A 108,957-nucleotide genomic window follows, 5' to 3' on the forward strand; every position below is an offset into this window, starting at 1 on the left:
TATTCCATACAGGAGATCTCTCCCTCGCAAAAAATAACAAAACAAAATGGTGACACCACAAACATACGAAGGACACCAGCGGTTACGGAGGTTGTCCCCTTCAAAACAAGACCAAATTTGAATCAATCCGCTCGTAAGTAATCCTCATGTTTGTGTAAAGAGTACTTGCAAAAATAACAGTTAATAATAAAGCATAACAAATTAAAAATTAGTTTAAATATGTTCCCCGTGGATCTCTGCCCGTGTAGCTTGGGCTATCAGCTTTAACGACACGTCCATCAAGTCTGTAGAGCAATCAGGGGCGATGCTCAACCAAGGAGGCGGGAAAGCAACAATGCTTCAGCACCTAACAGTCACGCACTGCGAGAGATGACACAGTTATATATGGCAACAGCAATCAAAATAACCAACAATAAAAACAATAAATACGTTTTCAAAGATTTGATCCCTTTCGCTGTCTGCCCTTTCCCTACTGAGGCCATTTAAACACAGGAGGGGAGTGATGGAGGCGGCCTCAGTCTACAGCCAATCAGAGAAAGCTTCCTCCTTCCAACGCATCTGGCCTTAAAGGGGAAGTGTACTCGGTTAGAAACAAGACTAAATATCGAAGTATATATATTTCCGCAGTAAAATTAATTTTCCTTATGGAGAGGTTCTTTGAAGTTTCCAAAGGAAGATTTCAGAGAAGATTCCAAACTGAATTTAGAAAAGTGCCTAAAATGTTTTGTTGTTTTGATCATATTTTGACCACTAAAGATTAATTTCAATATCTTTAAATATTCTGAAGGCTTTCAAGTAACATTACTTCATAAAATTACCTCTAACCCCATACACTGCCCACTGGACCATGGAGCAGAAATGGGGCAGTGCTCGTTTGTGCTTAAGGCATATAGATCTCTAGTGTTCATGCTGGGTCTCTTCCAAATCTGAGCCTCACATCCACTGTCATCACTTTCCTTGATCAGATCATACCCATATTTGTGCCAAAGTGTCTTTGTACCATTGCAGATAAACACTCCAACTGTCTACCTGACAGGGCAGTGAGCGTGGCATCTCTCAGATGCAAGGTAGTACCCAGAGGTATGAGTTTCTGGTCATATCACCCAGCCCTATCTGACCTCTGAACTGAGCCAAATGTAAGAGGAATTCAGTGGTGCTAAGCTGTAGATGATGCATTATTGATGGGGGCTGGAAGACGTTCCTCCACACATCCAGCAGGTTGGAGTATTCATTCATTCATTCATTATCTGTAAGCGCTTATCCATTTCAGGGACGCGGTGGGTCCAGGGCCTACCTGGAATCATTGGGCGCAGGCTGGAATATGTTGCAAGAAAAACTTGTCCCAGTAATGTGTCCTAACTGCAATGTACAAACTTTTCCCATTTAATAAATCTCTTTTTACTCCTGGAATGCCTTGGGAAGCAAGGTTTTCCACAGCTCACCTGCTATGAGCTAGGCTCAGCAGGCAGGATGGAACCACTGTCACCCACCATCTTCTGGTTCTGAGTAAGTGCAATAGAGCTTTGACTAGCTCCTCATACTAAACTTCTCTGCTACCTGCCGTTAACAAACATAGCTTGAGCCATGCCAGACTGGGGGGCTTGATATTTATATGAACTCCCTGGGTCAGTAAGTCTTTCCACTTTTAAAGATTTGGAAGCCTACTCTGTGGTGGCCTCTGTGGCTGAGAGTTCAGCACTCATCAGAAATGGAGGCTGCCGTTTAGAGCCACCTCTCTAGAACAGCTGTGGGCATAGCATGGCAGTGCAAATCTTAAGTTTGTTGCATGCCCATAGGTTGTCTGGCTGAAACCACAGATACAGAAACAACCAGGTAGGGGTATGCAGAGTCCTTCCTGAATGCTACTCAGACCATCAGGACATTGAAATACAGGTAAGCTAGTGTTTTCCTTAAAGGTAGGTCACTACATCATGGTAAAGGTGTCAATCACAGTCGACGCTAGCGGAAAAAGTGGCTTGTCATGGAATGTGTTAGCTAGCATGGGGTATCTCAGCGTAACCTGGTAGCAAGCAGACGCTACATGAGATGTGATGCCTTTGGTGTTCTGTCTCTACTCACAGTTGCAAAAAAAAAAAAAAACAGCAAAGTTTATTTTCTCTATTATAATCATTTTAGATCCATCCAAAATTGCATGGGTTTAGTTCCAAACCCACAAAAATATAGTGTCACTGAGGCGTAACTGGAAAAATGTGTAAAGCTGGCTTCTCACTAGTAATTTTCCTAGTGTTTCTCTTCAACTGTACAAACTGAATGGAGAGCAGGGTTATTATAGTTAAGGTTTTGAGTCGGATGAGGAAACCTGGGCCTGTCCCAGCAGTAAAGGGCAGCATCCACCCAGGGCAGGGACTAGCTCCATTAGCATTCTCCCACATGGTTCCCCAAGGGCCAGACCTCAGCGGCCCTGGTTCATCAGAGCAGTGTAAATCATCCTTAATAGAGCCGTCGGTGGCCGGTGGCGGGGGGAATTAAAGCAGCCAGTTGACACACACACCTCAGCAGGTAGAGATTACAGGCCTCAGCAGAGCTGTTATCAGACAGTACAGACTCACAGGCCTCCACAGGTACAAGGCAGCAGAGACCAGCACTGGAAACCCCCTGCCTTCACAATCCGAGTCAGAACAATGAGCTATAAGTGTCAACCACTCATTCCAACACATACTGAACTTTTTATCAGACATGTGTATTTGGAAACAGGAGCACCCGGAGGAAACCCACGCAGACACGGGGAGAACACACCACACTCCTCACAGACAGTCACCCAGAGAAAACCCACGCAGACACAGGGAGAACACGCCACACTCCTCACAGACAGTCACCCGGAGGAAACCCACGCAGACACAGGGAGAACACGCCACACTCCTCACAGACAGTCACCCGGAGGTAACCCACGCAGACACAGGGAGAACACACCACACTCCACACAGACAGTCACCCGGAGGAAACCCATGCAGACACAGGGAGAACACACCACACTCCTCACAGACAGTCACCCGGAGGAAACCCACGCAGACACAGGGAGAACACACCACACTCCACACAGACAGTCACCTGGAGGAAACCCATGCAGACACAGGGAGAACACACCACACTCCTCACAGACAGTCACCCGGAGGAACCCCACACAGACACAGGGAGAACACACCACACTCCTCACAGACAGTCATCTGGAGCAGGACTCGAACCCACAACCTCCAGGTCCCTGGAGATGTGTGACAGCGACACTTACCTGCTGCGTCACCGTGCCACCCTTCTCCATCCCACAATGTGAATGGGAGAGTGAAACCTAGCTCACGCTCCCTTTGAGACATGTGAAACGCAACTTACAGACTACCGCTGCTGCGATATCATTGGACATCTCAAAATGCTTTGAAGTGAACATTAAAAGGACTAATATAATCTGAATGAAACTGCACATTACCGGTGTACACCTGAGTCATTTTGAAGCACCTCATAGAGCTGGCTTGTAACTCACCAATGGTTAGGAATTGCACCACAAGGGGCGCTATTCCTCACATACTCATATTTATGGTCTCCTCAACAGGGCGTGCTATTTCACTCTGACAAAAGTGACTGTGTTAAGCCATTCAGATCATTCAGACACCGCTGAACACACTGATGGACACATGTAACCCTGCAGTAAACGAACCCATCTCCAGTTTTCCTCAATAGAATCTCTGCTCGATGAATAGTTCTCTGTGTCAATAAAATGAACCATTAAGGAGTAAAATCTAACAGACCTCTACTGCTAACGACCTCAAGCATATGAGATCGTTTTTTTTGTTGTTGTTGTTGTTGTTTGTAAGAAAAGGTAACTGATGCTCAGCCACATTCTGGCCACAACACTGACACTGTGCTATTCACCAAGTCCTGTATCACCCCAAACACCAGTTGTGTTAAGAGTGTTTCACGTACATGCTGCACTCTATTAAATCTTGTTTGTGCAGCACGTATAGAAATCGATATCCCTTTCCCTTGCAATCGATGTGCTCATGGCTTAAAAGAAAGATGTACATTAAGTCAGGTGAAGGAGCATGTTAAAGAATGACCCGGCAGACAGAGCACATTTATGAAGTCAACCGTTTAATCAAGCATCGTCCACTTTTAGGAAAGTTTATCTGACCTGTAAATAGAGGGGTCATTTAATCAGTGCTGTGGTAAATTATAACACTACAAGCTTGGTTTGTGTCATATGTACGGCTTGTGTTTAGACTAATGCCCTGAACAACTCCACGTATTAGAATAAAGATTGTATAATCTGTAATTTTTATAATCTATTATCTGCATAAATTTTTTGGTAACAAGTAGCTGAATGGGTATTAATTAATGTATTTATTGATTTTTGGAATTGGTGTGTTCTCTTTGTGTCTGCGTGGGTTTCCTCCAGGTGACTGTTTGTGAGGAGTTTGGTGTGTTCACCCTGTGTCTGCGTGGGTTTCCTCCGGGTGACTGTCTGTGAGGAGTGTGGTGTGTTCTCTTTGTGTCTGCGTGGGTTTCCTCCGGGTGACTGTCTGTGAGGAGTGTGGTGTGTTCATTCTGTGTCTGCGTGGGTTTCCTCCGGGTGACTGTCTGTGAGGAGTGTGGTTTTTTCTCTCTGTGTCTGCGTGGGTTTTCTCCGGGTGACTGTCTGTGAGGAGTGTGGTGTGTTCTCCCTGTGTCTGCGTGGGTTTCCTCCAGGTGACTGTCTGTGAGGAGTGTGGTGTGTTCTCCCTGTGTCTGCGTGGGTTTCCTCCAGGTGACTGTCTGTGAGGAGTGTGGTGAGTTCTCCCTGTGTCTGCGTGGGTTTCCTCCAGGTGACTGTCTGTGAGGAGTGTGGTGTGTTCTCCCAGTGTCCTCGTAGGTTTCCTCCCACGGTCAAAAAACAACATGTTGGTAGGTGGATTGGCGACTCAAAAGTGTCTGTAGACGTGAGTGAGTGTGTGTCGCCATGTGAAGGACTGGCGCCCCCTCCTGGGTGTGTTCCGGCTTTGCGTCCAGTGATTCCGGGTAGGCTCTTGACCCACCGCGACCCTGAATTGGATAAGCGGTTACAGACAATTATTTTATGCAATTGTTGCAAAATGAATTAAAAATGCATTATTAATACATTACTGCGTTCCAAAATCATTGGTCTGTTGCTCTGTAGAAGATCTGCTCCATTTCCTGAAGATGTTTTTCATTACCATCAACAAAAAATGAGACAAGTTGAAAATAATGTTCTTGAACGACTCACTGTAGTAAAGACATCCTGGCGTAGCTCACTCTGTCCATTCTTTTATCTTTAAAATAAATGTCTTCAATTAAACATCAATCTCTTTACTTTGGGGATAAATAAAGGCAGATAAAATTAGCAATTAATCATGATTAACTACATATTAAATAAATGTATTGTTTTTTTTATTGCTGAACACCTCTATCATATTTACAATCACAAACACTTAGATGCAAGACTAAACAGGTCTGAGCGTTGTGCCCTTGCAGAGATTTCATTGTTAATTGAGACAAATTGCACATTCGAGTTCCACTAAAAAATCAGGGAGCTAAAAATCAGCAGCAGTCGAGCTTCGTTTCTCTGTACTGAGGCTTGACTGAGCAATACGGAGAGTGACAAGGTCCATAAAACCTTCTCATTTCATCCAATTAAAGCAGCCGAGCCAAATCCAGGAACACTGCGCTGCCTCCTCATTCGCCCCTCAGTCAAAACACGGTATAAATCACAGCAAATTAAATAAGCGGTGCAAAAATTAAGCAGTGCAAAGTTTTAATTTCCAATTACAAGCCTCCACCATACACACCCACATGCACAAAGGGCGGAGGGCGAATTAAATTACAGTGTCACAGGCACGGCAGAAATTAAATTCAGCTAGGGGTTTTATGATAGTAATAATAAAGAGATAGAACCGCAAAGCCACAAAAGAATTATGCTGAACAGGTCGAAGGAAGAGAAATGAGCTAAAAAGAGCAAGCCATTCTCTGAGATTAATCCCACCATCGCACTCTGAGAAAAAGCCTGTGCTATCAGCTCTAACAGCGGCTTATAAATATGTAAATAACTGACAAATCCTGAAAAACGCCAATAGAAACTTAAAATAGACAAAAGGGACTCTGAGGTTTTCTTTGGTTAACGATAAAAATGTTAATGAGGACATTTGCAGGCTGTTAACTGAATTTTAAAGTGCGGGAGTGTGTGTACACACACAAAATGGAGGGTAAACGAATCCCCAGCTGAGCCTTGTTTTACTAAAATGTGTTTCTCTGTCAGGAAAATGCATAGAATGGATATCTGATGTAAATGTAGTTCACGTATATTACACACTATATACACAACATTTATAAATATTCTTAGGTATTTTAAGACGCACGTACTGGGGACGTGACTTCAATCACTGACAAACTGTTTCTATAATTAAATATATATCATTTATTTAATTTGGCCACTCAAAAGTGTCCGTAGGTGTGAGTGTGTGTCGCCCGGTGAAGGACTGGCGCCCCCTCCAGGGTGTATTCCCACCTTACACCCAATGATTCCAGGTAGGCTCTGGACCCACCGCCACCCTGAACTGGATAAGGGTTACAGATAATGAATGAATGAACAAATGAATGTGTGAAAAACCTTTTAAAACCTTTTAAAATCCTTCACTCAGCCTTAAGGTTCTTTACCCATTTAAACATATGAGCAAAAATGGTTCTATGTCATCGCTTCTCATGACCAAACCTCCCCATGAGCAAAAAGGGAATAACATTCAGTCCAACACAATTGAGAAGGATTATTCCCGTGTTTATTCCAATGAACACTGATTGTCAGTTAAATGAAGTGGTTACATGCAGAGAACATCTGAAGTGATTTGTGGAGCACAAAGACACATGTCATCCATATAATACAGGATGAGTTCTGGAAGGAAGGCACATAGTTCTTTAATTTCATCATTCATGGAAGTCGACGTGGCAATACACGTTCGCTCTGGAATTTCAACCAACTTCAAATGAACCGTAGAGAACTGGAGGAACATTTAAGGCGTAAAACAAAAGGAGACTGGAGACACTTTCAGCAAATGCTGTCAATTAAAAACGTACTGGTAAAAGACATTACGTCCACTGTGCTTTCTACACCATGAGCTACAATGCTATATACTGCACTTCAAAGGATGATGCTACTATCTCTTTCCGGTCGTGAAGAACGAAGAGGTGATATCAGAACCACCACCATGTTATATCTCCATTTCTCCTTTTTTTACCCATATACACTGTAAACGATAAAACCGGGGCCATGAAGAGGCGCCGTAATCCTAAAACACAATTTTCAGCAGGTTAAACACAAGTCCCCAAGGCAGAGTGTGCAAAAGTGGAGCACAGGTGCAATGCCACAGCTGACAGCAGCCACGGTTTCAAGGCTGCTTTCCCTTTGCTTTGATCAGAAAGAGAGAGAGAGAGAGAGAGAGAGAGAGAGAGAGAAAGAGTGCACACTCTCACAGAGAGCAGCAGTCAATTTACAGTATCAAACACGTCGCGGATGATCAAATGGTCGTGTGCGACTGAAAATGCATGAAAGAGATCCGAAAAGAATGGTGACATCAAACTAACGAGAGGGCGAAACGTGAACAGCTATGACGCAAACACGTGGACGGCTTCAGTAACTCTGCGGATTCACGGGGGATCTGAAACCTGAGGTACCAATAGTCTGACACTTATTAAAAAAAATGACAGTAACATCAAGAAAAAAAGGCAAAAAACCCAAAGCAAACAAACAAACAAACAAAAACCCAGCTGAATCATAAAGCACACAATTAAAGGCAGCACTGGACAAAGCTGCCTCATATTTGGATTTGAAGTGTATTCAGAGAGACCAACAACACGAAAACAAAGGTGGTAAAGTCTACCCCAAGGCTGACATCTGCTCAGTGGAGAGTCAAACAGACGACAGACGAAAACATCGAAGGTGTGCATGGGTTAGTCACAATAAGGTGCCATACGTTATACACAGCATTTGTTTCCCCACAGTCTAGAGGCTACCGATGCCTAACTTGAATGTACTTCATTCAAGAGGCTTCCCAGTGCCTCCAGCAGTTGTCTGAGGAGCCCAGACCGCACAGTCCAGCCCTGAGCCCGTCCCTCAGTAACGCTGTAGAGCGCTCACAGGTGTCGACGTTAGGAGACTTAGGAATGTTGAAAATGCCAGCCATAAAAGACTGATTATCCCTGATTTGGTTTGCCTTGTTTGTTTATATTTTTCTCTGCTCCTGGCCCATACTGACGTGGTTGGAAGAAAAGTTTTGGTAATGAGGAAAAAATATATATATAATAAAATTATCCCTTGAAAAGCTTAAGAATACTTCGTTTCTAAATGTGTTTTCTGCTGGAGGTGGAATGTACCAATAAGCCAAGTGTGCAAAGCCCTCCTGATCTTTACTGGCCTCAGAAAGGGACTGAAGGTAAATCAGGCAAAAAAAATTTATATATAATTTTAAAAAATAAATAAAATTTAAAACGATAATTAAAAAAAAAGACAAAGAACTTTTGAATGAGTCAAAGTTTTGTAAAAGCTCAAAAGTTGCCGTGCAAATTAAACTCAGACTGTTGTAATTACGCTTGTAAAAAGACTTAAAATAGTTTCCTAATCATTCAACAGAACTATTCTTGCTTATAATAGTGTTGGTCCATTGTTATATTTAAACTGATCCAACTTTCCAAATGCTAATGTGTGTAAAATCTCTAGTGTAACCTTTGCTAAACCGGTAAGGCTTCAATTTACTGTAATTAAAAAACGTATAGATACATTAATAAAAAATGCAAGACTTAGTTCACGTTTTCTGATGTCAGAATGATATTAGCTGTAACAAACATTAGGCAGAAAACTGCCCAAAGCACCACAAATACCACCCAGGCCGTGTGCCGAAACGGAGATCTGTGCTTGTTCACAGCATCCCTTCCAACCACAGGCTCTAGGTGGCGCCGACTGAAGTACACAAGGAAAGCAGGGATCATGTACTGAATGCCTGTGCCTGCATAGGCTCCAGTGATGCCCACAAGTGCCTCCAGGTCGTGGGTGCAAAATGCCACAACTATAGGGGGCACCAGAGTGATGAGGGGGAACACAACGCGGTCCACAATCCATGGGTAGGTGCCTCCATCTCGGTGAAAGAGCGTCTTCCAGTTGTTGCGTAGTGTGACTGCTATAATTGGAAAGTTAGTACTAATGGTGAACACTGGGAAAAGCCCCAGGAAGTAGCGCAGGACGGCCACTCCCAGGACGTCACAGTTATCCGTGAAGTTCAACGTGTACATGTCACGCAATAACGAGCTGTCAAAGCAGAAGATGGCTGTGAAGGACAGCAGACTGTAGAAGGCCAGGATGAGCACGTAGTCAGACAGCACCAAAGCGCCCACCCGCCGCTTGTCTGAGATGGGTGTGATCAGAGAGGGCAGGGAGTGCTGGCACATGAAGGAGTAGACGCATACACCAAAAAGATTGGGCACTCCAGTTAGCTGTGCCACTTGAGGATGGCCTTCACCGTGCCCCTTGCCAATGCGGATCAGCGCCAGAATAATCATCATGGTGAAAGCTGGGGGAGAGAGAGAGAGAGACATTGTTTATCATGTGTTTTCTGCTTATTTACACTTGTCATATGCTCAATACAGTGAGCTATTTTCGATAATACCCAGACAAAGATTTGCATTTATCATATTATACAGAGTGGACCATTTATATGGATACACCTTAATAAAATGGGAATGGTTGGTGACATTAACTTCCTGTTCGTGGTGCATTAGTATATGGGAGGCAGGGAAACTTTTCAAGATGGGTGGTGACCATGGCGGCCATTTTGAAGTCGGCCATTTTGGATCCAACTTTTGTTTTATCAATGGGAAACTATGGCTACTGGAAGCCTGTGCTAGCATTTCTCCTGCGGTGTTGCTATCAGTGTGTGAAGAGTGGGAGAAGAGGGTTGCATTGACAATCCAACACAATGGGCAGCACTTTGAACACATTTTATAAGTGGTCAGAAACTTGTAAATAACTCATGAAAGAATAAAGTTACATTAAAACCACACCAAGCACACCATTGATTTTCTTGTGAAATACCCAATAAGTTCGATGTGTCACATGACCCTCTTCCCACTGATAAAACAAAATTTGGATTCAAAATGGCCGACTTCAAAACGGCTGCCATCTTGAAAAGTCCCCCCCCCCCTCCTGTATACTAATGTGCCACAAACAGGAAGTTAATATCACCAACCATTCCCATTTTATTAAGGTGTATCCATACAGAAAATGTGAATGTACAATCAAATTCTAAACAACTGTTTTACATGAAGCTGAACAAAAAACAAAGACAAACTTGCATTGGAGAGTTTTTCAAAACTCTGTTACTGAGCCTTACAAAACAAGGCAAAGCAGGTTAGTTACTGAGTCTAAAAGAAAGCTAAATTGCGTAACAGAATTAACTGACAACTCAGCTTTCCCCGAGAGCCGTGTCACCTGCATGGACAACAAGTTAATGGAGATGAACCGATCTGTTAGGCTGTGAAATCTGGCATCTTCCATTTGTCTCTCATATGAGACTGGAAATAAGTTTAAAAAGCACCATGGACGGAACTCATTGCTAATACAAGTAAATTCTGCCAAACCATCCAGTTGTTTACAGCCTTAAAATGCTTCTGTTTCTCAGCATGGGCCCACCCCCAGCACCAGCCAAGCTTAACAGAAGTGCTAAAGCAAACCCTAACCTAGCACCCAGCAGTGAGCATTTCAAATCGATAGGCATGAATGCATCGTTCGTGACGGCCAGGGTGGCTGAATCTCTAAGGGACAGCAGAGCAGGCATTCCTGTTATGGTGTGTTGAGTCTGGGCTGTCTCCTCACCTCTCCCTGCTCAATCACACCATTACAGGGCGAATTAGTCACAGCCCTCCTCTTCCATCTCGTCCTCCTGAGCCATGCCCTGACTTCTTTAGGATGCGTGCCGCGTCTTCCGCCTTTGCCGGGAAGGGGACGCTAACACTTGTTGTCCTTGCAGGAGATATCTCGCAATGCATCTGGGCCCAATCAGCAGGAGAAGCAAGCCATCGTTGTCAGGACGGAAAATGGATTAGGTCCTTCCTGGTAGCTTTTGTGGGTGAGGTGAGCTGATGCGTAATTATTCGGAGGGAAAATGCCATGTAGGTGTCCCTACAACATGAGCTCTGACCAAGTGGGGCTCATTAGCGCAAAGACTTTCCAGTTACTTCCATGTCATATGTCCTTAAGCCTTAATTTGAAGAAGATAAAAGTGACGTATTCTGCACCTGTGTGGGAGGTGCACAGCACATGACTGTGTCTATTAATCAGCTGTGTGCTCCTGCAGTAGCACTTTAATGTACGTCAGGGGAATGAAATGATTCACACCAATTATGAGGACAAAATGTACCCTGGAAGGAAATGAGAGTAATGTGAATAGTGTTTTGGCATTTGGGGTGAGCCTCTAGGGTGAGAAGTATAGAAATAGATAAGGAATCTGCCACTGCCGTCTCACAAAAAAACCCAAAAAATAAATCTGATTATCTCAATTACATGAATCACAAGCCCATTTAGGATTCATCTATAACTTGAAGGAGGAAAAAACATTAATATTATAAAGGCACAACTACCACTGTGTGTTGAAATTCCTTTTAGGAGCTGGAAATCTCAGAATAACACAAACAAATTATGTCTTATGCATTTTTGTTTGGTACTGCCAGCTAATTTTGAGAATAAAAAAAAATATCCTAACATCTACACATTTCCTAACTGTTATTATTTCTAATACCTACTACAAAATATTCCCTTGTGTGTCTGGTACCAGATAATAATTCAGATTCAGACCGGAGCTTACCTGGTAACACTGGGTGCAAAGCAGGAACACACCCTGAAGGGCGACATGCACACACACTCATTCACTCTCACATTCACACCTATGGACACTTTTGAGTCGCCAACCCACCTATCAACGTGTGTTTTTGGACTGCGGGAGGAAACTGGAGCATTTGGAGGAAACCCACACAGACACAGAGAGAACACACCACACTCCTCACAGACATTCAACCGAAGGAAACCCACGCAGACACAGGGAGAACACACCACACTCCTCACACAGTCACCCGGAGGAAACCCACGCAGACACAGGGAAAACACACCACACTCCTCACACAGTCACCCGGAGGAAACCCACGCAGACACAGGGAAAACACACCACACTCCTCACACAGTCACCCGGAGGAAACCCACGCAGACACAGGGATAACACACCAAACGACACCCCAAACAGGCCTTGAACCCACAACCCCAGGACACTGGGGTTTAACACACAGCGATAGACAACATTAAATAACTACACCCTATATTCTATATAGATTCTAAATGTAGATCCGTACTGTCATCTATCATGTTATTATCCATTCCATACAAGAATTCTCTAGGTCAGTGTAGGCAGACACATGCTTGAAAGGCACACCACTGTCATGATTCTAGAGTCTGCAATACAGTGCCTTTGCTCATCACATCTACACAACATGACAACAGAAAATATTGTGAAAGTGGAAGAAAATTAAATGAGCGCAGTCGATATGACAGCGTCATCCACAGTGGGACCAACCTCTAAAAGTCCTGTACAGAGTGTTTTCCATTTGCTACTGGACATGGACGACATATTGATGGAATGTCCACACTCTGACTTTTAAGGCAGATAACACAATTTCCCACAAAGACTTCTGAAGAGTAAGGATATATGTTTCACAATGGCCGTGGCCTCTGTGTAGGCACAGAGAAGAAAATGAGAAGGGTCTGACTGCAGAGCACTGAACATGAGCAGTAGGACAGCGCAAATGTACCACGTAGACAGCAACTGTTTGTGCTATTTGTATTTGTTGCATCTTACACTTGCTGAGAAGAAACAAAAGAAGTGTCAGCATACTGGTCTGAACCTGCTGTAGAGACACTGCTGGAATAAAAACCCAGGCCCTGCTGGCATGTAAAGGCTGTGACAGATATTACAGAAGATTCCAGGACAGTATAGTAATTCATATTGCAGGGGAAAAACTAACAAACTATATATATATATATATATATATATATATATATATATATATATACACACACACACACACACACACACACCCTGGTGAGGATGAGGTGGTTACAGAAAATGAATAACGAATGCATAAATGAAGTACAGTTTCAATGTGTTGTAAGGGTACCATCAAATTAATCCATGACCATGTTATTTTTATCACTGAAATTAGTTAATCTGATCAAATTTAAGCCTATAACTGAAAAGTATAAGTAAAGGTATTAACATGAACCTGAATATGAAAATCACAATGTTCAATGAGGGCAATGATGGCTTCATTTTCCAACCAATGAGCATATATGTCATATACAGTCAATAGTCTATTCTTCCTTGCTACATAACTTCCAGAGTCCACATGGAGGACAAAGTGACAGAGCACAGCGCAGGCAAAGCAGCGAATTATTATTGCTGCATTAACAAATGCACACTAAAGAGCAAACAATGTGCTGAATCAAGGGCACACTCAATCCAAATACTACTGACATGGCATGGCACTGCACAAGTCCACTGTCCTTCAGCACAAAGAGCTCCATCATTTAGGATTAAAATGGGATTCTGTCTAGGTCGAACATGCTTGGTCTTGTTGTGTTCTGTTCTGATTTGTTTCCTGTTTGTGTGTCATTTGTTTGGTGTCAGGGTTTCATGTTTCAATTTCAGGGTCTGTGGGTTGCATTTTGTTCTATGCTGGTTTTCTAGTCCTATGTTTAGCCTTTTAGCTTTGTTTAGTCTCTGTGCTTAGTGTTTATCCTCTATGTTCAGTGTTTAGTTTCTGTGCTTAGTGTTTATCCTCTATGTTCAGAGTTTAGTTTCTGTGCTTAGTGTTTATACTCTATGTTCAGAGTTTAGTCTCTGTGCTTAGTGTTTATCCTCTATGTTCAGTGTTTAGTCTCTGTGCTTAGTGTTTATCCTCTATGTTCAGAGTTTAGTCTCTGTGCTTAGTGTTTATCCTCTATGTTCAGAGTTGTCTCTTTGCTTAGTGTTTATCCTCTATGTCCAGAGTTTAGTCTCTGTGCTTAGTGTTTATCCTCTATATTCAGAGTTTAGTCTCTGTGCTTAGTGTTTATCCTCTATGTTCAGAGTTGTCTCTTTGCTTAGTGTTTATCCTCTATGTTCAGAGTTTAGTCTCTGTGCTTAGTGTTTATCCTCTATATTCAGAGTTTAGTCTCTGTGCTTAGTGTTTATCCTCTATGTTCAGAGTTTAGTCTCTGTGCTTAGTGTTTATCCTCTATGTTCAGAGTTTAGTCTCTGTGCTTAGTGTTTATCCTCTATGTTCAGAGTTTAGTCTCTGTGCTTAGTGTTTATACTCTATGTTCAGTGTTTAGTCTCTGTGCTTAGTGTTTATCCTCTATGTCCAGTGTTTATCCTCTATGTTCAGTGTTTAGCCTCTCTGCTAAGTGTTTATCCTCTATGTTCAGAGTTGTCTCTTTGCTTAGTGTTTATCCTCTATGTTCAGAGTTTAGTCTCTGTGCTTAGTGTTTATCCTCTATATTCAGAGTTTAGTCTCTGTGCTTAGTGTTTATCCTCTATGTTCAGAGTTTAGTCTCTGTGCTTAGTGTTTATCCTCTATGTTCAGAGTTTAGTCTCTGTGCTTAGTGTTTATACTCTATGTTCAGTGTTTAGTCTCTGTGCTTAGTGTTTATACTCTATGTTCAGTGTTTAGTCTCTGTGCTTAGTGTTTATCCTCTATGTCCAGTGTTTATCCTCTATGTTCAGTGTTTAGCCTCTCTGCTAAGTGTTTATCCTCTATGTTCAGTTTTTAGCCTCTCTGCTTGGTGTTTAACCTCTATGTTCAGTGTTTAGCCTCTCTGCTTAGTGTTTATCCTCTATGTCCAGTGTTTAGCCTCTCTGCTTAGTGTTTATCCTCTATGTCCAGTGTTTAGCCTCTCTGCTTGGTGTTTAATCTCTATGTTCAGTGTTTAGCCTCTCTGCTTAGTGTTTATCCTCTATGTCCAATGTTTAGCCTCTCTGCTTAGTGTTTATCCTCTATGTTCAGTGTTTAGCCTCTCTGCTAAGTGTTTATCCTCTATGTTCAGTGTTTAGCCTCTCTGCTAAGTGTTTATCCTCTATGCCCAATGTTAAGCTTCTCTGCTTAGTGTTTATCCTCTACGTTCAGTGTTTAGCCTCTCTGCTAAGTGTTTATCCTCTATGTTCAGTGTTTAGCCTCTCTGCTTAGTGTTTATCCTCTATGTCCAATGTTTAGCCTCTCTGCTTAGTGTTTATCCTCTATGTTCAGTGTTTAGCCTCTCTGCTAAGTGTTTATCCTCTATGTTCAGTGTTTAGCCTCTCTGCTAAATGTTTATCCTCTATGTACAGTGTTTAGCCTCTCTGCTAAGTGTTTATCCTCTATGCCCAATGTTAAGCTTCTCTGCTTAGTGTTTATCCTCTACGTTCAGTGTTTAGCCCCTCTGCTTAGTTTTTATCCTCTATGCCCAATGTTAAGCTTCTCTGCTTAGTGTTTATCCTCTATGTTTAGGGTTTAGCCCACTGGTTCAATGTGTTTTGTCCTTTGGACCTATGTTTAGTTTCCTAGTTCTGTGTATAACCCTGTTGTTCTCTGTATAGCCTCTCATTTTATTTGTCTTGTTTTCACTAGTTCTTGGTTTAGTTTTTGTTACTTGTGGTATTTGTATTCCTTCTTTTGTATTTTGTCTTTGTTTGTGTCATTAAATTATTCTCCTGCAACAACCTCCATCCCTGTTACTCGTCCCTCGACCCTATCCAGATATAAAACTAGGCACACATGGTCGAATGATTATCGAGGCTGACTGAATGGCCTTGTGTGCGCTTGCTGATGAGTGGAGAATATGCCACTGGTATTTATGTCTTCAAGTCTTATTCACCTTGATATGCCTGTATCTGATACCAGCTCTGGCAGCCAGGTCTGAACTGTTGACACAGGCTGCCAAAAAGTCCTCCTCTTTATGGGCCAGACAACTACACACAGAAGTTGGCAAATAACACAGCTACTGTCTGCGGAGTGAAAATAAAAAGGACAGCAGCACAATGCCCACACAATATCATCAGAGTCCCCTGGGATTCAAAAGTAATGTAAAGGGCATCACAGGGGAATTTTAGAGAATGATGGTGTGTTTTCAGGCATGAAACCCACCTGGCGTGGTACTGGGGAGGCCAAATGACATTGAGTGATGTTCTGCAACAGGGTTTCATTGGAAACAAAAGGGAACCTTTGGGGAGATTACCTGTAGGACTTGAAATAGGGTAGGAAGCTTTGGCCAAGCTAAAAGGATTATCCTGGGAGCTGTATGCTTTGTTAGTCCTCTATCTTGGGGGCAGCAGTGGTGTAATCGTAACAGAAGCAGGATTGGGACCAGAAGGTTGCCTGTTTGATCCCAACTACCAGCAGGAAAATTGTGGGGGAAGGGTGGGGGCAGTGAAGTAACAGCACTGTCCTTCTCTGACAACCCACGGCTGAGATGTCCAACCACACAACTACAAACTATGGAGAATGTGAATGTAAATGCTATTATATTCCAAATGTACAGGCGATTGTCTTCCTTTCACCGTTCATCTGGTTTATAGATGACTAAATGAATCCATCTCACAAAAGAAGCCACAAACATATTGAATGTTTTAGATTGAGTGTATGCGACATAAGACCATGATTGTACACCTGATGACAATGCATGCTCAGCTACATCTGCATCAGAATAATCATACCTGAAGAAACACAAATGGTTGTATTTGATTTCTAAATCTAGAAACAGGAAACATTTAATATTGACTGAAAATTGAACCAACGTGAAGGAAAAAACTAAATAAAACACCCCAAACCAACACATGAAACAACACCCCTGAAAACAGCATTACCTTGCATTGCCAATCAGTCATATTTTTTTGATAGTCCAATGGAATCTCAAAAGCAGAAGAGGTTTGCTCAAATCCTTTGATTTTCCTCTCAATTCACTTCTCTTTAACAGTAGGTCCAACACCTCTGTAAGCAGTCAAAGCGTGGGTGGAGAGCAGTAAGAACTGAGTGCATTAGGCAGGTGTCAAACAGCTACATATCTTGCCCATGAATCTGCCGAGAGTCCAACCACATAGAGTTAATTTATGGACCACAAACAGAAATTGCAAAGACCTTGTGAAGAATGCTTTAACAACTCCCCTAGGGAGAGTGCTATATCTCTCATGCATGCAAACAAAGAGGCTGACATTAAGCTGAGGCTAACACGTGCTCCCAAAGCACCAAGGAACAATAAACTTTCGTTTATTTGGGAGTCATGTGGGCCATTTTCTTGGTGATGGAGTGCCCTAATTTCACTGTCAAGTAATAAATGCAGTAGAAATGATGAGAAGGTCTGAACCAGCGAAGTCTTTATTTGCATGCCCATGTTTTACATGATGTTTTTTTAGGATTTCAGCAGTTATTATTTTGTTGCTTATAATACTAGTTGTATGATCAGTGTAAACATGCATTGCCAGCTGAAATGGTCATATAAGGCATATGTAGACATTTCTGATATACATAATAAGGAATTGATTTATACAAGGGCATACAGTTTCAATGTGGTTATCAGCATCTTTGCTCTATCAGAGTGTTTCACTGCTTCATTTGCTGAGTAGTAGGAAAGCAATGACTGTATAAAACCTGGACGGCATGCATCCATTCCCTTCCATTTAATAGAATTGTAGTCAAAATGGTCTGCCACATTGTCAATTTTGATACCAGTGTCTGTGCAGTAGAGAGGAGAGGTTGAGATAGACACACCTCCTCATTTGGGTAGCCCTACCCCCTTCTCACAGAGCTCAGTGTTTCAGAGTGCAATCTCGGCAGCGCAGGAGGAGAGCATGTAAACAAACTCTTTACTAATTTCGGTTAATGCAACCGCCAGCAGAACAAGACATGACTGTTACAATATCTACATTTAACAGTTATAAGAAATGATCAATAATAATACAACTAACTGGTGCCTGACAGATCTGCTACAGCTAAGCCACCCCATGTAATAAACAGGTCTATTACAAGGGGGTGGGTCCTGCAGTGGGTCTCAGCCAAAGCAGTCCATCACTTAATTCCTAAGTGCAACACCACCTTCCAAGGATATTGCAGAATAATGTATTAAAAAATATTCCTGGGGGAAAAATAAAAACAATGCCAATATGAGCACAGGGAAAACTAATTGGATTGAATTAGACAAGGGAGGCTGAAAACTGAGACTGAAAATCGGTTGCACATTGGATGCTGACCAATCGACCAATCATCATTTAAAGATACTAGAGGTTTTGTGTTCTGAAAAGTGACTGTGAACCCATTCTTCGGTGGCAAGAAATGTTCAAGGAGAACTTGAGGTAATATGATAACATGTCAAGACCACCACAGCTGCAGCAGCAGTGTCCTTCTTTCTCTTCTCCGTGTTTACATAAGTGCACCAGAGTGCCTTGTCTTTCTATTGGTCAGCATCAAGAGACGTGTCGTAGGAGATATCAGCCGCTGCAATGTTGGTCAGGCTACACGTATCATTCCTCATTCCTGATGCTCTTGACGTTTTATATAAAAATCCATTTAATATGTATTTAAATCTAAATTTGACTGGCCTCAGGGAGTACTGAAGTACTTCCATCCATTAGTAAATTTAATCTATGTGATTTAATCTATGTCTACCAAAGGACTATACAAGGAACAAATTAGAAGATAAGATCTATCAACATTATTATTGGTGGAAGATAAAATAAAAACCTGGCAGGAGAAGTTTGCAGTTGGCTAACTGCTCCCAAGAACAGCTGCTTCATTTTTATGAACATTTTTGTTCCAGACCTTGCCTTCTGCCTTTCACTTTTGACAGGGAAGCTGGGAAAGTCAGCTCGGTAAACAGGACAGCAGCAAAATCAACATCAACCGCCATGATTAAAGGCTTAGTTACCATCTATTGAGCTGCCATTGATCGAGCTGTACAGCACTGCAGACATCTAAACGTTTCCCCTCTAATCAGCCCACAATTTATTGTCTAAAAGAAATCAAAGTTTAGAGGGGAACTCATTAAGGAAGGAAACTAGGCATCAATACTAAGCCGACCCAGGAAAGTAAAAGATAGAAGGCTTCTCGTTTTTTGGGCAAATGCACACCTAAGTCACAAAGCTTCTCTTCGAAGTCAGAATCCATCCAATTGAGAGGCAAGGTTACTTCACCTAGAAATTTGTTATTCTGAAGGCTAAGGTAAAAGAGAAAAAGGTTTCGAAGCATGTAAAGTAAACACACTTTTCTCCTCAATGCCTAGCGGTCAATGCCCACTGCAAGCACACCGCTCCTCTGAATGAGAAAGACTAATAGGTTTTCCTTTAGGCCAGATTTCTCAGGGCGGAATCGTTGCTTAGAGGTGTTCATTAAGGCACAGCTATATTTCAGGGCACCTTGAAGCTATAGTGAGTCACGATGCTGGTCAAAGGTATGTTGAACATAATACTGAAAGCAGGAAATGTCTTTTTAGAATGACCCTTGTTCTATATTTTAAACTTATATTTTACTTTTCTTTCCTACTTGAGGCTACATTTAATGCCTGTGTGGTTTAACGTACCAGACCCTTTCCGAATTTACTTCTAAACAACTTTAGACATTGGAATTAATAGCACTTATATCTGTATCTATAACAGCTTACTTCTATAGCCTCTCTGTTCAAATTGGTCTTGTGAGAAAGGCAAGAAAATAAGCATTCATTATTTGAATCATCACAATACAGAAGTGTATCCAACAAATAATTTTTAATCCAGCAAAATATATTTAGCAGCTGAAAATGTGTCTGAACATCACCAGTAGGGCCGTGAAAGAATTTCCCATGCTGTGTTTTTACATGGTTCCAAACTGCAATATGTGATATTATTGCCCTAAATTACTTCTGATTCTAGTGCTACACTCCTAATTGTCACATGGAACCGGCTTGAACTGTTTCTTTTGAGGATTCTCCATGACTCAGGGCTGGTGAAGGCAGGTGGGCTTCGATAGCCGGATTGTAGGCAGCTAGATGAGATCTCAAGTTTTATAGCGACATTTCTGGTACTGATTTTGCATATTGTCTCATCTGAATTGCCTGGCTCTCCCTTTTAATTTGTTTAAAAGCTGAAATGCTCCCAAACTGTCAAAGTTGCATTTGGTTTTGTTACTAAGTTGGCGGCCATTGTGTCCATTCTATAAAACGAAGACTGACATTCAGCCGTTCAGATGCCAACAGTTGGGAAAACATTCATTAAACACACACCAAAGTGTAAAACAAGAAAGACTATGCTATGAAAGGGAAAACGTGTATACACTGCGGTGGTGACGGTTCTTGCCCTTCTTTGCAATTGGCTGGTTAATAGCGCGGTATTAACGTATTGTGGTTTTTTGCGATAGCCCTAATCAACAGTCTAAGAAACTGCAAAATAAGACAACACCAGCCAGTTTTTTGGGGATAAGGAAGTGAAAACATGGTTTTAAAGAAACCGTTCTGATTTTTCTGCTTCCTAAGTCAAGTGCTGAGACATAAGAATTGTACCACTCCTTGTCTGAATATCACTAGTCCCAGCGCAAGACACACTTTCTCATTACTCTAGCCATAAATATACTACACATTAGTAAGAGAAGCAAACATATTATCACTGACATAGGAAAGTTTATAGAGAAATTATTCTCCAAGCTATGTAGACATAAGCGAAGATATATTTGAAAGGGATATATTATACAGATTTTTCACAAGTGAACACAGTAACGTTCCCTGAAGTCTTAATGAAACGTTTGTGACATGCTTTGTTAAAAATACACAAGAATCAAACAACGCAGTAAAGTTTGGAACAGTTTCCAGGATAACACTTGTATGACAGAGTTATAGGCTTGAAACCCAAGCTTGATTTTTCCAGTCGTTGTTGTCCAAGCCTTGGGCATCCACATTCCAGGGCTCTAACGGTAATAAATGGCCTTCACAATGCCCTGTACCTCTCTCCAGGGAAGCAGGAATGATTAATCCCCATCCTGCAATCAAGAGCTCCTTCGCCTGTCCCTCTATACTCACACCACTCAATATCAATTAAAACTGCATGTCTTTACTCACTCCCCCTCCCACACTTGATAGTCCACTCACACGGTCAAGAGCTGGTAATCGTCCTTCCCTTTCCACAGCAATAAAGACTTGACTAATGCAGAGGCACATTGAATAATACAAGAAATGTTCTTGTGTTGCTTCTTAACACAAAAGAAACCATATGTTTCTGCTGACACACTGTTTTATGATCATAAGAACCACTGTTAAAGCTACTGAAGGACAAAAAAAACGTGCTGAATTAATGTAGAAGGTCTGAGGGAACTAGGCTTTAAAATTCCCCTGGAGAAAACTAGGAAAACAGTAAAGCACCTGTCACAATACTCACTCTTTAAATTCATATAACACATATACGGATATTAAGCTGCAAAAACGGGCCATTTTAAGTTTAATGTATTTGTAATGTCATGAAAAACAGAACATTCACAATGCAGCTAAAAGGCGTGTTCCACCCAACAATGTTTTCAAATGTGGCTCATTACAGAGTTCATTTATACAGGGGTTTGACAATGAAAGTGAAATACCTGGTTTTAGACCACAGTAACTTATTAGTATGGTGTAGGGCCTCCTTTTGCGGCCGATACAGCGTCAGTTCGTCTTGGGAATGACATACACAAGTCCTGCACAGTGGTCAGAGGGATTTGAAGCCATTCTTTTTGCAGGATAGTGGCCAGGTCTCTACGTGATGCTGGTGGAGGAAAACGTTTCCTGACTCGCTCCTCCAAAACACCCCAAAGTGGCTCAATAATATTTAGATCTGGTGACTGTGCAGGCCATGGGAGATGTTCAACTTCATTTTCATGTTCATCAAACCAGTCTTTCACCAGTCTTGCTGTGTGTATTGGTGCATTGTCGTCCTGATACACGGCACCGCCTTCAGGACACAATGTTTGAACCATTGGATGCACATGGTCTTACTGGTGCAATGTGCAGTTAATGAAGATTGTCCACCAGGCTGCTCCAATTTAGCCATGAGACCTCCCACACTACAATGATAGGTGTTTCACTTTCATTGTCTAACCGCTGTAGATATTAGTGTTCAGGCCACAGCAACAAACCATCCATAATTCAAAATAAATTTACATCTAAAGAATAAAGAAAATAAAAAATGTAAGAATTGATCCCTTTAACTGCAGCGAGAGCTACTTCAGTGGATTAAGGTCTTTTTTTTTTTTACTAAACAATAGATGCGGTCATATTTGAATTACACAACCAACAGCAAATAGTCACAGAGGCTAAAATTCAGGGTAGTTTCCCCCTAATGGAATACTTTGAGCTAGATCATACTTAGAAATTTTCATCTGACACTGACTTGGCCATGGTATTATTCCATAAGGAATCATGGGGTGACTGGACACACACACACACACACACACAGAAGGGCTGCAGCATGTGCTTATGTCTGCTGTGAGTAATGACTAAGACCAGAGAGGACCATAAGAGAAAAGAGCCAGTCTGCCGAAGTAACATAAAAAGGGAGAAGAGGAAAGTAATAGGTACTTGACATACAGCATCTGCCAGCTCCAACAAGGTTGTAAAATAAACATACCAATGAGCTTGGGCTGTCTCAAGATGAAACAAATCCAAGACCAATGTTTATATGTATATATTCGGATTCTTTAAAAGTAACTTAGCTTTTAAAAAAACATTGGCCAAAAAAGATGTAAAAAATGCTTTTGATTATATATATATATATATATATATATATAAACATTTAAAAATGTTATTGAGCTTGAAATGGTTGTCATGGTTACTCAAGAGCAAATACCGTAAAGAGCTATTTACTAAGAGGCAAATAAAACTGAAAGAGATTAATTCAGATATTAATAACTCAAATATTAACCAACTGTCCATTAAATAATAGACAGTTCAGCCAGCCATGTTTTATTTACTAACTATCAGAAACATGTCTAATCAATAACATCTCCAAAAGAAGCCTAATACTAGTACTATACTAGCGTTATTACCCCAACTTCTGGCCACTTTAATTACAATATTAGAAATCTTAGCTAACTGTAAATAAATAGAAGTATTTTATTCACTCAAATCAACATTTTTCAGGAGTCATACGTGTGTAGATTAATGTCCAAGACTTGCTTGACTTTGAAAGAAAATATGTTTTTAGATAAAAACGCTTTTGTTTAAGTAGGCGCCAATACTGCTAAGATTATTAGCGCCCCCTAACTTCAGCCACCTCCCCTGCTTGTGACAGTCAAACAAGAGACCGTTGCTACCACATTCAGTGGTTTTGAGAGGTTTACAATGAGATTACGTTTGTCCTGTGTTGGTATCCGTACTCTACATGTAAGGACTAGAATGGCGGTAGATTTTCTCCTCAGAGAAAAGGAAGCTAACCGCTAAGCTAACTTTTACACTGAGGGAAATATCTGTCGCGAAATGGAAATGTGTTGTGTTCCACATGCAGTTTTGCACACAAAGAATTACAACACTGTTAGAGATTCTTAAATATTGTTTAGATATGTGATTTCTTGCAACACTGATGTTTAAATGCCCTACTGGGGCTTGATCTTACGTTTTATTGTTTTACCCAATGCGATTGGCGAAGAGAGAGAGTGGAATTGCACCATATACGGCAGTGGCCGGAATTAGGGGACGGCCCGAAATAGGAGGAATACTGATAGTAACTAATATAAAGAGCAAAGTATTAGACAAATGATTTACAGCAAATTGTTTGATAAAGGCGGGTATAGCACTGTGAAAAGCGATCCAGAATCTATTATTTTGCTACCACACAGCAACACCCTATTTTTTGCAAATGAGAAAAATCTGACATCTGAGAGAGAACATACATAATTGTCAAGGGCCTCAGGTCAGTAGTAATGTTGGATTTTTAAAGCATGGGACAGTTCATATGGATGCAGCTTGCTCTCCAGGGTAATGGTTGTATATGGAAGTTCAGATCGATAACACAAAGCACAAACATGCAGGAGAAATCATCAGATGAAAAGATGATGTAGTGTCTGGAATCCTTGAACCTGGTATTCATCTTCCAAACAGCAAAAGTTTTGAGACAAACATTTTGAGGGTTTTGTGAATATATTCAGTTGTGTACAATACAACATGCTCAAATGATCCATGCTTATCTTCCTTGATTTTATAGTCATAATTATTACATTACTTCTTTTACATTTTGAAGTTCCCACGTTAAAATTCATATGAATTCCTTTTTTAATCCATTTATTCTAAAACTATAATGCTCAGCTATATTGTAAATGAGGGTCTCCCTCAATGTACATCTGAGTGAAAATAAATGAGTTTAGGTTACTAAAGTATCACATTTATAAGTAACGTGTGTGTTGCGGTGCTGAATTCTGAAATACTTACTTGCGTTACTATTCACGCAGTACATAAATGTAGTTTGTGAGGGAAACCAAATGTAATGCGACCTCTTTTTTATCTAATGCTGAAAGTGTCAGAGAACTTACAGAAAATGTCAAGGTGAATAAACTGAGAATGTGAATTTAGGTAAATGTTTACTGGTGCTGATGGGTGTGGGTTCACTATTTGGCAAGGAACAAGTCACTGCTGCCCTTTCTGTCTAATAACTGGTTATTAACGACTTTTAATAGTATTAATGACCTTTATATGCTAAAGTTGTACCAATCAATAAATCCAATCTGTATGGATGGAGTTATCCTTCCCCCAAGGTTATATTAACCTCAGGCTGAAGGAAGACAAATCAATTTTTTACAATATTAGCAGCTATATATGTAATACAGCTTTACATGTTGTAGATAAGTGTAATTGGCCTTTACATTTCTATGCATGCATACATAACATGAATATCTGATTACTCATTAACGATGTATGAGATCCGTACTCATTTGAGACCAAGTGTGTGTTGTCAGAACCTTTATGGCGATGTCAGATATTTTATACCCCAGTTCTTATTCCACATGAGGTCTAAAGGCTGACAATCCATCTGAGGCAGAGGCACAGCCTGTACCAGGAACGAAGCACTGTTGAAGCAGCCATTTTGAATCATTAGCCTGCACAGCGCTAAGGGCTGCCATTGTGACACGGGGAATCAATCACGGGCCAATGTGAAACTGGGAGGGTATCAGAGCCAGACGAAAAGGAGGCAAACCGTGGAGACTAGGTATGACGTATGAGGGCATTTGCATCAGGTTTAATTTTCTCTACCATGTTCTATGTTTACATTTACATGCGCACACATGGGAGCCATGATATAGTGCGGCTGACTTTGAGCGGCGGCTGAAGGCGGGCGTTTATTTTGGCAGTGTCACCCGGTGAGTGACGGTCCAATCAGGCCTGAGATGGGCTGTCAGGGACGTCAGGCTGAAGGATGAGAGGAGATGGAGGCAGAGACATCGAACAGGATGCATGAGCGAAGGTTCGAAACACGACTGAACTGCTTTCCCTTGTTTGGAAGTGGGGCCAAATTTAACAGTAATTCTATGTCAACCTTCAACTGGCAGGTTATTTAAAAAAATAAATATTGGTCAAAGTGGCAATGAGAAATTTAAAAGAAACATAGGGAATCATGGAAAATGAAAATTTCTGAATGTGGATGTGAAGTTCCTGTTCAATAAACAGATTCACAGTATCACCCATGCACTCCACATAACCTTACTACCCCTATCATAAACTCTATTTACACCTGGTCGCTTCATCTGTCTTGAGCATCAGGACTAGATGAGGCCAAGCCACATAACAATGCAAGTGTAAACGTACACAATCTGCATTTAAAACAGATACAAACCTGAATGCTCCAACCACTTCAGGAGGTGGTCCATGACGCATTGGAGCATAATCTTAAGGTCCTTGCATTCTAATTATATTCATCAAGCCTTTTTTTCCCCATACACAGAGAGGACAGAGAGGTTTAATTTTCAACAGAATTTTCCAGTGCTCTTTAAACTTACCAATCCATCTCATTAGTGAGGTGAGGATCTGAAGATATTTGGTTTTCTGTGCATTGAAAAATGTGAAAGGTCCTAACAGCAGAGTGAAGACAGCCTGCAAAAAAAAAAAACACAAATATTTGTCAGCTTTTCATAGTAAAGTAAATCATTTATAATAACGAATTCACCTGATTAGAAACACTACTGCTAAAACCTAAATCCAAATCCAGCTACAGAAAGAATACAACACCACTTGACTGGTTAAATGCATATACACAAGAGTACTGGAACACAGTACACCTACAGAACATATTACGACATCCTGTTCTAAATCTACAGATATTACTTCTGCCCATTTATACGTTTGTGAAGTCAGACACTAATATTGAGCGAGATTAGGCTCTGTGAAGGCCAGTCTAGTTCTTCCACACAAAATACCTTAACCTTCTGGAGTCGGCGCTCCCGCCTGCAGGATAACTCCACCTGTCCTATATTGGCGCCCAAACAAAATGGTAATAAAATATGCATGCAAGTTTACAAACTTTTTTTAATTATTGATGTAACATCAACTTCTCAAATCAGTAGCTTAACATAGTAACACTGATATAACATTAACATCAATGTTCAAAAATTCAGAAATTTGGCCTACTAATTAAATTGTGCAAAAAATAATCAAAGGCCTAATCAGAGCATTAGTGACTGCAATGAACCTGTTTTGCATGACGCCATTTCAGAACAGGATTGCATACTTTATACTGCCACTCTCAAGTCATAAACACTGTAAACACATCTATAGCCCTACTGTACTCTTTATATTGTTCTGCCGACATATACCAGGCCGACATCAATTGTTATTTCTCGCACTATGGTTCCAAGCAAGCTACATTTTTCTGGTCTCCTAACTAATGCTTTTTTAACATGTTTAAGGGCTATTATTGAATGCATTGAGAGTGGGTGCTTTTACTGAGAAAGCTTTATTGGCAAAACAGAAAGGCATTAATAAAGGCATACAAATGATAATTTCTTCCGATTCCTTGCACCCCACCTGCTATACCTACTCAACACTTAGCGAAGACATCCCCGACCTAAGCTCCATTTCTCCAACTGGTAAATGGTGTGCAACTGTGTCTTATCAGCACCATGGCTCATCACATATGTCAGATTTTCCGATTCAAAAACAGGTCTGGCACAAAAATCCGGAAACATGACAAGAGCTGTTTTAGGCCATGGTATGAAGGAGGAGGGGAGGTGGGGGGAGTGAGTGATAGAGAGAGAGTGTGTGTGTGTGTGGGGGGGGGGGGTTACAACAGCCAGCCTAGGGCCATGTGGTGTTGGGCTGGTATTAAGGGAAGCAGGGATGGCATGACACTGGCAGCCATGGCATAGCACCTGTGCCAGGGAAGCAGGACAGGAAGGAAGGCTGGCATGGAAGAGATGGAGAAGAGAAGAGAAAGCGGGCCAGACAGAGAGGGCAGGAGGGAAAGAAGAGGCTCTCAAAACCGTGCAGGGTAGGGTGACTCAGATCACAGAGAGAGAGAGATCTCTTATTCCAAATTGGTCCTACTAGTGTGCAGACTGTCATCCAGAAGAGCAAAGAGCTTAATAAATCTTTAAGGAGCTGGTAGGAAGAAGAAAGAAAAACCCCTCAGTGACTCTGACTTAACCTTTTATGATTGCTAGCTCAGAATCAAATGCATTTATTCATTTAATACAAAGTGCAGGTCATTCTATAGAACTCCTCTATCTAGTCTTCTATACTGTTTCTTTTTAAAGAAGCACTTATGTTTCAGATTATATGTAAATACAGCTACACTGGAAAGCAAATCTAATACATTTGTGGAGGGGAAAAAAGCCCCCTTTGGGTTTGAAGATCACTCTGTTCCTGTGGAGCTGTGCTCTGGCTGAATATGTGCATTTCACTTTAGATGCCAATGGATCCGTTGGGTGCTTCAATATTAGATAAAGGTCTCAGGACTGCTGAGGCCATCACAGCTGCACAGCTGCATGGAACCCTATAAGAGACCAGTGAGAGACACTAAACTGTAAAGGTGACCAAGTCTGATCTGGGAACTGAGCAGGACTCCTTCCCCAACTTGCTTCTAAATCTAAAAGTAAATCTGAGGAATAGAGCAGACTCGATTACAGAAGAACAAAAGCAGCAGGCTGAATCCGATCGATGTTCAAATGAGAGAAAGATCAGCACATTGAAGCACTTTCACAATCTACTTAAGTTTAGCCTCCACCAATATTGTATGACCTAGAAAGTGGTCCTGTCTATAATCTCTCGCACAGCCTGCCCCAGTGTGGCAAGGGCATGGTCTCTGGAGCCACAGAATCAGTAAGGTGGATCTACATGTGACCCTCCTACTCCAGAAGGCTCATTCTTAATGAGATCCCAAAACACCTCGCCAGCTCCCAAGGACAGGGCCTGTGTCCGCGGCTGTGAGGACATGTCTGCTCCCACATTATACAAATGATACGAGCCCGTCCTTTTGCTACATTTTTGGCCATATTAGCAACAAACTACAGGATTGGCATTGGGTAGTTAAAATATATATGAGCAAGAAAACAAGAACCAGAACCAGTGGATGTGGATGCTACCAAGTAAACTAACATCTATAATCAGTTCATTTTTCATTTGTGAGAACTACCTTTGTGATATTTCTTAATATCCCTGTAATTACATGAGCCTAAAGCATCTAAATCAGCTGCATGTTAACTTTTTTATATAACATTAAATGATATAGACTCGCTGTTCTGTTAGAATGCATTGAAATGTTTACATTTGCACTTTCACTCATTTGTGATAAAGGAACACTACGTAAGATTTGGGTTTTTGCTCCTGGGGCTCCCCACTCATCTATTTCTTTGTGTACAGCACCGTATTGAAATCAATTGGAAAGAGTAGGGGTGGACCCCTAACCCCCTGCCGCCAAATATTACACAGTGCAGTTTCTGCAGTGCTGAGCCAACAGCATCAATATCAGAAACCCTATTATATATCGGTGAAGCATTGCAACGATTGTGAAACTGTAACTTTAAGGTAAGAATATTACGTAGTTAGGAAAAGCTTTGTTTTTTACTTACAGAGGACTGTACAAACTAAAAAGAGGAAGATTTTGGATGTCTGTAAAATCTGTTGCAAAATCACTGCCAACAATACATTTCCATAAAGCATTCATTCATTCATCTGTAACCACTTACCCAGGTCAGGGTCAGGGTGGGTTCAGAGCCCATCATTACCCATCATTATCAGTCTCTTGTAATCAGTAAAGACACTATTATTCATTAATGGTGTCAGCGTCTTTTACTCCATATACAGATTTATCTACCAGGGAGGGTGCGTTCTAAGTGCTTCAGTCCTGGATTTGAGAGGGACCATATTTGATCCATTTAAACAAGAACCATTCACAAGGGACCGAACTTGGCCCCTGGTCCGTACTCAGAAATGGCTACATAAGGGATTTTTTAAACAATTTCAACCCATGACCTTATATTGATGGGAAAAAAATGTACAATGTCAGCAAAGCAGAGAATTCTACTATGTACTATATGTGGGGTAAACTTGCTGCTTGGTACTTGCTGACACATCTTTTTAAACTATGAAGGAGATTAATTGTGCCGTGCACTGAGCGCTACTCAAACAATCAAAATTCTTACTGAGCCCCATATGCAGATATGAGCTCAAAATAAGACAGAATTTCACACTGTCCACACTGACTTGTGACTACGTATAATGCCACAGCTCTCTGAATGCAGAGAGAAATTTAATCTCCACCATGGACCATGGTGAAAGTTTGTCTATTGACCATGTGGTGACACAGAATGGAGGACTGTAATCCACCAAAGAACCAGCAAACAGGGATTATACTCTCAAGCCACTCTGTCCCACAGTCCCAAACCATTTGTCAAATCTTTGCTGGGAATTGACTGCATCAGTAAATAGTGCTACAGGATAAAGAATACAGTGAACCGACTCTTCGCAATATACACAAAAGTGACAACAGTGAGAATAAACAATTCTCAATGCCTAAGTGAGCAGCCTTAAAGGGAACGTCTGTAATTGTGGGTAAACACAGTTCTAAGCTCTGGGTCTTTTACGGTGGAACGGTGTGTTTGAGGAGTGATTCTACTGTTGTTTGTATGTGGATAAAGTTGAACTTGTCTATGTTTTTATTCACTGTTTGAATTAGCCTGACAGAACATAATGAGATTGACCTGTAAATCAAACACAGTGAGTCGTAGAGTTTCTTTAATTGTTAACATCTCTCTCTCTCTAAAACTGGGAAAACTGGGAATAGAGGACAGAGTTTGGGACTGAGGTCACTGTTAGTGGAGCTGTAGAAGGTGATGTGTCGTTAAGGCTGTACTGTGACTGATGGAGGTGGAGGGATGGAGGTGACAAAAGAAGCTGTGAAGACCACAGCTGGATATTGGAAAGTGACAGCCTGAGTGTTGCATGTGACAAAGGAGGGTTAAAAAAAAGAAGAAAAGAAAACGTCTGCCAGTAGCTGTTCTAGTTTTGACATGGCGGAATCACTTGTGACTTTCTTGATAACTGAAACTGTAGTTAACTTCTTGACTTACATGTAAACAATCAAACAACGGTCACTACGATTACAGGGAGGATGTACCAAATCAGCAATGGACAGAATGTCCCAGTAACAAGAAAAATGGTGGTAATAAAAGCTAAGGCACTGAGATTGGTCAACTTTATTTCAAAGTCGGATTTGAGGAATTCTGTTACTGCTTTATTAGCTGATAAATGTAATTGTTACATGGATACTCACTGATGTCATTTCTCATCCAGAAGTGGATGTCTTTTATTCTGTTTGTTGCTTTCTCTTGTTGTTGTTTTTGTTGTATATAGCTTTGTTATTTTGCCAGGCTGCGAGTGTAAATAAAAAACAAAATGTGATTTTTAACATAGTGGAACCTTCACACCAACGTCAGCGCTCTGAAATCACGAGAAGACGCTGGAAGAGGAAGAGTAATTGAATTATTGAGTAGGAACAATGATGAATTTGTCATGTGACTGTAAACACAGCAACTAAACGCCACACACTGAATCCATTGTCTCCGGAGTTCAGCAGTGTTTTTGAAGGTCACAGGGTTGGTTTGAGGCTCTGATTCTGTGTTGCTCCTCTCATTAAAAGGATTATATTTTCTTCAGCCGCCTCCATCCTGCTCATTTGTTTGGTCTGTAAACATGATAATGGACAGCCTGATTTTTAACACATCCTTCAAACACAGAATAAAACAGGTTCTAATTCAAAATCTGACAGCGTCGCAGTCCATCAGTTTCGGACTTAGGGCTGTCGGTGAAGGACACTTAACTTGGTCTGTGTCCATAACTACAAGCCTAAATTCACAAATATAGGCCTGTAATATAAAAGGAAAAAATATATGACATGAAAGTCTTTCCCTTCTTTCTAAGAAACAAAAAGCACTGAAGGCAAAAATCCTATATTTTAGTTGAAAGCCAACACACACTGAAGTATTGCTACAGATGAAGAAATCAAAGAGTTTTTAGAAATGCAGGAGGCAACATAAAAAAAAGAAAAGAAGCAAGAAAAGAACGAAGGAAGCATATTTAACATGCAGAAGGAATGCTTGGACAAGGGCTGCATTACAAATCCAACACAAGCTGATATGTTTAAAAAAAAGTAAACACCCTGGAACCACCACTGAAATAATTAGTCTAAACATGTCTTGAACAAATAAGAGCTTGAAGAAACGAGTGCCTGCTTATCTTCTAGCAGCACGATGTCTTGGTCATTAGTGCGACCGGTCTGATCTGAAGGTCTCTATTTACTTCAGTCTTGAACCTTGTGGTCAGTGTCACTTTGGCCCAAATCCTCATTTAACCCAAGGATCAGTACATTAATGAAACACATTACTCCTTGCTCTAAGCGACTTCACAGAAAAGCTCCTATAAGACTTTTTAACAAACTTTAACATTAATTTAACTTGTGAATTTTGCATAAATAGTCTATTGCTGATTATGTTGGATTTATATGTATTTTGGGTGCCTTTTGTTTTTGTTTCTCAAAAGAATTACTATTACTTTATATTAGGTTTGCACTGATTTAGAATTTTTGGGCCGATACGATGCGATAATCATCACCTCGGAGTAGCTCATACTGATATTAATAATCGATAATTTTATCTTTTTGTAATTAAAGCAAATTCACATTGGATTAAAGCAATCAAATTCTTTTAATAATATTCTGTTACAGAGGCGTGCCTGGACTGTGAGGATACCTTTGGCTTAGCCCCAAGAAAAATGTGCTCTACCAAATATTTGTAAGATAAAACTGAGCAGAAAATCAGATCTTACTATGAGGTGTTTTGCTTTAATAGTAAAAGCCTACAAAAAGTGTATAAATTAATACGTTGGTTGCACATAAAATGTTACTATGAGATTGTATTATGTGAATGCTAATACACTAACACACTCAAAATACATACAAAATAGATGTGCAATGCATTATAATATATATGGTTTTATCACATTTATCCTCACAATCAATACATAACATGGAGTTTTTAAAACAGATCACTGCGTAATTAATGGTGCTTGTCAAAATGATTTGTAAAATAATTTCTGGTAAAAAAAAAAAACTCACCACAAATAAACTGAATTTCTCTCAGACATAACATCAGTTATTAAAGTAAGGTTAAAACAGTAATTCAGTGCAGTTTGTCTTGGAGGAACTTTGACTCCATTGGCCACAGCACTGAATGTTGCAGAGCTAACTCTGGCTACTGATTGGCTAAATAAGTGACGACCAATGAGAAGCACGTTCTCTCATGCCGTGGAGTATTAGCCCCTCCCTCTGGCTGAGGGAGAGCTGTGAAGCGTCGTTGTCGTAACAGTTTCACCTCAAAAATATGAAATAAAACGCCTCTAGTATCGGTTCCACGGGATGATTGGCAACCCAAAACACGACCCTCACACACTCCAGCTCTGAATCAGACTCGCTGGAATGTGTGTTTGTGCCGAAGAGTTTAAAATCAGATGCTGAATGACTATCTATTGTAATTTTTTATATATGAAGGGCTCCTGCTGTGTGTGCGTACACGGAGCGCCGCTAACATTTTAATTCGTTTTCAACAAGAACTAATTTAACCCCAGAAACATAGTTGTGTATTTACAGGCATCAGTAAAAACTCGCAAGCACAAAAAGGCACCAAGTTATCGGTTGTAATATCGGCTAAAATTCCAATATGAGGCAGATAACAATAACAACAAAAAAATAAATCAACATATCGTCAAATAACGTACTGTCCGCAGATTTATTGCGCATCACTATTTTATATTACTTTTTTGGAAACGCAATCTCTTTACACCCAAAAATATATAAGAGAATTGTAATTAAATCAGGAACTAATGTGGTTTCTATAATTCTAAATAGTGTATTAGGGCGGCACGGTGGCGCAGCAGGTAGGTGTCGCAGTCACAAAGCTCCAGGGGCCTGGAGATTGTGGGTTCGATTCCCGCTCCGGGTGACTTGGTGTGTTCTCCCCGTGTCTGCGTGGGTTTCCTCCAGGTGCTCCGGTTTCCTCCCACAGCCCAAAAATAACTCAAAAAGTGTCCGTAGGTGTGAGTGAATGTGTGTGTGTGTGTGTTGCCCTGTGAAGGACTGGCGCCCCCTCCAGGGTGTATTCCTGCCTTGCACCCAATGATTCCAGGTAGGTTCTGGACCCACCGCGACCCTGAACTGGATAAGGGTTACAGATAATGAATGAACGAATGAATAAATAGTGTATTAGAAAGAATACTAAGTTAAAAATAACAGTTAAAAATGACAAGTTTTTTTCCTGATTTGACAAATCTTAATTTAAACCTCTGCTTAACATTTTGTTTTTACATAGAAAGGAAATATAAGCTGCTTATTTCTGAACATTCTATATGGTTCAATGTTGCAGGATCAAAACTTCACATGATATAACACCACCCACCACCAATAAAGCCATTGTCTGATATATTCTTAATTCAGTTTATTCTCCTTTAAGAAAGAGGATGCTCCAGAAAGTCAGTGATGTGGACCAGCTATTGGACAGGTCGCTGGTTCTGTCAGGGCACCAGTGTCAGTCTGACAGGAAGTTCATATGTATGCTGACCAGTGCAATCTGTCACACACTCACTGGACCCTGAGGTGTTAGCATGTAGTGGAACATGAAGTATCAAAGAAAAGGAGTGCTTTTTTCTCCCTTCGCTCTCAAGCATTGATCTTTGCCTCTAAGCTAGGGCCTATTTGGATGATGCAACTCAAAGCCAACATAAGGTAAAGTATCTGCAGTGGTCATTGTAAAAGATGTGGCTAATCAAACTGGTCACAGCTCAAACCCACTGTATGCCATGCTTCAATATTGGGATCATTAAACGATGAATCATGTATCATATTTAGAAAAGTCTGGATAATTTGAAGCTTCATGTTATACTGCCTCTAAATACAAAATTCAAAAGCAGCATAGTAGATACACATATATTTTTTTAAACAAATTTAAAGTAAATGTATGTACTTCAACATTAAAATGAATCCAGCAGCCTTCCTTCAAAAGGCAGGTCATCTAGTAATTGTCTACCAGAGTCAGAGGTGATTTTGGAATGAGAATATCTGGGAATAATCATAAAATGTTTTGGACCAAATGTGTCTTTCGAAGGCACTGAAGTGTAATATTTTCAGAACATATTTGAGAATGCAGACACATTCAAAACAGTTTTAATGGCGGCAAAATAAAGTAACATTTTCAGTCGAGCAAAACTTTCATGGGTCCATGAATGAGAGCCATTACATTTGCAATTTGTATTCACTTTTCAGGGCAAGTATCAAGGGTAAAATTATAAAGAACTTCGGTAATGGTACCACTTGCAAATTCAGAATAATAATAAATCAGAGCCAAAGAAGAGAAGCTGAAACAACTATAACACCATCTGTGGTCACAATTTTTTTTAAACGATAACAAGATCTGAAACAACAGCCAAAATACAGAGTGTAACCAAACACTGCTGTGATAGCGAAGTGACAGTGACAAGCTTTATGAAATTTGTCCTCAGCATTTAACCCATCCGTGGCAGTGAACACACTCACACTAGTGATTAGGGGCAGTGAACACACACAAACACACCCAGAAGCGTGCAGCTATCATCTGCGCCCTGGGAGCGTTTGGGGCTTGGTTGCTTTTGCTCCAAGGCACTTCAGCCAAGGATGTTCCCGCTGGTCCTGGGGACTGAACCAGCAACCTTCCGGTACCAAGCACGGTCCTCTGACCATAGATGGATAAGATGGATGGATAGATAGATGGATAGATGGATGGATAGATGAATGGATAGATAGATAGACAGACAGACAGACGGACGGACGGACGGATGGATGGATGGATAGAGGGATAGATAGATGAATGGATAGATGGATAGATAAATGTATAGATGGATAGATGGATGGATAGCTGTATAGATGGATAGATAGATGTATAGATAGAGGGATAGATAGATGGATAGAGGGATAGATAGATGAATGGATAGATAGATAGACGGACGGACGGATGGATAGATGGATAGATAAATGTATAGATGGATAGATGGATGGATAGAGGGATGGATAGATGGATAGACAGATAGATTGATAGATAGATGGATGGATGATAGGTAGACATACATGACAGAAATGTCTATGTAAATATGACTGTACAACACTTAACTCACATAAAATTAAACCTACAATAACTTTCCCAAACTGACTGATAAACCCCTTGAAACATTAAAACGTTACATAATCATGAAGATTGATTAAAATTTGTCTGGAATAAAAGCAGCACAGTGACTCAGGAGGTGGATGATAATTTAGTGACCTTTGTCTCTCTCTGAGACATTTTTACTCAGGCTTTAACTGTTAATTAGCAGAGTATGACACCAGAGACCGTCCTCTCTCTGCTCAATTAAAGCTAAAACAGAACGAATAAGGCTGGTGGGTAACATTCTTTATTCCATTAGCTCGTCTGTAATGTCACATTTACTGAAAGTGCTGAGCACATCAAACAAACGCATCATTACATAGCTGCCATTTTTAATGCACTACTACAATTTTCTCAGAAAAATATATTACATAAATGTCTCGAGCCTAAACGACAGACACGAGAAGTTAAATTCCATGAGCTGTTTAATAGTTTCTACTCCGGTCAAGGACAATGCACCCCGTACATCAGTCTTAAAGTGGTATTTCAGCTCCATCGGAATGCTGTAAATAATTATAATCTATTACAGCAATATTGAGGGTGTTGTTTTAGTTTCAATCAGGAAGTCTGGTTTATCATCAGCACGTTTAGCATTTGTGACAAAATAGTTTTTATTTCTTACCCATGATTTCTGGTGAATTCTGGATCAGACGTTTCACACAGCTACATGTGATCTATAATCTATATCTACTACTCCAACTAATACTATTACTACTACTAATTATTATTGAGTGCACATCAATCTGTGTATTCCATGGATGTGTTTGAAAACTAATGGCGAGCATGGGCAAAAACACAACCAGTGACTAATGCTCCGCTGGCAATCTGAGTCACCTGAAGCTCTTGTATACATACATCTCTATTTAGAACTGTAACAGAATCAATAAATCAGCTTATAGGAGCCTGTCATGATGCTGCATTAGGCTGCCATTCATGGGTCAGCTGTTCTTCCTCACAGGCCCAACATAAAACACACATCTGCAGCTTTTAAGAATTGTTCTTGCATTAGGAGTCATTTTCTGCTTGATTACACCAGCAACTGCACTGTGAATCAAAGCCGTATGCATGGTTCTTTCTAAAACAGTATCGGCTCACGAGGTGGAAACACTCTAATGACTTTGCGGATTGGTCTCAAGTTCACGGAGGCACTTTGGCTCTTTAAAATAACAGATGAAGTGTTATTGTCAGCAAAAAGTGTGACTTTCTGAAAAACCAATATCACCTTATACTTCATTAACAACTGGAAAGTATTTACTTGAGTGGAGGCAGTGGAACGTGAATGGAGAAAGATATAGAAGAGGGAGGGGACGGTCAGTAATGCAAATTACACAGTAATGCAAATGCCACTGGGCAGCACGATGGCTTAGTGGTGAGCACATTCGCCTCCCACTGTCCCAAGTCCCATCTGGGTGGAGTTTTCATGTTCTCCCTGTGTCTGCGTGGGTTTCCTCCGGGGGCTCTGGTTTCCAAAACATGGAGGGTAGGTGAATTGGCTTCTGTATAACTGTCCTGGTGTGTATGTGAATGAATGTCTGTATGTGTGAGTGAATGTGTGTGAGCCCAGATATGGATTGGCGCTCTGTCCGATGCAGTCCTCCAGGTGGATGTTCGTTCCTGGTCGAGAGTACGCTGTGCGCGTTTGGCTGCCGCTTCTCGCCAGTGTGTGTGTGGATTGAGTGTTCTGAGTGTTCTGAGCAGTGTGTGGATTGTCCTTGGGTGTCTAGAAAGGCGCTATATAAGTGTAAAGATGCATACATACATACGAGCGAGGTTTTGCTTAACATTATCAGTCTGGAAAAATATCTGACTTGGACAAAAATAAATATAAACATTAAGTTCAGAAATAAAATAAATAAAAGAAAAGGAAATAAAAGAAATAAAACCTTTCAACTGAGTGAATCCACCCAGAGAGAAGAGGAAAAATCAGGAAAGACTGAGGCTGTCTATTGTCAGAATTTGTAGCTTGTCTGCAGTGAAATATTTCGTGCACTCAGAAATAAATTCAAAAATAAATAAATAAATAAACAACTGACTAGCATCATTACAGCTCATGTTCAGCAGGCGTGGGACTGACATCACCTTGTCATCTTGACATGTGCCCACTATAATGTGGTGATGACAGACCTTATGAAATATAAAATAATAAATCAGTTAAAGGGACATTTCAGGGATACGTCCCATGTCAAGGTGTAATAGAAAACGACATGCTCTATATTACATCCAGCTTCACAGCATTCCTTTTTTTACTGTGCTGTAGGGAGCTTTGGACATTCATAAATGTTCTACACCTAGGGCTTATCCAACATACTCATCAAATTCACACTTTACATTCAAACACTAAAAACAGGCAAAAGAGATGAGCCAAAACCTGTGTCAAATACAAACACAGACGGCCGAGTACAAACCTCAAGGTCATGCAGATTTTTAATGTGGACCACTGCAGCGTATCCTCATGACAAAGGATATTGTAAATGTGCTTCTTTACCATGTAATAGTGGGGAGCTTTTTATGAACATCACGTCCAGCTCAGTCCGGCCACCCAACGAGCAAGACCATTACATCATTCTGCAATGTCCTTGGACCAGATAACCGCTTTTTTCTGAGCGGAGAACAATATTGTACCCAGCAGGGAGTCTTCCCTCAATACATGCAAAGGCCTGGACCTCATTTCACTTCATTTGCATGCAGCAAGGCACACGACCCTAACACGAGACTTAAAGCAAGTTTCTAAGAAAGCAATGTGAGGTGTTGCTGAAACTAAATCGTCCAACAAAAATAAATAGATGAATAAATAAATAAAAAATTCATTAGCTATTGAATGATATGAAAACTGTTATTTAAACAGAAAGCATATGCGCATTGCACGGTGCTAACATGGACATGGTTGTGTTTGAGTGTGTGTGTGTGTGTGTGATATGATTAGTTCATTGTGTGTAGGGCTTTGCTGTGTGTTAGCCATTTCTCTTACACTATGACGCTTTAAAGCCATCATTAAAACTATTCAAATACATGTTATTATTAATCATTACTATTGTATTTCACACTCAGACTTAAACCTAGTAGACTTTTTGGAGCAGATCTACATGTTGATTTCACTCTTCCGAAGGTCTGCGCTGGTTTTATCTGGAATCTCTTGACTTTTCAAACATTTCTTAGCGCTCACTGTGTTTCTTTAATTCTACTGTACTGCTTGTATACCTGTAGGTCAGCCAGTGTTTGCAGTGGGCTGATTGTCTGGCTGTGGTGTAAAGAGGGCCCTCCTCCTGTGGAACACTGCACAAACACTTCCTCCTGCTTAGATAATCTCCACAAAACCATCTGCACTGTCATCTTCCCGCAGTTCCACTGAAGCGCAGAGCTTTACTCGGTAGAGAACCTGAGGCTAAATCACATTCCAGAGAATGTAGAATCTATCACACACCAAAATTACTGTAGCAGAATTGTTAAAGAAACACAAGGTAGAAATTTTACGAAATATGGAGAATGATGCTTCTAATGTTCCTACTCTGGGCTCAGCACTGCAGAAACTGCACTATGTAACTTTGAGGATGGCAGGAATTTAAACTTAAATGTGCACATTTAATGTTAAAAAAAGCATCAATGAGTGATGCGGATATTAAACTTTTGTCATAAATTGTGCCTTCCATATGTAATCCCTCCGGAACACACACACACACACACATACACTTTACACAGAGGCAGTAAGCACACGAGAGAGAGAGAGAGAGAGAAAGAGAGAAAGAAAGAGTGAGAGAAAGAAAGAGTGAGAGAGAAAGAGAGAGTGAGAGAAAGAAAGAGTAAGAGAAAGAGAGAGAGAAAGAAAGAGTGAGAGAGAGAGTGAAAGAGATAGAGAGAGAGAGTGAGAGAGAGAAAGATACAGTGAGAGAGACAGAGAGAAAGAAAGAGATAGAGTGAGAAAGAGAAAGAGAAAGAAAGAGTGAGAGAGAGAGAGAGAGAGAAAGAGTGAGAGAGAGAAAAAGAGTGAGAGAGAGAAAGAAAGAGAGAGGGCACTTGATTCATGAATGCTGATGAATGAATACCTTCTGTCTCCCATTTGTCCATTTCTCTAACATTTAAACACAGTCACCCACTGAAAGATTTGTGAAAAGCACTAGATTCTGACAGTTTATGATGGAAATAAATGCATAGTTTTCACACAACTGCAAAAGCAACTTTTGTTTTTAAACTCAACGTGCATGACTGCCAGTGGTCACTGTACACAACAATTCAATACCACCATGTGGCCATGTATTAAATTGCAGATTTAAAGCCCAGAAACAAGACGGAATCCAATGGACGCTCTGGACACAGCTGTATGACCTCGACTCTGGCAGTTCTTTCTCTCACCCAGCAACCAAAGCAGGAAAAGATGAGCTCTGCTGCCTACCCTGGCCTTAACATCCATAGAGGGAAGTGCAAGATCTGTGTAAACAGAGCAAAGCTGAGGCCACACTCATCCAGCTGGAAGGTGAGGCACATCCTTGATAAACAGGGGCACAGACACTGATATAAGAGCTCAACTCAGCGAGGCAAGGACAGTTTTCCCATCAGATGAAGGACATCTGGGAATCCACAGACCTGACAGCCAACCTCAAACCCAGAATTTTCAACAGCTTGGTAAAGCCAGTTTTACCTTACAGAGCTGAGACCTAGAGAACCACTGCCTCCACCATGACAAGAATCCAGACATTCATTAACACCTGCCTTGGAAGAGTTCTTCAGACTCTCTGTCTAGAGAGAATCCATAATGGATAATTGTGGCAGCAAACAAGACAGCAGCCAGCAGAAGTGGTCTTCCAAAAATACTGGAGATGGATTGGTCACACACTCTGAAAGCTTGAGTGCAGCACCAGAGAATGAAAGAATAAATGTATGAATGAAGGTATGAATGAATGAAGTTAGAAACCGTCCCTCTTGGAGATTTGCTTAGTTTTAACCAGCATCGAAGATGCTACTCCCTACTCTCCTTGTCTAACACCAGTGTAACCCAACCATTAAAGCGCACACTGAAGAACAGGTAGCAGCAGATGCAGGTGTGGCAAGCTGTGGTTGAAATGGAACTGCGAATAAATGTAAATCTCCAGGACCAGAGATGACCACTTTGTTGCAAACATGAATAACAACCTTCGTTAAAATTCTTCCACAGCATTGATGCCAGGACTCACTATTTCTCCAAGCCAAATAAAAAACAAATATCTGCCTCTGAATATTTTTAAAATTTCCATCTGCCTTCCCATGTACTCAGTTGTAAACAGGGCTGGAATATCAAAGGCAAGACTGAACTCCAGTGCAAGAGTGTGTGCGCACAGATGGTTACTGAAAGAGTGGCCTCTTTTTTAATGAGGTGCCTGTTGAGAGGATCTTTCAATTCTCCAGACACATTTATCAACGTTATTAAATGCACATATATATGGTACTATAACTTAAGTTATAGAATTCATTACAAGGAACACTCAGGAAAAAAAAGACCCAATGCCTTTAAGAACTCAGATATTGTGACGTATTTCATCAACTGGAACCATCTCGTCTGGCCACGTAATTTTGAGAATCAAACTGGTGGTTTTAAATTGACCCAATCTTATACAGTCTCTGTAAATAATGCTCAGACAGCCAGTTAGGAATTAGCTGTAGAGTTGCAGGGTTGTATAGAAAGGGCAACATGGCATAATGTGAGTTGGGAGATTGAGATGAGTTTTCAAATTCTCTTATTTAAACAAAAAACGTGACATTTAGCTACAAACATGCAACTTACATATTCCCACTGAAGTCATGAGTGTTTCAGCTTCTTTCTGAACAAGGCAGCCAACTAAAACAGAGGTAATTTACAAATCTATTTTGTTTAAGCTACAGTAACAAAAGCAGCATTCAAAAGCAGGGCTCGAGAGTGCGACTAATTTGGTCGCACGTGTGACCTAATTTCTCAATGGTTGCACCGGTGTGACCAGCCGTACAACTGCAACTCTGAAAGCCTCCCTGTGGTTCAACAACACATTAGGCCCATATCGTGGTCTAAACCAAGCAAAGATAGTGAAGGGACCTCTGATTGGCAGTGGTCCAGATATTTCGGTACGTGTGTGTGCACGTTTGAAAACGTGTATGCTGTAGTCAGACAGAACCAAGAGCCGGACCACCCTACACACATTGCCATGCAAATTGACGGAGGTGCCCTCGTCTCAAGTTAGAGAGAGTTTGTATATCATCAGGAGATGAAAGATGAAGAGATACTGTACTTCAGGATAAGGAAAGATACTCAACGAGAGAGTTGTGGGAACAAAAGTGAGGTAAACCTGTGACTGTTCATCTTGAGGTTGGATTGTTAATACATAACAGTCTACGAACATAGCCGCAGGAATATATTTAGAGGTTGCTTGCATTGTGTAGCTGCTCTCCATGACCTTAAAAGCCTTGCAGCATTAATTACAGCACCGTTACAGTAACCAAACTTTGAAACAGAATAGTGAAACCTTAACATATATCGATATTTTTATACTGTCTAATTCATATTTAAACATTCCCAAACACACTAGTACAGTCTAAAAGTTGCTTACTACTACATTCCACCTGTCACGCACTCGTCCTGTCATGCCTGTTTTCCCCGCCATGTGCTCTCTCAGCACATGGCTCTGTTTGTTATTGTCCATGTCTCCGCCCTTGTCCCGCCTTTGTTCCTCCTCCTTGTCCGTGTCTCATTTGTTACCCTGCCCTCTCATTATCTGTTCCAGGTGTGTTTTGTCTGTGACAAGTCCCTTTATCTCGCTTCCTTGTATCGGTCATTCGTTTTGTTTCCTATTCCTCGTCATGTCGTTTCTTTCCTCCAAGTCTTGTTGTTTCGCCTCCAGTGTTTCCGTGTCTTGTTCCTTAGTCTGGTATGTCTGTCTCTGTCGTTTCCTCGTTCCAAGTCCTTGTATTGCTTCGCTCTCCCTGTCTAGGTTTGTTTGTTTAGCTCTCCCCGTCTAGTATTGTATTGTTTTGCTTCCTTTGTCGTGCTGTCATGTTGCTTAGTCTGGTCTGTCTCTCTCTGTCGTTTCCTCGTTTCATTTGCTATATCTTGTTGTTTCCGTAGTTGCCTGTCTTTGTTTTGTTATATCTTTTGTTTTAATTAAAGTAACTGTGTTTTAGCGTGTGCGTCCGTCTCCATCAGTCCGCCCCTCGTGATTCCTGACACCACCTTAAAAAATAATGTAGTTATTTCCAAGTGCTACGTTAAATTCTTCGATGTCACACAGGCACACTAACACCAGCATATTTGCCGTTTTTGTTAAACCTTAAACAGTGAAACAGTTACAGGCGCCTGGACAAAACTACTGCATAATTTAAGGTGGGACAAAGCTGTAAGCGGGAGTATAAACAGCTACGTTTGCTTCTTTTTCTACTATTCTACCTTAAGAACTGCAGTTGCAGAACCAGACAAATGCTGACTTAGATGCTGGATGGCTGATCACAAAGTTAATTGTATTAAAACTGTTTATTTATATATTGATTTTAAATAAATATTGTTTATTTACACCTCATTTTGTTCGGTATATAGCTGTCTGTTTATTCTTAAACCAAAAGAAAGGAGGGTGAGTACTAGTGGTTATTCAGGTGCAACTGTCAAAAAATGATCACATTAGAGTTCAGGTTGGAGGGCCACTTGTAAAAGAACTTGTAAAACTGCTGTGTTAAATGCGATGCATATTAAAATTTGGATGCAACTAACTTTTGTATTGGTGCACCTGAGAAAAATAAATAAATAATGTAGAAAAATGCAAAAAGTTAGTCTAGAGCCCTGTAAAGAATTGTGGAGCCTGTCATTTGTTTTGGGTGTCATCTTGTCCCTTGGAACTGTGCTACAATGTGTAATGTTTAAAATCTTCCGCTGAGAAACAGGAAAAACTAAGAGTCTGACACTTCATCAAAACCTAAATAATTTTTTTAAAGCCCATTTCCATCCGACCAGCTGTGTGCAGCTCTGCCAGTCTGCAGTGATATCAGAAGAGTGAAGATAGACTTTACTTAAATTAGAGCATTGTGCGCCTTTAGAAGTGTTCGAGAATCATATCACATATTCAAAACCTTCCAGTTCCACCATAAATTATGTAGCAGTGTCAGCTGCCAGAATGTATTTGATTTACCATTTAAGGTGGACTTGGTAATTCCAGTAACTACAGAGATATCAGAATACTACTTGCAATGTTTTGCTTGTTTGCAGTAAAGGATAATAATATATTCGACTGTTATTATAGATTTTGAAGGACAAATTACTGACATTCTTGGGTTTCTCGTGGCTTGTGTGAATTCATAAATAGAAAAACGTGAGTAGAAATAATGCGATACAAGAAAATAATGATATGGCCTCAAGTACATTTTTGAGAAGGTAACTTCAAAAGTTTGAAGACCTACAAACTCTACAAACGAAATCTAAATCAGTACTCTTTGCTGATAGGAGAGAAGGGAACAGGGGTACAAGGAAGTTCCTGCCTTCTGCATAAACAAGTTCAGAGGCCCTTCATAGTCTTTAACGCTGTGTAAATGTGTATTCTCTTCAGACTTCAAAACTTTTCATTCCGTCTCTTCACAAATGCAAGAGTTCACTGCAAAGTATGATCGATGTGAGCACACCCTTAGCATTTAAATGCCATACAGGACTTTGCAGATAGCCAAGTGGTTTTGAGAAGCAAAGGGAAGTCTTTGAACTGGACACCAGAATCAATCAACAGTAGATGAAATCTCAGCCCATTGATCTTCTTAAGAGCTTTCGGCGACCAAAATGAATAAAATGGCAGCCTTGCTACACAGCGTGAAACTGTACCAATTGATCAAAGAAATGGCTCGAACTGAGCAGACAGGCCACCTTCTGTGCTGTTTAGACTTCCCCATTATGGTGGAATTAGCCTTTTCTCTTTACTGCAATAAAAGGCTCAGAGGCTGTTTTCTTGGAAGCGATGGTGTCAGAGGATGAGAGAATTTAAGGGCCTGTGTAGCCCAAAGAAGAAAGTGCATTGTACAGATGTATCGACTGTTCTTTTGTCTAGCTAACATCTCATTGACACACTGGACTCACACTGGCAGCTAACGCTCAAATTCCATCAGACAGTTAAACCTGACAGACAGCAAAAAGACACAGTAATGTAACCCATTCTTCAGATAATATGATGGCATCTAACAGGAGGACCTTTTAAACCATCTCACTTTGGTAATAAATGACCGTCAGCTCACTCCCCTCTCTCTCTCTCTCTCTCGCATACTTTCTGCTCTCATATTTTCAGAAGCTCAGCACGGCCTGAATTTCAGGTCAAATTTTAAAAATAGTAATGCTCAGGGACAGCTGTTGAACTGGAGCCTAACAATAGCCCATCAACTGTTGCACCACTGAAACAAAAAAAAAAATCATCCAGTGTGACTCTAATGATGGAGGGCAAAAAAACACCCTCACTAATAAAGTAAAGATAAAAAGGAGGAAAAGGACAATCACAATTTACAGGATTCTAAGCTTAAAGCTTATTTCAGTATGACTTCATAATTGTATCCCAGTTCAGTCTGTTGTCTTGTATTCTAGCTGTTTTCAGTGTTATGTACATCAGTGTAAGAGCAACAAGCAGCACACTCTACTGAGGCGACAAATTTGCCATTTCCCATTTTAACTAAATAAAAATTACACTACTGAACAAAGTACATCAGTGCCAGAACAGCTTTGCAAAGTGTTCTTTCAATGAGGCTACAGTGATTACTAATATGACTATATAAGACAACATGTATAAAATAATTATATATTTAAATGTTAAATGATAATTGTTTTAATATAAAACTATTCCTGCTCCAGGTGACTGTCAGTGAGGAGTGTGGTGTGTTCTCCCTGTGTCCATGTGGGTTTCCTCCGGGTGACTGTCTGTGAGGAGTGTGGTGTGTTCTCCCTGTGTGTGCATGGGTTTCCTCCGGGTGACTGTCTGTGAGGAGTGTGGTGTGTTCTCCCTGTGTCTTCGTGGGTTTCCTCCGGGTGACTGTCTGTGAGGAGTTGGTGTGTTCTCCCTGTGTCCGCGTGGGTTTCCTCCGGGTGACTGTCTGTGAGGAGTTGGTGTGTTCTCCCTGTGTCTGCGTGGGTTTCCTCCAGGTGACTGTCTGTGAGGAGTGTGGTGTGTTCTCCCTGTGTCTGCGTGGGTTTCCTCCAGGTGACTGTCTGTGAGGAGTGTGGTGTGTTCTCCCAGTGTGTGCGTGGGTTTCCTCCAGGTGACTGTCTGTGAGGAGTGTGGTGTGTTTTCCCTGTGTCTGCGTGGGTTTCCTCCGGGTGACTGTCTGTGAGGAGTTGGTGTGTTCTCCCTGTGTCTGTGTGGGTTTCCTCCAGGTGACTGTCTGTGAGGAGTGTGGTGTGTTTTCCCTGTGTCTGCGTGGGTTTCCTCCGGGTGACTGTCTGTGAGGAGTTGGTGTGTTTTCCCTGTGTCCGTGTGGGTTTCCTCCAGGTGACTGTCTGTGAGGAGTGTGGTGTGTTCTCCCTGTGTGTGCGTGGGTTTCCTCCAGGTGACTGTCTGTGAAGAGTGTGGTGTGTTTTCCCTGTGTCTGCATGGGTTTCCTCCGGGTGACTGTCTGTGAGGAGTTGGTGTGTTCTCCCTGTGTCCGTGTGGGTTTCCTCCGGATGCTCCGGTTTCCTCCCACACAAACACACATTGGTAGGTAGAATGGCTCTTAGGTGTGAATGTGTGAGTGTGTGTTGCCCTGTGAAGGACTGGTGTATTCCAGGTAGGCCCACCGCGACCCTAAACTGGATAAGCGGTTACAGATAATGAATGACTAAATAGTACAGTGCCAGGATGGTATAAACCATGACTTGGTTTAGAACAATAAGAGTCTTTCAGTCTGCCTTGCACATCCAAATATGATACTAGAGGGCTCCCACTGCAGAAAGAGACATTACGCAATGTGCTCCTCAGTAAGCTGCTAATTTTGACGTGTTGTGAATGCATGAAGGAAAAACATCTCAAAAGAGATAACAATGCTAGACCAAATAAACAACCAAAACTGCCACTTTCAGATAAACAGCATGTCAACCATTTTGAGATAATGGAGAAAATCTATTTCTGATCAGCATACAGTATATTTAGGATCTAAATGAGACATGCCTTTAGGGTCATAGGAAACAGAGGCTTGAAGATCCAGGAACATCACTTCTGTTTCTATCCATCTGTCACTCTGATAACAGTGATATCTCTCTTTTATTTGGTGCCTTTGACAGCCACCCACACTAGGATTACAGCAATGCTATGTAACAGCATAATCAAGTCTACCCTTAATCTTCCCTAAGACCTCATTGGGACACCAAGATGACATTTATCAGTCTCAGTACACTGACCTGTTTAAGGCATCACTGCAAACTCAAAGCTGCTGATACAGACTGTGAACTGAATTTAAATGGGAACTGATTACATTATGCATGTATGAAATTACATTTTAATTAGTACAGCAAAAGCACAGTAAGTGCAGACATCTAAGAACTAATCTCTAGCCATTTCTTTCTCCAAATCTTCCATTTTCATACTAACCTCAGTAGCATTTTCTTTTGTAATTTACTCCCCTTCCATTTCATCTCAGTGATTAAAACTTTAAATCAATTCAAGAAATAAAACTATTTTGTGTCTCTTCAAGGACAATAGAGAAAGAAACAAGCCGTAAAATGACCCCCTCTCAGAGACGAAGAGCAACAGTTATCATAAAACTAAACCATGAATGTAATTTACTACCCAATACCCCTGTTTATGGATGTATGAGATGGGAGTTCTTGGAAAAACAATGCAAAAACTCAGAATGTCTACGGTAATTGTATGGCCTGGTCGGTCTGCAGCACACACACATATCAAAATAATTGTATAACTAAAAGAAAAGAAGTAATTACCAATTCCAATTATGTTTAGTTATACTGTAATTCATTTCCTTCTGGGAAAAAATAAAGATAATACATTTTACCAAGAGGATTTTTTCTACACAACAAAGCTGAATTATTAAAAACCTCCATGTTTCATTGTCAGGCATCTTAATGATTGTCCTGGTGAGACTGCACACATTCGATTAACACTGAATAATTGAGGAAGACGCTGTGGAACATTCGTTCACGTTGCTTACAAAAGCATCTGTGCACAAGGACTACCTTAAGACTTCAACCTTCTCATTTAAAGGCACAACTGCAAAGTCAATCAGAAACATCACGGCCACAAGAGTGGGACAAACGCACAGGAAGGACAAATGCAAAAAAAATTAAATAATAATAAACTGCATTGAAGCTTTTATACATTGACTCAAGCTTTTGAAAATGATATAAAATGCCACCTGCTCTCCCCATTTCACTGTGAAATAGTCAAACAGATGGAATTTTACATCAGAGTTTTTGTTTCAAATTTTGAACTGTAAGACAGTAGAGACATCTGTTAGGTTTTAAAAACTGATTGGCTAATGGGGTAATGCGAGGGAATAAAGAGATGTGGCTTAAGTATTATTCAAATAGGACTTTGTTTCACATTAGGAGCAGGGGTGTTTAAGTTATTTAAGTCTCGCAACTCTCGTACTCTTCAGAACGATGGTCGTACAAGGGTTCTTTATTGCAGTAAACTGTACTATATAGAGCCATGAACACTTGAAGAATCTTTTGCATGATTAAAATGCTTGAATTGTGAAAGGATTCTTCAGACTGATGGAGAATGGGCTATAGATATTAGCAACGGTACACGAGAGGGAGGGCTATAATGTGAGATATTGGCACTTGCGCAGTGTTAAACCCGTCCTCTGGTTCTGTCCGGGAGTCTGTGTTCACGCCAGGTTTGTTGGGAAACAAGGCTGCATTATTCAGAGCTGCCCTCTGTCTAAATCAGGACAGAAGCAAATATAAACTCATCAAGTAAATAAAATGTCATGGTTTAACATAACATTGCTTACAGTGGATTCAGATCATAGTGATATATAATCATACACTAAATGGTGTAAATCTCTTAAAGTTCTCTCTGTTTAAAGGCCAGCGATATGTAAGTGTCAAACAAATAAATACAGTGGAATTTGAGTTCCTAACTTGTGTTTATTGATAGTCAGAAAACATGTTATTTCTTACTAATTCAAGGAATAAGGTTTAAAAGACCGTTGGTCCCCCCCCAACAGTGTTGGGAAACTCTAATAGGCGTCTTGCCTGTGACGTAGATGGTGGACAACAACTCTAGAAGCTGCACTTAATTTAATGCAAAATGATGAAAAGGTGTGTTGTTTTTGGCTGCAATCATTCAATGTACAGTGGGACATCTGTGCACAAATGGCCCAAAGATCCCAAAATATCCAGAAAATGGACTAAATTTGTCAACTTTAAACGGACACTTTGGAAAGGACCATCCGCTCACTCCGTTATCTGTAGCTCATTTCACTGGCACTTTTCCAACAATATGGGCATGTAAGGACACCAACGAAAGGTGTTCAAGAGCCTCTGTAACATGGAGGTAAACAGGGTAAGGACACTCACTTCGCCTGTTTTAGTTGGTGTTAGTTAACGTTAGCTTGACTCGCTAAACTCGGTGGCTCAGATTATACTCGGATACGTAGCTGCATTACGGAGGTTTATAGTGTCGGATGAATTCGAGTTCGACTTCGATCACATTTACAAGAATAACGGTACCTCTAAATTTGAGTTTAGCTTATTGCTAGGCTATTGTCATGAATAATGTTGGTTATTTAGCTAGATACTGTTATAACAGTCAGTCATAACGGTGTTTTACCGCGGCGTTGTTCAGCTGTTGTCCACCAGTGACGCCACGGTTGCGTTCGAGAATTTCCGTAGCGAGCTCGGGTTTTTCCGTCAATTTAATAAAATTGTCAGTTTTAAAGCAAATTAAGCAGCTATTTTCATTTTAATTCATACTTATATCTGTCAGTAACTAAAATAATGTGGAATATTCATGGAGGTCCATTAAGTGGTGCTTAGGCTTTAATCTAGAATCAAGATCCAACCAGTACAATAAAAAAGTAAAAAATATTAGTTCCTGTTCTGGGACAAGACAGTGGGAAATTTTGATGTACAAGATTAGTGCATGGCATTCTAAGCTCATTTAAGAACTGAGCTGCCAATCACTATGAGTGCACATGAAAGAAGCTAAGCCCCAGTCAAAAAGCCACAACATTTGACCTGGCCAAATCTGTGAAAAATAAAAAAAAGAAAAGAATGAAAAGCTCTAGGTTCTTAAGCAGAACTAATTAATCTTTCATCAAAACTCAGAGATTTAATGAAACGTGTTTAAAAGAAGATGATTAAGAATAAAGAATATAGGAAGATAAAAAAGTTTGACAGTACAGACCACATGGAATGAAAATTGGAAAATGATATACAGCAGCTCAGAGTCTGACCTCAGTTTTGCCTTTCGGTTTATGACAACACAGATGAGCTGAATGCAAAAGACAACTATACCCTACATCTGTAACATAAACAAATCTCGGGGAGATGATTAAAATCACCATAATTTTTAATTAGCATGTTCTAAGAGGCTTATCAGAATGAATAGATAAACATCTGAAACAATGCTTTTTATGTGAAAACTGCATGCTGCCTTCTATTTCCTGGGACAGAGAATAATAGAGGATCAGGTTGAGGGGGGGACCAACAGAGTTGTGAGATCAGCACATCAATCACTGTCGTCGAGCAGAGTTAAAGCAGAGCAGGAAATCACACCAGTCTCCACTGCTGTACCTCAACACACACTTCAAGGACATGTGTGTGTATACACACTGACACTACCTCTGCAGTGTGTAGAGTGAAATCTTGAGTGATATGTGATACAGCTGGTTTTAGTTCTTGTACTCGTTTTATGTGCATTTCAGATAAAGGCGGCGCTTCTGTGCTGCGTTTCCGTACTCACCAGGAACACTCTGTAGGAATCTTTCCGACTGACAGACCCCCAGCATGGATCAGTGTCGTTGTACTTCAAACCCCCAGTGCTGCAGGAGTGATTCCCACTGTAACAGCACAGAGACAAACACGTAAACTCTACATATTAAACGCCATTAAAACAGTCACATTATAAAGGATTATGAGGTCAATGAGCAGGTTGTGAAGAGAACAGTAAGCTAGACCCGAACAGTCCCTTCCCACTAACACTCATTTAGAGACTGTGACACCAAATGAAGTTACATGCTCAGTTGTGCACAGACTTCAGTCCCTTGCCACTCTCCGGCTTTGTCTGATTATCCGTGTTGACATAATGTGCTTCAGCATAGAAGCACATCTGAACACACATCGAAAAACAACACTGTACAAATGACTTAATAAACATGTGCATTTTGTTTTCAAATGAATGATGCATGATAAAAAAATACTGAACTTGAGATATATAATTAGTTTTTGAGTTTTATCAATAGCGTAGTCAACACGCAAAAATATCATGTGACTGAATAGCAAGATGGAAATTTGTTTGTTGTTTCCTCCATCTTGCTTTATGCGTCCATGCTGAGCTGCGGAAGGTTTGTTTGTTTGTAGTCGCAGGTGAAGAGTGCTGTAGTTCACCTCCACCTCATGCTAATTACTTAGAAACTGGTCTCAACTTGATGAAGTCTACGCACGTACAGGAAAGTGGAGGTCCGAGGGACTACCAGTCATTTGGAAGGTTAATTCTAGCTACTAAGCCAATTTGGAAAATAAAGTATGTGTTTCCATGCTTATTTGGACATATGTTTATTATGTATAGTTGTGTTTATAACACAAGGTATGGTTAGATACATAAACTGATTCAGATGAATGACTGCCTTCCTATGGATGGCTATAACATCTCTTATGATGAAACCTACAGCCATGTTTCTGAATCTGAATCAGCCCTATCTTCATTATCATTACCTGATTCATTACAGAATGTATAAATCAACTGTCAGATCAGAGTGGGCTCAAGCAAGCATGTAGTGTAAGGTGTAATCCATTGCACCTTTAGTAGCTAAGAGTCACAGAGAGATAATGGAGCTAGATTTCAATCTCTGCCACTTTCCACCAGCTCAGAGAGGCAAACAGAGAGAAGCGGCATTTGGCACAAGGCAATTTGGTACTGAGTGTTCCTGCTTTAACCACAGTAAACAAATCCGCTTGTTTTCCCTTCACACTAGAGGTCAAGAAAAGAGCCCAAACTCTTAAAAAAAGAAGTTCTTAAGCGACCCAAAACTGTAAGAAAGGGGTAAAATGCGACAAGAAAATTGGTCAAATGGTATAACATTTTACATTTCTTTAAATTCACAAACGTTTATCACACTCATACATAAACGTCAATCTAAACCATTCCATTCAGACCATTTGAACCATCAAATACAATGTTCTAGGGCGTGGATCTTCTTCCCAACACCACACATCTTTGGATGGAACGACATGCCAATCTTCCGGGTTGCTTTAATCATGTTAATAATTTATAATCTCATACTCTGCAGTTCAAAACATCTTCATTTTACCTTTCCAGGTACTGTCCTCTGAAAATGTGTTGGGGGCGTGGGGGAGAGGGGGGTGTAGTTTAAGGTCAGTGTTGGTCACACCATAATAACACAGAGGCTTGAGAAGTTCCTCTCTAGGCGGAGTATGAGGCTGGCTGACACTGCTTGGCCTCATATACAATTTCTAATGCCATGCCACTTGGCTAAGACAATAAAATTATGTCTGGGAGCCAAACAACAAAGGTCAAATGCCAGAAGCCACAGGGGGAAGTCACAGAGGCCAATTCAGTCACACCCACACACCAAAAAAAAAAAAAAAACAGAACCTTGGCAGAGTGAGTATAAACGCTCAGAATGATTTACATATTACAATTTTCATATAAACAGAGAAAACAGATTACAGTATATCAAAAATACTAAAGTAGGACTGTAATTTGTGCAAAAGAAATAGAAATAGAGTTTGGCTGAACTCACCAAGCCACCTCCATCAAGGACATGGGTACGGCTGCAGCGTAAATGGCCAAATCTCCATAAAGGTAAACTATGATGCAGATGTAGAACATATTGACACCAACTGCAGGGAAAAAGAAAGAGGTCAACGGAGTTTATTTTCAACTTGACAATACTGTCATGACATGTGCTGAATATTTTACAACCTTCAAGATCATGTTACAAAAGCAGACAAAGGTAGATTTAGGAGTCTAGGCCAAGGACTCTTACTGTGGCATGGTTCTCTGCGCAAGGAACTGAACCTCAGTCAGCTACATGGAACTGAATATATTACCTATATATTATTATTTTAACAAATATATATCGGTGGAGCCGAAGACTGCACCTCACATTCTCATCGCACACCTCGTTGCACAGATTTTTGTATCCATGGTGCAACATTTCCTTCACCGCTGGGAATATTAATTATGGTAATTAAAAAAGTAATTGCTTCATGATAAACTTGCTCACTCTTCCCCTTTCTCGCCTCCTCACCATCTCAATCTATCCCAGAGTGTGCGCCAACCCAAGACGAGATGAGGAGCTTCTGAGAGGAGAAACAGAGAGGCACGCTGCGTCACACATCTATTACAAACTCTAACGTTCTAGCAAGAATCTTCAACAGCCTTGCTGGCCCCATCAGCCCATTTATTACAGCCAAGCAAATTAGAGCTCACAGTCTATTAAAGCTAAGGCTATACTCTTTTTAGGGCCTTGATTGATGTATCTTTTGCCAGAGGAAAAAAGGGCAATGGCTAACACATGGTTCCCATCAGTCGTTTAAGCAAAATGAAGAAGTGCCAAGTACTACATCAGACAGTCATGTTCTAGTCTTTACTGTTTTTATATCTCTTGCAATGTGTAATACAATTTTCTATAATGTTAAAAACTGGTCGGGAAAAAAATAATCCATTCTTAGATGCACTGATTTCCTGCTGTATAGATTTAGCACAGACACGCCAAACATCAGAATCACTTTATTCGCTTTAATCACTTTATAAGTTGTAATGGAGAGAGCACATGTGCATGACATGTAACATACTAACAGAACAGACAAGCGCACACACTATTAACAAGTATTAAACTAAGGCAGGGCGGCATGGTGGCGCAGCAGGTAGTGTCGCAGTCACACAGCTCCAGGGACCTGTGAGGCGTGTGGTGTGTTCTCTCTGTGTCTGCGTGGGTTTCCTCCGGGTGACTGTCTGTGTGGAGTGTGGTGTGTTCTATCTGTGTCTGTGTGGGTTTTCTCCGGGTGACTGTCTGTGAGGAGTGTGGTGTGTTCTCCCTGTATCTGCGTGGGTTTCCTCCGGGTGACTGTCTGTGAGGAGTGTGGTGTGTTCTCCCTGTGTCTGCGTGGGTTTCCTCCGGGTGACTGTCTGTGAGGAGTGTGGTGTGTTCTCCCTGTGTCTGCGTGGGTTTCCTCCGGGTGACTGTCTGTGAGGAGTGTGGTGTGTTCTCCCTGTGTCTGCGTGGGTTTCCTCCGGGTGACTGTCTGTGAGGAGTGTGGTGTGTTCTCCCTGTGTCTGCGTGGGTTTCCTCCGGGTGACTGTCTGTGAGGAGTGTGGTGTGTTCTCCCTGTGTCTGTGTGGGTTTCCTCCGGGTGACTGTCTGTGAGGAGTGTGGTGTGTTCTCCCTGTGTCTGCGTGGGTTTCCTCAGGGTGACTGTCTGTGAGGAGTGTGGTGTGTTCTCTCTGTGTCTGCGTGGGTTTTCTCTAGGTGCTCCGGTATCCTCCCACAAGTCCAAAAAAACACGTTGGTAAGTGGATTGGTGACTCAAAAGTGTCCGTAGGTGTGAGTGTGTGTGTGTTGCCCTGTGAAGGACTGGCGCCCCCTCAAGGGTGTATTCCTGCCCAATGATTCCAGGTAGGCTCTGGAACTCACCATGACCCTGAACTGGATAAGTGCTTACAGATAATGGATGGATGGATGGATAAACTAAGGCAATAAATCAATCAATAAGTAAATAAAAAAAAATTGTAAGAATAAAGAGCCATGGAGAGGAGCTAAGGTGATTTGTGAATATGTTCATATGCCGGTAAGAATATCTATAGAAACACTACTGTATGCAGAATAGCATTACAGAAGAGTTACTGTTAGCATGTCTGGTTGTGCTGATTTTGATGGACCTGAATTTTCTGCCAGAGGGAAGAATTAAAAAGATACGACCTCATAGCAGAAAGCAAAATTACTTACTAGAGTAGTAAGTGTTACAACCAATAGAACAAATACCAATAATATTCATACAAAAAATAATGTCAGTAATAAAATTAACACAATGTTATAGTATTAACTGAATACGGTTATAACTGAAGTAACACTGTACGGGAAGTTCATTAAATCCAGAAATAAATACTTTCAGAAATGGTTATCTGATCAGTGCCTTTTCGTGGCACGAATCAATCAGTGAATCAAACTGAGAGGTGCCTAGGGATTCCCTTTTCTCTCTTGCGGAATATTGCTGTGTTTATAAGAATTGTCTTAAACTGTTAGAGTGAGTTGTAAAATCTCACTTAAGTCTCAGAAGACATTAAATGCAAAGAAAAGAAAAGGCACTAGAAGTCAACAGTTAAGGACTTTAATTTCACAAATTTTCAACATTTAAATGCTAAATGTTTACAAGGCACAGACACCCTGTAACTGAACTGAGGGGTTATTTTAGAGAAAATTACACCAAGTCTAACAGGTGTACTGATTTTTCCCAGTAACTACTTCTGTTAATTTCTTGCCAGTGCTCTCTGTGCAAAAGTGAAAAAAAGTCATTAAATGGTTGAACATCAAACTCTACCACATGCAGAAATTTTAAAAGAAGGGCACATTTTAAGTTAAAAGTCACTATTTAAGTGCATTAGCACATTTATTTTAAGGATCTTGAGCTCCTGTTTACCCACAAACTGTGAAATAAAACAACCAAGTTGTGTTTTTGAATTTTTTGGGGGGGGGGGTTTTGGACTCCACCTTCCTGAACAGTTTTCACCACGTTTAACATTCACACAAGCCATTCATATTCTGTTCGCATTTTTACAAAATTATGATAAAAGTCGAGAGGACACTTAAACAACAGCTCACACAGAGCGATTAACCTAACGCCTCCCACAGTCGTATCTTCTCTTTGACTTTAGCCAAAGTCGCATTCCAATCAACGGGCAAATCGTTGTCGGCAGGAAGGTTACATTTACACTGCGGACAGCACAGAAAACCGGCACCCATCAAAATTCCTGTCGGTTCCTCTGGGCATGCGTCCATGGCCCACATCCAAGACTTCTTGTTCTCTTTCTCTCTCACTCTCAGGTACAATTCAACAACAACTGAATGTCCTTTGTAAAGCAAGGGCTCATTAAAGAAAGTTACATTCTGACACCATTCGACCGGTTCTGCAAGTAAAAACCTGCACATGGGAAAGGGAAAAAAGCCTTACTGGCTTTGCTTTCTTGACAATTTTAGAAGAATTTAAGAAGAGGGGTGATATGAAGTCTACAAAGCACATATAGCGATCGTATATGGTAATTTGTCTTTAAGAAAACCAGTAAAACTTCTATAATTTACACAACCTTCTCACCCCATGGTCTCTGAATCATCCACATTGCATTACACTCTGTGGAAATATTCATCAGTATTTTTTTTTTTAAATTAGTATTATTTCCCTTTTCTTTCAAATGAAAACACATGATTAATTTGTATTAATTTTATATATTTATGACTATGTGAATGGTACAGGAGAAACAGTTCTTTCCTGCTTTGTAGAGTTATGACTTGATAATGGCAGGGGTTCTGAGGACAATGCATGTTTACGACCTTCATATGTAAGACTTGATACCTGCAAGGGACCATTTGGGTATTACAGCCTTGCTTTCTGTAGGGGATTGAGAGAGCTAGAGGGTAATGCAGGGTCAGTGCGTGACTTCAAGGTATGGGGAAATCGCATGTGAATGATAAATCATCAATTTGATGGAGAAAACAGTCCTCACAAACTACATGTACAACACGTGAAACGAAAGGCCTCTGAGAAACGACATGAATAGGAAAGTGTCACTGATATGAAGAGTTAGCAGCCGTTTCATTCTCATTCCTAAAGCAATTGATTTTTGATGATTTGTTCTTGTTTGAATTTTTACTTCGACAATATCCAACATTATAATATGGTTTCTGACATATTGACAATGTAATCCATGAAAATGAACAAGATACGTTGCCTAGCTACGTGATATTATTAGCAGCCATCTTATAACCCGAATTCTGTCTACACTTGGGTTTGTTTTGTCATGTTTATGGAGACTGAATGGCTTTACTGTTTAAAGAACAAAGTCCCTCTTTGATAAACTCATCTCTAATCCAGAGGTCCAATATGTCTTTATTACCACAGACGGCAATGTCCTGTTCAAATGTCAAGGAAAAATGTTTACGTGGGAGAGATGCTCTTCTCCGCTCAGTGTATGTGAGCAACAGTCCTTAGCCTGGTGACTGCAGCGGGCCTAACGCCACATCATTAACTCCTACAGGCAGAGGCCGTCAAGGATCAAGTGTCCATCTGATTGGCTTTCCGCACTAGGTCCCTGAAGGCCAGGTCGGCTCTACGCATGAGCCGTCTTAGCCTTTGCTTAAAAATAAATAATTAAATAAAACTAAAATAAAAATAAATGGGCCATTAATTCCCATAACACCACTATTGTGAAGCAAGCCACTTTCCCTATAAATTAAAAGCCCTTAAAAGCACACAGCCCCTTCCCTCCACAATAAAAGCACTGCCATTTGTGCAGCATCTGAAATAAAACGGCAGTATCTGCGTTTCTCCAGGGCAGTGGAATTGCCCTTTTGTTTTACCCACATATTTTACTTGTCAATATATTGTCTTGCTTTTCCTCTGAGATGTAGTCCATAGTCTCCAATAAAAAAGGCACTGCATCCTTACAGAGACATTATACACCATTATAAATGTAGCTTTACACAAATCTAAGCCCAGACACACAAATTTGAGCCAACTTTTGTGGATTGAGGATTAGGTGACTTACCTGAAAAGCCTAGAATTAAGTGCATTAAATATATAACTTAATATAATTGATTTCAATATATATATTGTTCTTGTATGGACCATGGAGGGAGTACTGGTATTAAAGGCCAGAGATCAGCATTAACATGAGCCACATATACACTACCTCAGAACACTGTGTTGTTGCAAATAAGCCTGGGGGGGGGGCGGCTTTTGATGACCCTGGCCATAACCAGGTGAAACCTCTCAAAGCATATTGAAGCAAAGCATAGATATGTCAGTTTTAATATTTTTTATATACGAGTAGCAATCCTTTCCTCATTTTGGGAGCCCTAATCCAATATCTATAGTCAAGCTAATAAACAAAAAGGACATTAAACACTCCTCTCAACCTGCCTTTATGATTATAAAGAGTTGGGCTTGGTTCCCAAGTTGAACTGGGTGAGGTTTTATCTCCTCAGCCAATCGATATCTTCCCGCTCAAGCACCTGGATGAGAGGACGGGGCGGCTAGCCCGCTCCATTCTGTGCAGGGAAAGGTTAGAGCGCAGGGGGCTATTTTAACACTTCAGGCTTTAATAGAATAATCCAGAGAGGCAGTGAAGCGAGAGACCGCCGCACTGAGAGAGAGCTCAGCCCTCTGCTGAAAGTGTGTGTGTGTGTGTAGGACAGCATGTGAATGTGTAACAAGTGCAGCACCTAGTGGATAGGGTTCACACCTGAAGGCAGCAGAAATAACAGCAAGCGGCGAGGGCAAGGAAATAAGGCCTGGTTGTTTTACCCCCACATTTTGAGAGGATGCCAAAAGCAATGTTGTTGAGCTATTACATCTCTGGGTGCTGTGTAAAGACTGTTGACTCAGCCCTTGCTTAGCATGGCCAGCACAACAAAGCAGAAGAGGTCCAGTGTTCTGATAGTGTTGCAAAATAAAAAGTGGGGGAAAATAGATCTACAGATGAGAAAATTGCCTTAAACTGTAGTTCAAGCTGAACACCATTCTCCTCAGTAAGGTTTTCATTATCTGCTCTTTCTGTCTCTACGACAGTCTTTCCCTCACTGCTGCAGTGTGTAGACAGGAGATTGTGTCAGCGGTGATGGTGTCTGGGTGGGTAATTACAACCAAAGGCAATTTAACCATTCCTAATTACATACCATTAACAGCTAATAACCTTCTCTTATTGCCAGGGAAAACCAGAGGGAAAAAAAGACCCGCGTGACCCTCACATGACCTTCAATAAGTTCGATGGCACAAAGTAAACCTGGAAGAAATGAGAGTCTGTCTCAAACATTTGGCTTCTTATTGACTTCTCGTGTCCTAGCAGAGGTTTCATAACAGTTCAAAGTACATACTCTGTGCATCACCACAAACCGTTAAGGGCATCACCAGAGAGACAGCACTATGTATCAAAACTGAACATATTTTGCTTTTCAACAGAGCTGTGGGTTCCCACTGAATACATGTGTGAATATCTGATACCACAGACAGATCAGTGCAATTCATTAGTTTTAGTCCAACTCTGTGAATGATTTGGAAAATGCCCAACCAATTTACTCATTTTTATTTACGGCAACAAGTGTAAACCAGTGGATAAAAGCTCGACGGAGTTAAACTACCCTGTGCCAACTAAATGTTATATAGTAATTTACTGATGTAAGTAACTGAAGTGACTGATGTTTAAGTAATTTGCATATTTTGAACCTTGCTGCAAACCCCATTATGAAATTTTAAAAATGGGGATAAATTATGAAAAGAAAGATCACTTTTTAAAAACTGCACATTAATTTGGCAATACGCAGCAAGTACAAACCCAAAAGCTGTGGAATAAAAGGACCCAGTCATTCTGTTGTATGTATGAAGTCTGTAAACCCGGATACTTCAGAACTGTCCTGCTTACTCGTCTGAATCTATAAAATACCAGCACCGGACCCATGTTTATATGAGAACCATATGGTACGGTAAGGAAAGTACTGTTTTGTTGGCTCCCGGACATATTATTAAGACCCCAGGGGACTGTGTAAACTTCTGAAAGGATTTGTAATACATCTCTTTTAACCTATAATTGCACAGACTTTGAAAGCAGGAAGTGGGCATCTCTAAGGATTAACAATCCCAGCTTTCATAAGAAATGAATAAAGGATTATTATTATTAATTTATTATTTCTAACACTGTGGTTGATTTCCTGGGCATGATAAAGAAGTAGAATGTTTAGGAGGAACAATTCATATGCCCTAATGCTAATTCTAATTTATTTCTAATTTATTTATTTCTAATTTAATTCTTTGACAAAATTAAAACAGTATTGTGCTCCCTGCTTTTACAGCCTTCTCATTAACTAATTACAAAGAGCCCCTCGTCAGATTCACATTATTTGTAAGAGACTGCTGGTAAAAACAAGAAGTGTTTCACACTTCTAAAGTCATATACGTGTAGTGTAGCATTTTACATTTAAAATAGAGGGAGGATATTTCCAAAGGAAATAGAAAAGTAAGGAAACGCTCATATTTCATGAGATTAAAAGTGTTACACTCTAAGCAGCAGAGTGTTAGCAGCTCTCACACCAAGAGCATAAACAGACTAGAAAATCAAGAGCCTTTACTATCTGAGAGCCACTAGAGGGCTACATATCTACAGTCTTCAAAACCTCTACTCATCCACTATTTCCTCCCAAATCAGGAAATGTTGTGAAACAGTGACTATGTCAAAAGTGCACATTTCTGCCACACATTACTCTACTAAAGAGGAATTGTTTTAAATCTGAAACAAAATAACCTTCACTTTGGGTTGTGTGTCAAACGTTTACCTTTATTGAAAAACATGGAGGCCATCTGTCCCATCTCAACTCTCTCCACGATGTCAAACTGGTCTGCAGACCCTGCTCTCTCTTACAACAGGGAAAAAAAATATTCGTCAGTTTAGATCAATAGAAATAAAACTTAGTGTCAAATAAGTAAGTCAAGTACTCACGAACTGAAAGGATTGGTCGAGTCTCAACTGACTCCGACCGTCCCCGGACAGTGACCTCTTCATCTGAGTAATCTGAATTAGAGTCACTATTACTGACCTAGGAAACAGACAGGAAATTGGACTTAAGTCACTGGAAACATACAAAATACCAGCTGGTGCTTTTGTTTTTCTTTCTTGACTACACTCGACTCAACAGGCTCTGAGTTTATTAGTTCTGCTTAGATTCTGTTAGGTACAAGGCTTCTTGTCTGCACCTAGATACTTGTTAGTTTTTTAAACTGTAGCACCACGTGTAGTTTCTGCTTGGCTCTAGGTGTGAACTGAAGCTGGGCTCAGGACTTACTAGACTGATAATGAGGAAGACTATAGCTTCAGAAGTGTGTGATATTACAAAAGAAAATTAGCATCATTAGCAATTGACCCACGCTGGCATTTGTAGCTTGTGCATCCGTGATTTTTCAATAATGAGGATGCAGTCATTCTTGGGGCCAAAATACACATTATTCTTATTTGATTTAGTGTTGAAATGTTTTTAAAGAGGCGGCACGGTGGTGCAGCAGGTAGGTGTCGCAGTCACACAGCTCCAGGGGCCTGGAGGTTGTGGGTTCGATTCCCGCTCCGGGTGACTGTCTGTGAGGAGTGTGGTGTGTTCTCCCTGTGTCTGCGTGGGTTTCCTCCGGGTGACTGTCTGTGAGGAGTTGGTGTGTTCTCCCTGTGTCTGCGTGGGTTTCCTCCGGCTGCTCCGGTTTCCTCACACAGTCCAAAAACACACGATGCAGGTGGATTGGGGACTCAAAAAAAAGTGTCCGTAGGTGTGTGAGTGAATGTGTGTGTGTGTCTGTGTTGCCCTGTGAAGGACTGGCGCCCCCTCCAGGGTGTATTCCCGCCTTGCGCCCAATGATTCCAGGTAGGCTCTGGACCCACCACGACCCGGAACTGGATAAGGGTTACAGAGAATGAATGAATGAATGTTTTTAAAGGAAATGGAATAAAATGTGATATAAATTATGTTTCATAAAATATTTCAAGTTTTTCCACAGATCCTGAAAACGCAGAACACACTTAAATTGACTGGGATAAAATCGGCTGAAGTGGAAATACATAATGTGTTACATGTCGTTTTATAATAATCAGTTGTGTCAATATATCCTAATGTTTATGTATTATTTAACTCAGAATCAGGGCTGTGACATATTGTATCATCCATAATTCATCATAATTTTTAAAACGATCAAAAAAAACGTTAAATTGTGATATTATTACTTGTTTACGCAATAACTTGATGCAGTTACTCAAAACATGGCATAAGCTTTTTACATCTAGGCACTTAGTACTTAGTCATTTAGGCTCAGTGAAGTACGGTGGAAAGTGGCTCTGAGACAGAATTTCCTCCAAAAAAGGGGTGTGACTTCAATTGTGTGGAGGTGGTTACAAAATATCAAGAGAACAGGAAAACACAACTAATCTGTTTCACGCCCTCGAGCAGAAGCACTTATCTGAGGACAAGGAAAAATCAGAAAGAAGAGTTAGAATAGGGTGACCAGATCTGAGATGGTGAAAAAGAGGACATATCTCGAAGTAGGGGGTTAGGCCCCTCGCTGCTGTTGTATTCTTAGCTGAACCCATGTGTGCTTTTAGGTCCTTTACACCTTTATTTTCTACACAAAACATGGGAATTACTTTTTTAATTCATCCGAGAACTTACATTTACGTTTCGACACAGCTGCTCGAGATGAGGGTGGGTACATGAGCTTTGTCTGACGTAAACAAGGACTACTGACGTGCAGACTGACCAATTAAATGTTTACAGAGAAGGTTACCGACCAATAACGGTAGCTCTACAGTCAGACCGTACAACCAGAAGATTTTAGGCTACTTCACCACGCCCCCTTCTCACTCAAGCGAACCAATCGGAGTAGGGGAGGGCGGGACTAGTTTGTGAACAAAACTTCTAGAAGTTCTATGTAAGCGCTAGAAAAACAAAATGCCGGACGTTTGTGAAATTCCGCACGGACATTTTTAAGTCTAAAAAAGAGGACATGTCCGGGTAGAAAAGGACGTCTGGTCACTCTACGTTAGAAGAGTTCAACAGCCAATGAGCTCCCAATCAGAGAAACTATACTGACTCAGCAGAGCAACTATTCTGTATTTTGGTTATTTACTGTGAAGCTTTAAGGTTACTTTATGTAAATGTTGGTTACATTTAGCGTTTTATATTCACACACTAAATCTGCACTTTGGCTGAGTGGCAGATTTATAAGCTACATTTTTTTTATATACAAAATCAGAATCTTAGCAATTTACTGTTGTTAACAAAATATGCAAATATGATTGTTTTGTCACTTCCTCTGAACATCTGAAACATTTGTAGTAAAATAAAACAATTTAATATTATTAAATATGTTTAAAATGATATAATTAATATTAATACAACATTTATTTGGTTGCAATGGTGTGTTCTTGATATTAATGGAAGTATTTTTCAGTGTTTTTTTTTTTTCATATCGCTAAAGTACGGTAAAATATTGTGATATTATTTTAGGGCCATCTCGCCCAGCCCTACTCAGAATACATATACACACTGCACAAAAACCCACAGAGGAGTTCAGTTTGAACATTTTTTTAAATAGATTTGACCAACAGAATGTAAAAAATGTGTTCAACTTCTAAGGAGGCATCAGTGTTCCCAAAATCTAATTATAAATATTATTAAAGCTAATTACCAAACTCAGTTGGCCATACTGTTCACGCAGGCTAACATTACACAGCCATAAACTTTACATGAAACCTGTTACAGTTTAAAATGCTAGTCCAAAATTTAATACTCAGAGTTGTAAATATGAAGATAAATGTAGTTTAAACAATCAAACTGATCACAAAAGTCTTCCACACCTCATTCATATAACACTGCTTCTGCATCTGATCTCAACTTTTAAAGATTTCATGCCCAAACACAGCATAGGTGCTTCTACAAGACACCCCAATGCAATTCAAATTCACTATGACACTGGGAGCTACTCCAGGGTGATTATAACCACTCTGTAATTAAAGAATCTCTTCTCTCTGGCAAAATATTCTTCTAGACCTGCCCTTTAACTGGTCCAACAATAAACAAAGAAGCATTTTTAAAGAACACAAGGGAATGAGGGGCGAGACTCGAAATATTCACATTATATATTATATGATTAATCAAGAACTGAAGCCATTCCTAGTGTGAACTGCAGTAGAACTGTTTAGGACAGATCCTGTTCCCTTAAGGAAGAACATAATCAGCCTGTCGGCAGAGTCCTTCTGGGAGTGTGCTTGGTCACAGTGACCAATCTGCTTATGTTCTGGTAGCATTCTCACCTCCTCCTGTTCTCTTCTCTTCCAGCGTAGCTGGGCATTAGCAGCAGCCATGGCCTCTATCACAAATGTAGTGGTCATGTAACTGAGGAGAAGAACAATAAACAATGAATGACACAGGGTACAGTGATAAACCACAGGTCACAAAGAACCTTTTTTTTTTTTTTTTTTTTTTTTTTTTTTATTTGGCAGACGCTTTTATCCAAAGCGACTTACAAAAGAGGAGCTAACATTCGAACTACAGCACAAATTATGCAAAATACCTTACATTAAGTGCAGTATGCCAGGAAGTAATAAGTGCATTATTAAGAAAGACATTCAGTGCAAAAGATACTCTCGGAAGAGCTGGGTTTTCAATGATTTCTTGAATGCAGAGAGGGTTTCTGTTGCTCTGATAGCGCTTGGAAGCTCGTTCCACCAGCGTGGTACCAGAGATGAGAATAGCCTCAACTGACCTGTACGGAGGGTTGGTCGTGTTAGTAGGTGCTCCTTTGAGGAACGGAGAGGGCGGGCGCTAACGTATGGTTTTAAGAGTCTATTGAGGTAGATGGGAGCAGAACCAGTGAATACTCTGAAGGCCATCATTAGTGATTTGAATTTGATGCGAGCAGCTAAGGGTAGCCAATGCAGCTCAACTAATAGGGGCGTGACATGTGCTCTTTTTGGTTGGTTGAAGACCAGGCGTGCTGCCGCATTCTGGATCATCTGTAGCGGTCTCACAGCACAGGTCGGAAGACCTGTCAGGATGGCGTTGCAATAGTCTAGACGGGAGATTACTAACGTCTGAACGAGGAGCTGTGTTGTATGTTGAGTTAGGTATGGCCTAATCTTCCTTATGTTGAATAGGGAGAAGCGGCACGATCGAGCTACAGCGGTAACATGATCTGCGAAGGTCAGCTGGTCGTCAACCATGACACCTAGGTTTCTTACAACCTTGGTGGGAGCCACTGATAGGGACCCTAGCTTGATGCTGATGTTGTGGAGAATAGCTTGCTTGGCTGGGAGGACCAGTAGTTCAGTTTTGGATAAATTCAATTGGAGGTGATGTTCCTTCATCCATGTAGATATGTCAGAGAGACAGTCAGAGATTCGAGTTGCCACTGAAGTGTCTCCTGGAGGAAAGGATAAATAGAGCTGTGTGTCATCTGCATAGCAGTGATAGGAGAAGCCGTGCGAATGTATGATTGGGCCTAGAGAGGTAGTGTACAAGGCAAAGAGGAGGGGTCCCAGCACCGAGCCTTGGGGCACACCTGTGGTGAGGTGGTGTCGCGCTGATGTTTGTCCAAGCCATGACACACTGAAGGATCGTCCAGTGAGATAAGACTCAAACCAGGAGAGTGCATTGTTCTTGAAGCCCATGTCAGTGAGTTTGTTTAGTAAGATGTGGTGGTTGACCGTATCAAACGCTGCTGATAGGTCGAGCAGAATGAGAACTGAGGATTGACCTGTTGCTTTTGCATCTTTAAGAGCTTCCATTACTGACAGAAGTGCAGTTTCCGTCGAGTGGCCGCTCTTGAAGCCGGACTGGTTCGAGTCAAGAAGGTTATGTTGGGAGAGGAATTTTGTTGCCTGCTTAAAGACAGCTCTTTCAATGATTTTAGACAGGAAGGGGAGGAGAGAGACTGGTCGGTAGTTCTCTACTATAGAAGGAGCAAGAGCAGGTTTTTTGAGTAGAGGTCTTACTTGAGCTTGCTTGAAGGTGTTTGGAAATGTTCCAGAGGTTAGTGAGGAATTGATTACATGAGTGGCTGCGGACACAATGGACGGGGCTATTGTTTGCAGTAGGGTGGTAGGAATGGGATCCAGTGAACAGGATGTGGGACGGCCGCCTCTAAGAAGATTTGATACCTCGTCTTCTGTGAGAGGAGTGAAAGAAGGGAAGGAAGCAGTAGGTTTAGGAGGATTCAAAGGGGGAGCCGAAGGCTGTGTAGAGGGGTCAGAAAACCGGCTGCTGATTGCAGCAACTTTGCTGGTGAAGAAGTCAGCAAATGCGTCAGCGGTGAGGTTGGTTGCAGGGGGTGGAGGTGGAGGGTTCAGCAGAGACTTGAAGGTTGAAAACAGCTTCCGGGTGTCAGTAGCATTGTTGATTTTGTCTTGATAGAATTTCTTTTTTGCAATGGTGACATTTGTTGAGAAGGCTGAGAGCAGGGATTGTAGTTGTGTCAGGTGTGATGGGTCTTTTGTTTTTCGCCATCTCCTCTCAGCAGCTCTGAGGTTAGTGCGCATTGATCGAAGGGAGTCAGTAAGCCACGGGTGGGGCTGCATGGGTCTTGCGGGTCTGGTAGTCAGAGGGCACAGGCGATCTAAGCAGGAGCTCAGTGTTGTGCAGAGTGACTCTGTGGCGTCATTGACCTCAAGAGATGAGAAGGTGCTGGGGGGTGGGAGAGCAGAAGTCACAAGGGCAGAGAAGTGGGTGGGAGATAGGTTGCGGAGATTGCGCCGGACGGGGACAGGGGGAGCGGACACAGTGGGTTGCTGAGGGAGACAAGCATTGAGCTGAATAAAGTAATGGTCAGAGAGATGTAGAGGAGTAACATTTACAGAGTTAATTAGGCAGTGTTTGGTGAGAATGAGATCAAGTGCATTACCTGCTTTGTGAGTTGAGGGGGTGCATACCTGCTGTAGCTCAAAGGAGTGGGTCAGAGAGAAGAAGTCAGCAGCAGCCGGAGTATCAAGGTGGATGTTCATGTCACCGAGAATGAGCATGGGACAGTCATGTTCAGGGATGGATGAAAGCAGGGTGTCTAGTTCTTCTAGGAAATCACCCAGTTGCCCTGGGGGACGGTATACAACGACCACATACATTTTTACTGGTGCAGTCATCAGGATGGCATGGAATTCGAAGGAGCTGTATGAGACCGATGATTCGAACTGGGTATATTTCCATGTGTTGGAAATCAACAGCCCCGTACCACCACCTCGTTTGGAGAGAATGGTGTATGGGAGAATCTGTAGTTGATGGAGAGAGCAGTGGGGGTAGCGCTGTTTTCCGGTTTGATCCAAGTCTCAGTGAGGGCTAGGATGTCTAGTGAAAGATGGTTTGCATAGGCGGAGATGAAGTCTGCTTTGTTTACTGCAGACTGACAGTTCCATATACCTATTGAGAAGGAATTGGTTATGGGTGTGGATGTGTGATATAGAGAGCGAAGGTTATCAAGGTTTCGTTTCCGTCTGTGGAAGTAGAAGCGCCTGCGAGTTCCAGAGAGAGGAGAGATGGGGTAGGGACACATTGTGGAAAGAGGAAAATTAGGTTTAGTGGCCTCGCTTGGGGGACACGATTGGGAGACACGTTATGTCTTTACCCCAGAAAGGCTGAACACAAAGGCTGACGCTTCAGAGGGATCATTCATTTTTGTAATGGAGATCTCACACAGCTGTCCTGTGTTGGTGATTGATTGTCCCAGCTGAGACCGCCCACTGACAGTTTGGTAGAGAACAAAAGGCCTGAGGGAGTGGTCACAGCTGAAACTCCCTCGAGCTGATTGTTTCCCTAATTGAATCAGTAGTGGTACTTAACACCTTTAGAATGGGTTTCAGTTGATACTTGCAGTCAGGTGACTGGAGCCACAGCACAGGAAGTCCACAAGATCAGTTGAGTTGGTAAATAAATACAGAATGCACAAGCATGCACTTACTCAGGTTCTTCTTCTGTGTCTGCAGTTCCTCTTATAGTACCTTATAGTAGCGTTTGTAAAAAGGAATGAAATGTGCCACTATACTAAGAATAAAACATGCAGCACAGTAAGATAAGCAGCTATCACAAATGATTCTGTCTACTTGTGTTATTAGGTTTCACATACACTGCTGCATGGTGTCACAGCACAGAATAAGCCTATTCGGTTAATCCAAATTATTACTGTTTATCCGTGAGAGTTGAGTTCATCTACAGTGCAGTAAAAAGGCCCAACTTATTTACCTACACTTTTTAATATTTGAGTGGAATGTTATCTGCTTTTTAAGCACAAGTACCAAGAGTTCTTAAGTCTATATATGTTTAATTTTGTGCTGTTTTGCTAATTATCACGTGGCCTTCTATGCTATGTTCTACTGCAGTTCTAACAAATTGGAGATACAGTAATCCCTCACTACTTCGCGGTTCATTTTTCACGGATTTGCTACTTCGTGCGTTTTTTCAAGGGGGCTTATGGCCGCTATATCGCGGATATTGAGGGAAAATCTAGGAAAACAGTGAAAGATGAATAGCCAAAATATTTCATTAAAGCCATTAAAATTTCATAAATATCTACATCCGAGTGAAATTTACTGACGCTAAATCACAGCTTAGGAATGACTCTATTAAAGAAACTGGTAGGATATCACATGTAGTTCCAGCTGAAAAACATTATAGAACGACTGTTTAATGCAAAGGGTGGATTGTTAACAGTAACAGGGAGGGGTTTAAAAGTCCAAATACTCTTTCCACTACTTCGCGGAAATTCGTTTTCCGCGGGTGGTCTTGGAACACATCACCCCGCGGAAAACGAGGGATCACTGTATTTATACTGTACACTGTATATATCATTCATATTTATATGTGTTGTTTATGTACATATTGTGTATGTATTTTTTAACACAAACTGTTTTTCACAAGTCTGAGTATGGGATCACTGCCTATTTGAAAAGCTATATATGCAGCCCAACTTAGGGCCCCCGTTTCAGAGAGAGATCTGATCTAAATCAGTGACTGAATTCAGTCAAGTTGACTCAACTTGTACGATTCCAATTATAACTTGTAAGATTCCTTCCTTTTTTCCATTAATTCATGCATTTTTTTTTAATATGACCATGTGAAATGTTACTTGCTACTTGCCTCATAAAGGCTAAAAAGGAGATGAGCGTCAGGCTGACCACCCAACCAGCTGTGGCAAAGGCCTTGGGCATGGTCAGGGCTCCAGTCCCCACAATCAGATTGAACATGTACACCAAGCCCACCTGTAAACAAAACAGCCTCCATTAGGAATTTACAAGTACATCAAAACTACAAATGAAAGAAGAAAATCCTGTTTCCAATTGAATAAGCTACTTGCATCAACATATAAACTTACGTTTGAGCAACTTTGGGCATTTGTTTTAAAACAGCAGTTTCAATTTATGCTCGTTAGACCTTGGCCTGCTCATCAGGACGCTTAATGGCTGCAAAGTCAACAAACACTCTGCAAAAGCCATGTCAATCTGCACAGCTTGCTAAAAGAAAAGTCTAAAAGCTGTGAAAACGTAAGCGATTTCTTCTACTTTACTTTCCTAGTCATTTAAACTACTTCCTGTTTACACTACATTTGAAAACAACCCTTAGTAATTGTTATTAAAGCATGTCTGTAAACTTGATCAAGTGAAAATTCAGCTACAAACACAGTTATCCTGAGTTATTTAGTTTGAGATATAGCTAAAGCAATCACCCAAAACATTAAAATGGCTTCCCCGATGTACTTGGGGAGTCCTGATGACTGTAGTGTGCAATGTGGTTTAAAAAGTACATGGAAAAAGACTGTCTACAGTTTGTAAATGTAGTATAATATATCCCACAAATACAGAAATGTCTTTAAAACAACACACAGTGACTAAGGTTCCCAGAGTAAACTTCCTTTTTCATGCAGATAAATTCAAAAGGTAAAAAGCACACCAAAGTAAGAACAAGTTTTAGCTACAACACATGCATAGGTTTCTGCTGACATCAGCCACTGAATGGTTTTTTTTTTGCACAACATGCAGCTTGTGGTTTTCCTCATTTCGGAAAGAAGTGCATTCATTTTAAATCCTTATGGTTTCGTTTTTTTTTTCCTGTGGCTAAATGAGTAACTTGTAAATCACATGCTATCACCTGACCCTTCTGTTCAAACTGTGATATGTTGTGTCCTTACAATCTTACCCAAGATACACAGGTCCAGCAATTGAATGTTATCTTTTAGCTTGTTAAGTAACAAATAAATCAGTTCTACTGACGAAATCTACACAAAAACCTACGTAGTCAAAGGGGGGTATTCCACAAAGAATCTCAGTTGGGGCAGAAAACTTAAGCCAAAAATCAAGCCTTTTCAACAGGAACAGAGCTGAGGAAGATTCCAATTAGACAGTCCTCAACTTTAGAACTAAGGTAGCTTACTAATCGAGGAATCCTTCTTTGAGGAATATGCCCCAAGACTATTAAAAATAAATACACCAAATAAAACATTTACCCCTTTAACCTAGCGATCACAACGGCTGATTTGAGTTGTTTCACCTTTTGCCTGAAGCAACAACTTTTACTTTGGCCACCCTGTGTTACACTTTTGTGATGTAAACAACATGAGTCAGAAAAGAGCACCTGCTTTGTACTCGACTGCCGCTGTATCAGTATCAAACTGTTGTAGCATCAAAATACATGAGTAATTTGACTTGTTTTGTCATAAAACGCAAGGGGGATCCTATCCACGATACACTATAAATAAGAAAACGTCCGAAAACTCTATTCTAAAAATAGTAGCTGTAAGATAAAAAAAATTACACTTTCTCATGGACATCGTCTCCAGCGAGCACAAGTCGGCCCATTGATACTTTCTCAGGTTATCTATCGCTATAGATACAAAATCCATAGCACTGCAGAAATGGAACAAATATTTATGAGAAGTAGCTAAAATTTAATCAGAAATGAACTACTAATATTACAGATGGATGAAGGGTATTAATATTAATACACTGAGGGCAAATACTACAGAGAGCAGCAGCATGGTACAACTGCTAGGACCTATATTTACATATATATATATTAATTAATTAAAAATAAAATAAATAAATAAATCTCGGCTACTTACGAATGGAGAGTATGGCTCTCCTGTGTCAGTAATGCCACCCGCCATGGTGATAGAGTGCTGTCAAATCCCAAACCTAAAAAAATACAAATTATTGTTATTTTTTTTAATTATCGTCAATACTTTTATTTTATTTTTTAATTATCGTCTATACTTTCAATGTCTCCACACAATCACAACAGCTTTAAAAGTCACTTTGAGCAGTCTCGTGAAATGGATACAATGTGAAAGGAAAATTATGAGTTTTAAGAATGATTCTTCATGAAAAGTTTAAGTTTAAAGGTCGTGAACATCCCCATACTTCTGGTTCCTACCGCCAGCACTGTAAACCATGCAGATTCTGGAAGTTTATTCACAATGAAGCATTTCACGAGACGTCAACTGAAGCCACAATGTAGTAACGTTTAATACTTAATTAATTCATTTGTTGAAAATATCACTGAACTCCCCTTTAATTTCAACGTTAGTGATGAGTTGGACATTTCGACAGGACATAAAAAAGACAGCAGGCTGTGCGCTTTACTTTAGAAAATACCACACAGCAGTTTAAACAATTTAAAGTGTTTCTCAGCTTTTCTGCATTCACTAAATACTCATATTAAAGCTGTAAAATGTTAACGTTACTCCGCTAGTAACTGAGCGGAGCTCCACAGAAGATATCTATTTTAGCCAGGTCCGTTTAACCACAGTCTTCTGCTCACGTCTAAAGCTAAAAGTATATACACACGAACACAGCCTAAAAAATAAATCTGACCACTCACCTATGTCTTTTCTCTGAAAGGTGGACTGGTTCCCTGGCGGATTCTCCACAAATACGTTGCTGACTAAGCCAGCCTCAGAGAAGCTATCTAGCTAGCCAGCTGGCTAACTTAAACAACAAACCCAAAATAAATAACAAAATACGGGTTTATTTTCATGAAGCTTTTGGTAGGCTAGCTCTAACGGGCCCACGTCATCAAGTCGCAAGACTCTGGCCGTGTGTCAAATGAGTCAATGCTAAAATAAAGCGTGTAGAAAACGCCATTCTGGTTTCCGGAGCTAGGCGCTAACGTCAGTTCCCTGTACAGTCTCTGAGCTGAAGTCAAAGCAGATACTGGACACGTTCAGGCGCAGCGCAACCGCATTTCCAGCTCCACAAACTGATCAGAGGACGGAGCAAGTCATTTACATTAGTTGTATTCGGCGGATGTTATTACAGGAAGTGTATTTCAATCTTAATTCTGTTACTTAATGTAGTTTGAAGTCTTGCCCAACGACTTTCAGCGGTCTAGGTTGGTGTCCCTGCCTGAGGAGAGAGCTGAACTGGAGGGCATTGGTGGTGGTACCCATTCTTCTACCACTCTACATATGAGCATATTCTCTTCATTTATGACCACATTTTCTATAACCCTTCCAAGAATTACACATTCCTTGTCTGTTTTGTGATAAAACTATGCTCATTTCATGACAGTAACCAGCCTTTTTGAGTGACTCATTCAATATGATTCAGCATACAATCAGTCCTCATCTTTATACCTTTCCCATTTCACCTGCAGCTAAAAAGCCCTGCCCCACAAACTGACAGGGTTGATTCCTTAGGGTTATTACATATGAACCCTCAGTGGCCTGAATTCACCCATTTGGGATGATTTTTGAACTGCTTGTTTGTCATAATGGGCCCTTGAAGTACATCCAAACTCTAGGTGGTGTGGAGTTCTTAAATTAATTTTGCTCAGAAAGGCTTTTTTTTGTGGCTTTATTTTGTTACAGGTTTTACAAAATTAAGCGATCAAGTGTTAATCACAAAAATATGAGCCATCTGCACTGAACCACACTGTTACTGCCCTGTGCTCTCACAGTCCATAGATCCTCAGGTGGCCTGTTAAGAGCAAATAAACAGAGACAAAAAAATTCACTAAAACATCTCCAGTGCAGAGACATAAACAAATAAAGGACAAACAACACTACAATAAAACACACTGTACCTTCATCTCCCAGTTGGTAGAAAAGAATTTATTTCCCCATTTCACAGAATTAAAATAGAAACTGATGAGAGATAAATGAGTTTGCACCACAGTGTGGAAGAGGAAAAAAAAAATAATAATAATAAAAAATAAAAAAAAACAAATCCCTACATCTTATATTGTTCAGCAAATATTCTCCTAAGTACACAGTACAGGCTCAAATGCATTTCCCCTCTTTCCATCCTAATTCTTTGTCGGAATTGTTTGATTTGAAAATAAAATAAAATAAAAAATAATATTAATAAAAAGAAAAAAGTCAGAACTGGCTGATATAAAAACAACAAAAACAAAACTCTTTAAAATAAAAAGAAAAATAATAAAACTTTTAAAGTCTAAAAAAAATATTTGTGCTTGCAAGCACAAAAAATACAAAACAAAGTAAAAAACAAAATAAATAACATTTCAAGAATTAAAAAAAAAAAATAAGTAACTTAAAAAAATCTTTTATCATGAGGACATGACAATATTTTGCAGGTAAATGAGTGTTTTGCTGCCTTTAAAAATACATTACTTGGTAATAGGGAACTGAACTGGCTCCATACTGAGTAGTTCACAGTGTTGTAGTTTTTGTTCAACAATTTAGTCCATCAGTTCAGTCAGCCTTCACACTCTTTATTAAAATCTAATTCTCCTGAAAGTTCTTGTGAGAAACAGGACAGGGAACGTCAGACCATATGTTTGAACATCCAAGAAATCTCCAAATTGTTAATTGAAATAACTCGCCTAAACTTTGAATGCCTATCGAGCAACACTTGCGTTTTCATTCGCCTGTTTACAGAGCTCAAGTCCTGAGGAAGGAACGATTTACAAAAGTGTATAAACCTAAAATTAGATTGTCAAAGCTATTATTATTGAATGAACAAAGTAGAGGTCTTAAGGTACACCAAGGCATTTACATTAAATACCAGTCTTCACTGCATGAACGTTTCACCGTCCTCATATCTGAGAAAGAGAGAGGGGGTGAGGGGGTTGGTGCAAACCTGGTGTACCTTAAAGACACGAGCATGTGTACTAGCAGAGACATGGCTATTGCTTTCATGGCTATTCATGACAAAATCTGCTTTTTCTTTTTTGGTACTTAGTGATTAGCCACATATTTATGCAGAGATTTGTCTATATATCTATGCTATAAGGCCTCTGTCAAAGTTAGTCCAGGAGAGAAAACAGGATATGCTCAATGAACTGAAAGTGTTGACAACGGGCCTTGTCCATTAAAAAATAATAATAATAAAAAGAAAAAAGGAAAAAAAGAAAAAAAAAAAAAAAGAAAAAAATTATCCTGGGAGAAAGCCAGTGCAATTCTTTACATCTCTCAGACAACTGTGTGCGTCTCCACATTTTATACCAAAAGCAAAAAAAAAACAAAAAAAAAAACTGAAAGAGTCCAAATTGCATCTGAACATCGCAAATCCAGCACCTATTCAGAGCTACACAAGGGGAGCTACCAAATTAACCTCATCCTTTTAACTCTCTCAGTCTAAACCCTGTTTTACATTAACCATTTCCTCTTCACTTACAAAGCCAAGTTGAGGTACACTGGGTAAAACTGGCAAAAACCATTCAACACTGGAAGCAGATGTCAACCTTACCGTTTAATTTAGACTTAACCTATTCGCTTAGATTTTGTTCATTACATATCAATATGATGTGGCTTTACTGAGGTGTAAACCTGCCAAATTCATTACACAAAATGATGCCAATATGAGGGACTACCAGCTAAACCAACTAGAGCCATGAGTAAAAGAATCTCAACACACTTTGCGCTAACAATCTTGTGTTATTATTGTTTATAATAGTGTCATGTCATGACATACCTTTAACCAACAAACTTAACAAATATAGTCTCTATAAATCTGCTAGATTGCTGTCTGTAAGCATGAAATTGCTTATGAGAAAGTGCATTAAAACCACTCTGTTTCTTACTGACATCACTAATGTTTTAATTTCATATCACACCTTCTGTAAAGCACTAGCAGCACCTTCCTTTGCTCTACAGGGAGGTCAGGCTTCGGTATATTTTTCCTCAGAGGAGCACAGTTAGATATGAAAGATATGGGGACGTACTACTGCCAAAAGACAACAGAACACTGACCCACGCTGTCCTAAATGATAAAGGTCAATATTAAAACAAAGTCTGCTAACACTGTGTATGTTGTTCTTTAAAAGAAACCAAAAAACAAAGTATCTTAAAAGGGGGAAAAGGAAAAAAAAAAAAAATTGACATTTGCACATTGCACTGATTTCTCCAAGGGTCTGGAGTTTCATGCAAATCATTCTCATTCCCTTATCTGAGCAAGCAGAAGAAAAGTGAAAACACTCAGCACTACAGTTACAGTTCCTGAAGGTTGTTCTGGTTACAGCAGAACTAGTGGGTTGACGAAACACGGTGGAGCATCTTTGATGGGGAGAAATATGAAACTTAAAACCAAGGTTCTGGCCAAGTCACAGAGCAAGTAACAACAATGAACGGCCTGGAAAGATGCAATACACAGCCTGAAAGCAAGACTATATGTACGGTACTTACTGACAAGTAATGATCACATATTTAAAAAGGTGAAATCTCCCTAGCATTGTAAGCATCTCGTGCTTTACCTCTAGTCATTAATCCCCATAGTTAAAATGATTATAGCATTGTGTTCAACCAATAACTTGTAAGATAGTCTGTATGCGTTAGGGTACTCAAAGATCATCAAGGCAAAAAACAAAACTGTTTGCCCTAAAGCTTTGTCTAAAAAAATGTGCGGGTCTACGTAACACTCTGTGTGCTATAGGCGTTTAGCTGAGGTGCCAGGGCTTGACTAGACTGTACTATTATCGGGCGCTTTTGGTGCTACCCAGCCCTCCCCTTCCCGTAAGCACTCTCCTGCACAGAGGAGAGCAGTGGAGTTATCAGCTGGCGAGGCGTTCCTATCTATCTCCCTCCCTCTTCCCATCTATCCCAGCCTAGATCCCTTTTGCTTCCGTTTAATTTTTTAAGTTTTAAAAAGTCCTACTCCGACCGCATGGGATGCTAAAACGCGGCATATGTTGCAGAGGTTGGTTCCCCCTAACCCCCTTCCCACCCTTTCCCACCCTCCCTCACAGAGACACAGGGTGCGGGGCCGCCCCGACACAGACCATTGCGCCGTTCTTCCCCCCTCCAACAGCAGGGCAGTGCAATACACAGACATGGATGAGTTCCCCAGTAACCCTCCCGTAGATTAGACCTAAGGAGAAAGAGAGAATAGGAAGGTTACACAGACGATATCCCAGACAACACTTGAGTCTTGGAATAAACTAATGTTTTATGAGTGTGCTTTCATTTGAATACAAAGCTCTGGTTAAATGTAACAAACAAATCTAAGGTTACAATGTCAGGACATGTTTTGGGCCTTAAGCTTGCTTCTTTAGTTTATCATAGGAGTTACAAGTAATGGATGATGGCTGCCTGTCTAAATAATGGTTTGCCTTGACTTTCAAACAAACAGGATATTTCCCCTGGTGTTTAATAGGTTATCACAGGCAGATGAACAGATTTAGTTTAAAAACAGAATGTAAACTTAAAAGAATATTATTTAAAACCTACTTTATCAATACAAATGTAGAGAGGTACAGATCAAATTCAGGCTTATATTGCTAACCTTGCTAATAGCTATAGATATTTATCATGTCATAAAACGTCTATATAATCAAGCTCGATTTCTCTCAGCTCAGTGGAGTTTCAGGTAAAGTATGATTTAAGTATGTAATTTGCGCAACGTTGACCATCCTGATTGTGACTACACTTGGGGTAAGACGAAAAAGAAACTGGGGAATAAAATGTTAGACATTAATATACCTATCAGGTGTGTCCTGTGTCAGTTAGGGAGGCGCACCTATACGCCATAGCAGGCCGACAGCCGCTCCTTTAGCTGTGGTGGGAACTGCTCCGAGAACTGCTGCCAGTTCTCCTCTCCGACCTGGTCCTTAAAGCCATGTAGGATCTGCAAACAGACAAATTAACATCTAAATCATACATTCATGGTCTGTAACCGCTTATCCAGTTCAGAGTCACAGTGGGTCTGGGACCTGGAGGGAGTGCCAGTCTTTCACAGCGCAACACACACACACACACCCACCCCTAGGGACACTTTGTATTTTTTTTTTTGAGTCGGCAATCGTCGTTTTTGGACCGTGGGAGGAAACCCATGCAGACACAGGGAGAACACACCACACTCCTCACAGACAGTTACCCAGAGGAAACCCACGCAAACACAGGGAGAACACACCACACTCCTCACAGACAGTCACCCAGAGGAAACCCACGCGAACACAGGGAGAACACACCACACTCCTCACAGACAGTCACCCGGAGGAAACCCACGCAGACACAGGGAGAACACACCACACTCCTCACAGACAGTTACCCGGAGGAAACCCACGCAGACACAGGGAGAACACACCACACTCCTGCTACACCACTGTGCCACTCCACATCTAAATCAGCTTAGTACAAACCGGATTCCAAAAAATTTGGGACACTAAACAAATTGCGGATAAAAACTGAATGCAATGATGTGGAGGCGACAACATCTAATATTTTATTCAGAATAGAACACAAATCACAGATCAAAAGTTTAAACTGAGAGAATGTATCATTTTAAGGGAAAAATATGTTGTTTCAATTGATGTCTTCCCTGAAAGAGATGACGTCTAGATGGGAGCATATGTTGTTCTAGAACCTGAACATAGCTCTCTGCATTAATGGGGCCTTTCCAGACATGCAAGCTGGCCATGCCACAAGCACTCATGCAACCCCATACCATCAGTGATGCAGGCTTCTGAACGGAGCGTTGATAACTTCTGGCAACAACACTAGCGTCCCAGTGTTCCATAAAGAACTTCAAATCGTGACTCATCTGACCACAGAACAGTCTTCCATTTTGCCACACTCCACTTTAAAAGACCCCTGGCCCAGTGCAAATGTCTGAGCTCGTGGAGCTTGCTTAGAAACGGCTTCCTCTTTGCACTGTAGAGTTTCAGCTGGCAACGGTGGACGGCACGGTGGATTGTGTTCACTGACAATTCTTTCTGGAAGTATTCCTGAGCCCATTCTGTTATTTCCTTGACAGTGGCGTTCCTGTTTGAAGTGCAGAGACGTTTAAGGGCCCGGAGATCACGAGCATCCAGTAGAGTTTTACGGCCTTGACCCTTACGCACAGCAATTGTTCCAGATTCTCTGAATCTTTTGATGATGTTGTGCACGGTTGATGATGAGAACTTAAAAGTCTTTGCTATTTTACGCTGGGTAACACCAGTCTGGTATCGCTGCACTATCTTTCTGCACAACAATGGTGGAATTGGTGATCCTCTTACCATCTTGACTTCAGAGAGACACTGACACAGAGAAGCTCTTTTTATACCCAATCATGTTGTCAATTGACCTAATTAGTGTTAATTGGTCTTCCAGCTGTTCGTTATTTGCTCAATTTCCTTTTTCCAGCCACTTATTGCTACTTGTCCCAACTTTTTTGGGATTTGTTGACACTGTGGAATTTTGAATCAACATATTTTTCCTTTAAAATGTTACATTTACTCAGATTAAACTTTTGATCTGTCATCTATGTTCTATTACGAATAAAATATTGACATTTGCCGTCTCCACATCTTTGCATTCAGTTTTTATTCACAATTTGTTTAGTGTCCCAACTTTTCTGGAATCCGTTTTGTATAAAATATCATTAAGTAACATCAAAATACTAAACTTCACGAAATCCAGACAGCCAGGATTAAGAGAAATGTATTACCATGTAACAATCATAATACATATTGTCATATGAATTACACCAACAAAAAGATCTGCAAAACAAACCCAGATCAGTTGGCACATACCTTGTAGAACATATCTCTTAAATCTTCTTTCGGATTTACCCAGGAAGCCACGGCATCACAGAAGAAGATAAAATCCTATAGAGAGAGACAAACAAAACAAAGGTTTATTCTAGTGTAAAATGTCCTGTCTTATCAACTTAGCATTCCTGTGGTTGCTACAATGCGTCACGCTGATGTTCATGTTTACTGCTATAACCAAGTTGAATCTGTACAGTCACCTGCACTACACCTCCAGGATTCACTCCAATCATTAGGCAAATGCCTCTGAAAGCTGAATCTTTCTCCTCATTGTCCCTGATATTTCTCAGCGACTGGCACCTGAAAGCAGAAAGACCTCCAATAAACAAAGGTCCTTTAGGATTGCAATGATATAGTTCAACACATCCAATTAATCTATTGGTGAAAATGTTTTATATAATCAGTATCAAAAACAATGTGCACGGCATAAGCATAAAAACACCTAAGGGAGTTAATGTAGGAGATAAAAAGAAAAGTCTCACCAAGGTCGAATGAACTGGGGCAGCATGGGTGCCACTTCCTGAGGACAAACATATCCCAGTCGACCAATCGTAATGGCTGTTCCAACAAGAGAGAAAAGTTGTCAAAATAAATCCACACAACTCCAGCATAGAAGCATATAACCCACAATGTACCATATGAACTTGCTGCCACATTAAAATCAGAAACTGAAACTCCACATTTTAGTTCAGATTTCGAATGTCTGTTTTGCAGTTCATCACATGCATCGGTGTGGCACAAGGAGAACAAAGAAACTATTCGTAATGTATGTAACTGTAGCACCTGTGTTCTCCAGCAGAGTCTTGGGGGTATTGGGCCTGTTTATAATCTCCACCAGGTTGTTAAGGACCAGACCCACATATGGCTCCATCTCTACACCTGAGGCCAAGAGAGAAAACAGCATTTAGTCACCGCAAACGAAGGGGAGATAAGGGAAAAATTCAACCACTACCAAGAACCTCGAAAAGCAGACTTACATATGTTTTTTTTTTAATATGAAATGAAGTATGCGTACACTTTGTTGAATTATATTTAAGAATTTTTAACAGCTTCATTGCTCTTGACTGCTAGCGGTCTAATCTGCTCTAAGTGTGTAAGCTAGCCAGCCTTCTGGACCGGCAGGAAACCCATTTTGGTGTTAAGACAGACCCTCACGAGTTTACGACATGCTATACTTGTTCATAAAAAAAATAAAAATAATAATAATAATAATAATAAATAAACAAATAAAAAATACTCATTAGCTGGAATAAAAGACTAGATGGGCTACATCAGATTAGCTATTTGTAGCCAATAGATAATTGGTTTGTTTTTATTAACTTTTGTGATACTTAAAAAAATAAAAATAAAAAAATGTGAAAGAAAGGAGAACAAATGTGAAACAAAGTGGTAGAGCACAGAGATAAATCTCTTCACTTGATTGGTTTAAAAAAAATTAATTAATTAGCTGCAGCTGCTCATTTCCAATCTGGTAAAACACTTCGCTTTGCCTTTTTCCTGATTCACAAAAAATGACCCAACCCCATCCTATCTCACCTGAACAATCACCTGCTCCCTGCTTCCTGTCACCTGAGCCTGCAGAGACACCAAACACTGTCACTAGCCTGCCTGCAGCCTACCATGCCAAAACAACGGCACACACTCCGCTAAGAGGCTCGAAAGTTCCAGCTGCAGGATTACAGACATACACGCACATACAGGCACACACACAAGCTGCCTTTATGCCTTGCCAAATCCAAATGGCACAGGCTGTTAAGCTGAGAGCATCACAGTAAAACAATTTGTTCAATGACAATGCAGTCTGTCAACTCCAACTCTGGCACCTGCACATTCTCTGTAATCCTAAAAATGAACAGTTTTATGCATCCATGCCTGCATGTCTGTAATATCCATCTGTATTTCAAAATTTGAACAAACCTGGCCAAATTACAAGGTGTGTGTGTGTGTGTATATATTTGGTTATCATCAAAAAGTTAATTTAATTCTGTAATTAAATAAAAATTAACTCATTATACAGATACATTACAAAGTGATCTACTCATGTTTATTTATTTTAATGTTGATGATGAAAACCCAAAGTCATTATCAAAGTCAGAAATTAGAATAGTACATAAGACCAATTAAAAAATGTAATACAGAAATGTTGGCCTACTGAAAAGTAGGTACAGTATATGCACTCAATCCTTGGTCGGGGCTCCTTTTGCATGAATTACTACATCAGTGCAGCGTGACATGGAGGTGATCAACCTGTGGCACTGCTGAGGTGTTATGGAAGCCCAGGTTGCTTTGGTAACGGGGTTCTGCCCGTGTGCATTTTTGGGTCTGGTGTCTCTTCCTTTTGACAATTTTGGGTTTGGGCGAGTTTGCTGGACAAACAAGCACAGTGATACTGTGGTCATTTAACCAGGTATTGGTACTTTTGGTAGTGTGGACAGGTACCAAGTCCTGCTAGAAAACGGTATCCGCCTCAAATGGCCTTTTCTTGGCATCCTTTCAAGGCTGTGGTTTTCCCTGTATTTTTTCTACCACACTTTCCTTCCACTCAACTTTCAATTAATATGCTTGGATACAGCAGGGGGGGGGTGTCAATGACTGCCTTCTGGACTTCTGTCAAGTCAGCAGTCTTCCCCATGATTGTGTGGCCTACTGAACCAGAGTAATGCACCATTTTAAAGGCTTAAGAAACCTTTGTGGGTGTTGTGTGTTAATTATTCAAATTTTCTGACATAATGACTTTTGGGTAATCATTGGCTGTGAGCCATAAAAATTAACATTATATGTGTGCCATAAAACAAAAAGATCATATGGTGATTTAATCTTATTGTTTTTCCAATGTTATAAATTTAGGAATATCCTTTGAAGACATTTATTAATCTAATAGATAAAAAAAAAAAATAAATTAAAAAAAAAAAAGGGGGGGGGTTCAAACCCAAAAACATTAATTAAACCAGGTGTGCCCAAATTTTTCTTTATTTTTTTAAAACATACAATTGCACACCGTCACAGTCCAATTAAAGGTTCAGGTTTCTCCAAACTAACAAAAGAAGAAAAATAATCCTCAACTTCCAGTCAGTCAATATAAAAAAAATATTACTACAAGTACTTTTTGAAGCATTTCTATTGGCGCATTTATTATGAAATTATCAAACAATGTGAAGAACAGCTGCTGTGCTCCAGCGATGTAGAAAATAAAACAAAAAACAAAATTGGGGGAAAATGGAGATACCTGTTTTTGATTGGACAGTGAGGAAATACATTTTCCAAAAGAATCAGGCATGCATGACTAAGTAAAACATACCCATCTGTATGGAAATTTCACCGATGGCCCAGGTGGCATTGTTGCAGACGGAGATGAACTCCGGATTCAGGTTGAGTCCCAGGATGGGCATGAACTCAGCTGCAGAGACACAAATTCATGCGTCACTAAACAGTGCCCATATTTAGGTGTGTGTAGCAATAAACAAACCCAGTTCAAAATCTTTGCAACTAGGGACATGTTAAAAAGGAATGAATATACCGCCATAAAAAGACAAATATTAATAAATACCATTCTAAGGATGTGTTGTTTCAAACAATTACTAGAAAGCTGTTAAAAATGTAGGTGTAAAATGACTGAGGAAGTTGTTCAACATGAAGAATAAAAGGTCTAATTAAGAAAAATTTATAAAACTTTATTTATAAAGTTTTACCTACACTGCATAGTTTAATTTATATGAAATGGCATTGTATTCTTTACAAGGTGGATTTAGGAGGAAAGAAATAATAATTCTCACCGATACAGGGCTTAACATGAAGGAAGCAGGCTTTGGTCAAGTCTCCAAGCAAAGCAAAAGAGCTCTGCCTCACCTCTGGCATGGTGTCCTAGACACACACACACACAAATAACACTTCACTATTCAGGACACACAAAGCATAGACTCCTCATCCACAAATTTACATATCTTGTGCCTACCTGCATGCACTGGAAAAGCAGGGTCATGATGTTACTACGGGCTACCAGCTGCTCCACATGACCTCCCAAACCTTCAGCCAGTCCACTGAGCAGGTCTAGAGCCACGATCATAAAGTCCTTATCGGGAGCCTCATACTGTTCTGGGTGCTGGTTATACATCTACCACGGCAAGGAAAAGAGACCGCTCATACACATCCATAAAAAACACCTCAAGTTTATATTGTAAACAAAGTAATAAAATGACATGGTGAGTGCTAGAATAGAGATTGATACATTTACTGAAGATGAGTATCAGCATTATAGGTGAGTGAGGATTGTGTGTACACACTCACCATCGCCTGAGCAAGGGTCTTTTGAACCAGCGTGACACAGCGCTGGTATACTGGCTCACAATAGGGCAGGAAGCCACTCTGCAGAGCAGTGGCCACTGATGACAGGCACTAGACATAAGGAGAGTCGTTTATTCCTGCTTTACTACATAGTACAAGTTTGTGACTTGGTGCGTTTACTAAATCCAGCAAAATGGTCAAACTTACTTCCAACAATGGAAACAGATCCTTGTCTTCGTCTTTCAACTCATTCCATTTCTGGATAAGTGGCGGCATCAGCTTCTGTATATATTCCTGTAAGAATGAATGAATGAAGCTAGATTAAGCAAATGTACAGCTCCTTCAAACAGCAAAAACAACTTGTGATTTGGCTTAGCATGATTTTCCGGCCATTTTTTTTGTTGGTTCAGAATGACAGACGTCATTTATTTGGTGTGGTTTGAAAACTCACAGGCTGATTGAGATGGTGGCCTACAGAGTCAGCCAAAGTCCCAATGGCGTCGTACAAGATGAGAAGGTTTTTGTGCTGGTATTTCCCAAAGGCAAAGACCAGTGTGTCCAGAATGAAGCCCAGATAAGGAACCAGCTCAGTACAGGCCTCTTCTTCCAAAGTTGCAAATGCACTGCAATAAACAAGCAAAAGACAAGCTTTTACACAGCTACTAACATGGGTGCACATTACCATTTGTATTCAAACTACAATACTGGCCTGATATTGCAAAGGGCAGCAACACGCAAATGAGCTAACAGATCCTGAAATTGTTTACTGTGTGCATTAAGCCTTTGCTTGTTATCATACCTTGAGATTATCTGGATTTTAAATAAAGCTACAGCCTTTAGATGACCCAAAACAAACGATTCTGGACCACTTTAGAGGATATGTGTATCTGTGTTTTAATATAGTGCTGATACAGCTCTTTAAAATGATTTTTCACCATATATCCCCAAAATGCATTCCAAAACACACCTGTGCAGAGAAAACATGCACAAACACACCTGCAGGCAGCTTCCTGGACCCTCTTGTTGCCGTCAAGGATTCGCTTGAGTAGCTCCGTCATGAGAGGTTTGAGGTAGGCGTCGGGTGGCTGGCTGACCACCCAGTGAGCATAGCGGCTCAGCGTCCAGCAGGCAATGGAGCGAACCAGAGCCTTCTTATCACACAGACACTGGATAAGATGAGGAATCAACTCTGGCAGGTAAGGAACCATGCCCTGTACACAACCTGCAGCGGTGGAGAGCATATGCAAACCAGTGAGATAAAACAAGCCAGTAAGTATTAACAATTTAACAGTTTTTTTTAAAGCAGAATAGAATTCAAGATTGCTGCTATATATTTCTAAATTTTAAGGAGAAACTACATGGACAGATGTATGGGAACACAACTAATAACTGAACTTAGGTTTCATTTAGTCCCATTGCAGCAAGTGTGGGTTTAATGAATGAATGGGGGGAAAAAAAAACAAAAACACAGGGTTATTCTAAAGAACTCTATAAATTCCAGCAAGTTGCTACAAAACAATGCCACCACTGCAACAAGTAAGTTTGTGAAATCTCTTCCCTTCTAAATACTCCATATTCCAAGATCAACTGAATATTATTACTGAACAGCAGAAGCATTTAGGAACCACAGCAACTCGACCACATATTGGCAGACAATGTATAGCCTTATATCACCAAGTATAATTCCAAGCAACAGATGGAGTGGTTTAAAGCTGCCACTGGATTTTGGGGCAGTAGAATACTGTTTCTGTGGAATAACAAATCACAATTCTCTACCAGCACTCTGACAGGTGAGTTTGACGAACGCCAGGAAAAATTTACCTGCATGCCTGCCTAGCATCCAACATCAGTGTCTGTCCACACAAATTCAAACATACACTCTAAAAGCTTTTAGAAAGCATTCACAGAAGAGCAGAAGCTGTTATAGCTGCAAAGGGGTGACCAAATTCATATTAAGACCTGAGGATTTATAACTTTTATAAGCATTTATCCCAATACTTTAGTCCATATAATGTATATTCATTCCTTGTTTCTAGTGCTGATTGTAACATTGCAATCTTCTCTACATGTTCATACATAACACTACGTTGTAAAGCATCAATCTTATTTCTTACTACCCCCACATTACGCTCACAGCTACAGGGCAAAAATAACATGCAAATTTTAGACACAAAGCAATGTCTTAGCTCATGCACAGCAGTGCAAAGTGGAAAATAAGTGACAGTTAGCTCCAGCATTGTCCTATCTTAGGCCTACCCTCAGCGATGGCCCCCAGCACCAGAATGCCAGATTCTTTGATGACCCAGTCTGGGTGGAACAGCAGATCTTTCAGCAGTGGAAGCAGGTGGGGCAGCAGCTCGTCCCGGAATACATTAGCCAAAACGTCCAGAGCAGCTGCTGAACATTTACCTAAAAAACAAAATGGTGGTTAGCTTCCATTTTAGCCTGAAAATATATTTAAAAATAAAATAAAAAATTCCCCAAGCACATAAATGGGGCCACACAATATGGACAACACACTGTATTAGAATACTGCTGCACAGATGACTTGCAATAAAATTTCACTGCTGGAACAAAACCATCCATTTATTTCCAGGTGCTGTTTAAAGGGGTCAAAATGTCGCTGTGAATGGACCAACAAAATTTTGTACCAGTCACAACAATAGTGAATAGAGATAGTGGAATCACAGTGTGACAAGATTACTGTTGGGCACAGCAAAGCAGAGGGATCCAATCCTAGATCAGTAGTCCTACTCAAAGAATCTCTTTGAATACAGGCCCAGGTACCTGCATTATCGAAATATACACAGAAACTAATTTGGAAACCCAGAGGTTAGTCAGGAAACCCACAGCACACTTCGTTGTTCTGTAAAGTAACTCATTTGCATGTTGCATCAGTATAGCAACAGCAACTGAGTATATGCAACAATTGTGTATGAGTACAATCATTATTATATATCGTTTTAATTGTGAATACAACAGTGACATTTGCAATATTTAAGATTTGGCTCAAAAATGATACATGATGTGTTACTCTGGTCACAATGGATCAGACAGTATGAATACTTGAACATCACAGGCAGTCAAGTTTTAATTTGTCATCACCTCCACTGAAACCAGTGTGATTCTCAACAAACATAAAGCCACTGACATTAAAGAAATTTTCAAACAAAACAATAAATACAACCCTTTCAAGAACATTCCAGGTGTTTTAAAAAAAGTTATCGATCAAGCCAAGCTGTGTATTCCAAATATTCACTTACGTAGATTCCAGTCAGACAGAGTGTCGTCGTCATCGTCATCATCATCGTCGATATCCTCCCCCTCCTCTCCCTCACCTCCTTCGTGCTGCAGTGTGACTGTGCGGGACTTGTGGAAGCGGGGTTTAATGTCCTGCTCGCTGTCTGGAATAGCCTCGTCTTCCTCCACGTCACCCTGAAGCAGGAGTACAAGGTCAAATGGAGATTGGGTTAGAACGCGAAAGCCTTTTAGTCACATTGAGAGACAGTTGTGCTAAAACCTCTTAATCATGTTCACATTTTATGGCAAGGGAACAGAGGGTCGTGAGCTTTCATCAAAATAATTGTAGGAGATTCAAGTAATGTACTAGCCCCTTCAGAGCTAAAGGAGTCACCTTCAAATTGGCATTTTAAAACAGGATGATACGAGAAAGTTAAAACGATGGCTCTGTGTTGGAGCACGTTCTGAAATCCACGGGTAAAAGGAATTCGTTTTATATTTCAGTAACTAGACAGCAGACTGAAGTAACACATCCAAACGTGTTTAGAGCATATTCTATTTTTTAACTCTGTAATCATTAACCTCAAAAACCTGCCTGCAACGCATGTCAAATGAGTTAAGAGAAATCACACTTCCCACCCACACACATCACATTAGGGATAGTAGTTAGAAGTTGTGTCAACATTCTCTAGAACAGGAATGGCTCTTTTCCTATGGCCTTTCCTGGCATTAAACCATACGAGGGCTCAAAGCTGTAGATATTTGGCCTTGGGTCAGACAGTATGAATACAAGAAACATCACAGAGAAGTCTCAAGAAAAAAAGATATCATCATCCCCAATGCCTGGCCACAAATACCTCAAACATTCACACAGTCTCACAGCATGTGTACTCACCTTGAGCAAGATGATGTCGATTTCAGAGTACTTCATTCCATTCACCAGAATAGGGATCAGCCTAAAAAGGGTTGTGTTTAAGTAGAATGTTTAAAGGTTTTGATTAAAACATAACTGCAAACATGGGTATAAAATTAAACAATTTCTACATCACACCTTTCAAATTCCCCACAATTTTGGCAATGATACAGTAATTCTAAAAAACTATTCGATGGTGCCTCAAAACTATGTCTCTGATGTTTTCACAATAATGAAACCAATCTCTCCAAGAGCTCTAAAAGAACATTGGAAGGAATGCCAAAATTAGTTGTGCCATATGATACCAAATGTGCTAATGGGTGTGCGGGGACTGAGCTGCAGTGGATCAGACAGTATGAATACTCAAACATCACCAACAGTCACAAACTCTGATGTCATCATCTCCATGGAGACAAGCTAGATGTGTGGCAGATGCTCAACACATGCCCGTCCCCACCTTGCAAAGCCAGCAGCCAGTAAGAGACATCCCATTACCATCTCTCTGGTCAAACAAGTAAAAAAAGCAACAGCCCTGCATTTTATACCCGGAAATTTTACCATAAACAGTGACTTACTGAACCATGTGTCCAGACAGCACCTCCTTACAGATTGGCTGCTCGGCCAGAGTCAGCCAAAATTCACAGGCCTCCAGAGCCACATTCTCATCCGGGTCCTGCGTGCGCTGCAGCATGTACTGAATTCCAAAAGACAAAATTAAATAGTTGTCAATTTTCAGTCAAGGAGCAGTTGGTCAAACAATAACTTTTTGAACTCCTAAAAACTTAAAGGAACACTAGGTAAGACTTGGGGGCGGGGGAGTGGGGGTTGGCTCCTGGAGCTCCCCCTAGTCTCAGTTTTTCAGCACTGTACTGAAATCAGTAGGGGGTGGGGGTGTTTTCCTACTCTGCTCTAAAAGTTAGTGTAATTTCTGCAGTGCTGAACCCAGGGTTTCCCACAGTTTTTAGTGCTATTCCTCATGCCTCGGGACCAGGTCATGGATTGACCCCCACAAGGTCTTCTCCAATGCTTACCTGGACATGAGAACAGAACTCGACTTGGTAGTCGAGTTGGTTCCATTTGGAACACATGCACCAACCCAACGGAGTCTCGCTAGTTTAATTACCTGAGTAAATAAGCAAGTTAATGGCCTGCTTCATGGGGAAGACTTTATCAACCCAATGCTCCACATGAGAATGCTTTACTATGCAACACATTTAACACAGTACTATGAGAAAGAACAAAATAATAATTATTCCCCAAATTTAGTTTTTAAAGCAGCACTATATAATATTTTTACCTTAAATTTACAGCTTTAAAATTTCAGTGAGCTGCAAAAGGGAGAAGTGTGTGTGTCGTTGCTATTCCGGGCTCAGCACTGCAGAAACTGTACTATGTAAATTTTGGAGAAGAGTAGGAAACCTCCCAACAACCTATTTATATCAATACAGTGCTGTAAAAGTGACTTACTCTAGAGGGAACTTGTCTAGTTTTCCTTTAATAGGCTTAAGATAATGCATTCCATAATACAAACAAATCAATATTTACCTGAACAATGCTGTGCATGTGTGGGATGAGCCGGTCTATACGGACTTCAAGCAGCATGACCAGAGCTCGACACACATTCTTCCTCACCTCAGAGTCCTCATCTGCAGCCAGCGCAAACAGACTCTGGTAGACCACAGGTAAGAGGACACGTATGGCAAATATAAATGTAAAAAATAATAATAATTAAAATGTTTAAAAAAAAAAAAGTAAAAATGATAATAAAGAAATGTGACATACATAATTATTTTTCTCTCATTTGTATTTTCAAAACTAAAAAGTAAATCCACCAGTAGTTACCTCAATGAAGGTGTCAATATTGTCCATCAGAGCTTGAGCTCTTCCAATAATAAACTGATTTACACAAGCAATGGCATGAGACCTGCAGAAAAACAGAACCCATCACCATCACGCAACGTGACAGGAAGATTATACCTCCCATGGAAGCATGGTGTGAGATTCCTAAGAGTTAACAGGTAGGATATGTGGAAACTGACCTTATCTTAGGACTACAGTGCTTGAAGAACTGAAGGAACTTGGGGATCATGATGTTTAGAGGCCGGTTCAGTGCATCACTGTCGAGTAGTTCTGAGGAGTCCTCACATATCTTCTGCAAAGCCCCAAATGAACCCTGAGGACAAAAACTGAAAAAAGTTAAACAAGGGCCAAGGTATAATAAATAATGAAGAGCTGTATGTTGAAGTAGAATCAGAAGCATATCATGAACAAGGGTGAATTAGTGATATTAACAATACCGCACAGTGTAATTACAATTATCGCTTCCATTACAATAAACATACCTTTGGTGTGACATGATTAATATTAGACTGTATAATTTTGGCCAAACCACTTCATGACTATTAGAATTTAAATGACACTTTCAAAAACCCTTCACAAACAAGCAGAGCATGTGAGGTATATAGCACACAATAATGCTCATTTGCATATTGCAATCTTATGACAACAGTATCCAATACTAGGTCTAGGTATTGAATTCCAACATTTACAAACACAGTAATTAAATATAAAATGTGTCCTTTCAAACATTATATCACCTGAAGCAGCCATATTTATCATTCATTCATTATCTGTAACCCTTATCCAGTTCAGGGTCGCGGTGGGTCCAGAGCCTACCTGGAATCACTGGGCACAAGGTAGGAATACACCCTGGAGGGGGTGCCAGTCCTTCACAGGGCAACACAGACACACACTTTAGAGTCGCCAATCCACCTACCAACGTGTTTTTGGACTGTGGGAGGAAACCCACGCAGACAGAGGGAGAACACACCACACTCCTCACAGACAGTCACCCAGAAGAATCCCATGCAGACACAGGGAAAACACACCACACTCCTCACAGACAGTCACCCAGAAGAAACCCATGCAGACACAGGGAGAATACACCACACTCCTCACAGACAGTCACCCGGAGGAAACCCACGCAGACACAGAGAGAACACACCACACTCCTTACAGACAGTCACCCGGAGGAAACCCACGTAGACACAGGGAGAACACACCACACTCTTCACAGACAGTCACTCGATCCCACAACCTCCGGGTCCCTGGAGCTGTGTGACTGCGACACTACCTGCTGCGCCACCGTGATGCGCCATATTTATCAGCTATATTCAAAATATCAAGCTTCTTATTAGTCTGCAGACCACTGCTGACAGTCAATACATTCTTCCTGCAACTAACATTTATCTGAGCTATAATCCACACCTGTTTTTATGGCACCAAAAACAGTCAGAAATCACTACCAATTTCATTATCACCATCAACCATCATTAACCTAACACACCCATAATCAGCTAATAACATTGTGTAGAAATCTGTGCTATTGACTAATGAAGGTAAAATGAAGGTAAAAATATTAAAATAGAATAAAAAGGATGAATCAAATTAACACAAGTGGAATTACAGACCTCACAGGTGTTATAATCCTCAGAGTTAAGCAAGTTGCAGAGTTGAGGGAGCAGTTCAGGCCATGTCTGCAGCTCCCCTTTTGAAGCGATGGTTGTAATCAGGATACCTGGGTGGGGAGCATTAGATGTCTTTTATAAGCACGAGTTACTGGCAAGTCTAAAGAGCATATAATAAGAATAGCCTGTCAGTAAAACTTTGCCTGTGTAAATAAAATCATTAGGAGCACTCTATATATTTTATTTAGCAAAAAGAAGCAATACAATGCCACATGGAGATGAGGCCTAATTCAGTATAAGACATGGAGCAAGTAGTTTCTTACGAAGCTGAGGGTAAGTAGGTCTTGGCCAAGAATAACATTTAAAAAAAGTTCCTGAATCATACAACCACTAAATGAATCATTATGGAACGTTGTCGCTGAATCTTAGGGGAAAATAACAGCATCCTGTAACACTTTCATAAATCACTCTTAATTCTTGTAACATAGACTCACCAATGGTGGCGCGAATTAGGGGGGATGGGTCACCTATGTTGCCCAAACATTCCTGTTTGATGAAGTCTGCCACTGCAGGAGGGAAGTTCTGGTAGTGAGCCTTCACATTATTCTTCAGAATCAAACCACTGAGAGAACGAGTCGGCTCATCTGAGAGGAGCGAAGAGAAGACAGGGTTTCAAATAGAAGTGTGAATGTGTGAAAGTAGCAAAGCAAGAATGTAACCACGAATAACAGAAAGAAGCTGTGGGAAAGGCTTTTGCTAAAGAGTGGCACAAACACAGAAACAATGAAGGGAATGTGATTTAAGTAGCCTTTTGCTTATATAAAAATCATTTATCTAAAGTTATCACTTTATGCAATTTTTCAATTTAAAACACATCTGTTTGCCAACGTCAAAAATGCAGACATGTTTATACCCAACATCCAAAGCAATGTCATCATCCCCACCCCCATCTGCCTTTGTGTTAAAAATAAAGACTAAAATGGTTGCACCACTAGAAAGTTACTCACGAGGGCTGAAGTAAATCCTGCTTATTTTTTTACAACACAAATCCACCCAAACACCCGTTAAGATGCTTAATCATAAATTCATCTTATTAGGTGAGATTTAAAACGTGCTTCAACCTAATCCACTTCATGCAAAATTCAGCAAATAGTTTACTAGCTCTCCAGTCAGTTTACATGCTGGACAAATGTCATGTCCATACTTAGCCCTGGCTCTGTAAAATGGAAACAAATAAAGTGGCTCAGACTGAGAAACACCACCATTGCAGCCAACCAGCAACAGGCAGTGTTTGTGCTATGCACAGGAAAGGGAGGGGCAGAGGAGACTCTGAGACATATGTCACGCATGAGCTTCTGAAGAAGCGCAGAAGGGTGTGTTATAGCTGTTGAGTTCAGCAGTTGTTCTTCAGAATTGTATACAGCACCTTTATGCGTTTAAAGCCTAGATACACCTTTAGCTATAGTCAATAATAGTGAGGAGACCAATCTAACATTGAGCACCTTACAGATAGGATGGGTTCTAGATAGCAGTTACAACACCTACCCTCAGACTTCAGTCTTGTCAAAACGAAGATGAGATAGTTGTTGAAGTCAGGAAACTGGTTCAGTTGCTCCAGTTTCTGAAGGCACAGTTAAGGGGAAAAAAGAAACACTGGAGAAGCATTCATAAGGCAAACCTATCAAATCGTGTTTGACACTCGCGCTCCACCAGCTGTGATAATGATAGTAACTGATTACATGAAAACCTGTAATTCACAACGAGCGTGAGACTGCCTCGACAGCACAGAGCTGCAACAGCAATTGTTACAATCAGTGTTTCTTCACTTCCCACGTGTCCCCGTCTTTCTGGCAAAGAAACTTTATAGGTTACAGCTGCAAAGCTAGCAATTTTCACTCCGATAGGTTAGACAAGCTACAAGCCTACATATAAATCACAGCAGGACACGACCCTGCCCCAGACTGGGAAGCCCCAGCTTGGGAGGATGATAGCAGCTACAAAATATATATATACACATGCGGGGATAAAATGAAAGCATTTGGTGCGTAATTCATAAACCAATAAAAAGCGTGAGAATAGTCAAAATGAAACCGTTAACCACCTGATTTCACACCAGTGGGTGGCTGACCTAATTATACCAGAGTCCTAACTCTTTTATTCATCTGAGGTTAATGAAAGGCTGCATTTCAGCGCTATCTTAAATGGCAATTGCAAAACATTTAAACTGCACCCTCATAGCTAACAAAGTCATGTTTATAAGTAGGAAACGAAAATTAAGCCACTCATGCATTTCCTAGACATAAGACACTGAACTTTTAAGCTGAAGAACTGTAAATTCTGAGAACCAAACACACACCAACATTACAACGTATGGCACTCGTTAGGAAACAGGCCGACATTGGTCTAGGTCGAGGCATGTGCCCAAACTAAAGAGTACAGCTTCCACACAGATAAAGGTATTCTAATTGTGAAGGATACTTGCTGCACAGCTCTCTGTGTGGCTGTGTTTGGGGACTGAGAGTCTTTCAGGAGCTGGAGGACCTGCTGGAGTCCCTGTTCATCCGGCTGCCACTCCATCCTACACAAACGATCACAAGTGAGAAACAGTCGGCAAGAGCATTAAAGCATCAACAGTAGCTACAAAAATAAACCGTGCTTAAACACTAATGGGTCACTCCATAGAAACAGTACAGAAAACTGGTGAGAAGAGACTGGATAAATCTGTGAATACAGATAGCACTGAATCTTCGTGTTGACTTTACTAAACACTGGCCACGCGCTTGAGCCCTGAGGAACTGTGCAAAACTGGCTAAATAACTGCACCGTGATGGCTCAATAGGTCTAGATGTTCGTGTCAGTGCACCCTTTTTTCAGTGCTAAAGGCTTATAAAGGAGGGGGGGGGGGGTAAACCATACAGGCAAACAAAGAGCTCAATGTCCCAGCCACTGTCATTAATCCCCAAATAAACCTGTGCCACCTGGTTCTTGGTCACCGGCTGCTATCTAATCTAGCCTAGTTCCCAACCTCAAAAAGCTGGCCATGTCTGTGTAACATTAGAGGTTGACAATGTGAAGATATTTATTACTGTTTTTATACCTTTTGTATATGAATGTGGACATCAATTGTAGAAGCAGACAAACTACACGGTTACTACTCAATAACAAAAGACTGCAGTGTATAACTGGAATAGGTGCATTTATCTGAGCACAGTTTTTAATTTTAATTTAATTTTATTTTAATTAAGTGTGTGTGAGTTTGACAATATCTCAACACTTAAATGAACCCTGTTGTTGTGATATAAATGTATTCTTTAGAGTTCACCAATTGTAAGTTTTATTATTAACTTCAGAACCTTTAATTAGTCCCCACATTACTCTCCACCCACGCCTCCAATACTTGCCCGCAGGTCAAAAGCCTTAACCATGAAGCTAACAGGTTTGTTTGCCTAGGTTTATGATGTAAGAAACCCTTGCTGTCTGAATTCCTCCATTTGAGACAGTCTCTGGGACACTGCAATTTCAAAGCGGACATGTTCAGCCTGCTCATTTAGCCCAGAAAAAACACATGTGCATGTGACCAATAAACAAAACGTAATCTTGACAGGAAGGGCTCTTTAAAGAACCCCAAATCTAATGTAGAATGATGTCTAGATCACAGCTGAGCATGTGGAGAGTTACTGTGAGGGGTTAATTCAATAGTCAAGTTAGAGTTTTAGTTTATTCAGTTTACAAAAAAATAAATAAATAAATAAATAAATCAAAGCAGTATGTACATTTATGCCTCCTTTTTTAAAATCAGGTTCAAAATTTCTAAGAGAAGACATTTGCCAATATTTTGGATTTTAAGTGTGAAATGGCTACAGTTGTTTATATTTATTTATTTAGTTGGGTCAGTGAAACAGACAGATTTACATTTCAAAGACCCCCTTTGTGAAATTCTAGATATTTTACTTTAACATGTCAGTGTGGGTTTTTATTATTTTTTATTTAATTTATTATTGTTTTTTTTATGCTAGCAGACATATTGGCTAAATAAGCTAAGTCAATGAGTTCAGTAGGAATGAGCTGAAACGGCAGTTTCAAAAGGCCAAATTGCAGACAGCCATTTTCTTACGTCATAAACCCAAGGAACCAATGCAGTGAACGTGCAGGACGGACCTTTTAAGCTGCGGACAAATCACAGATGTGTAAGAGAAGAGAGGAGGTCACTAAATTTCATAAAGACGAGGGTGTGAAGTTAGTTCTAAGCCACTTTTAAGGCCTCTGAATTTTCTTTCTTGGGATAAAAATGTTTAAAGCTGTCATTTTGATGAAGAGGGATAGTTTTAGGGATTTATTCAATGACTGCACGGGACTTGCTCTGACTACAGCGCTTTAATGCCGCCTATTCAAGTTGGGAATGTTTCAGATCCTACTGCTTTTCGAGTGAGCCAATAAAATTGATTAAATTATTTAAATAAACTGGGATTAGAGGCACAGAGTTAAAAGGTCTAGCTGGAAGGGAAAGGAGGAATGAAAATGGTCGGTCAAAATTATTACTTTAGTTTCTTAAAACCATAGAAACGTTAAATTGACTACATGAAAAATGAAAACAAGATTTAATAAGTGGGTTATATCACCGCCAAAGGAAAGCTGTTTAACTACGGTAACCCGTTTGACCAAACATTTCGATAAAGTGGATTAAAGTTAGCAGGAACTCTGTGCGTCTGCAGTTAAGAAGGCGCTTTGTTCGCTAACGAGCCGCTAGCGCCTTTACAGCATGCCGCTACTTAGCCCGTTAGCATATCACCCGCGGCCTTTGGCTCAGAGCTGAAGACCATGTGTGAAACCCCTGCTTCGACACTAATCGCAACGGTGATCCAAAATGCACCGAGAAGGCAGGGTTCAAGAACATCAGACTCAAATTAAGTCACTTGTAGCGACGCGTTAGTCGCTTAATATTTGTCAGGCTGACTCCCATTTCCACAAAATCACCACGAAGATAGGCTCCATCGTCTTACGGGAATCGTCCGGTCCGCCTTAAATGCTTCAGCGGTTACACTGGTTTCTTAAGGTGGACGGGATAACTCGAACTTATGCGCCGTGTTGATCAGTACTTATTTTGAGAAGCTAACATTTAAGGCTAGTCAGCTCCACCGCTGAGTAAAGCGTGAAGGATGCTAAGCTAAATGCAGCTAATCTCGATTTCAAAGCGCCGCCAAAGTTCGTATCCGAGCAACAACGGATCATCCGCAGCTTTACCTCTATTTAAGCGCTGTGTATTCACTCCGGGTCTTTGACTAATAAAACGAGCGTACTGGTGGGCGATGGTACTCACAGCGCCTGTGTGCGGAGGCCTGTAGAGGCAGAAGGGATGCATGCACCAGTGTGAAGTGAATACAGTGAAGGCGCCGCTGCTACTTCTGTTGCCGGCGGAGCTCTGTCTGAGAGAGAGACACCGAGCGGATACGGAGAGAGAGAGAGCGAGCAAGCGAGAGGCGCTGATAGGACCCCGCCGCTTTTGCGGCTACATCCCAAATACCTCGTATTGCCCTTTGTAGTGCACTACATCGGTCGGGAAAAAAATGGCTTTCACGGGGCAGTACATGTGTATTATAAAGCTATTTATATTCCACCACTAACTGCATGCCTCCCAGTCTAGAACGAGTGCAATACTCGGATGTAGAAGGTATTATTTATTACCCTCTGCTGTGCCCTACATAAGGAGCAAGGAGCCATTCAAGACCCAGCCCGGGTGTGACCTCAGCTCCTGAGGCCCGTGAAGCCTCCTCTTACCGTTAGCCAACAGGCGGATTTACAAACTAATAGTCTGGATATATTTTAAACGGTTTCCTACTCCGTTTGTAGTAAAATACCTCCATAATAATTTACATATATTCATCCATAAGTTTGTATAAATAGAGATTAGGGAACCAGACGAGACTCACAATTTAAATACATTTATTTCTAAATTTAAAAGATAATTTTCTCAGGGAAAAAAAAGATTTAGTTTTACACACTGCTTCGTGTGGAAGTTATGTAAAAGTCCAACAAGAGAAAATATTAAATATAATTTCCAAAATATATTTGAAGTAATTTGTCTGGCCCTTTTTGTGTATAATTTCATACACTCAGTTTGAAATGTCTGATATCTATTTTATAAAATGTGGAAATAAAAAACAAATTGAACAAATGTGTCAAAAATTTTGTTTCAGATGTAAGTGGCTTACAAAAAAAAGGGATTTTGCAGTAGTCTAGAAGTGCACTCTAACCCCACCCTCGACCCCGTGAGTGATAAACATATTTAGGTCAAATTTGTATTTTAAATATTTTTGTAACCAAATGTAGAAGGTGTTTTGAAACATTCACTTTTCTTTGGTATTGCTTTATCTTTTTAAACCACCAACAGCACTTGACTTAAGGTTTCCTGTAGGATTATTAGGATGTGTGTGGTCGTCAAAAACACCATTTATTTTTCTTTGTAGTCATATATTATTGTCATAAAAAATAATAAATTAATATATTTTATACTTAAACATGATGCATATTTGATTTTCTATTGTACTACCACATTGTATGAAAAGAACAATTGTCCATTAACTCCAATTAGAAAGTCTTTTACCCATAACAGTAGTTAACAATTGTACAAGTGAGGCAAAAAAAAAAAATGTTATGAGAAATATGCAAAGCATAAAGATGAAATTCTGTAAGGAATAATGCTTACATCACATCTGTAGGTTATGAAATCTTTTTTTTTTTTTTTTTTTTTTTTTTGAGTATATTTAAATAAACATTTAAAGCCACATCAGAAGCTTAATTCTCACATATTCACAAAAATAATATAAAAGGTTTATAGAGGGAGAACTGCAGGTTGTAGATTTAAAACCTAAACCTCTACATGGAAATCATTAAGACATTAAATGGATGACAGATCTTTAAAAAGAATGATAGGGAATTTAACGTTCAGTAGCGGCCTTGACTCATAACTGACAAAATGTCCTATTCAAACACGCAGAAACGGATTAATATCAGTATTTTTTAAAATGTAAGTTCATGACCCTTACTTATGCATTTTTAACACTTACGTATGAAATTATTTCGATCTTTTTTTTAACACCCCTCACATCTTTCGAAGAAAGTGAGAAACTTTTATGAAAGGCGACCAGCTCTTAGTTCCTGTTTGAGTGCTTCTCGTTTCAAAATAACGGTAACAAACGGGAAAGTGAAACCTCGGTGTTATATTGATGTCGGTGTCGGTTCTCGTTCTAATGTTATTGTAGTAAGTAGGGCCTCTGTCGATGTCGAAGGATACAGTGATTTATTAGTGATTAACGTTAAAATATTTATGTAATTCGTACAGCTCTGAGAGAGAGAGGAAAGAAAAAAAGAATAAAGAAAGTAAACAAGTTTTTTTGTTTTTGTTTTTTTTTTCTCGGAAGTACACATGCCTACCTGGAGTGACGTATGGTCCTGAACGTTCAGGCCACTGGACATGAAATGACCATGAATTGTGGGCTTCAACATCACATCTTATCAACATCTGCCTTTTTGGCTCTGGCTTTTTCATCTTGTTTATTCCTTAGTCTTTTTGTGTGTGATCACAATGAATCAACTGTGAAAGCAAGACCAGAATCAGAGTTAAGATCAAAGTATGTAAGAGAGTACGTTCAAAACAAAGCTGTTAACCTCTCAGATAATGTGCAAGCCGACCAGTTGGTCTCGGGTAAGGACTGCAGTATTGCTGTGGAGAGGAGGTATGACTGTGGCAGGGATCGGGCTCTGACTCAGGCTCAGTGCGAGAGTAGAGGTTGCTGTTATGTACCCTTGACCGGATCTGCATCCAGTGGGCCGCCGTGGTGCTTCTACCCGGCTACGTATCCTGGATACAAAATGGGAGCCCTCGTTCCTACTCCCAGGGGTCAGGAGGCCAGCCTCACTCGCTCCACTCCTTCTTACCTGCCCCGGGACATCACCACACTCAGACTGGAGGTGATGGCAGAGGAGGCTGGCCGTCTACACCTCACTGTGAGTTTATGTTTATAATCCATTAGCGCCATGAAACCACCAGTGGTTTCAGACTAGTAATTGTCACATTCTCTGCTTCATAACTTTTTTATTTTTTAAGATATTTGCATGATTGATGTGTCATATGAAAGCTGGAACTGTGATCTTGCCATTTAAGTAAGTAAGTAGAGTGACCAGACGTCCTTTTCTACCCGGACATGTCCTCTTTTTTAGACTTAATTTTTTAGACTTTAAAAAATGTCCGGGCGGAATTTCACAAAGGTCCGGCATTTTGTTTTTCTTGAGCCTACATAGAACTTCGAGAAGTTTCGTTCACAAACTAGTCCCGCCCTCCCCTACTCCGATTGGTTCGCTTGAGTGAGAAGGGGGCGCGGTGAAGTAGCCTAAAATCTTCTGATTGGACGGTCTGACTGTAGAGCTACCGTTATTGGTCGGTAACCTTCTCTGTAAACATTTAATTGGTCAGTCTGCACGTCAGTAGTCCTTGTTTACCTCAGGCAAAGCTCATGTACCCACCCTCAGCTCGAGCAGCTATGCCGAAACGTAAATGTAAGTTCTCGGATGAATTAAAGAAGAAATTCCCGTGTTTTGTGTAGCAAATAAAGGTGTAATGGACCTAAAAGCACACATAGTGAGAAATCTGCCTCAAGAAAACCGTGTGCAATCCTTATTTTTTTTTTTTAAATATTGTATGAAGTTTTTAATTTTATGTTTTATAATAGAAAATGTACATTTATCATGCAATACCATTTAACGGCCAGAACCGTTAATTTAACGCCTTGTTCAAGGTGATTGAGCACTGTTTGACACCATTTCTAACACTTTGGGTATTTATTACCACAGTTTTTCAAAAAAGGACTAATATATACATTCCTAATGAGTCAATATTTGCTTGTTAAAACCTAATAATGCCCAAAATGGCTTTTCACGGCCCAAAAGGTAAACCATGCAATTATATTTGAAGTAATTCATGAAACAAACAAAAACAAAATATGAAAAAACAAATTTCAATTCCCCCAAAAAATACTATGAAATACCACATGTGATCCTTAGACTTGAATAAATATCAAAATAAATATATTGGGAACACTCACAACTTTTTCTGGTAAAGTTCTATAAATAAATCAACGTCTGTGTATCACTGTTGATGTCTCTAGAGTCATTTATGGTGAGAAAAAAAACTGTGAGCGTCTACATTTTTTGGCATTTAGGAGTTAATTTAATTGGAAGCATATGTACATTATATTAGGATCAAAAAACACATTTTTCTACTTTAAAGTGTCCTTTTACAAAAAAAAAAACCCAAATATTTTAATTTATTCCAAGTATTTAGAAAGTAATAATCATTCAAATTTGGCAATTAGCTATTTTTCAGAAATTCAGAAAAACAACTAGAGCCGAAAAGTATGTTGTTGCACCGTCAGGGAAGGGTAAATGTAGATGCTGGTGTTTTTTACTGGCAAAGAACCAAAACACAACAATCAGCCATAACATTAGAAGCAGCTGCCAAATATTGTGTAGGTCCCCCTGCTGCCAACAGAAGAGAATAATAATCTCCACAAGAGCTCTGACACAACAAGTCTGGCACCAAGACTTCAGCAGCGGAGGTGGTGTATTAATGAATTAGACTTGTTTTTCCAACACATCCTACAGAGGTTTTATCAAATTGACAAAGGGAATTTAGAGGCAAAGTCATCACCTTTTTCATAGTCCTCAAATCATTCCTGTACAATTTTTGCATACGCTTCACCTGTCAGTGGTAATGTTGTGGCTGATGTATGCAGTTTACAGTATGTGTTGAATTTATAAACAACATTTGGTTGAAAGTATGGTTTTCCTAATTGAAATGCATTGAATCCAGATAAAAATAATAATAATAACAAATCTATGATAAGGAAAGCCCTTATATAAGTTTTTGAAAAACCTATGGTACTGGCCATCAATACTCAATTTTTTAAATTTGCTTTATTTTATTTTTTTTCTGCACAGTTGAAGGATCCCGTTCTTACTCGATATGAAGTCCCCTTTGTAGCAGTGTCTCCCAGCAAACCTACAGAAACTAAGAACCTCCTCTATGATGTGGAGTATCAGCCAGACCCTTTTGGCTTCATTGTACGTCGCAGATCCAATGGCCTTGTGCTGTAAGTTTGACCTAGAAGCTTGTAGTTTGAACTGGCCATTGTCTTGAGAAATATGTTCTTGTTTCAATATGTTCTATATATTTCAGACTCCATATCCCATTTTTAAATCATCATATTTGTAATGTCACAACCATTAATTTATTTACATATGATAACATGGTAAACCCACGCAAACACAGGGAGAACACTCCACACTCCTCACAGACAGTCACCCGGAAGAAACCCACGCAGACACAGGGAGAACACTCCACACTCCTCACAGACAGTCACCCGGAGGAAACCCACGCAGACACAGGGAGAACACACCACACTCCTCACAGACAGTCACCCGGAGGAAACCCATGCAGACACAGAACACACCACACTCCTCTCAGACTGTCACCCGGAGGAAACCCACGCAGGCACAGGGAGAACACACCACACTCCTCACAGACAGTCACCCGGAGGAAACCCATGCAGACACAGGGAGAACACACCACACTCTTCACAGACAGTCACCCGGAGCAGGAATCGAACCCACAACCTCCAGGTCCCTGGAGCTGTGCAACACCTACCTGCTGCACTACCGTGCTGCCCTATGTTAAATAAAATATAATTGAAAATGAACAAAGATTCGTTTATGTGTATGTTAGGTTAAACACTACTGTAGCCCCCCTCTTGTTTGCCGACCAATACCTGCAGATGTCCACCACTCTGGCTTCTTCTGTAGTATCTGGCCTTGGAGAGCACTACACCGGCCTCACACTGGACCTCAACTGGACCTCTGTCACTCTCTGGAACAGGGATATGGCTCCACATGTGGGTACACCTTCAAATTAGCTTCCATTTTGAAGCTAGTATTCTGATTCAGAAATGCAAATATCTCCATTTGTTTTGATCTGCAGAGTGATGTCAACCTCTATGGGTCCCATCCCTTCTGCTTGGTCCAGGAGGGTGATGGTCAGGCTTATGGGATCTTCCTTCTTAACAGCAATGCTATGGGTGAGGGAGTACACCTAATATTATCTTTTTAAATTTTTGTTTGTTTGTTTTCTCATTTGTATTATTTGTATGTTGTCATGTCTCTATAGAAGTAGCACTGCAGCCCAGTCCAGCTTTAACCTGGGTGACCACTGGAGGGATTCTGGACTTCTATATCTTTTTAGGCCCTGATCCACAGAGTGTGGTCCGACAGTACCATCAGGTTATTGGTGAGGCATGTTCTTCTGACAGTAGTAGCTCCTTTCTTTTAATTTGATGCCCCCCACACATGTGTTAATCTTGCATATCAATGAGTCCCATTTTAAAAAAGAAATCATGCCATCATTCCATTTATATTTCCTTTGTAATGTTCTAGGATATCCCATGATGCCACCCTACTGGTCATTGGGATTCCATCTCTGTCGCTGGGGCTACACCTCCACCAAAGCTACGAGAGCAGTTGTTCAGAAGATGCACCAGGCCAGGTTTCCTTTGGTGTGTAACAGGTTGATTTACAGATCTGGGAGCTTCGAATGGAAGCTTGGGTGGCATTGCTGTTAAATGTGGGAATGTTTTAATTAAATAAAGTAGAGCATAAGTGCATTTTTTTGTTGTCTGTGGTGAGCATGAACATGCTTTTAAACTGTTGTGATGTTACATTTTAATGCCACTAGGACGTGCAGTGGAATGATCTTGATTATGCTGACAAGAGGAGAGTCTTCACCTTTGACCCACAGAGGTTTGGAGACCTCCCCAAAATGGTGAATGAGTTCCATGAGCTGGGAATGAAGTATGTGCTCATTCTGGTAGGTGATTTTGTCAGAGAGGTGCAACAATACCTGACCTCACTATTGCCCTCTGTAATGCAGAAATATTCAAACATCTGAGTAAAGCCTTCCCAGAAGGGTAAAAGCTTTTACTGCAGCAAAGGGAGGCATCCCCCTCAAATAATAACCTTCGTTTCAGAATAAATATAACATAATGTACAAATGTCAAACCTTTGGTCACATAGCGTCGTTTAGTTGAAAATATGTAAGTGAGTGCAACATGTGGAAATGCAGAAAATGCTGTTTTCAACCTGTCACTGAAACATATTCAACAAGATGAATTCTATCAAACTGCTGAGGCTGAGGGTTCATTGTAATGATACGGTGGCGCAGCAGGTAGTGTCGCAGTCACACAGCTCCAGGGTGACTGTCTGTGAAGAGTGTGGTGTGTTCTCCCTGTGTCTGCGTGGGTTTCCTCCGGGTGACTGTCTGTGAGGAGTGTGGTGTGTTCTCCCTGTGTCTGCGTGGGCTTCCTCCAGGTGACCGTTTGTGAGGAGTGTGGTGTGTTCTCCCTGTGTCTGCGTGGGTTTCCTCCGGGTGACTGTTTGTGAGGAGTGTGGTGTGTTATCCCTGTGTCTGCGTGGGTTTCCTCCGGGTGCTCCGGTTTCCTCCCACAGTCCAAAAACACACGTTGGTAGGTGGATTGGTGACTCTAAAGTGTTCGTAGGTGTGAATGTGTGTGTGTGTGTGTGTGTGTGTGTGTGTGTGTGTGTGTGTGTGTTTGAGTTGCCCTGTGAAGGACTGGTGCCCCCTCCAGGGTGTATTCCCGTCTTGCGCTCAATGATTCCAGGTAGGCTCTGGACCCACCCTGAACTGGATAAGGGTTACAGACAATGAATGAATGAATGATTTGGACCCTGTCATCGTTCACATGAAATCTAAAACGATATAATGTCAAATAAAACGATAGAATGTCAAATCAAATTTAAAATTTTATCCAGAATGTTGTTCCATTTTAGGATCCTGGCATTAGCAGTACAAGTCCTCCAGGTTCATACAAACCCTTTGATGAAGGAGAGCGGAGAGGTGTGTTCATCCGAAACCTTACAGGACAAACACTGATTGGAAAGGTGGGTCCTTCCTCAGAACCTTGATGGTGGGGTCATTTTAGCTTCAAATGTTGATAGAGTTGGGCAATAATTAATATAAATTCATGATAAATTAAATTCAATTTACTAAATTGAAATTAAACTATTTTTTTGTTTTGTTTTACACCACAGAGATAGATGTACAGTATTTTTGTAGCTTTTATTAAAAAGTAACAGATTCTAGACAATATTTATGTTAACAAGAATATATTTGAATATAAAGAACTTTGCATTAATATGGCTACCCTTGTGTGTGTGTGTGTGTGTGTGTGTGTGTGTGTGTGTGTGTGTGTGTGCATAAGGTATGGCCTGGCCCCACTGCTTTCCCAGACTTCACAAAATCAGACACAGTGAGCTGGTGGGAAGAGTGCATCAGAGACTTTTACACCAAAGTACCACTAGACGGTCTGTGGATAGTGAGTGTAACTGATCTCCCTCTATCTGCTCTTTCTCCTAGAGTCAACACTGGATGTTGATACATGTTTTATTCGGGATAATGCAGGCAAGGGATGGTGGCACAACAGGTAGTGTCGCTGTCACAAAGCTCCAGGGTCCTGGGGTTGTGGGTTCAAGCCCTGCTCTGTGTGATTGCCTGTGTGTTCTCCCCTTGTCCTTGTGGGTTCCCTCCCATAGTCCAAAGACACACATTGGTAGGTGGATTGGCTACTCAGAAATGTCCACAGGTGTGTGTTGGACTCTGGAGTGTTCCTGCCTTGCACCCAGTGATTCTGCGTAGGCTTTGGACCCATGGTGAACTAGTTACAGACCATGAATGAATTAACAAATAATGCAGTTAAACATGTAACACAGTATTCCAGTAATGCATTGCACCTGTTGTTATTTCTTCCACAGCATTTGCTGTAACTATGATATTGTGCTTGCAGGATATGAATGAGCCTGCTAATTTTGTTCAAGGTTCTATAAATGGATGCCCAGACACTGAGCTTGATAATCCACCATATGTCCCTGGTCAGTACCCTAATATACACTTGTTTTTAACTGTCAGATATTTCTAATTGACTGTTTGTGACCTTTAAATGCTGTTGTCTTTTCCCCCTTTGGTTCTGAAGATGTCATAGGTGGTCAATTAAACTCTGGCACCTTGTGCATGTCCAGCAAGCAGAATCTGTCCACCCATTACAACCTGCACAACCTTTACGGGCTGACTGAAGCCATGGCAACCTACAGGTCAGATATGGATGAATGTGTACACAATGAATTTATATCTTTAAAGTCAGAATAGATGTGTGTATATACCTTTTATGTCCTGTTCTTTAGTGCCTTGCTGAAAGCGAGGGCGTCTCGGCCCTTTGTGTTGTCCCGCTCTTCCTTCCCTGGTCTGGGCAGATACTCTGGTCACTGGACTGGTGATGTGCGTAGTGACTGGGAGCAGCTGCGTTACTCCATACCTGGTGAAATGCATATTTATTGGTTTCATAGAAGAAAAGAAAATGTTTTTATGTTCCTAAAAAACAACATAAAAGAGCAGAAACACACTTCTAATAAAAGCAAATGGCCGGTCTGAATTCTTTTTAAAATCCTTTCATGAATACTTCATGGCAATTATGTTGGATGGAGTTTCACATTTGTGTTCTCTCTGTGTCTGCGTGGGTTTCCTCCGGGTGCCCCGGTTTCCTCCCACAGTCCAAAAACACACGTTGGTAGGTGGATTGGCGACTCAAAAGTGTCCGTAGGTGTGAGTGTGTTTGTGTGTGTGTTGCCCTGTGAAGGACTGGCGCCCCCTCCAGGGTGTGTTCCCGCCTTGTGCCCAATGATTCCAGGTAGGCTCTGGACCCACCGCGACCCTGAACTGGATAAGGGTTACAGATAATGAATGAATGAATGAAAGTTATGAGAGAAATAGTTTTGTAGTCATTTATTAATATAGGGATATGGGTTTAACTTTTAATTTGTTGTAACTGATGTCAAAATAGAGATTTTAATAATGAATAAATGTTTTTTTTGCCAAAAACACTAGCATATTTTCAGTACATGCTGACTGTGCTTTATTTATGGCATGATTCAGCCGTGCTGCTCTTCAGTCTGTATGGAGTGCCTCTTGTTGGAGCAGATATTTGTGGCTTTGAAGGAGACACCAGCGAGGAGTTGTGTGTGCGCTGGACACAGCTGGGAGCTTTCTATCCGTTCATGAGGAACCACAACGACAGACCTAACACTGTGAGGCGCTTTATAACCCCACTGTAATCCATATGAAGCTCATTATTGCTTTGAAATGTGGTGTAGTGTGTTATATTTTAAAAACCCTATCCTGGACGTGTGTGTGTGTGTGTGTGTGTATCCCAGCCGCAGGAGCCCTATGTATTTGGACAGGAGGCTCAGGCAGCCATGAGGGATGTGATGATGCTCAGATACTCTCTTCTGCCATTCCTCTACACACTGTTCCATCAGGCACATACCTCCGCAAGCACTGTGGCGAGACCTCTGTTTCTGGAGTATGAAGCTGTTTCAGTAACTGTGTACTTTAAGTATGACACCTATTTTAAAACAAAAACATTTTTTATCTTCTTTTTTTTTCTGAATGCTTTTTAGATTTCCGTCTGATCCAAACTGCCAGACCATAGACAAGCAGTTTTTATGGGGAAGCTCTCTGCTCATCAGTCCAGTCCTAGAGGAGGGAGTAGTGGAGTTTCCAGCTTACCTCCCTCCAGGAATGTGGTACAGCCTGTACAATGTACATGTCCTTCTCATTAATGGTAATCCATAGAACAATTACTAATATCTGTACAGATTAACTCACGTTCTTCTGTATTTTTCATGTTAGGGAAAGCCTTACAGCAGCAAGGGGCAGTACCTGCTCCTCTCTGCTCCACTGGACACCATCAACATCCATGTGAGAGGGGGGCATATTATTCCACAGCAGGTATTCTACACACATGCTCTTATAATTACCAATGGAATGTGTTTCAAGTGTGCTGATCAGTTTAGTTGTTCATTCAGACGCCAGCTTTGACGACCACAGCTTCTCGCCGTAACCCGTTCCTCCTGACTGTGGCGCTGTCCACAAAGGGCTGGGCCAGAGGGGAGCTGTTCTGGGATGATGGAGAGAGTCTGAACACTTTTGAGAGTGGAGATTACTCATTCCTTATCTTCATAGCAGAACAGGTAAAGCTATTTTTAAACAGATATAAAAATAAAAAGTAAAACTACAAAGAGAGACTACAAAGCAGTTTGATTCTCAGGTGACTTGCATTTTATAAGAAAAATATAAACACAGTCATCTTCTAAATGTTATTTCCTACTTTCTAATGGTAAAAATTATTTAAATAAATGATTCACCCAATATGTTCGTTCATTCATTCATTCATTCATTATCTGTAACCCTTATCCAGTTCAAGGTTTGTGGTGGGTCCGGAGCCTACCTGGAATCACTGGGCACAAGGCGGGAATACACCCTGGGGAATACACTCCTCACAGACAGTCACCCGGAGGAAATCCACACAGACACAGGGAGAACACATCACACTCCTCACAGACAGTCACCCGAAGGAAACCCACACAGACACAGGGAGAACACACCACACTCCTCACAGACAGTCACCCGGAGGAAATCCACACAGACACAGGGAGAACACATCACACTCCTCACAGACAGTCACCCGAAGGAAACCCACACTGACAGAGGGAGAACACACCACACTCCTCACAGACAGTCACCCGGAGGAAATCCACACAGACACAGGGAGAACACATCACACTCCTCACAGACAGTCACCCGGAGGAAACCCACGCAGACACAGGGAGAACACACCACACTCCTCACAGACAGTCACCAGGAGGAAACCCACGCAGACACAGGGAGAACACACCACACTCCTCACAGACAGTCACCCGGAGCGGGAATCGAACCCACAACCTCCAGGCCCCTGGAGCTGTGTGACTGCGACGCTACCTGCTGCACCACTGTGCTGCCCTTAGATCTCAAAATAAAACGAATATTATTAACTCTATATTAGTTTGTGGATTGTATACTTTTTCAAAATGCATAAAATAAGTGTATAAAACCTTACATAAATCTAATTATTTGGTATGTGTTTTAGCCCTGTGGTTTATCTCTAACATTAGAAAGCTCAGAAAAGAACCCTTTTTCCCCACGAGTTTCACATGCCAGTATACAAGTGAAATCAACAAGGAAATTCAAGTCTTGTAACTAGAGCAACAAAGGAAAGCATGGAAAGAAAAGAAACTAACACCAGCCATCCGGAGATTCCTGCTTAAATGGTGTCGACTTCAATATTACACCCTCTAAAAACACGTGACCATTTAGTGGCAGACACAAAATGGTGCTTACGGTTGTTTTTGATCTGAGCTGTCAATGATCTAATTTTCCCTCTAGACACAGCTGGTGAGTGAGCCGTTGCGAGTGAATGGAGCCCTGGATGGCTTAGTGCTGGGAGAAGTGCGTGTGTTTGGAGTTCCCACACCGCCTACAGGTGTGTGGGCTAATGGGAGAGAAGTGCAGGACTACTCCTATCGCTCTGACACCAAGGTATGGCCCATAATTCCTTCGTATTGAAGCATGTTCTAGTGTCCTGTTCTGTATATAGTAGTCTTGACATAAACACTTTACTGCCGATAAATGACCTTACTCTGCATTAATATTAATATTTATTGATCTATGTTTACTTGTGTGTGTGTGTGTGTGTGTCTGCCTGTCTGTCTACGTATAATATATTATAGGTGCTTACGGTATCAAATCTTGCTCTGCTCATGTCTGAGACAATCACAGTGCAGTGGAAACTATGACAACAGGAGCAGCCTCTGACACCTTGTTTGTTTTTTCTATGAAACAATGTTTTTGTGAATGTGGTTTTATATTTCAGATTCAGAAAGTTTTACAGTATGTCACAGGCTGAGTTGTGGATGTAGAGATGTCATTCAAATTGTGTGCAGCTTTAACATGTCCAATAAAGAATATTTTTTAAATGATTTTAGTAAAATTTTCATTTGTATTTCTTGTTCTTTAGCTATGTTTTTTGTTGTACTGAATTGTGAAATAGGGGCGGCACGGTGGCGCAGCAGGTAGGTGTTGCAGTCACACAGCTCCAGGGGCCTGGAGGTTGTGGGTTTGATTCTCGCTCCGGTTTCCTCCGGGTGACTGTCTGTGAGGAGTGTGGTGTGTTCTCCCTGTGTCTGCGTGGGTTTCCTCCGGGTTGCTGTCTGTGAGGAGTGTGGTGTGTTCTCTCTGTGTCTGCGTGGGTTTCCTCCGGGTGACTGTCTGTGAGGAGTGTGGTGTGTTCTCCCTGTGTCTGCGTGGGTTTCCTCTGGGTGCTTCTGTTTCCTCCCACAGTCCAAAACACACGTTGGTAGGTGGATTGGTGACTCAAAAGTCTGTAGGTGTGAGTGTGTTTGTGTGTGTGTTGCCCTGTGAAGGACTGGCGCCCCCTCCAGGGTGTGTTCCCGCCTTGTGCCCAATGATTCCAGGTAGGCTCTGGACCCACCGCGACC

General features: G+C 40.7%; 3 protein-coding genes and 2 non-coding genes across 6 annotated transcripts; 1 reads left to right on the forward strand and 4 right to left on the reverse strand.

The window, feature by feature from the left end:
- Nucleotides 1–6,630: 6,630 nt before the first annotated feature.
- tmem104 (transmembrane protein 104) lies at nucleotides 6,631–71,878 on the reverse strand. Its single transcript, XM_066643018.1, has 10 exons — nucleotides 71,461–71,878; nucleotides 70,703–70,775; nucleotides 68,725–68,846; nucleotides 63,918–63,999; nucleotides 60,570–60,666; nucleotides 60,406–60,486; nucleotides 52,606–52,705; nucleotides 50,586–50,682; nucleotides 26,014–26,107; nucleotides 6,631–9,557 (listed from the first exon to the last, which is right to left on the reverse strand). Exons 2-10 carry the CDS (start codon nucleotides 70,745–70,747, stop codon nucleotides 8,791–8,793), a joined length of 1,485 nt encoding a protein of 494 aa, XP_066499115.1. The 5' UTR covers nucleotides 70,748–70,775; nucleotides 71,461–71,878; the 3' UTR covers nucleotides 6,631–8,790.
- Nucleotides 71,879–75,775: 3,897 nt separating this feature from the next.
- tnpo2a (transportin 2a) lies at nucleotides 75,776–95,964 on the reverse strand. 2 transcript variants are annotated; one of them, XM_066641967.1, is made up of 26 exons: nucleotides 95,789–95,964; nucleotides 92,950–93,049; nucleotides 92,017–92,092; nucleotides 90,966–91,115; nucleotides 90,475–90,581; nucleotides 89,044–89,177; nucleotides 88,847–88,928; nucleotides 88,550–88,672; nucleotides 87,580–87,698; nucleotides 86,987–87,047; nucleotides 86,115–86,286; nucleotides 85,108–85,260; nucleotides 83,848–84,073; nucleotides 83,303–83,474; nucleotides 83,059–83,145; nucleotides 82,855–82,962; nucleotides 82,523–82,681; nucleotides 82,344–82,431; nucleotides 81,869–81,967; nucleotides 80,107–80,145; nucleotides 79,354–79,449; nucleotides 79,053–79,128; nucleotides 78,771–78,870; nucleotides 78,553–78,627; nucleotides 76,520–76,664; nucleotides 75,776–75,908 (listed from the first exon to the last, which is right to left on the reverse strand). In XM_066641967.1, exons 2-25 carry the CDS (start codon nucleotides 93,046–93,048, stop codon nucleotides 76,557–76,559), a joined length of 2,709 nt encoding a protein of 902 aa, XP_066498064.1. In that variant the 5' UTR covers nucleotide 93,049; nucleotides 95,789–95,964; the 3' UTR covers nucleotides 75,776–75,908; nucleotides 76,520–76,556. The 2 variants fall into 2 exon arrangements, with proteins under 2 accessions (XP_066498064.1, XP_066498065.1); XM_066641968.1 differs by lacking the exon at nucleotides 80,107–80,145.
- Nucleotides 85,896–85,962, reverse strand: LOC136665484 (small nucleolar RNA SNORD41). The gene has a single exon (XR_010795261.1). It is a non-coding gene; the product is annotated as a small nucleolar RNA SNORD41 (small nucleolar RNA).
- Nucleotides 86,860–86,931, reverse strand: LOC136665483 (small nucleolar RNA SNORD41). Its single transcript, XR_010795260.1, has one exon. It is a non-coding gene; the product is annotated as a small nucleolar RNA SNORD41 (small nucleolar RNA).
- A 1,715-nt stretch (nucleotides 95,965–97,679) lies between the features above and the next one.
- On the forward strand, nucleotides 97,680–108,417 carry gaa (alpha glucosidase). The gene is made up of 19 exons (XM_066642582.1): nucleotides 97,680–98,475; nucleotides 100,465–100,616; nucleotides 101,249–101,414; nucleotides 101,501–101,597; nucleotides 101,687–101,806; nucleotides 101,953–102,071; nucleotides 102,251–102,382; nucleotides 103,363–103,473; nucleotides 103,794–103,907; nucleotides 104,376–104,460; nucleotides 104,562–104,679; nucleotides 104,770–104,903; nucleotides 105,518–105,669; nucleotides 105,796–105,944; nucleotides 106,042–106,183; nucleotides 106,274–106,372; nucleotides 106,450–106,614; nucleotides 107,846–107,998; nucleotides 108,190–108,417. The coding sequence occupies exons 1-19, from the start codon at nucleotides 97,915–97,917 to the stop codon at nucleotides 108,253–108,255; spliced, it is 2,835 nt and encodes a 944-aa protein (XP_066498679.1). The 5' UTR covers nucleotides 97,680–97,914; the 3' UTR covers nucleotides 108,256–108,417.
- Nucleotides 108,418–108,957: the final 540 nt, after the last annotated feature.

The sequence above is a fragment of the Hoplias malabaricus genome, chromosome 13, assembly GCF_029633855.1.
Source record: "Hoplias malabaricus isolate fHopMal1 chromosome 13, fHopMal1.hap1, whole genome shotgun sequence".
NCBI lineage: Eukaryota > Metazoa > Chordata > Actinopteri > Characiformes > Erythrinidae > Hoplias > Hoplias malabaricus.

Excerpts from the sequence above, each read along its gene's own strand:
- tmem104 (XM_066643018.1), bottom strand. The coding sequence starts at position 70,747 with ATGGCGGGTGGCATTACTGACACAGGAGAGCCATACTCTCCATTC. Across the intron at positions 68,847-70,702 it reads GAGAGCCATACTCTCCATTC|GTGGGCTTGGTGTACATGTT; the intron begins GTAAGTAGCCGA and ends TTTTGTTTACAG. Across the intron at positions 9,558-26,013 it reads CTCACTAATGAGATGGATTG|CTTTCACCATGATGATTATT; the intron begins GTAAGTTTAAAG and ends TCTCTCCCCCAG.
- tnpo2a (XM_066641967.1), bottom strand. The coding sequence starts at position 93,048 with ATGGAGTGGCAGCCGGATGAACAGGGACTCCAGCAGGTCCTCCAGCTC. Across the intron at positions 91,116-92,016 it reads GACAAGACTGAAGTCTGAGG|ATGAGCCGACTCGTTCTCTC; the intron begins GTAGGTGTTGTA and ends CGCTCCTCTCAG. Across the intron at positions 79,450-80,106 it reads GGGAGCAGGTGATTGTTCAG|GTGTAGAGATGGAGCCATAT; the intron begins GTGAGATAGGAT and ends TCTTGGCCTCAG.
- gaa (XM_066642582.1), top strand. The coding sequence starts at position 97,915 with ATGGTCCTGAACGTTCAGGCCACTGGACATGAAATGACCATGAATTGT. Across the intron at positions 102,383-103,362 it reads TGAAGTATGTGCTCATTCTG|GATCCTGGCATTAGCAGTAC; the intron begins GTAGGTGATTTT and ends GTTCCATTTTAG. Across the intron at positions 104,904-105,517 it reads GCTGCGTTACTCCATACCTG|CCGTGCTGCTCTTCAGTCTG; the intron begins GTGAAATGCATA and ends GGCATGATTCAG.